The sequence below is a fragment of the Cyprinodon tularosa genome, unplaced genomic scaffold (assembly GCF_016077235.1).
Source record: "Cyprinodon tularosa strain WSP-4 unplaced genomic scaffold, ASM1607723v1 ctg623, whole genome shotgun sequence".
NCBI lineage: Eukaryota > Metazoa > Chordata > Actinopteri > Cyprinodontiformes > Cyprinodontidae > Cyprinodon > Cyprinodon tularosa.
In genome coordinates, this window is record NW_024039367.1 from 1,041,008 (window position 1) to 1,150,675 (window position 109,668).

Genomic DNA, 109,668 nt, shown 5'->3' on the forward strand with positions numbered 1-109,668 from the left:
GGACCAATTCAGTTTCTCTTTTACTAAAAACCTCAAAGCCTTTTCCGTTTCTTTGTTCTGATCAATTCAAAAGCCTCCGGGGCGAATTTTCCCTCCAGGTAAGAGGAAGTGTTTTTCTTCGATAGGTTCTGCTGCTCAGGAGGATGTCAGCAGTTCACTTACAGCTCAGGTAGATGGATATGCAGCCTAAAACTCAAAATGGAAACAACATATTTCAGAACAAGAGTTTTTGAAGTTATTGAAACTTCATAAACATCTTCAAGCAAAAGGGTTAAGGTCAAGGAAACAAAGCTGCTGACTTCAAACAGGGAAAGGCGGATAGTACAGTCCATGCTTCAAAACCAAGATATCTTATTTGCCTTTATGCATGTCAGAGTGGTTGTCACCCTACTGCTCCGCTCCCCCCGTGACATTTCAATTTGAGCCACAATAATTCTTTGGATTGCAACTCACATTTCACACATGATTTCACATTTCCCTCCATATTTCTCTGAGAACATTTGCGTTTGCTTGAACAATTCCTGTTAATAGCTCTGCAGATTGTTTTTGCTATGGATTGGACAGCCATAATGTGTAGGAGGCCGCTTCATAAACCAGCTTTACTCTGTTTCACAGGTCATATAGCTCTAGAGATGTGAGACTTTACATAGCCTAAAGCAAATGCGAAAATGGATTCAATGAAACTCTTAGCATTGTACCAGAAGGAGCAACTGTACACACACCTAATAGAATTTAATGACAGATAAACGAATAACTACTGAACAAGTAACACAAGTTCATGTTTTTAAGTGTTCTCAGATGTTTTTACACACCTTTTGATGAGGCTATTCATCATAGAAATATCAAACAAATTCAATCAAGACCCTATGAAGAGTACTTCAGAGAAAAACTAGTTTGTTTCTGACTTCTGAGACGCCACACAGAAAGAAACAAACCTTTACTTAAAAAAAAACAACATAAAAAGACATCTTGTTTTGCAAACACTCAAAAAGAATTAAAAACTTAGACATTGTACACATGTAGCAGGGTATTTAAAAAAAATCAAATACTCCCCTACACCCTTTGTAAAAATAATACCACACATAGGGGAGATTTTTTTTAAAAGGTTTTCATCCACACCAACCCACTGGAATTCGCAACTGAGCATTTTTTTGTTACGCCACATGAATAGGGGCAGAATACCCAATCAGAATCAATCATGCCGCCGAACAGCATTGCGCCTTCGTGGTCTGAGGAGAGCCGGTGCAATGTAGCTGAGCTACTTCTCCTCTGCCCTTCACGGTAATTGCAGCAGTTGGCTTGCAAAGAAATGAAAACAAAAACTGTCTGAAGCAATGTAACAATAGACACCTGTCTGACCAAATTTATTTTTAAATCCACTGTATGGCCGAGTATAGAAACAATGTGTGACGCAGGGCAGAAATATTCGTTGCAGTCTTGATGAACTGGACATTAAAATACGTCGTTTTTTTACGTACACATGCAGGTTCTTAACCAGAGCGTTTGTACAATCTTCACTTTGTCGAGAGTTTTTTAGGATCATTCATTTAGGCTGGTGTTAGGATAATTAATGATGTGAGTTTATTACAACCAAATATTACCCACCTGTTCAGGTTGTAGCTAATGTCTTCCCCAGTAGTTTATCTAATTAGGACAGTTCCTCTGACATAATATACAGTTATTATCTTCATTCTGCATGTGGCAAAGATTTGGGAATGGAATGAGACCAGTGTCCTTGATCTAAAAACAAAGTGAAATATTTTGACAAGCTGCAGCCATGGATGTCTCCTCATCTGTAAACTTGTATGATGTAGTGGTGTGAAGATGTGGCACACTCGAGATATATAAAATAATTCTCTAACTGTTTATCAGGGCCGCTTCAAGTGAGCCCGATATGTAAGCAGCTGCCTTCTGTAACTCAAAGCAATCTGCTGTCATGTCTCATGGTTATTTAATACATATACATTATGAAGTGTTATTTAAAGAGTTTGTGCCGAGTGATCTTTTTTTAGGAAAATGAACCACAGAGAGAAAGCTTCAAGGTTTAAACACAAAGCTTTCCTATAACACTGGGCATATAATTTTTTTGCCCTTTTCGGGCCGATTCTCCACCCATCCTAGAATTTTTGCAATCGCGCAGAGTTTCAGCCTCATTGTGCAACCTGCATCTTGTAGTATACAGGTTAACGAAGGGGCAATTAGCCTGTCACGACAACCTCCCGTTCAGGTATCATAAGAACGGGATAAACTAAAACATGTTTGAAATTCAGTCGGCCCTTGTAAGATGTTTGTGAGCAATCCTGCTATTGAAGCAGAACTATGAGCATCTACGAGCAAATTTACCAGAACCTCACGAAATGCACATGTGCAAACAGTGGAGTTCTTCCGTAAAAGTTTAAAAACAATCCACTGGACTTGGTTTCCAAGGTTTGAAGATGTTTCACTTCATTTGAATTGAGAAAGCTTCCTGGAGGGGAAGCGAAACTTCTTCAAACCTTGGAAACCAAGTCAAGTGGATTGTTTTTAAACTTTTACGGAATGACTATGACCTGGATGACTGAGAATCTTCTCAGCATAAGGGAGTTCTTCTTCTTCTTCCTGATTGACGAGTCCGACCAGTGCCATATCTCTGCGCTGAGTCTGACATGTAGTTTTTGGACGTGCAGCGTGAGCAGGAAGATTGCATCAGAGTTTTGGGCCATACAGTGCAAAAACATGCATCGTGAACTGTGAAGTTTTAAACCCTGCGATTTTATTTTACAGTTTGAGCGGTAGCTGAGTACAATAATTGATTATATCACAGAGTGTATGCCTGGCCTTCCATATATCAAGTATAGGAATGGCAGCGTGACTGGGGCAAACTTATGAACTTTGCAAAATACATTTAAAGAACATCTAAAGAACACAGACAGGGCAACTTGATTACAGACGGTTCTTTGTAGTGTTGTTAAAGGGAAAATACACCAGATACTTTAGAGTATGTAAGAGCATGGAAGTGGCATGCGCTAGCGCTATGCATAGGTTACACATGTGACAGCATTTCTATTTAAACATTATTTATATTAGATGCATGTTATGTCCGGTCAACACCCAGATGATCAAAACTTGGACTTTAGGTGATCAAAGGATATATTACTGGTAATTTAATTAATATCCCATATATCACTGATTAAATTACTAAACCATTTAGCAAAAGTTTTTTTTCTGCTCAAAAATGTGTTTCTGGAGAGCATGCTTTGCAGCGTGTCATCTAAATTTTCAGCTTTATAAATAAGAGCGTAAATGTTGCTGCTTACATCAAACACATTTGGTGTATATACATATTTAGAAATTAATTACAAAGTGGCTTAAAGGGGCATTACTGGCATATGATTAGTTATTTTTGTGTTTTATGCTGCGTTTTTGCCCAGTTTGTTAGTAAAGAATGCTCTTTCTTTATATTTTCAAGAACAACACTGCTTTACTGAAGGTACAATACCGCACATGTGTGCACAAATTGAAAAAGAAAATAATAAGCTGAGCCAGTTAGCCCCTACCAGCAGAGTTTTTCTAGGATCTACGATTCATTGCAACTATTGAACGACTGAAACTGTTGGGAGGGTCGCTTGCTGTACAGTATATAACATTGTTTTATTGTGATTGAATTGTTTTTGGTGTTTTTTGTATAGGCATATAAAGTGACAATGTGCCTTTAAGTAAACCCATCTCCAGCAACTCTACGTACTAGTGAACCCTTCCCATAATCTCCCATCAAAACATTAAGGGAAAAGAAAATTTACATTTCTCCCAAATGGAAACATGCAAACAGCATCAAGGTAAGAATAAATATTTAAATTCATTAAATAAATAAAAAATAAGTCATAGGCTTAAACGTCTTTATTGGAATGAATGCAAATTAAATGCATTCCCTGCCATGTTATTGCCAATCAATCTGTCTGGCTGACTGTAATATTGTAAGGTTCCGGGTTTGATTCCTGGCCCGGGGTCTTTCTGCATGGAGTTTGCATGTTTTCTCTGAGCGTGCGTGGGTTCTCTCTGGGTACTCCGGCTTCCTCCCACAATCCAAAACATGACTGGCGACCTGTCCAGGGTGTACCCCGCCTATTGACAGCTTGAGGTAGGCACCAGCACCCCTTGTGACCCCACTTGGGATCTATCAACTCTTTAGTAACATCTGAGTTCCTATGCAGGTTTAGCTTCTGCTGTATTCTGAGCACTTTTTCATTCTTATCTATATTTTGTTGTTTTTCACAGATCTTGCACTCTAAGCATAGATTGGTTAAAAAAACCAACCAATCTAGTAGGTTAAACCAATTTTGGTTAGATTGGTTTGATAAGAATATTTGTCAGAAACTGACCAAGCCATAAGTTTCAAATCAACCAATTTATTTAGTTTACCAAACAAACAATAAAAAAGGTAAATGGTGGTTTATTAATCTGATTGTGTGGCTGTAGGTGACATTCAAGATATTTTTTGGTTGTATTGGATGATTAAATGTTTTTAGGGTGTACACAACCTCATTCAAAGATGCTAACTGGTTTAGCCCATTTCTTTCATTTTTACCCCCTATAGACAGATAGAATGGTACCTCCAGGCAAGGAATGCGGTTATTGTAAATAAACACAAAGGGCTGTATTTATAACAAATTGAGCAAAAACGAAGCGAAAACACTAAAAAAATAAATAATATGACAGCAAGAAGTGGTCATCTATTTAGAAATTTCTTTGTATTAAATCAAAGTGAGCTAATAGTGTCTAAATTTGAAAAAATATTTTAATGGTAATTTTATTACACCCCTTAAATTACTATTGTTTGGTATTTTTTACTATAGAGCATCAGAGTGGTAGTATGGTAGGGCTCGGTTGGGCTCTATTAAGTACCTGCCTTAACTGTCTCCATCTATCTTGTGGATTCAGTTGAGCAGGACTGCATGCAGATGGTGTACGCGTCTACCTCTGCGCATTGAGCCCAGTGCTGGAATTCTATTTAGGATTTTAAAAAAGGACTTTCAAAACACTGTTGGGACCAACGCTTGGTGAATATAGCGGGGGGTTTTTACCATTATCATAGTTTTTTCTATAGGTAAATACATAACTGTGCACCTTTATAACTTCGTTTCACTAAAATAAAACAATTTTAGATTTAGGTAGGCTTTAACCAACCCTGGATGTTTTTTTTGGAATAAAAAGAAATGTCTTAAAATTCTTACTCCTTCTAAGAAGAATAAAGGAGGTTTTAGAAATAATGTGAAACACAACCAGTGCTAATCAGAAAGCTCTTTTAGTTTTGTCAGCCTCCTGGCATCTTTTATGACCACGTTCTGTTTATCCTTCTTTTTATTTTGTATGTGCTCTGGTTCTTCTGTTAATTTAGATGTTTCATTTGTGAAACAAAACTTAGAGAATCTGGTCATGTTGACCGACGAACAAGAAACTTGCAAGCTTAAAAACTTCATTCTGGCTTTGAAGAATGGTGGTGGTGTCATATTATGTGGGTGTATCAGAAAGGGCTTGTGTTTCTTGGAGCCTTCTTCATCAGTTCCAGTTTTTTTTTTTTTGTGGGTGTGTGTTACTTTTCCCACTGTAGTGTTTTTGTATTGATATAAATTGCTTAAAACATAGAAATTGTTATACTTTTTTGGTATCTTTCCTCTGTGTGATGCAATTTTGCCATAATCCACTTTTAATTATATGCAACCTTTGCAAAATATGGCTTTAGAATATGGATTTAGATTAGCAAATATTAAGAGACTCCCTTGATAACCTCATAATGGTCATAATGCCAATGTTTGATTGTATTCTCTTTTTTTTTACATTTTGGAACTGTGACCCAAAAGTTCAATGTTTCTTTTTAGCAACCTTGGTGTGTGTTTAATAATAAAATGCTCTTGTCATGCAGCCCTACTTATAATAGATTTATGGATAATGAGGATTGAGATAATTTGGACACAACTGATCATTTTCAGAGATGCAGCAGGATTTTCCAGTGTTAATGGAAGTGATCTTGATGGCATCTCTGAGCAATTTACGTCTTGTGGTTTAATCAGGATAAGTCCAGATATTTTTATGAATCCCACTATTTTTCTGGGATAAAATCCTCATCTCAAAAGGGCCTTAGAACAGTGGGATCTTTCTGATCATTTCTAGCCTCTTTACATTTGACACACATACAAAGAAAACCCCCACTATGTCTCCTGATTTATATTCCATGTTTTCTTTTCAAATTCATTATGCAGATGACTAGTTTTACCTCAAACACACTAAAAGTTTAAGGGTTTTTCAGGTTTTACATTCCCACTAATCAACTTGTTTGGTTTTTAGTTGCCTTTTCAATTTTATTCAAAGAGTGTCAGATCTTCAAAGCAGCTGCAGAGCCAGGTTAACTTTTAAAATGACTCACATTGGCCTTACACTTCAAAGGTAAATTCTAAAGGTATAGATGGAGGATGACATTTATGGGTAATATCTGCTGTGTATGATTCGAGAGCCATATTTTCTTCTGTATGGTGTTAATGGAGATGTCAGTGATTTCATGCGGCCTGATTTCATGCGAAACTCCACATTCTGTAAAGCAAATTTAGCGGCTTCCTCTTAGGAAAACAGATTTGAGTTAGATTTTTTTGTTCATGTGAAAACTTGATTAATTGGTGGATATTTCTGACACCATGTGAGCCAAATGGAGAAGGTCAATGCATCCTGACCTTGCTGCTGACCAAACAGATATGATGCACAGAACCAAGAAATGAAGGCAGCTCTTTGACACTCCATCATTTCGGATTGGCTGTGAAGGACCTTTCAAAGAGAATATCAAGCTATCAAGGTCCAAGATTCTCTCTGCAACACACTTCCTTAAAAACCATGCTGCTCATTAGAGGAGATTAAGGCCCCGTAATGCAATCCCATTAATGGCTGGTGTTGCACGCGAGCTCTAATAATATGCATGATACAGTAATTACTGACACCATACGAGGGTTTTGCTGTGCATGCATGCGGAAGACTGCGTTGTTTCCTCACCACTACTTTTAGATTCTGTGTTTTAATTAGAATAAATGAATAAATAAATTAATAAATAAACACAGAAGTGAACACAGCTCCGGGAGGGAAATTGCTTGGAAAGGGAAACAAGAATGCATTTCCTCTGTTCCTGTCTGTAAACACACACACACACGCGTAGAAAGCGAGGTTTGACCCAGAGCCGTAAAGCTCCCATTATTTCAGCTGACTCACCCCTTCAAGGAGCCGCTGGCACCAGGATGCATTCACGTATTATAGATCTCAAAGGTTTATTCAAGGTCAGTATATTTATTCCTCTATAAATTACCCTTGACTCCTAATTATTTTGCTTTCACACTTCAGCACAAACCATCGAAGTTGGTATCACTTATTTTGTCACAGCATTTCTGGAATGTATTGAGTTAAGAAATTTAAGTCCAGTCTGCGGGTTTAACATGATAAACATTAAGATTATGACATGATCAAGCAAAATTCTTGGAAAATAGGAAAGAAGGCTGTACCCCTCAGGCCCAATTAAACCAGCCTTTATTACAATAACATAGCTAAGTATGCAGACCTTTCTTTTTACAGAAATAAAAGTGTTCAAATTCATGGGTTATACCTCAAAGATGAAGATACTTTCAAGAAATATGTTACATTTTCTTGGTATAATGATGCTCTGATGTCCAATTTCCCCACCTGTCCTGCAGCACCACACTGTGGATTTAATGCGGCACGGCAGCTGGTTGAAATTGAGGTTAGTGTGGAGGGAAGCAAAGTCCTCCTAAAGTATTGTTGTAAAGCTTTTTTGTAATCATGTAATCATCATGTAAGTCAAGTCGAAAATCCTCTCAGCAGTATATTATCTATAGGGAAATAAGGAACTGTCCAACTTCCTCCACAACACATTTCATTCGACACATAGCAGTCAGGCGATGGATGTTCTCCTGGCAGCTGACAAACCCAGACTTTTCCATTAGATTGACAGACACAGAGGCCAACAGAGAACAGCAGGAGGTGTCGCTGCAAATGTGTTGACGCACGCTGCCTTGTGTCACAAGCATTTCCGGCCGTGGGATACTGCGCCGAGTCATTAAAAAACAAAACATGGAGGAGAAAATATTGCAATGCATCGCAATAATTCAAGTATCGTGATGCATCGTGATAGAATTGCATCGTGGCCTGTGAATCGTGATTCGAATCGAATCGTGACTTCTTTGGCAATACCCACCCCTAGCATGTATGCACTCTGTACTTTAGCATCGGTGGACGCAACTTTGTGATGTGATGTTACCTTCCAAACCTGTGGCTGACTTGCTATTGTTCCCTATGCCTTCCAATTTGTTATAATGTTTTAGCCATTTTGTTTTTATTTCAATAGTTCATTCTTTCATGTACATTTATATATATAAATATAAATATCGATCTATATAAATACCCTTGAAAACACCCTGTGCAGTAACCCTGTATAATGATCCTACTATAATTTTTTAAAAAAGCTTTCATATGTGGACCCATTGTAAATACTGTATATATCCCATGAACCTTTTTCTTCCTTTGGCACATTCTCCTTCTTTGACTGTTTGAGTTGATTTGAGCTATTTAAACGATCGATAAAGCAATGTGAGATCAATAAAGGCAATTAATCAATCAATAATTCCAACAGTTGACTTCAGGATATTTACCTGATACATAAAAGGACTAAATAAGGAAAAAATTAAACATAAAAATCTGAGATGTACACAAAACAATGAATTGATAAAATGAAAACAAATTGACTAAAACATGAAAAAATCCTACCATAAAAGCTGCCTTTGTGAGTGAGATACAGTAGACTAGTATTTCCAGTCCTAAGTTAAGAAGCAACATTTTCAGCACAATTTAGGATTTCAGGCAATTGGTTTCAGAGGTTAGGAGCCTATTAATTGCCTCCCTCCTTTTGTTTACTCCTTACCCTGGAAACACAGAGTAAAGGGGTCTCTGGTGATTTGACGGGTCTGTGTGTTTCACACCTGACTATTGCAGTGATTTAAGGCCTGGTGTGATAAGATTCATTTTACAGTTTGCTAAGCAGCAGCATTTCTGATGACCTGCAGCTGCCTGATTTTTATTTTTTCTTCTTCTTTTTTTTGCCTGTTGAGAACACTTTAAACAATCTACTTAAAATGAAAGCTGGTATTTCAATCTGAAAAACTCACACAGAGAGAAAAGATAATTAGAAGAATTTATTGATAAGAAAGTATAGTCTTTGGCGCTCAGACCTCGGCAGGAACATTCATGCTGAATTATGCTTTAACATGCATGAGTAGATGAATGTGAACAGGGATGTTCCCCCCGGGCCTGAAACTGGTGGTGGTTAAATCCGAGCTTGTTGACAAGGTGATCTGCTGGGCAGAATTGTGGGACTAGAAGACTGAGGGAGCTGACGCCGGGGCTTCACTCAGACTCGGGATATAGAGGTCCTGCTCGGTGATGCAGGTACCGTGAACTGTCCATGATGAGCAAGCATGAAGCGACAGTGGAGAGGAAAAACTCCCCTTTGGGAAGAAACCTCTGGCAGAACCGGGCTCAACATGGTGGTCTTCTGCCGGACCAATGCGATGAGACGAGGGATGGTGACAACTGGGATTAATACTCTCTGATGAGGTTGAGGTGAAGTCGTGTCATGAAGGACGATTCAGCTGCGATGGCGGAGAAGGGGATGGAGGTGGGTGAATTGTCGTCTGAATCGAAATCCGACATTGCGATTGCAGGATAGCGGCTGGGGTGAGATTTGAGGGAGTTTATAAAGTGGAAGCAGGACGCTGATTGGGCTTCGTGGTGGAGTAGTTCGAAGCTGATTGGCTCGCTTCGGAGACGGATCAGCTTCTGATTGATGGAGGTAAGTCAGAGTTTCTTCAATTGAACTTCCGCTAGAGCTTCATTATCTAACTTGGCATTGTTTTTTAAAAGAAGTTAGAAGTCTGATTTATCGATAAACGTTATTTTTTTGATAATTTTTTTTCCCTTGCTCTGTTATCTTTAGCCCGTCAAGTCTACTTTTGATTTCTCAACAACTTCAGAACAAAAACTTCTTCATTTTCTGCATTAATATGGCAGACAAACCACCCGACCCACAGGGTTGGCTGAGCAATTATTTTGTCAATATAGAAGACAGTGCGGTAAAATTATTCACTCAAGACTATTTTATTATGATGGTAAATATTCTGAAATAAACCCAAAATATAATTTTAAAGTTTAATTTGCCTGAAGGGATTTCAATGAATGCCTAAATGTATTAATCAACTTTAGACTTTCAAATTCCAGCTGTCTTGCTACTAATTAAGCTGGAATTGAAGATTTTCCACCTTTATTCTTTCCACACTGCTGATCTTTTTCTCAGATCTGGAGCCAGGGCTGTGACTCCTTTGAACACTTTTAATAAAACTGTTTTCCAATAGCTTAATCTTTGTTATACGTTTCTTTATTAAATCTGTAGAGAGGTTTTAGTTCCTGATATTTCTTTTATTTCTACATATTCCTTTTTTTAAAGGAAGTAACTCAGCAAAGCAAATTTAGCACATCTAACTCAGATTTGCAACCAGCTCTAACTGAAGGAATAAAAAAAGTTACACTTTAGTGAAAAGTAATGAGAAGTATTTTAATGAATAAAGTAATCTGCCTGATAAACTGAACATCGCATATGCTTTTTAATGAATTCCCACAAATCTCAAGCTGTCTGTGGGTCATAATTTGGTAGAAATGCTAAAAGTGCCACAGACCGACTGTATCTCCTCCACCCACATCAGCTCTTTAAATTCTACTCCAGACAGAATGGTGGTGCCAGTCTCACTGAGGGAATCGTAAACTTTCAGCAATCCATCATCCATGCTGTATTAATCACAGACTCTGCGTTGTCCATGTTCTGAATCAGCTTTGTTGAACAGATCCCATCAAGAGATAATGGCTTTTTTATCACCAGTAATAAAATGGGGCGAGGAAAAAAAAATCAAATTCAGATTTGAGTAAAACAAAGCAGATGCATGAGAACTTAGATTATTTGTTCAGCTGTCCCTTGAATATCGTGGTGGTTTTAGTTCGACCTGTTTTTATTGCATCTCTGTTATTGTTTTAATGCCTCTTTATATTGTGAAAGTATTTCCTTTTTTTCACATCAATTCACATGAATAAAAACATATTAAAACCAAAATAAACTGTTTTTTGTAAGAGGCCTAAACTGTTATTCCAAATGTAAAGATTTATGTTTCCTTCAGCCTGATATATAAAATAGAATATCATAAAACACTTCAGGTGTTTATTTCTGTTAAATTTGATTATTATGGTTATAGCGAATAAAAATCTGGACTTCAGTTTTTGGAAAAACTGTTGATTACTCTTTTAGAAAAGAGTAATAAATGATTATTGTTAAGACACTAATATTAGCTTCTGCAACATCATGTGAATGTTTTATTTGTTATTTTTATTTTGTTTTTCATTGTGTGTGATACATTTACACTTGTACCTTAATCCTTATTTTATTGTAAAATGTGTGCAGGTTTGAAATAAACTTTTTGAAAAATGAAATGAAAACTTGATATACTGTATATATATGTTTTAATCTTAATGCACCTTTTTCCTCCTTGTTTGCACCTTCTTTAATTACTATGCCAATATGTGACCAGTGAATTTTTCCGCTGTGAGATCAATAAAGCTCATCTAATCTAATCTAATGAAAGACTACTGAGTTAAACGTTTTCTCAAATAGGGTAAGTTACAATATCACCAAAGAGATTGGCTGCTCTTATTCAGAAATAATAATGGAAAGTTTAGTGGAAGGAAGAAAGTGTGGAAGACAGATGCACAAACATAAGGGGTCACTGTAAGCCTAAGAGGATTGTGAATCACAGGATGTTTAACCAAAAGTATGCCCATATACCTTATGGTTAATACCATAATTGGACAAATTGTGGCTCTGACCTCCGACTTGGGTTCAAGGCAAGAGAAGACATACAAATGGAAGCAGATATGCAAAAGGGAAGCACAAGCAGAATAGCTCAGAGCAAGCTCCCATGTCAGAGGGTGAAGACAGCATAGTAAGAGAAACAGCACTACGCTCAAAAAAGGCCAAGCTCCAATATCTGTAAAAAGAGGTGTTGATGGCAGCAGCCAAACTGACATTTCATTCCTGGATGGAGCCACAGTCAACCAAAAGCAGACGATTTGAAGCAAACATGAAAAGAAAAAACAGAGTACATAAAGTTAGAAGCTGAACTAACAAATACAGCAGAATGGTAGAATAGATATAATGGAGAATGATGAAAAGTGGTCCCTGTGTCCTCCAGCAGCCTAAACATATAGCAGCTTAAATATAAAACATAGCTCAGGATAAACTATTTAGAAGGAAGTATGTAAAAGGTCTAAGAAAGGTCTGCCCGGACTGAATTTGTAATGGAGGATGTTTGTTAAAACTGGTGCTAAAGCGTTCCAAAGAGAATTACAAAAAAACAATAGTCACACAAATTTTGCTAACTGCTGAAGCTCTAATTATAAATCCCAGGACAAAGAGGGTAAATACATTTGTAAGAGTCAGAAACCGGACACATGAAGAAGTGATATTTTTGCTATATAACCTGAGATGGGCTGTGGCCACACACCCTGTCATGTAAAGGATTTTGGGAAACCAAATAGCTCCTATGCAGCAGATACGTCCCAATGCTAAATGCACTGTTACAGGAAGCATTCTGCTTCAATACCTACCGACCGCTGACGAACTTATGAAAACCTTACCAATTATTCCAAATTTGGATCAACTCTACATCTTTTGCACACAATATTATGTCTTATTCTACGTGAATTAGTGTGCTGCCTGTAGCTGATCAAAACTGGCATTGCTAGGCTTTGAGAGTATTATGAAGCTTGTATAAACCCTTGGCTTGGGTCTTATCTTTCACTTGACAATACCCCTCCCAGATTCTCTAATGGGGTTCAGATATAAGTTGTTTCATTCAATGAAGTAGTTATACCATGAGTCAGGGGAGAGGCGGCCTAGTGGTCAGGGCATTGTGCTTGGAATCCAGAGGTTCTGAGTTCAAGCCCCTCCCACAGGCTGCCACCCTGGGTCCCTGAGTAAGACCCTTAACCCCACACTGCTCCCCAGGCACGGTGGCAGCCCACTGTTCTCCAAGGGGATGGGTCAAATGCAGAGGTTTGACGAAAGATGTGTCACTTCCTGCTGGTTCTCAACAACCCTAGGGGAGCATAATGACCTTCCATCCTAGTAGATTCGGTTTTTTTTCTTCCAATTAATTTACTTTAAACATGCTTGAATACTTTTTAACACAGGCTTCTTAAGCAATACCCTCATCAGTTCTCTCTGTTGTCATCTAGGCTTTTTATTTTATAATGCTTTTCATTACTGCTAAATCATGATCGAAATTAGCTTTAAATCTGGAAAAGGTTTTCATTTGAATTACTGAAAAACATTACATTTTTAGCCAACTGTGCTTTTCCTATACTATCTAAACATCTGAACTCAAGTATGTTGCCAGGCCAGAGGTTTTAACAACATGAGCTCATTTTTCACTGCTGTAGTGAGCAAACAGTGTCTGTGTGGAAATATTTGGCCCAACACTGCCACCCATGGTGGGATTTATCCTTCTTTAAAGTAAGCAGGCTGAAATCTAGGGCCTAAAAAAAACATCCAAAGACACATTGTTGGCATTTCTTTAATAAACATCTGCCCAAGGACAAGGGAGGAGGACAAATCATTTTAGTACAAAAAAGAAAAATAAAAAAAACTTCTGGATCAGTTTGTTTCTCTCGCCAATTTGTTTCTTTGACGCTGCCGAGTATTTCCATGGTTTTCCAAATCTTTATGATGCAAGATGGGATGTGCTGTGGTTGTACAAGTGCTACCCAGTCTCAGTCCTACAATAAACTCCCTGCACTGAAGTTCTCAGCCAAAAGTCGACACCACATCAGTCACAATAAGTGTGCATCCGTTTCCTTTCATTGCCAAAATAGTTTCTGCCTACTTTGGTCAGTAGTGCAAAACAATAATACTACTCTTCCTCAGGTTATTACAGAAAGGCTAAAGGTAGAGATTAAATTTTACCCGGCCTGACACTGTACATCCAAAAACAAAAAAAGGTAAGAGTTTAATTTAAAAGACAGCAAAATAATTACAAAAAATAGGAAAACAGTATGAGCGTGAAAAGCTCGTGGTGTTATTCATTTGTCCTTCTGCAACATATTCCAGATCAAGGGAAAATACAACGCTTTACACAGAATTAATTTATTAAAACGGAATTTGCATCAGCAGATCCATCCGACTAAAAACAAAACGGTTCCGCAGTTGAACAGCCGCCTGTCTTTCGTTGCATGAAAAGTTTCCAGGTTTTCAGAAAGGCAGCCCTCTTCCTCTGATTGCTGCTGTGGAATTCACATGTGGAACAAACCCAAGGGGGAGAGGTGGTGCCCCCGATTTGAGATGGAGACCCCCAGGGCTGTCCTGGTGCTGGGACAGGAGGCGGGGGAGGAACCCCATCCTTTCTAGCCATGGCATGGTTGTACATGTGGATGGCGCCGGGGTTGGGCTGTCCCTCCACAGGTAAAGGACTGTGATTGTACTCGAATCTGTGGTCCTTGTCCCCACTGAACAGCAGGCTGCTGGGTCCAGATGTTGCAGCTACTGCTGTTCCAGGTGGGAACTGGTCTGGGTGGGCCGGTGGCAGAACCCCGGCACTGTTTGAGGATCCGCCGGCCTGTCCTGGCCCGCTGAAAACTTCCCTCAGAGTGTGAGGCGGTAGGCCTCCACCCAGCATGTGCCCCATGTAGCTGTCCCTGAAGCTTGCAGGAGTGAACGGCGGAGGAGGATGGCTGTATGCAGAGCCCTCCGCAGAAGGAAGAGGGGGGTAGTCAGGCTCTGGGGGCCGCCCGCCATCACTCCCGCTTGAAGAAGCAATCGGGGGAGCATGGCCCAGCTTGGGCTCTGGCGGTGGTTGCCGGTAATCCAGATCGGCGTGTGGAGGTGGTTCTGGAGGTTCAGGGGGGCGCTGGTCTGGGGGGAGGATGGACATGCCACCAACCTCAGAAACTAAAAACATAAATACACATAGAAACAATTAATGCAAAAATGCTTAAAAAAAAAACTGGATGAAAAAATTATTCAGTTGATCCACTAGTGATAATTGTTTCGGGCAGCTCAGTAAAATAGATCATTATCAGAATGATTAGGTTTAAGGAGGGCGACTTAAACTCAAACAAAGATATACATTCCAAGATCTTTTTAAGTACCAGTATTAGTATTTCTGTTCATTTTCATTATAACTCATAATATTAAAAAAAATGTTTTGCTTTCGTACATTACTGTTAAAGCCTTAATCATGGGGAGGACTACGTACATGACAGTTTTCAAGCAGATTGTTATGCTTTCCCCCACCTGGGTGGAAAGTGGAAGCTCGGTTTTAAGGAAGGTTAGAGGTACAGAAATTAGCAGAGCGCCGTGAAGTTAAAGGGAAGAAACTGAGCTAACGTTTTCCAGGGAACTTCAGAGCATTTAAAGGTTGAAACTGAAGCCACCCTGGCTTCCCTAACACTACAGTAGAGCCACAGAATGATCTGGTTATTGATGCACTCTTTAGAGCCACAGCCTGCACACCCAGAGGCACAAAGGCTCTACATCACTTTTCATAAACATGATAAAGAGCCAGCTAATTTTCTTACACTGATATGCTGACAGGTACAAATTGTACTGTTTCTCTGTTGACTGATCACATTGAAATTCCTAAAAAATTAGCTCCAAATATAACAGAAATATAGTTTTAGTAGCTGCCATCGAAGTCAGAATAAATAACTAATAAATAAATATTTAGGTTAAAAATAACAGAGTTCATAAATACATCAATTTCTATTAACAGCTAAATATTAAAAGCATAATTTCATGCATTTCATGGGTTTGTTTGATATGAGGAAACAGGTCTTAATTAAGGAGGGAACCAAAATGTTGCTGCCGCAGGTTGACGGAGTGTTACCTTTGAGGGTCGGTACATGCTGATCAGTAACGTTCTGGACCAAACTATCAGGCAGACGCCTCACTGATTCCTCTGTCTAAGCCTCCAGCAATGTTAAGAAAATTAGATAAAGTGCATAGTGCATTAAAGGACTGAAGATTCTAATTTTCTCTCAAGGGAAAGCGGCCAGTGAGGTACATTTTTGTTTATTTTACTGTTAACTTTGTTTGACTTAAGATGTAACACGAAGAATTTCTGTTGAGCCTTATATTGTACGGTCGCGTTGATCCTTTCATGTCTTTACGGGGAAATAATTTGTTTTTTTTGCTTTTCTGTCTGTATGTTTTATCAGTTCTCACGAAACACTATCATGCTTCTTGTGTGATTAAAGCCAGCAACTAAAAGAACGACTTGGTTTCAGGATTTCGACTTGAAATGGAGTTACAGTTTTTGATCTTTTATTAATAAGAAGAATGTTTTTTCAAGATTTTTTCACAAATCTAAACCCACTGAAAAGTTTTTACTTAATTTTAACACCTAAAATAAAAAGAGACAATGATTATCTTCTATGATAGTTATTTTTCCTTTTTCAAAAAAAGGTCATCTAATGTTTGCAGCTCTAAACAAACTGCATTAGCTGGACTGAATCAAAAATGTTTCTTTGGATTGTAAAGGTTGTTCTAGAAGAACTGAGGTAAAGCAACTTCTATCTTCCGTCAGTCGTGGGATCTCTGAATGTTTAAAACGGCTTTTTGTCATTTCTGCAAATTCAATCAAGCACACTTTTAAGAGTTACCTAAAATCATCCTTCTGCAAATTAATTTATAATAAAGCCAAAAAAATACAGTCTCTTTAAATGCCCCATTTGTTGCCTTTCAGGTTCCTCTCTGGGTAAATGCTCTAGATTGTTATTGCTACTGGTTTGTAGGTGGCTTTGGTGAAAGGTGGCTCTCTCACCTGGAGAAACTGGACTGGGTTCTGGAGGCTGTTGGACGTCTGTTGGTGGAAGTGTTGGTGGTGGGAGTGCGGCAGCAGCAGGGTTGGTGCTCTCTCCTACCTCCCCGCCATCACTCGCTTCCTGCCTCTGAGCCTGCTGAGCCTGGAGCAGCTGAGCTAGCAGCATGGTCACAGCCGTCTGCGTGGCGGCTGCCGTCTCGCCCTCTGGAATGCTGGGCGGTGCGGACATGGGGGGCGAAGGAGGCTTGGGCATCGGAGGTGTACGCGGGACTCCTGCTGGAGCAGGAGGCTGTGGGGGCTTAGTGGGGGTGGGCTGGGCCGTGGGTTCGGATGGGTCAGAAGGAGCTAAGGCTTTAGTGAGCTGCTGCAGGGCCTCCTGGTTAACCTTTGTACTCATGGACTGAACAAACTGGGCTGTGTTGATTGTACTCTTGGGCTGGCCCAGTAGGTTCAAGAGGACCGCCAACTGCTCCTGGGTGAACTGGGAATTTGGACCCTTTGGTTCTGTAATAAGCATAAAATGTGGTTATAATTCTTAATAAATCAAATTAATAAAAGCAGGATGTCAGAGACGATCAATAGATGCTTTGCTTTGCACAAATATTCATACATTGACTTTTCAATTCCTCAAAGTTCATCTAAAAAGTGAACTGCAATAATGTCTGCCACTGTGTGTTATTTGACTTTCATTTTTCTTATTTTATATAGTTTTGAAAGTTGACATGCATTCTTTTTCGAAGGGTTCTGTAGATTCTGTGGCTGAAGACAATATTTAAGAAGCAGAATCAGCTGCAGATCTCTGGTTTAGGTGGACGGCCATGTCTCAGTAGGCGGTGAAGTGTTTGTAACTTCAGCTCTATAGAGCTGGAAAATATGGCCTTGTAGTACGATAACGATAGCACTGACTATAAAAACACTCTTCAACCATTCTTAGAAGCTGTTCTTTGGTAGCTGTACCAAAACAATCAAGGCCTCACAATTACAAACACTAACCCTTAAAAAAATGTAAAAAAGGCTTCTTCAGGAAACTAGTTACATAAAGACGTTATATTTATAGAATAGAAAATCCATGTCCTACATCGGGAAATTCTGGTGTTTACAGCAAAAAAAAGATTATAGAAAAAATGGTCACATAAATATGGACCTTAGGAAAAATGAATAAGAATAAATAATAGTGAAGAGTTAAAAGATAAACAATAAAATACTGCACTGATATATATTCTATAGGAACGGCATTTAAAAATATTCCTTGAATTTACCAATGCCCCAATGGGAAAAAAAGAATTTAATTAAATTAAAGAAAAACAGCCCAAAAAAATCGATCACAATTCACTTTTTTTATCTTTGAAATTCTATTGTTTAGACGATAAATAAAAATCTTTAAGATTAGAAGTTGATCATGATAACAATAAATATGATTAATGCCCACCCCTAGTGCTTTATGAAATGTTCAGATTAAGGAAGTTCTAGATTTCATTTGAGAGCATTTAGCTTGAAATTAGACCAACATCAATAACAAACCCTGATTCTTGTTTAAAAAAAAAAAAGGCATGCAGCATCTCAGAGTTTTCCAGCCTGAGAATCAAACAGCAGTTAAACTCACCTAGCAGAGCAGAAGCGGCTGCATTTGGTGCCTTGATGCCCCCCGGGGCAGAAAAACCCTGCGGAGTGTTGCTGCGGCTGTCATCGAGGCCAAGCTCTTTCCGGGGAGCAGTGGGGGCCACCAGCTCTTCAGGCATCTGCTTCTGTCTGCGACGTTTCTTACTCCACAGTTCGTGACAATCCTGCCAAAGGGGAAGACTGCAGAGACGTGGACAGAAAATGTCAGTGATCTTTACGACGCCGTCCAACCCAGAAATGAAAACGACATGAAGCCAATCATACTCTGGAGGAGGCATTTTGTCTGGATCTACATCCTTCAGGAACTCGCTGCCCAGTGCTTGCTCAGCAGTGCAGCGCTTGCTTGGGTCCAGGTTCAGCATGTGGTCGAAGAGGTCCAGGGCAGACGGTGGGATGCTGGAGCAGAAACAGAAGCAAGAAATCTACGAAACAGCTCTCGGAAATAGATCTAGATTTATTAGTAACATTTAACAGACTTACAAAGCAAACTCCTCCCGTAGGCGTCTCCGGTACTGCTTCTTTGGTTTCATGGTGTTAAAGAAGGGAAGCTTTATGACATCCGGCCAAACAGCAGGACAAGGGCTGCCACAGATTCGGCTACAAGAAACACATCCATTCATTTATTATAGCAGAATGAAGGAACGGGTGAATGTAATAAACAAACTAAAGCAACACATTTTCTATTTTCTCCATCAAAAGCAAACAAGCAAATTGGCCGCTCCTATCCACTGGAATTATTTCCACCGTTAGGAGGGATTATTTGGAATTAGCCATAGCAGCTGTTTTTCAATAAAACATCAGATTGCAGGTGTGGAAATGAATTTTGTTTAATGGAAACGTTGCAAAAGGACGAGGCTGCAATCACGTGATCTAAAGCTAGATCTTACTGCCTCGAAAAAACGATGAAGAGGAGGACTGGAGGATAATGGTGCCCAAAAGAGTCGCAGCTGGAATACGGATAAATCTCATGTGTTTACAACCGCTGCTGCCATGTTGCTATCAAGAGTTAGTGTTTGAACAAACGTATTCAGAAGCTATTTGAATTAAATTTGTAATTTTATGGAAATGGCGCAATTGCGAAAAAATTGCATTTACCAAATTAGCAAAATATCTAAATAGTTTGGCGAACACTTGTAATGAAAACGCAGCTACTGTTGCCAGGTGACAATTTCTCTCCTAAAACCTTTTCCTTTTCTGACCCTTTTTAAATGGTCATGATGGAACCAAAAAAATATGTTCTGTGGTTTTTCATTTCCATTTTGGCCTTATTTAGTAAAGACATCATGGAATCTGTTGTATTTATATTCTCTAAACAAAAGTTTGATTCAAACACCTTTAAATTTGAGGGGAAATGATGATTAAAAGCTAATGATTAAATATATTGAAACCAGGAATAACACTAAGTTACCTGATGAGCTCCAACTGTGCGAGCTCCTGGTTAGCTTGAAAGATGGGCTTCTTTGTGAAGAGTTCTCCCAGAATGCATCTGTGATCGACAGGAGGACTCATTAATCGTGAGAGGAAAAACATGGAGCCCATTAGAGAAGTATGAATATAGATCACCTACCCACAGCTCCATACATCAATAGCCGGTGTATACCGCTCCTCCCCCAAAAGCAACTCTGGTGGACGGTACCACAGTGTGATCACTTTATTGGTGTATGGACGACTGAGAAAACAAAAACAAAAAACACACAGATGTGTTTATTGTTGACGTACTGGAAAAATCAAAACATGAACAAGTAAAATAGAACTCACCTCTCCTCAGAGTTGTACAGACGAGCAAGTCCGAAGTCTGCCAGCTTTATTTGACCTCTGATTTAAAAGAGGAAAACATTGATTAAAGAATGAAGGAAAAAACATTTAACAAGGGAACCAAACAGGTGTTTTTTGTTGTTGTTTTCTCTCTCAGGAGAAGCCGCCATCTTACTTGTTATTGAGCAGTATGTTGGAGCACTTGATGTCTCTGTGAAGGAAGTTCTTCTTGTGGCAGTAATCCAGGCCCTCTAGTAGCTGCCGCATAAAGGACTTGATGTGGTTCTCGTTAAAGTGAACCAGTCCTGATTCCAGCAGGCCCATCAGGTCATGGTCCATGTACTCAAATACTAGATAAAAAGCGCCTGAAACAAGAAAAACAACAACAACAAAAAACATTTAGTCAGTACAGAGATGCAAAGCCAGGACGGACATGAGCAGGTAGAAAATATTACCTTTATCATTCTTAAAGTCCAGAGCGTCTTCCTTGTCGGTGACGATCTCCTTCATGTTTATGATGCTCTTGTGATTGAGCTGTCGCAGAATTTTAATCTCTCTAATGGCCGTGATTGGAAAACCTTCTTTTTCATTGTCCAGTCGAACCTTTTTCAAAGCCACCATCTCACCTACAGGACAGGGAAGAGTTTGAGAAATCATCGATAGAGAACAGATAGACTTTTATAGGCCTATATTAAAAAATATATTGGGGAATGCGTTTAAAGAAAAGGAAAATGCATCAATAAAGGCTGTGGGCCATGTTATATGCCGACTGAGGCAGAGAGAGGTGTTTCCCAGAGAGTGGGAAGCTTTCTACATTGTTCTTTATCTTTTTTCTCCATAAAGAGGTGAAAGTGTTGAGCTTCGCTTACCTGCACTATATGCCACTCGTTTTTTTATGCTCAAAGAGGATCACTATTTCATTTGTTTTCTGTCCTTCTAAAAGGCTATCATTTTTAGAAGTTTTATTGGTTGTTTGTGTCCCATTCTGCTCCTGCTATGTTTGCGACGTGCAACTCCAAACCTGACTGTTTCCCCGTTCGATTGACTGTTACTTTGTAACAGAGTCTCTCTTCCTGTCAGACCCATGAAACTGCTGATGAATTGCTGCGTAGTCCGACTAAAGCCTCTGTCACACCTTGACCATTTAGACCAGCGTATGCCTGACGTACGAAAAATCTGGCAAAAACGCTGGCATACATCGGATAAGTAATGGGCAAGTTTTGCATAAGACATGGGCAGGCTGAAGCATGTCCACATACGGCAAGTACGTCAGGAAATTTTATTTTGAGCATGCTCAAAATGTCCCGACGTATGCCAGAGTACGCTCATACATGGGGCATAAGATAAAGGGAAGTTATCTGATCGTTGACATACGTCAAGTCACGCATAAGTCGTGGTGTATAGATTATCCAAAACCTGAGTAACTTGTGCATAACTTATGAGTAACTTATCAAGAACTGATCTCCAGCGTATATAAACGTGTTCCAGACAACCACTGAACGTGATTCTAACTTACTTATTGGCAGCGTTTTGGTATGAAAGGAGGTTCACAGGAGTAAACTGTTAGTCCTCCTCCAGACTTCATCCCAATCATTGGGTGAACGAGAAGGTGAGTGTGATGGATCCTCCCTGCGTTCACGCCCAGGACCAACACATTTCCTAGCAGACATGATGCTGAATCAGCTGCAACTGCAAACCTTTTTTCTCTTTCTTGTTTTTATTTATTCTTTTTTTTTTTTTTTTTGGTGGGCGATGAATCTAGGTTAATATGCAATATATATCAAAGACATCTTTTTATGCAAGCCGTGTACTGGCTTGTGCATCATTTCATAGGCATTACACTGTCATGCATTATGCACAAGTTAGGCTGTCAAACTTAAGCTCAGGATTTGTATTAAATTTGCTATGTACACGCCCAAAATTAAGTAAAAAGTACATAGAAAGTCCAGCGTTTGAGAAGATTCTGGGACATCGGACATACGCTGGCTAAGTCTCTTTTTAATTTAAACAGATTAGTTTACCATTTATCTATCGCAGATATATCTTTAGTGATCAGCATTTAAATAAGAAAACTGGGAAAAACGGATAGATGAACAGATGGACAAACTGATCAAAAGTTGAAGATATTTCCCCATTTCTTTTTATTTTAACTCTTTCCAGATCAGGAGAAGACTTTGAAAACGTTTCCATATTCCACATGAAACCTGGTTGTTGTGGATGTAAACTCTCACCAGTGTCTTTGTCCTTAGCTTTGTAAACTTGACCGTAGGTCCCTTCCCCTGTTATTCCAATGATCTCAAACTTGTCCACGCATCGCTTTCCCCAATAAATCTCTGTTTCTTTAATTTCACCAAATCTTGGACCACAGATTCTGGGAACAACAGGAAAACGTCATGAATGATTAAAGAGAAAAAAACAGACAGCCATAAACTGCGTGTTTTAGAACAAACCTTGGTCTTCGACGAAGCGTTTGGGACTTTTTGTCCTCAGGCGAGTTTTGCGGGGACGAGGTGCTGCCAGGCAGCTCAGGCGGCAGAGGCAGGTCGGACAGGAGGTGCCGGGGCTTCTTCTCCGTCTTCTTCTTTATTGAGATCTCCTTAAAACTGAAAACAAAAATCAGAAACTGTGTGTTAGCAGATCTGAAAAGCCTAACACCATCAACAGCTTTGGGGAAACTCATACCTTTCTCCTTTATCCAAGTTTTCAACTGTTGGGGGCATTGGTAGTGGTGGCAGTGTAGAAATAACTGGAGCCGCAGCTCGTTCCTTGTCTTTGATCGGTCCTGATGCTCCCACTTTCCTCTTGTCTCTGTGTATAGAATCATCTCTCACCTTCCCATCCCTGTCCTTGCTGGTCTGACGTTCTATAGTCTTCTTGGGCAACTTATCTGAAGGGGACTGCGGCTGGCTGGATGATGGCGTTCTGGGTCCCTTCTCTGGTGGAGGTGGAGAGGGCGGACGCCCCTTCCTGGATATGTGGTTCAACTTGGGACTTGGTTGAGGGGCAGATGAAGAACCTTTGGTCGGTGTAGACGTGCTGCTCGAGTTCTTGGCCTTGGCAGCGGCCTCTGCTGCTTTGAATTTCTTCTGCTTACTGAGCTCGGCGGCAAGGCTGGTTTTGAAGGTGAGAGTGCTCGGCGAGAGGCTGGAGGGGCGACTGCGGGATCGAGAGTGCCGGTGGCGGCTGTGGGAACGCGAATGCCTTGATATTGAATATGGACTTCTGCTTCGGGACCTAGCAGATCGCCTGGAGAAAAAAAAACACATTTTTAGACCACATAATGACAACACCTTTTACAACAAAATTAAGACAAACTAACAAAAATTAAATATAGTGTGTGGTAAAATGTGACCTAATCAAGATAAAGAATTTATTTCCTTCATACCATAGAACATTTTGATCCTGTTTTGACTGCCAACCTGGACTCATATTTCTGATGATTCAAGTTGATTGGACCATAGAGGGATTAAATACAATTCATCAAAGTACTCACTAAAAGTCAATGATGACTAAATAATATTAGATCACATAACAAAATGCTTAAATTTTTTGAAAACAAAGTTATATTATGGTTAAATGATATGGTTTAAAAAAAAATCCGATTAGTCACTTCTTTTTCTCTGTTAAGATTCAAAATAAAAATGCGAACATTTTCAAAAACTAGCTTTTATTTTAATTATTCCCTCTGAGTGGTGACCTCAAGTTGAAGGACAACGAAATTCAAGCTGTGAAAATGCTTTTAAAACAGCATTTCACAACAAATAAAAATAGAAATCAGGTAATTCATCAGATGGATGTACACATCCATCGCTTCTGGGCTTCAAGAGTTCGCTCTGAACTCTTTAAGCCCCAAAAAAATCTTGACAGCATTCTGATATTTGGGTAGGTCTTTTTTTCTTTTTTTTTCTCTACATAAACGCCAACAGAACCTCCTCAGAAATGGCCGATACAATCCGCAGCTGTTGTCTTTTTAATTGTGCATCAAGCTTTCTTCAAAACAACATCAACAAAGTAATCCAGTTTATCTTTCAAACCCTAAAGGCGGGTTAAATAAATGACAAAAATTCTGTAACGCTTTACAGGATGGAAAAGGATTTTTTATATATATTTTTTCACTAATATATAGAGATCTAAGGTGGTGATTATAGGTTTTGTTATCATCTTTGGGCTCAAACACATTAAAGGGATATTTATAACATGATTGTTTCTAAACCTCGCAATACTTTTGGGATTATTTACCAAACTCTGCAATAATCAAAAGGATTAATCAAACATTTAACGTTAAGTTTCTTAATTTCAGTATTGTTTAATTGCTTATAGCATTCTCTTCTTGCAGTTCTGCTCTTAGTAGGTGGCATCAATTTAGGAGGCGCTGCCAGACACCTCTCCAAAACAATAAATCTTTCTTGTTAGCCTGGGGAAAGGGAGCTTTGTCTTTTTTTTCAGCCCTCTGAACTGTGGTTTGCAGCAACAAGTGGGGGGTGGACAGCAAGATATGTTAGCCAATGCATCTATTAGTCTCAGTTAAGCTACACTTTTAAGCACTTACCTGACATCTGGACTTGGACTGACGGACTTCCTGTAAGGGCTTCGGGATCTTCTCCGATTCCCATAAGGACTTGGAGCGAACTCCCCCTGCTCGTATGGACTATGTTTGCTAAAACTGGGGGACCTTCGCCAGTTAACTGGACTGGATGGAGACCGCTTCCTCTTGTTGCTGGAATAAGAACTGGGTGACTTTGTAACACCATACGCTCCATATATATCCGAGTCCCGGCTATAATAAGTGGAACTGGGGGAAAGTCTTTTACTTCCGAAGGTTGGACTCCTTCTAGATATCACCTGGTTGAACCCACCAGGGGACTGGTAGCTGTATGTATAGGCTGTCCCATAGGGACTGTCTGCTTTAAACCCAGGGCTTCTCCTGTACCCCCTGAGCTCCTCCCTATCATCTCTGTAAGCTTGTGGAGCTTCTCTGTAGGCAGATGGAGGCTCTTTCTCGGACCTTGTTTTACTTTTGTGCCTTTTTGGATCCTTTTTGTCTGCAGATTGGGAGGTCTGAGATGAGGAAGTCCTTCTGTCATTCCTGTCCCCAGTCTTTGTGGTGTCTCTGTGATTTCTTGAGCTACCCAGACTACTCCCAACCCTGACTTTTGAGGAGTCTCTCTCATGGCTGTGGCGATCCTTCTTTTTTGTACTCTCTTTTCCCTGCTTGTTCTTCGTCGATTGTCCTCTTGTTATGCCCTCTTTAGTCAGGCATACTGCCTCCTGAACCCCCAGTTGGGATCTTACTGGGGATGCTGGTCCGTTAAACTCCCCCAAATCAACGTCGCTAAGTCGATCCACTGACAAACTGTCGGTATGAGGGTAAAGTTTAGGAGACGGGCTTCCAGAGAACCGCTCCGACTGAGAGCTAACATCGTCATACTCCACTAGAGTCTGAAGTTCGAGCTCTTTATCGAAAGCGCCTTTTCGGTTGTTTTGAGCTTGTTCTGTCGCACCGATGGGCCATAGGGATCTGTTCCTCTGCCTGCGTTTCTTTTTCCGGCCGACCGCTGATCGCCTCTTCTCCCTGTGCCTGTCTCGCTGTGTGCTCCCCGGCTTACTCCTCCTGTCCTGCTTGTTAGCATGTCGCTGTTCAGAGGGGCTCCGTCCGCGACCCTCGCGGAGCACCTCCGAATTGGGCATTTAGCTTCCAGATAAAAAATATAAAAAAAACAAAGCTACTACCGAGATCGGAATACGAAGACGTGTTGTGTTAAAAATATATACCCCGACGTGTTGCTAAACAAAACATTTGGCCATCGGTGTAACAGGCTACTTAGCTGACGTCAGGCTAGCAGGATCAAAAGCTTAGGGTTTCCATTCCACAGCTAGCACAACAAAGAGTCCGGAGTAATTTCCAACGAATGACGATAATTGGTGACAAAAGAAAAAAACAAACCACATCCCCCACCCTCATATAATCTATTGAGGAGTCAAAAAAGCAGTCGGCACTCGAGCATTGTGCTCCGGGTTGGCTGTCTCCAAGAATTTGTTAACAAATGCTAATCTCTTTAACCAGCTAGCTTTCTCTAGCTAACCGCTCTGGTTCACAGTCGCATTCCATTGAATCGCCCACAGAGGCCCATAAAAGCTCAAGTTATTAAAAAAGAGAGTTATTCTTTAACAATAAAATCCACTCGACTCTTTAAGATTATTCAGCAGACAGTGTTACATTGCAGAAAATGAAAAACGTTCCTTTTGAAACTTCTTCTCGTCTCCAATCACACTCCGGTGTGCAACAAGGAAGTGATTAGCCTGCTAGCAGCTTAGCCTCGCTAGCTCCCCTTTCTCCTTGCGTGGAGTTCCAGGCGATTCGGGCAGGAAAACTAAAGCCATTCAAAACATGCTGCTCTCTAAACTGATCCAGCCGGGCTGGTGATCCATCTCCTTTACACCGGCGTCCAAATACAGCGATCACGCTGACCTAGAATGCGGATCAAAAACACTTTGGATTCCTGTCGAAAATAGAACAAGTTTGTGCGTAACGTGGCTAACGGTTCAGAGCACAGAGGGCCGAGCGGCGTTCGAACTACAGGCCGCGTGCAGCGACGGGAACCAATCAAAGCTGCGATCGTGATCCGGATAAGAGCTGACGTAATTGAACGGAAACCCTCGCCTTCAAAGTAGAACACCGAAAACAAAAACATTTTAGTAATAATTTCAAAATATTAAACCTGACTATTGCTAACACAACTTCAACTTGACTTAATTGATGTCTAAAACTCGATTACTTTGATTATATATTAAGCAAAATTAAGAGTTTGTTTCAGTTATTTTAATTACATGTCTCCTGTTTCCATTACAGTAATTGATTTTCCAAATAACTGAATTTTAATACCCTACAGTTAATACCCTACAAGCTGTTCTACGAAAGTTAATGTATAAGTTTATTTGTAGGTTAAATGCATCTGAAAACGATATTATTTTGTCACTCACTGATACCACATGTAGTGCAATCCGATATCAGTCTAAGCTGTGGAGACACTGGTATTCCTGTCTTCTTAAAGATCCTATTTAATCGATAATGGTACTTGTATTGTGTTTTTATCATTAACTATTTTTTATTTTATTTTTATGTATGTATTTATTGGACCATGAGTCCGGAATAAAGTTTATCTATCTATCTATCTATCTATCTATCTTTGCCCTTTTATAGTTAAAACGTGTTTTTTTTCCAAACACGCTTTAACAAAAAATCAAATCATGATTCATTTTCTACCCTATGAGCTAAACTGGTTAGTGATGATCAGTGACAAATATTTAATTTGAACTGAATACTCTTGTAAAAACATTAATATTGCTAGGTATACATATATTGTCTTATATAACACTTTAACTTCCTCAGAGGGCTCTCTCTTCTACTAATGAAACCATTTTTTTTAGATATATCATGCATGCCCAAAACCACATTGTCTTGTTTCTTCTGCTGATCTAACCGCACTTCCTATTACCATTGTTTCTAGTTATGATTTAGATTTGGGCCATTTAACCAAAAGGGATTATCAATTAAATTAAAACATGAGAACCTCTTAATGGTTGAATTATATCAGAGGCATACATTTATCTACCAGCTCAATAATGAATGGGTTGCAGAAATTGCCTTAAATCATCAATAGCAACTTGATTTTTATCAAACCTGTTTGTTCTGGTGAGTTTTTGTTGTGAATAACTACACATATAAATGAAAGCAAAATCCACCTTCATGTAATCAGCTTGGATCAAAAATGTATGCAGATGATATCCTGTGACGTGTTTACAAGCATGAATGACGTACATGAACAAAAACAAAAAAATTCATAGAAAAAAAAAAAAAGAATATGGTATCATTTGAAAAAATCGGTCAATAAGTTTAAAGGTTTCAGCACACTCTCAAAAAGAGAGAAAAAGCAAACAGCAGGATGGTGAAGTGTTCAAATGACATCCTCCTTTTAAAGGTCAGTCTATCTGTTCAGTGGAAAAGAAAACAAGCTATGAGAGAGAGAGACCAGCTGTTTCACAAGATTGAACAAACACACTTTCAAATGTTATTAGTAATATCCACTTTATTTGCCATTTCCAAATTACTCACAAAAATGAACTGAAATGTAAGCTTCACCTCTTGCATTCACAAACAGGCTACATTAGTGGTTATGCTCAAAGTAAGTAAACATGGAAACATTTAAACAGATGGCATACATCGAACCATCCCAGACGTAGATTGCTGTGGTTATTCCCAGGGCATTTATATAAAAGGTAAAGCAAGTTATTTAAAACACCCAACAGGACATTTTGCTTGCAGCTTTTCACATGAGTTCCTGCTTTCTAAAGGCCAGAACACAGCGAGTCCAATTTTGTGTTCAATCCGACAGAAAATGGTGTCGGGGCGAGGTCGTGGCGTTTAGCGCTCATTGAAAGTCAGCGGGGATGATTACACCCACCACAATTTTACACAAGGGGGCTGCGTAGGTCTGTTGGAGATAGACCCCAGGTCTACTCTAGTCGGACTATGCAGCAATTTAGCGGCAATTTCATGGATCTGACAGGAAGAGAGACGAAGTTACCAAATAAAAACACATCCGCTTTGGGAGAAAATGCTAAATTAAAATCTGTTAATCGCACGAGGAAACAGTTTTTATTCAAGTAAGCGGGACGCAAAAACAATAAAAGAATCATTAAAAAAAGAATTCTTTACCCACAATAGGAGTTCAGGAGGACATAAAACAGAGTGTAATGATCCTCTTTGAACTTTGCAAAAACAACAATGGACAGAAAGGGAAAAACAGTATCTCAATCAACTCAATAAAAAAAAGAAAGATTTTGATAAACTTCCCGGGTCTGTCTGAGAATCACATCTCCCTGCCTCAGTCAGCATGTAAAACGCCCTACGGTGTTTGTTGCTGTGTTTTCTTTTCTTTAGACGTGGATTTCATTATGTTTTTAATATAGGACTATAAACATTATCTGTTCTGGTTTGAAATGCTCCACAGACTCATTAAGTGAGGCTTTGCTTTAAAAAACTGTGCCGGTGTTTATCATTTATTTTTTAAATAACTTTCCATAATCTGTGCAAGTCAAAAGAGGGACATTGGTTTAATTTGTGTATAGCAAAGAGACAGAAGTGATAAAAAAAAAATAAATCTGAGCAGATCTGCTCATCGCACCTAGACGGAGCCTACCTATATGCAGTCAGTGTGAGATCAAAAAGTCATATGCATCCGCAAGCTGTGTTCTGGCCTTTATCCTGCAGAAAAGTGTTAGCGTTTACATTTTATTACATCAAGAAAATGAGGCAAAGGAGTGGAGTAATTACAAAAGATCCTCTAAAAATCATAAGTGATATTGTTAAATAATAGTTTCTAACTAATGCAGGGAAAGTCCTGCTCCAACAAACTGGGCTCTAATTTAGATTCTTTGACTTTCAGGGAAGTGATGATGTGCCGAGGTTAGCCCTTAGAACATCTAAAAACGGCTTATTCTGATGAAATGGCTTTCCAAGATTTTGGGTCTACCCCCCTTTCTGTTCAACTCTGTCCTCTGTGTGCTTAACGCTCAACATGCTTCATTTTTCAGTTCTCTAGCGAGGAAACACGACAGAAAGCTTTCTGCTTTAGCTTGGAGAATCGATTCAACAGTCATTTGAAATCTAATAAAAAAGCAGAACTTTTGGATGATATTGTGTTTTCCAAGTTGTAATCTGATCTCTAACGAGCTTTGGAGCTGAAGTGCTTCTACTGCGCTTCGCCTTTTAAAAAGGTCATTTAAAGACACAGAGAGTGTTTTGAAATGTTTCACATTCCCTTTTTTTTGCATAGACACCACATACAGTTCCAGACAGAAGTGTGAATGCATTTATCATGGGCACTAATACACTTTTATTTGAGAAATTAATAACCAGTTTGAATTGGGGTTTTCCTCTGTTGTTGATGGTTAATCCAACATGTTAACTTAATACCTATATACTACCTAATAGTGCAGATGCTTGAATTTCTACAGACTCATCCCTTCCTCATTATCAATGCAGGTTGGTCCAAAATAGGTTGAAGCTAAGCATTTATTGGGGTGATTTGCCATTAAAAAGGTTTTCACCTAAAATCATCAAATCACCTATGTCTTCTATAAGGTAGATTTTAATGTTTGCTTTGTCCATTCCAGTCCAATTCATTCATCTAGCTGCTAATTTAAGATCACCTTGGAGGATTCTGAAAGCAATCCTCCATCTTTGTTATTTCACCCACTTTTTAGAATGCAATAGTACCACACTGACAGAAAAACAAGTTCCCCCAGAATGATGCTGCCACTACCATGTTTGACAGAAGCTATGATGGGCTCACATTTGAGAGCTCAAACTTTCCTCCTTCAAACAAGCCTGTTTTTTGTTGTTTTTTTGCCAAAAAGCTTAAACATGTCCCTATATTTGCCCTGTGTCACTTAGAGAACAACCCCAATTTCCCAAGTTGTATGTTTAATAATCGATCCACTCAGTAGATAGGATGACAATGGCTTATATTCAACAATACACCCCTTTAAAACCTCATAATATCATGGCCCATGAGGAGCATATGTAAGCCTCTGACCAGAACTGCATTTACCTCACATCAATTGTTTATAATATAATCAGACTGGAAGGTATCAACAACCTCAATTAGAGGCTATTGGTTAAAAAAAAACGTAATCAAAATAAACAAGTGGCTCAGTCTTAAGAATCAAGATAACACGTGTGTAGGCCAGTGCTTTCTCCTGATTATATCAAGCTTCTGCTGAAGTGCAGTCAGGTTCTGTCTTTTCTAAATCAACTTTCCCCTCAAGTCATTTAGTCGCAATAAGCTTAAAAAGGAACGCACAAAGTTTTTGTAACGTTACAGAGAAGCCTCGAACAGGATGCAGCTGACGGGAAAAAAAAAAAAAAAAAGTAGAACATCTATGACTTCTATGCTCTGCAAAGCACTGGCAGTTTAGGATTACAGGAGGGGATTATGCACATTCACGACGGACAGAGAGGCAACAGTGACGCACTACACAAGAATTACAAAAGCCCTCCTAACCTTCCATTTCTTTCACCAATCCATTTTACCTCCCCATCTTCAAACATCTCCAAAGATCTTTGTTTTTTTACATTGTAGTGCTGAAGATTTATGCTCACCATGGCAGCTTTTCATTCACCGGATTTAACAAGTGGGCATTTATTTCAGGGTTCCTACACAAGACATTTTCCAGAATCAAATTTCCAAATCCCTCAACTGCAATTTAGGCCATTTCTGGCATGTAGGTAAGAAGCTAAGCATAAAGCTCCATAGACCGATTTTAAAAATGCAATATAATCATTTTGCATGAAAAAAAAAAAAAAAATCCAAAACTATCATCCACAAGAAGCAGTGCTGAGAAAGGGCTAAACAATGTTTAACTGTGGGGTTAAGGTAGTACATGTTCCAGAAACTGATTTATTAGGGCCTCATGAACAAAGACTGGAGTTGCACACACCACTACTGCCAACTAACGCAGTAGTGCAAAGCAACGGTGAAGCTGAAGCATTTCAAACCTTACATATTTGCTAACTCACATAGCTACTTTAAACAAGGGTTCAATCGGGGGGGCTTGGTGGAAATCTTAAAGTGAAGATCAGCCAGCAACAAAACAGGAAGTCTCCTATCTGACCTATTAACTAGTAGCTATTAGAGTAATACTACCAGTGTCTCCCTGCTGCAAATCAGCTTGTGCTCCTCAACGCTAAGTTGGGTCATCTTGCTAAAATGCTGGTGAGCCATGTTTGTGCGCTAAATATAATTTTTAATCTTAGTTAAATGGTTTCTTGTTACCATAATCCTGTGGTGGTGCTACAATAGAGATGTGTGTTCAGGCTGAATTTGATACATCTGACTTAAAATGGGTTCTTTTATTTCACGTCTGCCGCAAACTTCAATCTGAATCCCCACTGTTGCTAAGCACCCCCATACGGTCAGAGGATGCACAGCTCCTAATGACGACGAGAAATCTAACAGGACTTTCTTTAAAGCTTGAAGCATTTACTTCATCGTCTTCAACTAGATATCCTTTTGGTGTCTAAATGCTCTCCTTGAACAATGCCATTCCTGATTTCCTCCAAGAGCATTTATGATCACAAATAACAGGTTGGGTCATTATTTTGTCGGAGGTAATTTTCTGTTATGCAAGTAAGTCATTTCACAGCATGTCACCATCAAACTGGTAACCATGGAAACATGTAATGCAGGCATGAAGGAACGGTGCTGATGTCCACAATCTAAATCCCTTCATGTAAAAGGGAAGGAGCCATGTTTTTTTTTTTTGCTGCATGGGTCCTCTATCTCTGTGTCCATGTTTGTGGAAGTTTTCTACTTAAGAAGTTATTTATCTTCAGACGACCTTTAATTATGCAGAGCTTGTGGTGTCTGAAGATCAATCTGTTAGCTTATTATTTTTAAGAAATAAAGACGTTAAGCTCTGATTTTATTGCACAGTTAGAACAAATAAACAGTCATTTGTTTTTTGTTTTTTATAAAAAGAAAGCCCCATCTAGACTGTTTAAGCTTAATTGTTTCATTTTATTGAGTCAAATAGCTTGTTCTCTTTTATACTGTTATTTTCTGAAAAAAATATATTTTAAGCATTTTTTGGTGTTAACAGGAGTTCGATAATTACCTTAATCACTTGAAAACTTAGTTGGATCCATGTGTTGCTCCAACACATGGATCCAACTAAGTTAACAGATCTTTTTTTAATCAGTACTTATTAAACAACGAAAGAAAATGGCCAGCTTTTTAAGACTGTGTAGGAACCCTGTTATTTGTATTAACTAGCAGTTTTCTTTGGTTGCAAATGGCAACATTTTTAGAAATAAGACATTTTCCTAATTTTTCCTTATTTTTGTGAATTTTTCAGCCCTGCAAACTCCGTGTTAAATTATGTTGAAATAAGAAAGACATTAAATAAAAACTAGAGTAATAGAAAGTAGCTAACCAAACGTCTGAGCCATGTAAAAGTTTAATTGTATGGAAGCAGTTTGCTTTAGTAATCAGAGCTGCATGTAGTGTTATGGAATCACCTTTTTAAATCGGAGCACCAGGGATTCCTCAGTCACAATAAAGGCAATGAAATTCCCTAGCCAAGCGAGGTTAAACTTAAAGTTAGACTTGAAAACGGTTCAAGTGTTTCCAAAATCCCTCTGAGGATATAGGGTAGTGATTAATGTCATTTGTGCATTTTAGAAGAAAGAACACAAAAGGGGTAAAAAAAAACAAAGGGAAATGGATTAACCTAGTGCGCTTATTTTACAGTGTTTGATTGGGAGGAGAACAAAAACAAAATACAGATGAAAAGGACAAATAAACAAGTAGGAATGGCAACAAATTTGGGCTCCTGCTTAGAAAAGGGAAACGGTCACTTCATGAAATGTCTTCCCAGAATAATCGGTGTAAATTATATTTACTTGGTGGCACTTGAACCTGGAACTCACGCTACAACGTCGAGGCTCTCTGAGCGAAAGTGGCGGATTTATTTCATAGCTGGAGGTTTTCAAACTGTGCCTTCCCCATTTAAAGGCACACTATGCAACATTTTTCAGTTATTTAATGTGTTCCATATCGTTTTGGATGATTAAATGAGTCATTTCAGGTTGAACAAAGATATTCTCTGCCGCCCTGGTGGTCTGTGGGGGAAATACCGCACTTGCAATTGCAGGAGCACCGACCCGCACCCACAGGCTCAGAAGTCTCGTGAGAGTCAGTCTTGCTTTACGGCGAGAACTGCTACACCCCCCAGTTAAAAGCATTCTCGTTGCTAGCACAGTGGCGATCCTTGTGCAGTTATGTTACGTTCACGCAGCAAAATCGTGTCTGCTGCTTCATTTTTGCTGCTTGTACCAGTTAGTTCTGACGCGCTGCTGAAGCAGCTTTGCTGCTCTGGCTGCGCGGTGCAAAAGTGTGTCTGACGCGCGTTGGGCGGAGCTTCACTATCCTTTCTCTGCCTTGCAGCTATATTTGCTGTGATCATTTGGAATAAAGTAGTTTTAATATGTGTTTAAATGAGAAAATACACCTGAAAACGTAATCAGTGCCGTCAGTTCATTCAGATTATTATCCTGCCTTCAATATTTTTTCTGTCGGAGCCGCTCAGACCCCCACATACCAGCGGTGCGCCGACAGAAGGAATCCCTTCATCAGCAGCCTCTGGCCAGGTCACCTCCTCGCGGTTCACCGCAGCAGCTGGTAGGTGTTTTTGATCTAAATAATCCAAACTGCATGTTCTGCCGGCAGATTTCTGCATTTTAAGTTAATTTAGGCGTCAATAAACTGTTTAAGAGGAGAGATCATAGCCTCTGATCATCAGCGCTGTGTCTCTCTCCCTGCTTCAGCTGCTCAGACGCGCTGGGCCTGCTGCTCAAAACGCGCCGCGGGACCTTTTGCTGCGCCTTGACGCGTCAACCATTGACTTTGCATGTAAACTCGCTGCTTCTGTCGCGCCAGCTGCGGTGTGAACGCAGCATTATTCATTCGTTGCGTTTGCCTGTCTGCTAAGCTCAAAACAACCGCGCCTGGCTTGACGGAGAAACCAGGAGAACAGCTGTGCATATTTACGACAGTGCACTTTTACTTTCGCCCTCTGGGGGGAGCCTCGCTGGAAAATCAACACCGGTTGCATAGTGTACCTTTAAACCTCGTCTCTGAAACGTGTCGATCCTTCTCTCTAAAACGTACACCTGTACAGCTGTCGGAAGATTATATAAACACACTATACATTTTTAATGGTTTTTTTTTTTTTTTGGATGTTTCAGTGTCTTATTTTTTATTTTTTTGGCAAGCTTTCGCCTAAAATGAAAACACCACTCATCTATTAAAACTCTGATGTGGCCAAGAGTAAGAAAGAGAGGTTAGAGAAATCATAAATTATTTGGAGTGTCAGCACATAAAAAGTTAAGAGCTAAAAATGGTGGATGAAGTGCCACCTCACTACTTCCTGACTCAAGGTCAGAGGTCCTGTTTTAGCCAGGAACAGAAAGTCATGGTCAGGTCTGGGCACAAAATAAATGCAAAAAAGTCTGAGAAATGTACAAGTACAGTAGCAGCTAGCCTGCTCGCCTTTGCCACTATAAAATGCAGCACCTCTCTCTAATTCTTTTAGCCAAACTTTTGCTTTTCTTTTTCCCGTTCTTCTCTTTGCTGTCCTCCATTTTTCTTGCTCGGATCTCTCTCATCAGGTCAAAAAACACCTGGAAACAAACCCAAACACAAAGTTACAAATTTATCTCTTTCAACTATGAGCTTGTTTGGCCAGCAGGGGGTGACAAACCTTATCCACATTGGCACGGGTTTTGGCAGAGGTCTCCACGTAGCACACTCCCCATTGCTCAGCGCGTGCCTTCGCTTCGTCCGCGCTAACCTGCCGCCGGTCGTCCAAGTCTGATTTGTTACCAACCAAGAGGAAGGGAACGTTTTCATCCTCCTTCACTCGAAGAATCTGCTCTCTGCAAAACAGCCGTGGAACAGGTATAGCTCCAATATACTTCTAATAAGACCGGTTTGTTAAATTAATCAGTTAATTAAGGGCTTAAACAATCAATCGGATTAATCGTAATTCGTCAATTACAGGTGCTGGTCATAAAATTAGAATATCATGAAAAAGTAGATTGATTTCAGTAATTCCATTTAAAAAGTGAAACTTGTATATTATATTCATACATTACATACAAACTCATATATTTCAGATGTTTATTTTGTTTAATTTTGATGATTACAAATGAAAATCTCAAATTCATCATATCAGAAAATTAGAATATTGTGAAAAGGTTCAAAATTGATGGCCCCTGGTGCCACACTCTAATCAGCTAATTAACTCAAACCACCTGCAAAAGCCTTTAAATGGTCTTTCAGTCTAGTTCTATAGGCTACACAATCATGGGGAAGACTGCTGACTTGACAGTTGTCCAAAAGACGACCATCGACACCTTGCACAAGGAGGGCAAGACACAAAAGGTCATCGCTAAAGAGGCTGGCTGTTCACAGAGCTCAGTGTCCAAGCACATTAATAGAGAGGCGAAGGGAAGGAAAAGATGTGGTCGAAAAAAGTGTACAAGCAAGAGAGATAACCGCACCCTGGAGAGGATTGTGAAACAAAACCCATTCAAAAATGTGGGGGAGATTCACAAAGAGTGGACTGCAGCTGGAGTGAGTGCTTCAAGAACCACCACACACAGACGTATGAAAGACATGGGTTTCTGCTGTCGCATTCCTTGTGTCAAGCCACTCTTGAACCACAGACAGCGTCAGAAGCGTCTTGCCTGGGCTAAAGAGAAACAGGACTGGACTGCTGGTGAGTGGTCCAAAGTCATGTTCTCTGATGAAAGTAAATTTTGCATTTCCTTTGGAAATCAAGGTCCCAGAGTCTGGAGGAAAAGAAGAGAGGCACTTCATCCACGTTGCTTGAAGTCCAGTGTAAAGTTTCCACAGTCAGTGATGGTTTGGGGTGCCATGTCATCTGCTGGTGTTGGTCCATTGTGTTTTCTGAGGTCCAGGGTCAACGCAGCCACATACCAGGAAGTTTTAGAGCACTTCATGCTTCCTGCAGCTGACCAACTTTTTGGAGATGCAGATTTCATTTTCCAACAGGACTTGGCACCTGCACACAGTGCCAAAGCTACCAGTACCTGGTTGAAGGACCATGGTATCCCTGTTCTTAATTGGCCAGCAAACTCTCCTGACCTTAACCCCATAGAAAATATATGGGGTATTGTGAAGAAGAAGATGCAATACACCAGACCCAACAATTCAGAAGAGCTAAAAGCCACTATTAGAGCAACCTGGGCTATCATAACACCTGAGCAGTGCCACAGACTGATCGACTCCATGCCACGCCGCATTGCTGCAGTAATACAGGCCAAAGGAGGCCCAACTAAATACTGAGTGCTGTACATGCTCATACTTTTCATGTTCATACTTTTCAGTTGGCCAACATTTCTATAAATCCTTTGTTTTTATTGGTCTTCAGTAATATTCTAATTTTCTGATATGATGAATTTGAGATTTTCATTTGTTGTCATTTGTAATCATCAAAATTAAACAAAATAAACATCTGAAATATATGAGTTTGTATGTAATGTATGAATATAATATACAAGTTTCACTTTTTAAATGGAATTACTGAAATCAATCTACTTTTTCATGATATTCTAATTTTATGACCAGCACCTGTATTTAAATAATTGTCACCTAATTTAGTAATCGGTTAAATATTAACTGGTACTATAGGGACTGTAAAACATGCAGCAGTTATACCAAAATTTGTAAAAAAAAAAAAAAAAAAAAATTTATTTATATTTATATTTTACCTGGTTTAACGAACCTTTGGCTATCCGATTATAATTTGAAAAAAATAATCAACAGATTAATTGATTTGCAAAATAATCTTTAGATGCAGCCCTAAATTAATTATTACCACCTTAAGACAAGTAGTTTATATTCTTTCCATTAAGCCTGCACTACTGGATGATTTCTTAAGCCCTATTTAATATTTTTTTTTACTTTACTGAAAATAAAGAATCCTCAAAATCAAAAAGGCATAAAGACACCAGTCTATTAGTAAACATGTTTAAAATGTGTTTGAATAAAAGAACGAAGTTATGAAATAATAGAACATTTCATTTATATTGTGATTAATACAGGTTTTCTAAAAATCTGTATAAACTCATAAAAACTAAACATTCACTATTTGGTGCCAAAATATCAGTATTTGTGATTTTAGTTTGACTGAAAAGGCAGAAATATTCCTCCGACCCATTTTTCTCATATCTTGGATAAATAACTTGTTATAAACCTTTTAATTTGCCATCATTTATTTCTAAGATGGCTCTTATTAATTTCCTTATGGTGGGATGGATGCTTGTTAGTAAAATCAGGGCTGTTTTGGGGGGTTTCTATGAACTTCAATGATGAGCTCATCTATTTTCTTTGCCTTTGATGTTCTGTATTACTCTGGTTGTTGCTGGAATCTGGTTTGACATTTATCTAAATATTCCCTTTCAGACTGACATTTTTCAAAACAAATAAAAAAATAATACCCTTAATTCAAACCAATCTCCCCCTGTGTGTATGATTAAATTAAAAATAATGACTTATTTGTCCAACTAAACTACCAGTAAATTATTAACTTTTACTGACATGACAGCTGATTCAGCAGCTCAAAGGGTGTTTCCTGTTGTCTGATGGACTTTTATATGCATTGCTCCTCTGTGTTCTTTGATTATATACAGATGTATCTCTTCTATTATTATTATTAATATATAGAGAAGATGCCTTGTAACCTGGTCCTTTTTTGGCACCATTTGTAACAGTTAAAAGTTGTAGTTTGATTTCAATACATTCTTGCGTACCTAAAGTCAACTGTTGCTGCAAAAGACTCCAGCTCTGTGATGGAAAACACGCAGAGGAAACCCTCGCCACTGCGGAAGTAGTTATCCCGAATGGCTGCGTAGTCCTCTTGGCCGGCTGTGTCAAGGATGTCTATCTGCACCTCCTCTCCATCCAGCACCACTTTCTTCCTGTAACTGTCGGCTTTAGTCGGCTCGTAGTCTTCAACAAACTGGAAGAAAAAGTCATTTCCCCACTGATTACGGCTGCAGGAATTGTGGGAATTTTGCATGACCGCTACTAAGCGAGACCCTCACCTCGTCATACATGAACTGCAGAGTGAGGGCTGATTTCCCCACGCCTCCACTGCCCACCATGATCACTTTGTGTAGGGCCAGAGAGTTCTGTCCTTTGGGTTTCGCAGCGGCCATGGCTCCGTGTAGACGCACGCGCCAGGAGGTTAAAGGTCAAGGCAGACGGTGGGTGGGACTCTGGAACAAAGATCGTAAAAGAATTCCAGGAGCCGCTAAGTGCAGAGTGATAACCCTGTAAAAGTAAAGAGATAGAAGGGAAAGATAAGGACGTAGTTGTATCATAGTTTCCACAGCCTCTTTGTTCCACATCTGCAGGTAGATCGCTTAGCCAGGAGAGAGTGATGCTACACTATAAATGAGCTGCAGAGGGAAAAATGGTTAGATGGACCCAGACAGATACATTACAAACGTTTTTCATCTTGTTCACATTTTATTCCCCTTCTGCAGCTATTCTGCTTTCCTTTTGTGTCTTTTAAATTATTTGATTTAATTCTAAAGGTCTATCTTTTATCACCATTTATCATTCAATTAAATATTTAAATTAAAAGAAATAGCTGTTTATTCTGTTTTTCTGCAAATGTATTTCCTTTCAACTTTTTTCACTCAGCAACCATGAACTTTACTGTATTTTATTGGGATCTGACGCAAATGTAGTGCAAGACCATCACAAAGTAGTGCAAGATCACAGAGTGAAAGGAAAAAGGAAACAAGCTTTTCTATTTCTTCTTAAATAAAACCCAGAAATGGTTTCCCGCGTTTGTGCTCAGCTGTGACAACATATTCATTACTTTGCAGAAGCACCTTTCCCTGCAATTTTAGCGTAACATACTTTAGGCTAGGTCCCTACCATCACTGCACACTACAGTAGAGACTGAAACGTTTCCCCGATTTCTCTCTTCAGAAAAATGGGTCAAGCTCATTCAGACTGCATGGAAAGCTACTGTGACATTCAATTCTATGTCTCGTCACAGATACTTAAATGGATTTATGTCTGCACTTTAACAACCCGTTCTAACACTGAGCCAAGATTAAACCATTAAAGAGCTACATTCAGCTGGAGCTTGGGTTGTATGAAGGTGAACCTCAGCCTCACATATAAATGTTGTGTGACCTTAAACAAAAATTTCTTCCAGCATTCCTCAGTGCTCAGCTACATCCGTCACAGCTTCCTCTATCCCTGCTGAAGAAAAGCCATCCTGTGCCATGATACTGCCAACACCATGTTCCACAGTGGAGATGTGTATGCACTGTGCAGTGTTTGTTTTCCAACCACGCAGGGCATTTTGAATATAGGCAAAAATGTAAAAGTAGGGGCCTTCTAGGACAAGTTCTACATATGGCTTCCTTCCTATGATGGCATTGTTCCAACCAATCTTCCATAAAAGGGTAAATCGGTGGAGAGTTGTCTTATCTAAAGATTCTTCCCACCTTTGCTGTGAATCTCTCTTCCCTCTCTTGACTGCTTGTTCTTGTTTAAGCTCTACTTGCTATGCCTGTTAGTACAAATACACGGCTATGTGTAGGTGTGTTTACAGTTGTGTCATACACTTTTGCTTTTCGGATGATGAACTGAGCAGCACCCTGTGGATTATACAGTCTTTTGGATTTTGTTTTGTAACCTCACCCTGCTTTAAACTTCTCAACTTTTCTGCTTTGTTCCGCTGCTCTTTTTGATCACCTACATTCTCTAACAAACCTTCAAAGGACAGCTGGCTGTCAAGTGAGATTAAATTTCACACAGGTAAACTCTACTTACAAGTTAGGTGACTTTACGTTAGGGTTGGATTTTGTTTATGCACAGCTTCGTGTTGCTCTATTACATGAAATCTATACAACAACCATTAAAGTACTTGGTTGTAACATAATTAAACACCAACAAGTCCAAGAAGTATGGCTACCTATAGCTTATAATGAGCAGAAAAAGTCAGAGTTTCAAAGCACGCAGCAGTCACAGTGCAGAGTTAAGATTCAATGCAAAAGAGTCTCTTTATGCAAACGAGAGCAAGGCTGAAAAGCAATGGCTATGATTTACAAGGGTTCAATAGATTTGTTGAAAATATAGAGAATTTATAATTCTTAAATTAAAACTAAAGCCGAATCGAGGTGAAATGATAATCCAAGATCGTCTTCTTTAAGAATAAGAGAAAAAATAACATCACTGCCTTAACTTACATTAATTATAACAATAAGTGGATCAATATTCAATTTTCTGACTGCAGCTAAATGTCCAAAACTGTTTGTTTTTTGTATCCTTCAACTTTGCTAGTGTTCTCCTTTGAGACAATATAAGATCTTTGTATTATAGTTGTTACAAAAGGTTTTGTTTTATTCCTCATAAACACATGGTGGTATGATAGAGTCATAAGTGACACATTGCTGCATCTATTCAGCGGTCAGAATGAATCTAGGAGGATTTTAGAGGAAGCACGATGTATAGAAAGAGTGGGTGGAGGCCATTTCCCACCACAGGCCAAGGCAGACCACTTGGAAAGTAGGATTATATATGGGATTTCTGCCAATACTTCATTAGACAAATTAAGTCATTTGCCAAGTCAGCTGTCAGTCAATGTAACGAATTAGCACTTAAATGTAGTGCTTACCTGCTATTTCATATGGAAACTGTAAACACCTCATAGTTTAACTATTCACATTCCGCAAGAGTTTATGTATTTCAACATTTAATGCATCTTTACTTTTTCAACCACCATATATTATCGAAATTATTACAATATTCTGCTAATGAACGAGTAGGAGTAATAAGTTAGCATTAAAACAGCAGTGCCTGCTAACTTAGCAGGCTAAATGTTCTGTAAACTAATAAATCACTGTATTAGCATAGGTATAAATAACTCAAATAAGCCCATTAACAGATCTATGTATCTATTTTACATTGTAAATGTTTTAAATCCAAGCCTTCAGGCTGTTCCAGTGAGCGATGTGGCTAATAAGCGAGTGGCTACTCAAAGCAGGTAAACACGTCACCTGACGTTTTAATTACCAGCTGGAGGAGCTCAGGCTAAAAGCGGCTTTGAAACGCCCTTAAAAATTAAACCTTTAACATCCTGATACCCAGCAACAGATGCCTTCAACACCGAGATGCTACGATAATAGCAGAGGAAGCTAGCAGCAAACGGTCGGTTACCCAGCAGCTAATCACAACTAACAGGAGAAAAAAAGGAGTTGACGGTTAAACAAGGTGGGGTGGTTTTTCTTTTGATGGATAACATACCTGTGAGTTAAATGGTTCCCCTTGGGCAGAATGATAGAGTAAAGCTGAGAGAGGGAAGGCTAAATAAAAACACTCGGCTTGGTGTGCCTGTTAGCTCATGGCTAGCTCGGTGGCTAACTCCAGGGACTGTGGCGGTAGCTGTTAGCAGCGGACTGGATGGACGTCCTGTGGGCTTGGCTCTGGCTGACAACGCCCGCCCGCCAGGGACACCCTAGCTGCGCTGTTTTTATTAAAAAAAAAAAGATAATAATGTATGGATTAGTACGGAAGAGAATTGAGGCCACTGAAAATAAAAATAAAAAAAGTTAACTGATTTTTTTTATTTTATTTTTTTTTATGATTTTGTTATTATATGTGAGGAAAAAAGTCAGATCTCTGAGATTAAAGTCAGAACTCTGAGATTAAAGTACAGAAGAGAATTAGGGCTGATTTTTTTAAATATAATTTTTTGTTTCATATATATAGGGAAAAAGTCAGAACTCTGAGCTTAAAGTCTGAACTAAAGTACAGAAGAGAATTAGCGCCACTGAAAAAATAAAAAAAATGAGCAGATTTGTTTTTTATTTATTTATTTATTTATTTTTTGTTTCATATATATAATATGTATATTATAGGGAACAAAGTCAGAACTCTGAGATCAAAGTCAGAACTCTGAGATTAAAGTTAGAACTCTGAGATTAAATTCTGAACTAAAGTACAGAAGGGAATTGGGGCCACTGGAAAAAAAATAATTTTTTTATTTTACTTCAGTATAATATGCAGAAAAAAAGTCAGAACTCTGAGTTTAAAGTCAGAATTCTGACCATGAAGGAAGACATGTGTACAGAAGAGGATTGGGATCGGGGCCACTGAACAAATGAAAGAAAATTAACTGATTTTTAAATTTTATTTCAGTACAATATGGGAAAAGTCAGAATTCTGACCTTTTCCCATATTATACTGAAGTAAAATTTAAAAATTAGTTTTATTTTCTCAGTGGCCCTAGTCCTCTTCTGTACTAAAGAATTGGAAGATGCATCCGGCAAATCTGCATAAATTGGGAAACGTTTAAAGGGAAAAGGGAAATTAACAAGCCCCATGCTTTAAGGCAGAAACACATAGAAAACAGTTTTTAGTGTTTTAATATGTCAAACATTTTTTTAAAACTCATGTCCTCATTCATATGTTAACATAAAAAAAAAACATAAAAAGACTAACCTAACCAACAAGTCTGAACTATTTTTGCAGTGAAACGGGTCTAAAGTTCTTGAGATCAGACATCTGAATCCAACAAACAGGTACAGTATCTTTGTCTGCCTTTAGTAGTATTAAACTCTGGTCTTTTGAATAACAGTTAACTTTAATGTTCAGTTAATGAAACCCAAGAATTAAAAATTGAATAATGTTAGTAATTTTGCTTTGTCTCAAAAAGAGAAGTGCAATGAAGCAGATTTCAAGAACTGCTGGAAACTGAGAGAATGTGACAAAGGATCAGCTGATGGCTGCATTCCTCTTCCAAAGCACAAAACCACCTGTGTGCAGGATCTTCCCATTGGTAAATCTAAATTATGAGGGGGAAAAGTGAACCTGCTGACAGGAAAATGCCTTAAAATCTACTAAACTAAAAAGAAGTATGACAAAAAAGCTCCTCCAAATAAGTGCATTGAGAACTATTTTAACATGACCAAGATTTTCAGATGTTTTGCGCTTTGACTGTTCCTGTGTTTAAGTGTTTTCTTTAGTGACCAGAATTAAATGGAAAATGGACTTTGATTCCAGTATGGCACATTTTTACGTCAGGAGATGTCTTGGCCAAGGACACAATGAATGAGAGTAGGGGTTCAAACCAGCAACCCTAATTGCATGGATGAACAAACTGCATCATCGATCTTATCAATAGCAATAAAGGCTAGTAATCTATTTCGCTTTATGCCTTGTTTTTAAGGTGCTCTGTAACTTGAGTAGGGCTGCAACTAACAATCATTTTGCAAATCGATTAATCTGTCAATTATTATTATTATTTTTAATCAATAATTGAATAGCCAAAAATTACTTAAAGAAGACCTTTTACGAAGTTAAACCAGGTGAAACTCAAACTTTTCTAATGGTGGAGTTCTGGATAGAGCATATTGACAGACACATATATATATATTTTTTTTATCTTAAATATAATCTTGGTATAATTACTGCTCTAAGTGGGTCGTGCTGTCAGCTCAAGGCATGTTTTAGAGTCTTTACACTCCAGTTAACGATTAATCGATTGCTAAATTAGTGGACTATTATTTCAATAATCGATTATTCACAATTCATACGATTGTTTCAGCCCTAATATGGAACAAATCAGATCTACAGCTCATCAGAAGTTCTCATAACGTTTCTTGTTATTACAAAGTCAGGGTTCCATATAATTTTATTTTTGTGTCGGTTCTTTATTTGGTTAAATGTCCCATTGGAGTATTGACTGCAAGTCACCTTTGGATAATTCTTTGTTTTATAACATACCAAAATAAAAAATCCATAATGGTCGTGCTTGTATTTACGGAAATGACTGTAATAAAAATGTGTCTGGAAACTCCACAAGATTAGCTGAATAGTGTTATGGCGAAAAGGGGTGCCTGGGTTACCCTTGCGGATCTCTTCCCACTGAGACAATTTTGGGTAATCGGATGAGATAAGGAGGGAAATATTTAACTATGAGTGATATGTTAAAATATTGAAATATTTCTATCACCAGACCAAACCCCCCTTCATTTGTTGCATTGTTGCTTGGACAGAGGAAGTCTAGGCTTGAAGTAAAACGTGTAACCCTGAAGCTCCATAAGTGGCAATTTACTGCAAAGATGAAAATGTGGAAAATTTGCCATTTGAAAACTGATGTTTCCTTTTTTTGTTTTTCTTTTTAGTAATGAAAGAAAATACCAGAATTTCTAACTTGCATTGCAAGTTTGCAGAGAAGAGTTGGAATGACACATTTCAGCTTGTCCGACGCTGCATGGTAAGATGTTTAGAACAAACCTTTTGGTCTTTAATTACACATCCATCCCAAAGGAGAGAAGATCCAGCCTTATGGTTTTGTTGAGTCATTTTGGGATGGGTTCTTTAAGAATCCAATGTGATGACTCAGGAACTGGTGTGTGGCGATGCACTGCTATTAGATCATCCCTAGTGGGATACTTGAGTCTTTGTTCGATTCCCACTATAGGAACTGATGTGCTTCTAATCTTATCCTCACTTACAAGCTACATTAGAACAGGAAGTTGTCTATAAAGCTTAAAATAAATCCATCTTTTTATAGCTGAAGGATATGAGGTTTGACATTTTATTTTAGTATATTTATTCAATTAAAAAATAAAAACTCAATGAGATATCAAAATGCATTCACAAAACTGACCAAGCTGAACTTATTGTCGCTCTTACTTTTAATCATTTTAATTTTTTAGATGTATGTGACACGTTCAGTTTGTCAAAGGGTCAAGAAAGCTTCGTAATCTGAGGTTTTCTGTTTTAATGATGTATAAATTGAAATGACACAAGCTTATTTTTAAAATGGAAAATATGAGAGAGCATGTTATTGAGGTATGATGGCTGTGTGTTAATGTTCCACAATAAAAGCAGTTTCTGCCGATGCTTGTGCAGAACGATCGTGAGAAAATAGGTTGGAAAATTACTTTAACTTTCCAATTAACCTTTCTGAGGAAGGGGTTTGATACAAAGGTAGAAATGTCTAAAGCTCTGTATTGCATTAGAGCCCTAAAAAAGCCCTCAACTAAGGTGGAGGTTCAATGATACTGTGGGACTGTTTCTCTCCTAAAGCTGTTTGGAACCCACATAACATTAGGAAATCATTAGATCAAACAAGGAGATACTTCAAACTGTGCGGTTAGTTCACTCAGTTTGTTCATCTCAGTCCACAGACTTAAAAAATAAAAATAAAAAATTGGGGGAGGAGCTCAAAAGGGCAAGATTGAGGAGCAGGACTGATGACTTGTCAAAACAACCATCTATTTTTCTATGTAACATCAATTCCATATAAATGTTTTTTTTTTGCAAAGTAAGCAATTAAATGGTGTGAAGGTTTTTATTTAGAGGTTTCAGCCTGCTTTGGTTTAAATTTAACACAAAGCTAACTTGCGTGCAGAGACTCTGGGAGATGGAAGAGTTTCAGTTTTCTTTAGATTTTTCACGGGGGGAAGATCCAAAGAAGATAATGCTTGTGGATTTATTTAAAGTGGAGCTTGGATGGGGTCAGTCTGGTAAGGCAATCTTGATTACTTGGTGGTCTAAAGTAATGTGTGGTCCAAAGTGGTAATGCAGATGGCGTTAATTAAAAAGCTTCCTGTCGCAATGATCATGACGGAATTAGATTCTCAAAGCAAAGGATGAACACTCAATATATATTTGCCCACCGGTTAAAACGGTGTGTAACAGATCCTTAGTGTCAATATTGCCCTAGCTGTGGTGTCACGCAGCTCGTGTTCGTTGATGGGATGGGCAGGCGGCACTAAAGTGTTGACACAAGCCTCCCACTGCTGCACAACAGGTCCTTTGTTGGGGTTTTTTCACTCTCCTATGTCCCACAATAGGAGATTTCCAGGGATGAATCCAAACCTTGTGAGCCACTTGTGAGATCTTTGGAGCGACTCCAAGAAGAGTTTCAGGGTAAACAAATATTCCAATCATTTATTTTTCTGCATCCTAGTGCAATAATGTTCTAAATGATTCTTAATGTTTCAGCACCCTCTATGAACAACATAAAATCCCGATTGGAGATTATCGCCAGACAACAAGGGTAAACAGTTGTCTTTTATATGTCCTGTGCATGACTTTACTTTTTCTACCGCTTGGTAGAAGATTTTATCTGCAGAAAGTGGAGAGCCAAATGATATAAAGCTTCGACTCATTTTCTTTTTTGTTCAGCTTTTTAAGTGACTTACTTTGAAAAAGTTAAGAACTGTCTTAATCTTTTACCCAAATACAATAAAAATGTTCTTTGTAGGGATAAAAGTAAAAGCAGAAAGTATTTTATTAAGATTGTCAAAGACCAACAGCTTTAAACCTATGTGAGTCTGTGGTTGTAAAATGACAGAATTTTGAAAAACGGAGGAATTATTTTGGGAGGCATAAGGTTTAAAGAAGTCCAGACAGAGCCACCTATGGAGCAACTTTACTGTTAACTTCTCTGACATGGAAAGGATTTATAGATCTTCTATGTTCCTTTTTTTTTCTGCTTCACTCTCATTGAACTCCTATTCAGCTTCATCAGACTGAGCCTGGTTCTGCCGTTGGCTTCTTCCTGTTTAAAGGGAGGTTTTCCTCTCCACTGTCCCTTCATGCATGAAAGCAAGCGAATGTTTGCCATCTTTACATGCTTCTCCAGGAAGATAGAATCCTGCAAAGTCAATGACTAGATTAAATTAGTTGGTTTTCCTAAGAAAACTTTAAACCAATCTGTATGATCTGTGTTTTTTGGGGCTATGTAATTAAACGGGTTGAAGTGATATTTATGTTTAACAAATTGTAGAAATATCACCTCAGTGATTTGATTTTTTGCTGACATTTATGTAATGGATAGAGCTGCAACTAATTATTATTTTGCTAATTGATTCATCTGTCGGTTATTTTTTCGTATTATGAAATTAAGCAGAGTTCTGGATGAAACATTGAAAGACACATTATTTATTTTTTTTTTTATGAAAATGTTTGTATATTTTTATTTTATCATTTTGGTTTATATGCTGCTCTAAAGATTCCAGCTCTCTGTTGTGGATGCCCACACTCATTATCATCCGTATCTTTATTTGTCCTTTAGGATGGGTTTTCACTTCGCTGACGCCACCTGCTACCTGACAGCCGACTTATTTTACCTGGAGGTGTTGCTGCTGCCATCTGGTGAGGTGCAGGAGGTAAAGGTGGCCACACATGGAGAACATCCTGTTGTAAGCAGACCATGGTCATCTGGCAATTTGAAGCAATCCCTCCTGTTTGATTTCTTTTCCCTAATGAGCTGAAACCATCTTGCAGCCCAGTGTCTCACTTTTGCATCTCCTCGGGTAAAAGAGGAAAACAATTCAGTCCATTTCTTACAAATGTAATGTACACAGAAATGTTAATTCTCTTTTTTGTATGTGTGTGTCAACATTGTAAAGGTCCAATAACTTTGATGATTTCTCCATACGATTGGGAGAATTGTTTGCCCAATACAATATTCCAGGAGACAAGTAGGTACCTCTTAATCTTTCTTGATTCATTTTTAAAATCTGAGTCTTTTTATTTGGACTATCTTGTCTCCTTTTTATAGTGAAACCAAATCCAAACTGTTAACATCCCTAAAATATCTTTGGAAAGACCTTCAGCAAATCTCAGAAATGCCAAAGTAAGTTAAAAAAAAAAAAACAGACTGCACAGAACTGAACCTTTTCCTAATATCTTTAATGGTAGTAATCAATTGATGGGCGGTGACCTTCAGTTATCTACATTCCTGGTTAAGCAATGGAAACAATCAAATAAAAAAAATCCACACTTAATTTAAATGTGCCATTAATGCTGGTGAATGTTTCCAGGGACTAGGAGGTTCAAAAGCCCACAGCATTACAGATCCTCCACTTTGTATAGTGGTACGCATCTTTTCCACATATTTATTTTTGTTACATATCAGACTCTTCTAGAGCTGGCTGTTTTAAAACCTAACCTTGGTCTCATCTGACTGAAGCTCAAGGTTAGAGTTGAAGTTCCACAGAAACGGACTAAATTCAAAAGGCTAATATGTAGATGCTATTAGCTAGTTTGACCATCCTCCTTACAATATGCAGTGTCTTTATTAACTTAGGTCCTCTTTAGCTTGTTTGTCAGGACTCCAGCTGTTGAACTCTCCATTTATGGCTTGTTAAGGGTTGTATTTTTCTTTTAGTGATTCAGAGGGCTGTGAAACCCAAATGGACGTAATAAACAGTGGGAGGGTTGGCTTGTTAATGGCAGGAAAGCAAGGTATAAGTTTGAATCTTAACAGGATCAAAGGCTTGCTTTTTTTGTTTCAGTCCCTGACCTTATTACATTCTTAATTTCAGATTATCCTCAGTCTCTGTACTTCTATACCCATCCAAATGATGGCCCAAAGAACTCTGATTTGTGTAAGGGGCTGATTTTTTGACTCATGATTTAAAGTTTGATCATGCAACAGATTCAAAGTGTCAACTTTGTTGTATTTTCTAGCGTTTGAGGAGTTGTTGGAGTTCAAACCAGCTGTCCAGGCAGCCCAAGTTACAATGGGTGTCAGTGATTTGAGCCACAAGCTTCAGATGACATCTTTAATCTCACAACCGCCTCAGCTGGATGATCAGCGGTCCGTACCGTATTGTTTTACCCCGATTTCAGCATGGTGTGAAAATGCCAGCTGCTGGTACTAACAGTAAAACTGTGTCTTTGAGCCAGTTGTCCCGTCTTCTTTCCAATCGGTGATGTGATCAATGAGATGCTGCCTGCATGTTTCCTGCTCCGACTGAAGCCACCAATACCTGTGCTCTCTTCTTTTATTGAGAAAGTTGGACAAATAACAGGCTGGGCATTTTATACTAAATACAATCAAAGTTTGCGTTTTTATTTTTCCACTAAGGAATAAACTAATTCCACTGTTTCTCTAGATGTGCCTGTACCAGACTTGGACCTCCAGTGGGCGCCATTACCCAAGCTTCTGTTGAAAGGTTCTGCAAGTGCAAACGGCCAGTCTGGTTCATTAGAAGAACAGGAGATCTTTAGAGTGGTATCAGCACGCTTTTAGCTTCAATATCATCACTGAAAACATAATATAATTGACTCTTTGCTGAGAGAAAACTGGTACTTGTCTCTCGAGGTTTTGCCTGAAGGTGAAATACACACCTATATTCTACCTGAAGCTGCATGGGATGTTCCCACACAAAGAGCAGCTTTGCTGGACGGTGTTCCTTTCACCCACCCGGCTCATGTCTGCACCATCTTGGAGCTGCTGCGTCACCAGTGTGCTTATAACACCCTGCTGAACAGCTGTTTCACTCCTCTGAGTACCTGTCCAGGTGGGCAAAGGTCAAGTGGTGGGATTATATCCAAAATGGAGGAAGTGATGATGAAAACGTATGATCTTATTACCAATGCAGTGTTTTGCTTTATTTCGATGAATCCCACCTCCAGGTTCTGTTTGTGATCTGTACTTTGAAGTCCGTCCTGAGTCCACAACCAGCATTTCTGTGACCTTCCACCACACTGACTCTCTGGCTGTTTGTAAGACTTTAATGAATTATCTGGAATATCAATAGTTTAATTAGATTCAGTTGTTTTCAGAATCAGAGTTTTTAAGCAGCTGGGAATAAAGAGAATTTTTAAGTGTCTTTTATGGCTGGATAAGAATAGTGAGGAAATTGAGTATGGAAAATATTTGAACTTCCTGCCTCTATTCCATATCGGTGGTTTCTGCACCTTCTGAAACTATATTGTGTGAGAATTGTCATAAATTCATACTGAGCTTTGTATTTATAGTATAAACACAAGATGACAGGGATTAGTCACTTTAAGTAAAACATAATTAAGCAAATTTTTCTAAAGGCAGTCGCGTAATTACATCAAATCTAGTGTAATACCAATTGACTGAATGTAAGTTAGAATGTCATTTTTACAAAAATATTGTGCAAGAACCCCATCTGTAGGTAAAACTTTATTTAAGGTCATAAGTTTAAAAAAAGGATTAAAATTAGGCCATGTATCTGTTTTATGACTAACATAAAATAGATTCATTTGTGCGAAACTTTATCTGCAAAGCCAGTTGCATTCTGTGCTGCTTTAGTTTTTATGTAAACTGTTAGAAACGCGGCCCTAGTTTTTAAAGTAAAAAATAACAAAACAAAGATTCAACTGAGAGTCAGGGTAACAGTCATGAAAAAGCTAGATTAAAAGCTTTCTGCATCTCTAAATGATCCTATCTCACAGATTAAGATGTAATCCTGACAGCTGAATATTTCTGCCACATCAAAATAATTTTACCTAATTTGAATGAATCAAATACTGGACTAATTTTGGCTTTTAATCTTTGGTTCTTTTTCCTAATGCCTGTTAATTACTTAGCATAAAAATGCCTGTATTCACGTTTTAATATCCTAATCCTCATGGCAGTTAAATGGACTTCCACTGTCTTTCCTGTCACCAGTGCTGGTCAACATATCGAATCCCCGTCAGATCACCTGCAAATTGTTTGGAGCAGGATTATCTGATCCTGCCCTCGATGAATACATCTCTACAGTTCTAATGAGGTGTGTTTCACTCATCCTTTGTAGGATTTGAAACTCATTTTGCTTTGCTTTCAGTTTGATTCCTTTCCTATCTCAGCTGCATGTCCATTCCTGCGACCATGAGGACATTATACAGCAGGCTCGAGGAAATCACCACTGCTCCACTTTCCACCAGCCACTCAGCCGCCACAGAAGCTGAAAATGACCACTTGAGTCCTGTGATGGACACCGATGGCCAGTTGCCTGCAGTCTCCCAAAGCGAAGCCATGCCAGAGGATAACAGCGTTCCCGGTTCAGCTTGCAGTACTGTATCTGTGGCTACATCTGAGCTGGAAATAAATGGCAGTATGCTTGTCAACCCTTACCCATTTGTTCCTGTGCATGTAATGGCAAACTGTCAGAGCTGATCTGAATGTTAAAGGAGTTTAGTGGCTGTTTAGGTCAAGCATTACTGGACTTTATTAAGAAACTGGATGGTGTGTAACAGTTTCAGGTGCTGATGGTTAAATCTGTCTCTCATTGCATTCCAGTGTGGGAGAAATGACTAGCTGTAAAGGTTTTTGAGGTCTGGCATTTGACCTCAGAAGGACATTTGGCAAGTTTCTTGTTACAAGTGAGCCAGTAAGACATGGTTTAAATGCAACTATAAGGGTTTATAAGAGAAAATGGATCTGCCATTTTTGTTTTAGATTTAAGAAAATAAAAATTTAAAGAATAAAGGAACTTTGTTTGAAATACTTTTTGGTGAAAATAAAACTGGAAGAGTTTAATTACAGCTTACTTTTTTTTTCTGGACTCCTGCCAGGTCCTGTACAGATGGAGGACAAATGTCGATAGCCTGTGCATTAGAAGACGAAATATTTATACTACTGCATGCAGAGAAGTCATTTTACAACTGCACCACATGTATATCTGGACACAAGCTGATAAACTGATTATTTTTAAACCATGTCTTCAGAATATTTGATCCAACTGTCAACAGGAGACAACCGGCTTTGACTGTCTATACTTCTACATGTCCCCTGGCCTATGTGACTGCTATTCATGGGAGTGATCCAACAAGTGGAGTTAGAATCGCTCTCTTCTTTCAGAGTAACTGTGTCCCTGAAATATTTGAGAGCTTATGTGTGCTTTGTTTGGACTGGCAGAGGAAAAAAAAAATTCAGAAAACAGGCACAAAGTGGCGACAATGGTTTTAAATAACTTTGTTCTAGTTCTGGTCCGACACTTAGAATTATCATTGGCATGCATCTGCTATTTCAAGCTTGCATTGGTTTAATTTAAACAGTTCTACTGTGGTGATGTATCATAGAACTTCAGATATTTTATCTGTTTTGTTTTTAACTAGGAATTGGTGCAAAGATTGAGTCCATGGTGATCTCTAATTCAAAAAGGAGAAAAACTAAAGACTTGTATCTAAAAGGTAAAATTTGTATCTGAATCAATTGGCATGATTTAGTTGAATATCTGACCATCTAGCAGAAGAGTTAAGGTAAATAAAGCCTTTGGAGGTAGTCCTTCTTTATGCCTAGTGCATACTGTAATATACCAGTAACAAAGCAGCATATGGATTGTCCACGAGGACAGCTGCAAGATTCAGTCAAGCATTATTGACTTTTGGAGCAGGTGGTTCTTTCGTGGTTTGCAGCCTCTCGGCCCATGCTAATTTAAAACTTTACAATGAAGAGTCTCACTGGTGTTCAGGGAACTTCCAATAAGAGGCAGGTTTGAAGGTTCTGGTTATTGACGGCCTCAACTGTTGACTGTTCAGATCAGACGGTTGAAACCTGGCACATTTTCTTTTATTTTCTACAATCCTGTTTCTTTACGCTGTATTGAATTTAATGGTAAATAAAATGTATGTAGTGTCTAGAGCACGTTTTCAAGTCAGGGGACTCTAAAGCGCTTTACATCTCTGTCACCTATTGACATGCATTCACACATTGATGGCGCCTCTTTTAACTGAAGTGCACCAAATGCAGTGGGAACATCATGATCTGTTAACATTTGGGGTTCTAGAACCCTCTTCTTAAGTGTGGACCAGATTAGGGTGACAAACATACATGACTGCAATGCCAGAAAGGTCTGTGGTAAGCTGAGATATTTTTAGCTCTTTACCAAGAATTAGTATAGAATATAGGTAGATGAATAGTTTTAAGACCTAAAGAAACTGAATCTGTCAAGGTTTCTGTTGGTGGCATCATGCTAGGGTGTTTTGCTGCTGTACCTCTCCCGTATTTAAGAAGATGAGTAAAATATAATTTTTTTTTATGTACCTTTCATTTAATGTATCTATATTTAATGTATCTTATGTAACTTTGCTGCCTCTTGGCCTGGACTCCCTTGAAAAAGAGGTTTTTAATCTCAATAGGATTTTTTCCCCCCTGGATAAATAAAGGTTAAAAAAATGTCTGAAAGTAGGCTATGTATATATAAATAAATAGATTAAACATAACTCCCAAACCTTTTTGTCCCCTAGTAAAATTTACACATTAAGGTTTTTTTTTTTTAAACAATTCAGGGAACATTGCTAATATTTCTATATTTAAAGTATTTATGGTTAAGTAGGCCTAATTCCAAGCAGAGACTCTATGTTGAATTGGAGGTTTTAATCATTCACTAAACTTTGCATCAACATCCACCTGTAATGCAATGTGTTTTATCTTTTTTTTCATGCTTTTCATGCTTCTCTCAGTAGAGGGGAACAAATTCTCCTTTAGCTTCAAAACTTTTGAATATTTGTTTTTTTCTCTTGTGCTTAAGACACCCCTATGCCTTGTCGCCCTTGGCAGTAAGCCACATCACTCCCTCCACAGACATCTGTAAACTATTGGCCAGAGCTGCATGATATATTGAACTGTGATCATTTTATTTTAGTATCTGAGTCCCATTCTTGGCCTATTTTAAGAAAATCCTAAGGAGAAAAAAAAAAAAGGCCTCCTCTCCTTTCTTGGTCTGCGGTCTCTTTAAATCCAAAACTAGCGGACGGGATCTGCGCGTCCTCACAAAGCCTGTCTGGACTCTCCACTCATCCTGATAAACAGCTGCTTACCATTTAAGGGGAAACTTCTCAGAAAAGAAAAAAAGAAAAAAGCTTAGCCTTGGACCTCCTCTTGGATCGGGACTTTTGTCTGTAGATGTTCGGATTCAGACTCTGCAAAACGCACCAAATCTGGACTTTACTTTTTTTGCGTAATGCCCAGCCGCCCTCTCTCCAACATCTGGATTAACTATTTGAAGTCGGAGCTAAGGATACTATTCTATACTGTGCACCAAACCTCAGCTTTAATGTAGCCTTCCTTCTGTGTGTTTAGCCTGATAACCCGAGCGCCTGCCCGTAGATTATGTATTCTTTAAAATGGGTGCGAACAATGGAAAACAGTATGGGAGCGAGGGTAAGTAAAGCAATCACTTCCAAACACGCTTTATTTTATTAGACTCAGAATCTCTGCTTATTAGAGTGAAAATGTTATGCGCGCTTTAGTCTGATGGTAAACTATAATAGAACAATGACGCAGGGATGGCTGAGCTGGAGCTTTTTCTCACATTTCCAAGCTCTTTCTGAACCTTTAACGTCTATTTTAGACTTTCAACATTTTATTAAATCTCCCAGGAACACAGAGTGACATCTGCTGGTCATATCTACCCATTTTTAAATATAAAATGCCTTGAAATTTAAGCTTCCTGTCAATAATCTTCCTGTCCTTATTTTGGCCCCTGTTAAAACTGCTTTAAACTTCTTTTTTTCTCTCTCTTTTTTCTGAGATCTGAGGACACAATCATTTTTTAGGTATTTTATCTTAACAAATGTCAGTTTCTGGGCTTGTCTTCTTAATCTCAGGATTTGGAGGCCATTTTGTGCATAATACTCAGGTCATAAAGTCTATTTACCGTATGTAAATGCAAATTATTGTTTAGGTAATGTTTTAGGGAGTTAAATTGTTCCATTTATTTTTTTTTGGTTGCTCAGTGGACAGTGGGTAGCACTGTTGCCTTGCAGCAAGTAGGTTCCGGGTTCGATTCCTGGTCCGGGGGCTTTCTGAATGGAGTTTGCATGTTCTCCCTGAGCACTTGTGGGTTCTCTCCGGGTACTCCGGCTTCCTCTCACAGTCCAAAAATATGACTGTTGGGTTAATTGGCTTCTTTAATTTCTCTGTAGGTGTGCCTGTGTGAGTGAATGGTTGTTTATCCTGTTGTCTCTGTGTTGCCCTGCGATGAACTCTCTCTTGCCCAATGACTGCTGGAGATAGGCACCAGCACCCCTCAAGACCCCGCTTGGGATAAACGTGACAGAAAATGGATGGATTGGTGGTTCTATTTTTTTTTTATTTCCAACATAAAACTAACTTGAAGAGGAAGAAGTCAAAACTTTTATTGTATTAACCTCTTTCTTTTTTTCTATTTTATCAATTTCTCATTTTATTTATGAATTTTTACCCACTTTTTATATTACTTTATTGGTTTTTTTATTGAAGAAACAAGCCATAGTAGTTGGATAACTGTTTCAAAAAATGGCACCACCCCTCAAACAGTGTGATTGACATTTGGTATGAAGTCACTGTTTAGGTGTAATATGTTAGGATTTTCCTCTAATATAGTTTTTTTTTCCTTTAATGCAAAGCACCCCTACTTTGGCATGAAGATTATACTTCTATTTTTAAATCTATTTTAAATCTAATTCTGCTTGTAAGAAATGTTTACATGAATTGTGCAAACAGAACTTTTTTCCATTTCAGTCTGATTGAAGGTCATGTAGCTGCGAAATAAGCCCAAATCATCACTCCCTCTCCACTGTGTTTGACAGTTGCTATGACATGTGCTGATAATCTGCTGTCTTTGGTTTCTATGCAAGCCAGCTTGTGCATTGTGGCCAGACATACAGTATCTGCTTTAGTCTCATCTTTTCACAACAAATTGTTCCAGAATTGTTGTGTTGCCATATTTATGTAACACGCCTTATTTCACATTAGCATGCGAACTAGGACTAAAATTTCAGTCAAGTTGACTGTTTGTTTCTAAAATAAGACCAGATCATTACTTTTTTACCCCTATGCTTGATAGTTGATGCTTTATAGTTAGTGATGCGCTGATATATTGTGAATCATTTTCTCCATCCATGACATTTTGCCCTGTGGTCAAACATCACTCAGTCATTGCTGAGGTCTTTGCCCCTCAACATAGTATAAAGATTCACACTTTTGCTTCTGTCACATTTGCCCTCGATCAACTTATCATTGGGCTTCTTCTCCGTTGTATTGCAAGAGTTGATGGAAGTAATTAATCTCCTATGAAATATGAAATGCCAGAGAACTTTCTTATAGTTTAGCACTGACAGAGATGCCTGTCACATATTATTTTTAAACGAATGTGATGCATCAGATACTTGATCTCTCTTAGAAAATAAAAGCAAGAAGGGTATTCTCATTAAGGGTCTTGCAGTTTGTGTGGCATTCATGCTTTCTGTGAGGGATTGTTGTCGAGTCAATGAGTCGATGCAATCAGCTGGTTTTCCTTAGGTAGAAAACTTTGAATCTGTCTGACTATATGATCGGTGTATGAGCCTTAAGATGATGTGTGTTGTGAATTGGCTCTATATAAATAAACTACATTCAACTGAATTTATTTTAAATCAGCTTTCGAGATGTAAAATAATAATGCTTGAATTGTTACATTAAAGATCTTAAAATTGTTCTCAGTCTATAGGAATGAAACACAAACATATTTAAAAATGCACTAAACGTCTTTTTTATGACATCTGATTGCATCTCTACCATGTGGCTTTGATAATGTTGGAATATCAGCTCAGATGGACGGTCTGTGTCATCTTTATTACTGCAAACAATGTTTGGACAAAATTTGGGGCGGAACATATTAAAGTTGCTGTCCAGCGCAGCCAAACGCATTATATCTGGCCCTAGAGCAGAGATGTTTGTATAAATAACATTCCAATGAGCTCTTTTCCAAAGTCAATAAGTGGAGAGAAAAGGCTGAACCTTGTTTAAAAAAAAATAAAACATGTGGTCCTGCTCCACCTTGGAATTTATCCTGTTAAGCTACACAAGCAGCTCCTCTAATTGAGTTGAAGTTGCTCTTTTAGCTCTGTAAAAGTGACTCCGCTTGGAAATAAGATTAAGTCGAACCTTTACATCAAGAAAAAAATTCAGAAATTTTTGTTTAGCTTAGAAAACTTAGAAAACAGTTGGAAAATGTATTTATTTGTGAAATCTATTATTTATAGAATTATTTAGGCACTATTTAATATCAGCGACAGTTTGAGCTTTTTGAGTTAGTAGATGTGATTGTTACTATTTGTTTATAGTTACTATTTGTTGCAAATCAAGCTTTTTGTCTAAAAATTTTTTAAACCTGTTAATTAATTAGGACTAAAACTCAACTTTTTCCAGATGCTTGTTTTAGAGAGGTTTTAGCCTTCAACTGAAGAACATTTGGATCCTGCAAGATTCTCACTGTTTTTGCATCAAAGCATATCTTTCTAATCAGATTTCCATTATACGTAAAAGGGCTTCAAAGTACATGCTGATCCATTAATGAGTTAGTGGATCAAAAATGCTGGGAAAGCTTAGTTTAATGCATTTAATGAAGCACTACCGATAACCAATGAGAGCCTATGGAGGAATAAAAATGACCAATTGATTGTTGGTGCATTCTTAGTTACAGTGGATATAAACAAACCTTTAAATGGTGGGTGAGTTTTATTTTGGGGTGAAAATTGTGACCCTTGAATGCTTTGGAGTTCAATATCAGAAGTTTTCCTGCTAAGTTTAGTTGATGATCCAGAAGTGCTATGATGGTAATGCTATTTCACCAAAAAAGATGGAACATATTTAAAACATATGAAAAATTCAGCCATTATTAAACTCGGCTGATGCTGATTCACACATCACCTCTAAAGTATGATAAATGTAATGATAAATTTAGCTCAAGAAATGAGGCATTACTATAATAAAATTTAATACATCTATTATAATTTGCAACATTTTAGTCCTGGTTAGTCCTCTTTACTTAAACATTTTTGCCCATTTCCTTGGGATCATGAGCACTCTTGGGAATGTTCCATGTTTTCATCATTTATCAACTATGTATTTCACAGTGGTTCACTAGTGATCCCAAAGCCTTAGAAATTGTTTTCTAACCCTTACTAAAAAGACACATTTTAGACTACTATATGTTGTCAATCAGGTTTTATTTATTACCCCTTTGACACTAATATCAACTTAAAGTGATTCGCTTCAAATGAGCACTCTATTATTTTTTTTTCCATTAGCAAATGTTATACCGAACCATTACTATTTTAACTGCCTGCCTACTTTCTGTTCCACCTGTTCCAAGTCACACTAAAAATATGACGTCAGAAGACTCTGTCCAAAAGGCTTCACTAGTCACAGCATAATAGCTAAACATACATACTTCTGGGTTTTTGGAGCCGGGCGCTGAACATCAATCATAACAATCATTATCTGTCGATCACGGATCGCAGCATCAAATCTATAAATTCCTCAACTCTTTCATGTACATTGACATTGCATTATTAGGTATCAAAATTATAGGAGACAATAAAATATCATCAATAACCTAGTATCAGGTGGGTTTAAGAAGTATGTTACACCATTACATCTGCAAAGAGACGTCTTAGTTCCCAATTGCATAGGGGGCCAACCAGGTGTCAGTGACAGGCCCCTAAGAGGTCAGGGGCCGCTAAGCAACTGTGGTCTCCGCTTACTGATAGTTATTGCTGGGGGTTATTTTATATGAGCAGTGTTGTAGCACGATAACATTAGATAGTGTTTGCATTAGCTTATCTTAACATGTTCTCTACCTTGTATACTCTCAGCTGATATGGCTTCTCTCTGACTTCTGAACATATTCAAGGTGTTTCATCTACCCACCCACAGCCTTCCATGAATCTCCTCTTTTACCTTGAGTCTCACAGCAGCCATAAAAAAGCAGCAGTCTAGGCTGATTTGCTTAAATCTCTAGAAACTCTTCAGACTTCAGGACTGCCTTGCTATCAAAGATCCTTCCTTTATTGAGGTGCTACTGAATTTAATGGAAAATTCATAAAAATGTGTTGAAATAATCCAACCTGTTCTAATCGTCACTAATGGAAAAGGAGCACAGGTGGCTTCTTGAGTCTACAGTGATCGAAACAGTAATTGTTAGAGCAAGTTAATTTCTACATTAGGCCCAATTGTTTTTGATAGCCTTTTCCGGATTAATGAAATTATAATTTAAAAAATCAGATTTTATTTTGTTTTATTTAAAAATCTGGCTCTTTCCATATTCTACCCAGCGATACATGCATGGTAATAATGTTCCACTGATTAAAGCATTCACAATTACAAATGCTACAAGTAAATGTCTTCTTTAATGTTTTATTTATCGTTTTAACTAAGTGCTGTTTTCCTATAAAGCATTTCTTGGCTAACAATACAAATATGACCAGACAGGTAGCAACAACATGTTTTTTTTTTTTTTTTTTTAAATGCAATGTTGGTTAAAAAAAAATTGATTTGCTGCTTTGATCTATTATTTTGTGTTATTTTCCATATTATTATTCTGTTATTTTTAATATAGTCATCCAGCTTGTTTGAAATGTAATTTTAAGTGACATTAAAGTAGGTTTTTATTTTGCTTTTTGTTCATAGTGTCCAATTAATATTTACACCCTACCTAATTTAAGGTAAATGTCCCTCAGTAAGTTCCAGAGAAACCAAACGCTTTAGTTGACATCAACCATCTTTTGCATCAACCATCTTTGGCTGGATATTCAACCACCCTTCTTGGCAGCATTAGTTGTTTTCAGTTGGTTAGTTTCTGGCATGGTCTTAGCTTTTAAGAACAGTAAAGCCCCTTACAATGATACTAACACCAACATGCTTGGCCATTGCTACAGTGTTTAAAAGCCTCCATACATTGTGTCATTATGGCCAAATCAGCTCAGTCTGTCTTGTATGACTATAAAACATCTTCACATTAGAATTTTCAGCTTAAATCAATGTGCATTAATTTACCAAAGAATACTTGTAGCTTTAAGATCCATACAAAAGTCTGTTATGTATTTATAAATACAGAATTCTGCAGGGTATGGAACCACCTTTCTTTTTAAGTCTTTCTCCACAATTAATTACTCACTGGTTACAAATATACAGCAAACTATCCACCGGGATACAAGCAGAAGCTCTTCCAGGAACCTGTTTTTTTTTTTTTTTCTTGAAAAGAAACAAAAATACCCAAACAAAACACAAAACTAAATGTTCCTCCTGAAACTATGCCTCATTTTTGTTCCATATATAGGCATCTTCTCAGAAAGTCTTTCATGCTCAATGTTCTCCAGTGTATTATTCTGAAGGTGGATTTAACTTCCTTCTGCAGCGTTATATATTTATCCCTTCTTTCATAGCGTTTATTCTATAAAGGCAATTTTTTGGGGGGGTTCTCTTACATGCATTTTGGTATCATTTCCTGCAAGCACCTCTCCAGCCTGTTGTGCTTACTGGAGGGCCACAAAGCTGCTTTTATATTCTGACAAAGGGATGAAATGCCATAAACAATGTTTTCAGGCAGGCAAAAGGCAGTCCGCAGTCACCATGTCTGACTCCAACAGCAGAGGCACACTTTCAAAGTAATATCTCTGTGAAATTTACTACTCCTAGAGTCATTATAAAGAAATTTAAACTCTACATCTAATAAAGCAAACATAGCTCATAAAGAAAGACTTAGGAATTCATGTAAACTTGATGAAACTGCTTTGATGTGGCAGTTTTGAGAAGAGACCATGACCTAAGAAATATGCTGCGGAAGAGCTGCAGTCATTTATTAAATGCTTTCGTCTGACTCTGAAGCGTTTTCTCAATCATCCTGTGTGGAAAGGAAGGCTGGGGAGGGATTACAGCGGACTTAATTCCTCTTTCGAATATCAAAAACGGATACTTAGTCAGACAGAGCAGCTCAGATTTTGTAAAAGTGCCAAGACGAGTTATTTATCCACAGCTAAAGAACATAAACGTCATAAAACCAGAGACTGATGGCCTTTTTGTTTCTTTGTGTTCATTACTTCCTCTCCATCTTAAGTTTGTCAGAGTGGAGTTATCTCTGATGGACTTAAGAGGTTTGTTTTCCGACAGAAAAAAAATCACTTTAAGCAACTGTATTGTACATATTTTTTCAGATTAGTAATGCATAAATCTGAAAAACTCCATTTGTCATCTAAGTTGTCAAGCTAAAGTGCTTTTGTTTTTCATTTCCACAGGTAAAGGAGGCTCAAGCATCTCCTCTGACATAAGCTCAAGCACAGATCACACACCAACCAAAGCTCTGAAGAATGTGGCTTCCACTGAAGGTAAGGCATCTGGTGCTCATTAACCAAACTGCCCTGCCTTTTTTTTTTTTTTTCCTCTTCTTCTCTCCTCCTCCCGGGCTGCCTTTTTTGGGACAGAAACCTGTGTATTCCTTGGTTCCAGCTCCCATCAGAACCAAGAAAATGTTTTAGAAGATGGAGGAAAACATACACACACTTCTGGCTTCTCATGGTGAAAGAATGCTTATCTAAACTGAGCTTGTATCAGGCTCAAAGTGCTACCCGGTATTGAGGGAGGTGCACGGTTTCAGGAAAGGGGTTTTCTTGGAGATGGAGACTGTCAAGAATCCAAATGGAGGAAGGGGAGCCTCTACTTCTTTCGTTCACCTCTCTGGCACTCTGGTGCATGTTTGTTATCTTCTGTTTTCTGACTCTACAATCTGCCAAAGTGAAGCTTCTGCAGGGACTTTTTTTTATCAAGTATTTATCAGTCTATCTAATCTCTATACCTGCTCATCCTAGGTCCATCTAAAGAAGTAAAAAGCATGGCTCTTAGCAAGAATATATAAAGAAATCAGTATGCTCACTCAAAAAGCATTGGTACATCTTAAACCTTAGTAAAAATTGACAGGCTATAATCACACATTTTCTTATTTTTACCTTATGGTGCATAATTGTAAATTTGTAGAAAAATTATCCGTAGTTAATGAACTGTTTTAAATAATAAAAAAAAAACTTTCTAACAGCATGATACTGAACTTTGTTTCAGACCAAGTGAGGTGTGTCACTCTCCTGCCAGACTATTATTGGGGAATTTAACCTTTTAAATCCATGGGCACATGTTTTAAATCTTAGTGCAATGCTTCTTATTTCCACTCTTTAAGTGTAAAATGTTTTGCTCCCTAAAACTACCCTTGAACTGAAAAAAGTTTAACTTGATTACAAATATGCCTGCACTCCTCCCTAAACTGGTGTTCTGCTGTCAGGTTTAGTGCCTCTTTCACAAATATCTTCTGACACTGATGGAATCCTGCTCCTTGGCGTCATATTTCCTCTGTTTGTGTGTAAAACCTGCACCTTCAGCTTTATGAGCACAGCCATGACCCCCCCAAAAAATGCATGTCAAAGTCACTCTGCTAATGAGCAAAGTTAGCAGTGGAAATAAATTCTGCAAGCAGAGATTTTCCAAATAAGAGTGCCGATTTCATCTCTACAGAAGTGTAATTGTTATGCCTGGATTTTGACAAAATGAAAAATATATATTTGTGGGTACAAATACAGGATTTTGAAGGGCAGCAGAGCATATTTGTTAGCAACTTTCTGCATTTTAAGAGCTTTTTGAGAGTGTACAGAACCCGACCCCAAAGATGATGAACACTTCTTTTTAATATGACATATATTCTCTTCTTTAATATAAAAAACAAATAATAACCCAGCCTGATTATAAAGGTGGAAAAATGTTTTAGAATTTTTTGGAACTATTAAGCCTGTTTCTTTTCTCCTTACTAATGTGCTCTATTGTATTTTGGCCTATTATATATAAGTTTGAAAGTTTTAAGAAAAAAAAAAAACTAAATGTTATCTTCATTTCTTATTGCATTTATATACTGTTAAAGCTATGTGAAATCCTTGAGTGAGTCCTGTCAAATGATCCGTTTTTTCAGTTTTTGCTTAATTGCATTATTTGAATTTCTTAGTGATCAATAGTGTTCAAAAGTGATCATTTAGCTTGAAATCATTAAGGGTGTATTCACAGCTGCCACATTTGGTTTGCTTTAAACCAATCAGCGTTGGTTCTTCTCCTTGGTCTGGACATTTTATGCAGGTATGACTGAAGACCTGTGTACTCTGGTTGGTACCTAATTACCGGACCTAGACCACCTCATATAGCGGGTCTCGGTCCACTTCCAGTCTCCTGCTTCTGGTAGGAATACAAACTGGCCTAAGACTGACTCAAATGCAAAAAGCCTTCATCTCTTTGGACTTAGCAAGGCACTGCAGTACTGTAGTAAAAGTAGTATCAAATTCGTACCCGTTTCACTGTCCTTTGCTTAGCAAAGGGTGGATTGTCCTCAGCTTGTTGACAATATAAAAAAAATAAAAAGTTTTCAAATCTACATTGAATGAACTGCTCCAGACACTCTAAATGGTTTTGCAGCTGCAGTTACAGCATAGAGACCAAAATGAAGAAGCTGCATGACATACTCCCAAAGTAGTTTTCATTTATTTACAGGTCTTTGCTCTGTCCTGCCATAATATGACCAACGGGACCAAAGATTGTCCCACCTGTGGATTTGTTGTGAATAATAGTCCACTTGCAAAAAGTCTGCTTTTAGTCCAGACCAAACAATCGGACGCACTTTTCTGGTGTGACTACACCCTTATTTATTGTGTGTACTGCTCAACAAATATAAGGGGAACATATTAAAAAAAAACACAATATAATTTCAATTAGATCAAAGTTCTGTGAAATCAATTTCTCCACTTATAAAGGCAACACTAATTGACCATCAATTCCACATGCTGTAGTGCAAGTGTTATAGACAACAGGTGGAAATTATTTGCAAATATCAAGACATCTCAATAAAGGAGTTGTTCTGCAGGTAGTGATGTTTTGGTCACTTTTGAATGTTGGTGGTGCTTTCACACTCATGGTAGCATGAGGCGGACACTACAGACCAAACAAATGGCTTAGGTAGCGCAGGTCATCCAGGATGGCATATCAGTGTGGGCTATGGCAAGAGGGTTTGCTGTGTCTGTCATCGTAGTGTCCACGCTGGAGGCACTACCAGGAGACAGACCAGTACATCAGGAGACATAGAGAAGTCCTTAGGAAAACAACAACCCAGCAGTAGGACCCCTTCTTCCGCCTGCAAGGAGGAAGAGCAGGAGCACTTCCAGAGCCCTGCAAAATGACCTCCAGCAGGCCACAAATGTACACGTGTCTGCTGCACAAACGGTTAGAAAAAGACTCCATGAGGATGGTATGATGGCCTGACTTCCACAGATGATGGTTTTTCTCACAGCCCAACACTATACAGGATGCTTGGCATTTGCCAGAGAACACCAGGATTAGCAAATTTGTCACCGGCACCCTATGCTCTTCACAGATGAAAGCAGGTTCACACTGAGAACATTTAGACAGAGTCTAGACACACTGTGGAGAGGGATTTGCTTCCTGCCCCATCCTTCAGCATGACCGGTTTGGCAGTGGGTCAGTAATGGTGTGGAGTGGCAGTTCTTTGGAGGGCTGCAGAGCTCTCCATGTGCTCGCCAGAGGAAGCATGGCTGCCATAAGGTACCGAGATGAGATCCTCAGACCACTTGTGAGATCATATGCTGGTGCAGTTGGCCCTGGGTTCCTACTAATGCAGGATAATGCTAGACCTCATGTGGCTGGAGTGTGTCAGCAGCTACTGCAAGATAAAGGCATTGAAGCTATGGACTGGCGCATCTGCGACAGCAGGTTTTGATCCATCCACTAACGTCATGTTGCACCACAGACTGTCCAGGAATTTGCAGATGCTTTAGTCCATGTCCTGGAGGAGATCCCTCTGGAGACCGTCCACCACCTCATCAGGAGCATGCCCAGGCATTGTAGGGAGGTCATACAGGCACATGGAGGCCACACACAATACTGAGCCTGATTTGGACCTGTTTTAAGGACATTATATCAAATTAGGTTGGATCAGCCTGTAGTGTGTTTTTGCACTTAGATTTTGTGTGTGACAACAAATCCATGCCTACATGAGTTAAAAAAAAGGATTTCCATTTGATTATTTTTGTGTGATTTTGTTGTCAGCACATTCAACTTTGTACATAACAAAGTATTCATTGAGAATGTTTCATTATTTCAAATCTAGGATGTGTTATTTGGGTGTTCCCTTCATTTTTTGAGCAGTGTAAAAGAGGTGAAGGTTTATGGTGTATTCCATCCTTAGATCCAATATATCAATATTTTGGCAAAAAGGCACAGCACAGAGATCATTTGCTAGAAAAATTCAAATAGCTGAAGTGTTCAGGTATTTACTTTCAGGAAATTGTCAAATGTCTAATGTTGCTGTGACCGCTTAAAAAGCAATTTAGGTGCCTGCTCTCTATTAATTTTTGCCCCTCATACCTATAGCTGCATGGCCAATAATAATGTAATGTGTTCGTTCTTATTTAGTTGGAGTCTGTCAGAATCCAGCTAACAAAATGGGTATTTAAGTAATGCTCAGTGTTGATTTTGCACCAAACGGACAGCGACTTTTCATTATTAATTCCCTTTTAGATTTCTTTACACTCTGTCACATTCAAGCTATGAACTTTAATACATTTTATAGGGATTTATAAGAGATTAGCACACAACTGTGATATTAAAGAAAAATATTTTATGTTCTGCAAAATCTTTTTAATACCCTCTAGAACCACCTTTGCAGCAATTACAGCTGCAGTTCTTTAAGGTGTTCTTTACCAGCTTTACTCACCTGGATATTTAAAAATAAACCTATTCCTCTATGCAAAACAGAGCTGTGAACATCATTTGAAATGTTTTCTATCAGATTATTTCGATTTTGGTCTAAACTTTAGACTGGGCTAATCTGGCATATTTATATAATTTCTGTTTTAAATTAAACTTTTCCATTGTAAAGGACTGAACACACCCAACACATCTTAGTGTCCAATCACATTGAATCTTTGATCGTATGAGGTCATGGCTCTCACATATCATTGAAAATGCAAAGGGCTGGTTAGACCACACACGAGCCTGAGTAGCTCTGACCAAAGTAGACCCCTGGTCTATTTTGGTCGGACCCATGTTGCAATTTGGAAGCAATGATGTGAGTCAGACAGGAAGAGAGGGACAGTGGCAAAATAAAACACATCCACTTTGGGGGAAAATACAAAGTAAAATCTCTCAATTGCAAGGTAAACAAGCAACTACACAGTGAGTATATAGCAAGCAGGACAGACTAAGCCTTATGCAATCAATAAAACATTTCAGTAAACTGTATTTTTCCCAGGATAGTCACTCAGGAGGACAGAAAAAGGAAAGTAAAATAGGGATCCTAATTCGGCTTGTGACATTATGACAATAAAAGCTAACTTTCTCTGAGAATCACCTTTCACTTATAAATCGTTCCCCAGTCTTTGTTGTGGCTGTGGTTTATTTTCTTAATGTTGTTCCTAATATATTTACTATTGGCGGAAATCTTTCACCTGTTCCGTTTTATTTTAAAAGCACCATGTACAGGTTGGTTATGAAGTAGGGCTCTGCTTTTGTGTTTTTTTTTTTAAAGCTGACGTGACAATCACTGGAGCTCTGCTGTCTTTCAAATTAAAGTAAATCTTCTACTTTTTAGATTTTGACTCAGTCAAATAGGAAACATTGTTTCAACTGTGGGACTGAAGTGCAAAATTAAACATGGTCTTGCACAAATTGAGATATTTGGTTTCCCTTTGCTTAGTGGGAGCCTCCATGCAGCCAGTGTGGCATGACATTAAAGCTTACAAAGCCATACATGAGCGGTTTGACCCAGGGGTAACTCTTCTTTAACTCTATCCATATTCCCATCAACTATTACCAGTTTCCCCTGTCCCTTCTGAAAGAACCAGACAGCATGGTGCCACCCTTCTCAAGTGGGATGCACAGTTAGTTTTCTGACACATACAGCACTCTCTCTATATATAAGCTGAAAAGTATTTTTGTTTTTTTAGAGAATTTTGAACATAATCCATCCTTTTCCCCATTTGATCATAATTAATCTTTAAATACTAAAGTTTGTGGTTTTAACTTCACCAAGTGGAAAAAATGATTTTCATTACAATGAAAGTTTTATATGGGAACTGTGCATTTCAAAACTCAAAGTCGCTGATTAGTTTTGATTGAAAACCTCATCAAACTGTCACACAGATTTGTTGTTTTTCAGATGCAGTGTCTTGCAGCTAAGCTGTGACTCATTGCCTGTTTTGCTCACTCATGCACATAAAGAGCATAGTCGCCCTGCTGCTGTCATGCATTGTCATCACTGATCTTAAATTTGCTCTGGCATGGTGAACGTAATATTCCTGTGGTTTAGTGCTCCCCACACAAAAACAAATAGCAGCTAGAGCCTGTGTTTATAACTGTTGCTCTGGCTGAAGGATTCAAGGTGTTTCTCAGGGAGCAAATTATGGAGGATTGCAGTGAAAGAAAATGTCTGACAAACTCTGCTTTATTTTTTTTTAGTTTCACACCAGATGTGAGGCCAAATCATCCAGTTAGCTATTAAAATTTCGAGTGAGACGAAAGACGATTATTGCTGCGCAATTTAGCTTCATTGGAAGCGCTGACTCATTTGGATCTGTCCACCTAAAGGAGCTTCTGGAAATAAACCCGAGGAGTTGTATAATTGTTCCAAATATGTCTCCTCTGAGCACAACCTGTGCAGATACGAAGTGAGTAACAAACCGTAGACAACTGCGTCCAAACCATAATTCCCAACTGTGTTTTGACTGAAAATGATATTTTTTTTCTCCACGCTAAGTGGGAGTAATTATATGGTCTGCAACCACCACCACCACCACAGTCAAATCCCCCCTCCTTAGAAAGACACGCACACCCATAAACGTGCACATGCACCAGCGCACACAGGCCATGCTGAACCTTGTTCAGATACTCGCCTGCAGTGGCAGATCATGCAGCTCTGGCCCACACAGTCCTGTGGTCCACTAAACTAATCAGGAAGCAGTCTGGGCTGTTTCCCCACCACACACTGGGAGTATTCATGCTCTCCCAGAGCTGCTCTTCGGCCACTGCCACACTGATTCAGTTAGCTTTTTATCTCGGAATCAATCATCGCAATACAGCAAGACATCTTCTGCTGCCACTGCCTTTGATTGAACTGGAACCCCACACATTACTCGTTAGTAAACAACAAAACCCTTGAATGTTAAATCAAACATGTCATTAATCCAAAAAGAGCTATGAGGAAATCATTCTAGTTTCCTCATCTTTAACTAATGCTGCTTTGAAACCACATTTTTTATTAATTTATTTGCCATTGGGTGGTTTCTATTTCATGGCTAATAATGTAGTTTCCAAAATATGAAAATTCTTTAAGTCTGTTTAAGTTTAAAACCTCTCAACGATATAAACGAGAAAGGTTTTCTCTGGTAGTTAAACTCATAGAACATCATTCCCTTCTGCCATCTCCTGCTTCAAGCTGTCAATCAACTGAATATGTTTGGTTCCACCCGATTTTAAAGACAGTTTTCAAGTTCAAATACTGAAACAGCTGTATCTGGGGAAAACAAATCATGCTGCCCAAACTGTGCAACAACATTAAATATGGTAGTTATTGAAGCATCAACAAGTCATATCAAAACAAATTAAACTAGATAACTTTAGCCCAGGACTTTAATCAGCGTGGTGAAATCGCATTCGTCTTTTGAACAAAAAGCTATTGCTTTTGGGGTTTATTTTGTTTTGAAAAGTGTAATTTCCTAGAGAAACTCCAGTTTAGACAAAATATCTGCTTTTAACAGGAAAAAGGAAAGATGCTAATACAGTGTGCCTGGAAAGAGGGATGTAATCTGAATGGTAATCTACTATATGTAATACTAATGGAATGAAATGTGGTATTTCACTCTGCTTTATAACCAATTAGATTTCTATACTGATAAGTGTTGATGGAAAAAAGTAATATAAAATGCTTACATTCTTCGCTATGATATATCCAAACCAAAGGTATTAGTTTAGAGCCTTTATGGAATGTAGTTTAGGTTGTACCTTTCCTACATTTTAATCAAAAATGTTGTTTTATTTCTCCAAAACCATGCCATTTTTGAGCTCCAGGTTATCACTAAGAAAATCTTATATTGGTGTATATTGGGCTATTAACTGTCATTTTGCAATCACAAGTTATTCCTTGGAGCTCCACTGCAGCTCTTGTAGAGACATATTCGTTCTCTACCAGGTATTTCTTTCCCATTTTGAGTATTTAATATTCATTTGTGGTGAAGGGAAGCTGAGACGTGGACTTGTGGTGTCTGTTTTATGAAGTTTATGTAATTACCAAGTGAAATACCAGTCTGGTATTAACTATGTACAGCCACGAGTAATAGTAGAAGATCAGATACAGTTTTACCTCATTTAATATATCAATAATTTTCTCTGCCTGGAATGAATAGTTTCTAGCCACTGTGTCAAGGATTCAACCCAAAGTTGCTGTTAAAGAGTGCTACTTTTCATTTTTTGCTGTTGAATATAAGGTCTTTCATGACCATTATTTGAAAGATTTGAAGAAAAGTTTCCTCAAGACTACCATAAACCACAATGCTGAATTAACTGCCCACACCAATGTTGGTCAGCTAATAAAAACCAGTACACTGGCTATTGTCTTTCACCAATTCTGCCTGTATTCCCAGAAAATGAAAATGAGAAAGTTGCACTCACTCTGCTGTTGGAAACAAACAGAGTTGGGCAGTGAGCTGTGCATTTCTGCTTTCAGTTATTATTTAGGCACGTTTTTGTCGGCTTGACCCAGTTTTGTTTCTCATTAGCTGCAAACCTTTAACAAGCTCTGCTCTGGACAGAAAATCTTTTCTTTTGGATGAATTTGATTTCTCAGCAGGGGTGACATCTAGACCCTTTTTGGGCCTCTGGGATTTGTCCATCTCAGAGTACCTGAGGAATGTGGCCAAGACAAAGCTGGAGCCCCACAGGATGTGGTGTGCTGTGACATTTGTAGGCGGTTTTGTATCAGCTGGAGCTTTTGTTTAAATTTTTAACCCTGATGTAACACAGACCTGGTTGGGGTGTTGGGCGTGTTGGAGCGCCAGGGCTTTGAGGTCAATTTCTTCACCCGTTTAGAGTGACACCAGGAAGGTGGGACGCAGAGGGAACAATGAACATGCTGGTTTCCTCTCTGACAGTCAAGGACCAAAGAAACAGAGATAACAGTGGCAAGGAAAAGCTTCCATACACCCCCAACTGAGTCATACAGTGAACATGCACAGATTCATGTGGTGTGGTGATGTGGTGTAGTGGTCAGACGTTTATACACCCTCATCCGTTGATTTCCTTTTGGTTTAGGCCTACTTTAATCATCTTTTTATTCTAAGATTGCTCAATGATGCGAAAAAAAATAAATGTTTCAAGAATACAAAAAACTGCAAGTTTGAATTGAATTAAATTGAAGTTGATTTTTATGTCAGTTTGGTAGAGTTATACAGTTCATATAGGGTACATCCACACTGCAGGCCTTAATGCTTAATTCCATTTTTTGTGTGAAATTTGAATCTTTTGCGTGGCCGTACACATTTCCAAATGTATATGACCTGTATGAGATCTCCTGTGTGAACTGCATTCATAAAACTTAGGTTTCACACATGTACAGTAGAGCAGAGGCGTAGCCAAAATATTTTTATAAGGGTGGCCAGGCAATAACCAAAGTACACTGAGGGGTGGCCGAAAATGGATACGCACCAGAAGCTCAGGGTCAATCTACACTGTTCCAAAAGGAAATGAATCATCAAAACATCCATATTTTCTAAATAAAGACAAACTATACTTTCCTACAGCATTTGTCAACAAATAGATGCATATATTTAAACATCCGTGCTTTCTAGATAAAAGGTATAGTGAATGAAATTCTTTCAGGTTTGAGTTTTGGGGTGAACATCTTTTCCTTTGTCATTACTTTTACCTACTTTTATCAATAATCATCCTGCATAAAATTGATATTCACAAGTACTAATATCTATATAAATTAATTTTTAAAATACATTTTTATTAAAATAGTTATTGATAGTTATAGCTAAGATTTCGCTAAAGACTCCTAGATGAATGCAGAGACACAACTTTCTCTTTCCCCCGTAAAACACAAAATCTAGATCTGAAAAGAGCAGGAATTCTGTACTTATCATCTTTAATCTTATTATATTGATGTGCATAATTAACCACAGTGTTTTTGCTATAAAGTAATTATGAATATATGGAAAAAAAAAATAGTAAGTAATATATGAAAAATTTAAATGTTTTTAATATTTCACTTGATTATTTGGGGAAAAAATTGTAGGGTGGCCAATGATTGGCTAAGGGTGGCCATGGCCCCCCATCTAGCTCCGCCCCTGCAGTAGAGGACGCAATGACATCACATAGAGCAAACATGCTCTGTGTTTAATGAAGTAAACATCGATGGTAGAGCTGGAGCTCATCTAAAGATCTTTCATTTCTTTTCCAACCAGAGCCAGTGCGTTAACAAAGCAATATTATTAAGGTTAACAAAAAGAAAGACTGATCTCTGCATTATCATCCACCATGGTTGTGCTTCTCCATGGTTCTGTGATGCAAGATGCAGAATTGGGATCTTTGTGTAGTATTCATTTGATGTACAGGTCGGATGAATATGTATCGGATTCAGGACACCATATCTAAGTGGCCTGGATTTCTTTGGAAAAAATTGGATGTGTTGGGTCAAGAAAAAATCCGATACAGGTCACATATTGGCAAAAAATCTGATGTGGGTCTTTTCAGGCTGCTGTGTGAACGTAGCCTTGACCTGGCTGGTTTTTCTGGAACCGGCCTGACTTTTTTTATTATTTCCGCAGAAACTATAGTGTACTCAAGCTTAGGTTTTCCAAAAGTTCACTTTTAACTTGCTTCATACATTTCAAAACCAGTTTCGATGTTGTATTAGAACCCTACTTTGTACTCAAGTTACAAGTATCAGCCTGTTGATTGAAATTAAGGTGAATAATTAGGAGATAGTCCATTCCTCTTTCTTTACCCTTCCATCTTCTTTATACGCAAATATCATTTACAGTATACTTCAACAGTCAAGGGCACCATGATGTCTCCATTTTGCTTGACACAAGTTTAAATCTTTTTACCCACATAAATTTTGAATTTCTTGTAGATTTTCTGAAAAAGCTCATATGGTGAAAAGATTTGAATCTATTTACACCCATCTAGTATTTAGTCAAATGTCTTCTAGGAAGTTAACCTCACATTTGTCCAGCTTTTTATTATAGTTTACAGGTTTTTGAGATGGCTTTAGAAAACCATTCTTTGACTATTTACTCTGTTTCAAAACCGGTTTGGTTTGATTCAGAATAGCTGGGTTTGGAGGCTTTAATTTATCCAACCCAAATGGCTCCTTTGAGATGACATGTATATTTTTGAATGGTAAAAGACAGTCTAATGCCTAGGAACACTTAAGGATGGCAGAAATTTGAAAACGATGAAACAACACTGACCATAGCGAAGCAAGTTTCAAATTGCCTTGTTTTGAAAAAGTTTCTCAGAGAGAAAATCCCTCTTCCAAACTCCACACGTTTGGGCTCAAGTGAAGTGTGTGGTTGCCAACGTGGGCGAGCCAAATGCCCTCTAGGTTGCATTTTAGAAGGTATTTGTTCAGATAAGATCAAAATCGAGCTATTTGGCTTCAGTGAAGCTAGGCCTGTATTTGGCGGAGTCAACGTGGTGGTGGCTTCATCCCAGCGTGGAATTATTTTGCCTTTAAATATACTTGATTCATATCTTAAGCAGACTGAAAATTAGAGGGACTACCTTTTAAATCACTTTAACTTTTATCGACAGCTAGATGTTTGAAGGTTAAACATACTTGAATGCAATAATGGGATAAGAATTCCAAACACACGTTGAAATAACTAAATGCTGCCCAATAGTGAGCCTTTAGAAAGCCCTGCTTCCTATTTATTAAATTTTAGTAAGGGCATGACTCCAACTGATGCAAATGAGCTCTACCAAGAATGACCAAGAATAGTATTTACATATTAAACCTGAATTAATCCAGTTGTTTTGGTTTTGTTTATTTATATATTCTAAGTGCTTGAACTTGGTACAACTTGTTAGATTGTATGTGTTAATTTGAACCTATTCATGTCAATTTATTAGAATAATAGGAGTGAAAGAAAATGTTTGTTTATGTCATTTAAGTGTGTCTACTAATTAAAAACATTAAAGAAATTATCGAATAGAATATAGAATAGAATCTTATGCTCTTTATTGACTATTTTAAAATTGAAAATTAAGACCTAAGACTTTAGCAACCTACATCAGTAAATTATGAGAGGTTAGTGCATTAAGTTAACCTGACAACAGCCAGATGCATGTCTCGCTCCGCCTAGCTCCACTCACATACATCTGGGACACCGCTCATTGAAAGTGATTTTCCCAACCGAATTTATGGTCTGGCCAATCAGGACGCAGGGCGGGTGTGTCCTGCATGTGACGTAGTGGAGAAGCGAGTTCTGTAAGTCGTTCGTCTATACTTTTTTGGTTGGCTTCTTTTTTTAAAATAAGTGTGCTGTGCACAATGTTGCCTTTTATCCGCACATTTTCATGGCACAAACGACATTGATCATTTACCGACATTGCGCTTATTCCACTGTTGCTATATCCAAGATGTCGGCTGTTCTGTTTTGTTTTTTTTCCTGCGTCGCTCTCACAGCGTCACGGGTTAGCTTCGGTGTGAGTGGTTGAAATAGCACGTCGATAAAGATGACAGACAAGTGGCTTATCCAATCATATGCAAGGAGTTTTGATAAGGCCCAGCCTTCAGTAAAGGCAATTCCTATGGCGGGTTCCCAGATGTATGTGAGTGGAGCTAGGCGGAGCGAGACATGCATCTGGCTGTTGTCAGGTTAGCATTAAGTAACTTCTTATCCTGAAAATGAAAACATTGCATCAAAGCAATGCTACATAACTTTTAACCACTAAGGGCACTAGACCTCTATTTTCCAATTTTGGCGCCCATGATAGCTACACTGCACTGCCGCAACATTGCACAGTCTCTTTCTTTTTTAAGAATCTGATAGCTGAACACTTTTGACCATCAGAATTAGAAATCCTGGAGTTCCTTGGAAAGACAAAGTCAGATTAATTCTTTGCAATTCAATCCCACATTATAGAACAAAATTATGTCAGATTAGGTACAGTAAGCGTCATATCTGGTTTTAAGCCTAACATCAAGGTTAATTCAGGAGTCATTCAGTGATCTGACCCTCTAAAAATACATAGAGAAGTAATAACACTTTAGATGGACCCCTTGGATTAAAAACTCCCCGTAAAACAATTTGTTAATAATGGGTGAAGCTAAATGTGACATATGTTTTGTTGAACTAATCTGAAACATATTTGTCACTTCACTGCTCGGAAATGTTATGAGGCTGGGAATACAGGAAGCAACTTACCTCAATCACCTCAGTGCAATAAACACCAACCATACGTTTAGTTTTCTATACCTGTTTTGTTCTCTTTTTGCCCCTTAGGAGCCCTATCGTAGCAATTAAGTAGTCGCCAGACTGTCACAAGCTGTTCAATAAAGTCTTTATTGTGAAAACTTTGCAAAAACACTCACCATTCATTAGAATAAGACATAAATTCCTATACCTTAAACTGCCTGGATGTAACACTAAAATGTAGCCTTTATTATTTGGTTATTCGAAGTTACGCCAAATATTAAGTAGAATAGTGTTAAATTAAATAAGTAAAAACAGAACCCTTTTTTTTATCTTTAGAAAAGCAGAAGGTTTTTAGACTTTTTGAGTTTATGGTTGATTTGGCCACAAGGTCTGAAACTTTCTAAAACAATGTGAAATAGTGTAGCATAAACAATCATTACTGCTCTTATTGCGAAACAGTTTGTGCCGAACATTTGCAGAGGCTAAATGATATCGACTTTCAAATTTTTTAAGGTTTTGTATAGAATCACCCCTCCCCCTACAGATCAATGCCGAAAACTGCCGATCGTTACACAAATGTTAATAAAATGTCCTTTTTAAACACTTTTATTACAGTTTAATACGATCAGTGGGTCGTCTGTTAAGAAAACAGGATCATATAAACATATTAACGTAATATTAGGGTCAGAAAGTCAGTCTGAGCATCTCCGGTATTAAAACTCATATCTTACAACATGTTACATTTCTGTGACCATCCAAGATGAAGAAATCCATCACACTTTATCCATAAACTACCCCCGCGAACTGAGGAACTGTTTACTCATGTTTACTCAGCCAGATGTATAGTGTTTCACTGTTGACTTTTGCTGTGCCAACACTAAAATTCTCCTAGAGAGATGTGCGTGTGTGTGTGTTGTTGCCACCAAGACATTTCTTTCCGCAGAGAGAAGATTTGAGCTGTTTTCTTTCCCTCGAGTTAGTCTGCTGTTACATTGAGGTTCTGTTATGTTTGCATCTGAACGGAGAGATTTGTTTAAATGTGGATAAAAAGTGTTTTTTTGGATGTTTGAACTTCTCACCTTATTGAACAAATACAGGGGTTGCTTTGCCATTTTGTAATGCTTGGAAATAGTATTTTTTTTTTTGCTTATTGAGAACGTTCTGACTTAAAAAACAGCTGAACTTGCCCTGAAAATGTACAGAAAGTTTCACTTGAAATGTAAAGGTTTGACTTCTGGGACAATTCAATGTAAAGAACACAGAGAAGGAAAACACATTCAGAGTTGCTTTCCACTCTTTTTCACCATCAGCTGTGCTCACTCCTCCTTTTTAATTTGCCTGCAAAATCCGGCAAACGAAGCAACATAAACTCAGAACAGGAGGGAAAAAAAGAAAAGAAAAACAATTGCAAGCAGATTTCAAGAAAAAGGAGGAGGAGAGGGACACCGGCTCAAAGGGCAGATTTTTCTGTCTCATAACTCTTTCCTGATTACCCCTTCAGTCTTCTCATCCTACATTTTTGAAAGTAAGAGAATGTTGGCCCTTTATTTTGAATGTGCCTCTGTGTGTGTGTGTGTTTTAAATCCATTTCTCTGGCTTCTACGAGAGCAGGTTTGACAGGATCTGGCACTGACACCACCTGGCTTTGCTTCCTGTAGGATTCTGGCTCAGGTTGCTAGGGTTTTGATGTAATCCACCTGGGTCTGTGGGACCATTGAGTGGCAGCATGACCACAGTTATGGACCATATGAGCCAACACATCAGACTCTCTTCATTTCATTTTTGTGGTTTGTGTCATTACGTAAGCTTGGAAGTGTCAGCTGTGGTTGAATAGGCAGTGGTACAAAAATGAAAAACTGTTTTTTACAATTCTTCAGGGAGTCTTAAATGCCTTTATGTTTGTTATAGCGACAACATAAAGGAATAAACATGGAGAAATGAATATTATTACAATAGAGAATTGGTCTTTCATAGCAAGGAAAAATTTTAGATGCAAATTAAATATACAATGAGGATCACTATAAGAGGTCTGGGTTATCATACTTGGTGAAAACCATAACAGTAGTGATGTCACTTAGTGACCGTAAAGTTCAGGATCGACAGGGGTGTAGGATTTAAGCCCACAATCCAATTAGAAGGACATCAATCTTCTACAAACCAGGTCTCAGCTAGTTGACCTTTGCCAAATGTTGGGATTTAATGGGATAAATCGAACCGTGACTCCAGTATTGTAATATGTATAGTGGAAAGGCATTGGGTATTGTGGGAAGACATTTGTTATCATAGGGAGAGATTTGGTATTGTAGCTCCAGTATAAATTTATTGCTGTCACGATTAGTTTTATCAAGATATATAGCAATAGTCTAACAAAGACGATATATTGTCTAAAAACCTAATGAGATCTTATTGCTCTGCTGTAGGCGGTCCAGAGCAGCTGTTAAATAGCTGCTGGGGCTTTAATTCTTATATAAATGTAAGACAATAAAATGGATAGTCGTCAATAAGTATTTTTTTACATTTGGATTATTTACATATATTAATTCAATGTCAGGTAATGATATATTGGGATTAGGGCTGCAACTAACGATCATTTTACAAATCAATCAATCTGTTGATTATTTTTTCGATTAATCAATTAGTAATCAGATAGCTAAAGGTTCTTTAAAGAAGATTTTTTACAAAATGAAACCAGGTCAAACTAAAATATTTCCATTTGAGGAGTCCAGGATGGAGCAGATTGACAGACGAAAAGTTTTTTTTTATCTTAAATGCAAAGTTTATATGAATTTTTTTTACAATGTTGATATAATTACTGCTCTAAGTGGGTTGCTCTGTCAGCTAAAGGCATTTTTTAGAGTCTCTTAACTCCAGTTAATGATTAATATCAATAATCGATTAATCACGATTTATCCGATTAATTGTTTCAGCCCTAATTGCGATAATAATATTTTGAATCCATACCATTTTCGTCTATAGAAATATACCAATATTTGGCAGAATTTCTTTTTTTCTTACTTCTCACCTCTCCCACCCTAATTTTCTTTTTTGCCTACTTTTAAAATAATAAAAATAAAGGCAGCCAATGCCTTTATTTAATGATAACCACCAATCTAATCCTGAATAAGTCACAGACATGCTTTCTTTTTGACATTTCTAAAGTCCAACTATCTAAAGAACTCCATGCTAAACTAGTGCAAAAATAATTGGAAATACTTGAGCACATAGACCCAGTTGTTACATTTATTATGCCAAAGAAGTCAGGCATACATTTTAATAAGGAATGTACTGTTTTGCTAAAAAAATCTTTTAAGATGTTTTTTTAAGGTATTTTATGATTTTGTGTTAATCCCAGAACTCAAAATCATTTACCTTCCCTGCTTGCTAATGTTCTTTGAAGTCTAATATCCAGCATTATCTGGCTTAAACATAAATTGTATTCGATATTTAAAAGCAGTTTTTTGAGGTGCTTTCCTTTTTGACATCAATCTGTTTTAAAGGTATAGAGGACGATCTTTTATTTCCAGATGGATCATCCATCCATCCATTTTCAGACACGCTTAATCCCAAGTGGGGTCACGAGGGGTGCTGGTGCCCATCTCCAGCTGTCCACGGGTGAGAGGCGGGATCCAGGTCGATCATCTAATTGTCAATCATTCTGGTGATGTGTTTACTTAAGGCTGTCCTACATGCTCGTCCACTTAGCTGTTTTTTTTCTGTGCATTCGCACTTTCAGGCATATATGTGTGGTGAGCAACGGTTTCAGCCAATCATTGAAGCTCACCTTTCTCACCGTAGTTCTTTAAAAATGGCAGTAGGGTTGTAAGAGAAAAAATGCCTACGAAGTGTATGAGAAGAAAAGAAAGGCCTCAGAAGTGGCAGATATATCCCAGAATGCTTTGCGTGGAGAGCTTTCCTCACAAAGCATTATGGGATTTGCTGTCACCATAGGCTGCTGCTACCCGACAGTGGCTACTAATAACAAAGATGGTGCAGGCATCATCTGGTGATGATTGTGAAGTGATCATCTGTCCGAATGGTCAGTTAACTGAGTTCACTATAAAGTCTATTATATAATCCCTGCTCTATACAGTGATTGAGGGATTTATGGGTTAGGGCGGACCTTTGGACACAGTAAGCTTGTATGAGCTATGAGAACAGCAACTTTTAAACAGAGAAGCTCGAGGAGAAATGGGCTTGTGCATGCTCTCGCACATGCATTCTTTTTAAAGTGGAGAGGGCGGGTCTCCTAAAAAATTTGAGAAAAAACTCCAAAATACCTTTAAGTGTGGCAGCACAGCAAGACCCAAAGTTACATGAGTTTTATCACCTTTTTTTCATAAATGTATAGTTATTCTCAGGATTTTTATTTTTTGCTGTGGTTTTTGTAGGGCTGGGCGATATAGAAAAAAAGCTTATCGATAAAAAAAAATACATATTGATCGATATCGATAATTATTGAAAAGATTTGAAACCATATTTTATGTGCAGCTCTGCCTGGAATTTTTATAATATTGCAAAATTATTTAATTTTAATAAAAAACACAAACACAGACTTCGAATTAAATCTTTATTTAACCAACTTTTTTAACCATAACAGAATTGTTTTAAAGAAAAATATCTTAAGAGACCTGAGTTATGTTATTAAATACTGACAAAGAATAAACTAAAGTGACCAGAAAAGTGACCAAAATAAATATAACAAATAAATAAATGCCCCCCTCCCACCGCCGCCCCCGTTTCCTGCTTTAACCTGAGTTATTACTTTGAAGTTTCTGGCCCCTTAGCATTTTTATCTCAATTGTTAGAACTACGTGGGAAACTGCCCAGAACTGAAAATATATATATATTTTCCCGAAGATTCCTCGGAGGAGAGCCGCGTCGGGGCCTACACAGCTCGTACTCCTGCGGGTGTGAGCGGCTGAGATGATAAAAAAAAAAAAAAAAAGTTGGTTGTGTTATCACACTTCGTTTTCACTGGTTCCCTACACATTTTACAGATGACTGTGGTTTGTTTTTGGTCCGACTTGCCATGACCGAAATACTGCCAGACTGCCGAACTACAAAAACCGTTCTTTGAAACAATTTCCTCTGCCTCTCCTTGCTGCATCTTCATGTGCTCTGTGTTGTGGTTTGAGAGGGCGGCGCTTTGTGACGGCATGCCTGGGTCCGCGATTGTGATTGGTTGGGAGGAAGCAGTGACTAGCATAAACCTACATGCTAGGCTACAATGAGAAGGAAGGAAAACTGCGTTTCTTTTTTATCGAACTTTTATCGACCCATTTTTTTTCTATTGCGCCACACGTCTATCGATCGATATATATCGTTATTGAATTATCGCCCAGCCCTAGGTTTTTTAATTTAGATTAATAATCTCACTGTAATAACTGGATACTCAATCATAGGTCATCATCTTTCATCGGGGCTGTGTGTCTTAAGACACACGGGCAAAAAAGCTCACAAGCATGATGTAAGGTGCATAAAGGGCCAGTATAAGATTTAAAAAGCTTAGAGTAACACAAAGATGTTCTACAGAAGTTCCAGGATAAGACATTAAACTAAACTCATTTGAAGTGAATCTTTTTGTGTCAGTAGTTTTTTAATCAGCCCTTCCTCCATTTTCTGTTGGTTTAACCACATAAGATCACAGCATTCGCTGCTGCTCATCAAACAATTGGGCCCACTTTCCTTTTTCCATTCCTGCTTGGTGAGAAGTTCCTCTGGGTGCCATGTGTGGCCACATTTCCATCCCTCATCATTTAACATGACTTTCGCTCTTTGCTCTAAACCTCGTCACGCAACACGACCAACATGAATGAACTGTACTGCGGGGCTCAACTTTGTCAGCCCCCCGTCTTTGGCACCGCTTTTAACAAACTTTCATGAATGACATAATTTCCCAAAAAGCCAGCTTTTTTTTCTTTTCTTTTTTTTCTGGATGATGCCAAACTACTTGCTTCTTCCATATGTGTCCTGGAAACGTGTGGTGGACAGACAACACAAAAACGACTTTATGAAAAAGGGTGGAAAGTAGGGTATGGAGAATATATAAAAAAAAAAAACAAGTAGTTGGAAACAAGTTGTTCTGTGAAAAAAAAAAAAACAACTTTGCAGTTTCTGCAAATCTACTTCAGCTTCTGCTTCAGACTGTGAGAATAGTTTCTACCATAAAGTAAAAGAAAGGGGTTTTCAGTGAGAAAGAGTCTATTTCCTGTCTAAGTGTGTACATTGTAGAGGACCTAGAAGGCCCTATTGTTTTCCAGGTCATGCAGTGACGTCTGCTCTTCCTGTAGTCCTGATAGCTAAGCCGCCACACTGTACGCTAATATCAACTTCCACCTATTCATTAAAACCTGAGACAAACCCAGACGTTTTTCATGCCTGCTGTTTTCTCTCAGATGTTTTGTTTTAAATGAACTTAAACATGTAACCATCCAGTCCTGACAAATCATTTGTGCGTTTGCTTTTGTCACAGTTTAAAGTCTGTTGTTTTCTGACCTCGAGCATCCTGATTCTTTCACTTTGACATCGAAGAATCTCATGGAACCTTGCAGAGCTGGAACATTTCATACAGTTAAAGGCACTGAGGTAATAGATAGGTCCATTCTGCCAGATGCAACAGTAATAATCCTTGGAGCTCCAGACGGGGTCTTAGCAGAGCTTCGAAGTGCTGAAAAACCCTGAGTAGAATCCCCCCCGGCTTTGGTTTATGACCAAAGTCTGGACTGACCCTGCCTGTGCACTTGTCTCTGTTAAAATCTCCAAACTCTTTGTGCCAATTTGTCTTCTCTCTTGCCCACTTTCACCTCAAAAAGACCTTAGCCTCACATCCTAAAGCTGTTTTTTTATGCTCCTTTTTTATATTTAAGTTTTAAACATTATAACCACATTGTTCAGAACATCTGAGGCTCATGGCTCTTTAGTGATTCCACTGATTGATTTACATTAAACCTCTAGTATGAAAGCACGGTCCAGATGTGCCTGAGAAGCAAGGCTTAGTTGATGTTAATGAGAACCTGCTGAAGCACTGCCGTGCATCGGCACAGATCGAGCATTAGCGGCGAATGATTTCAGCCAACTATGCCTTGCTGTGGCTATATGTGCATTCAGTACGCATGAGATTTTCTTTCACTTCACCAGAGCTCAGTTGTTCTTCATCCAGGGTGAAGACCAGATGTTCCAGTGTTCTCCTCTGATTTCCGAAAACCGAGCTGAGTCGTCCACCAGCTGCACTTGCCGCACCTTCAAAAAAAAAAAAAAAAAGAGCTCAGCAGCTGCATGGTATTTGTTCGGATAATGATACACAGATATAAAACATGACACTGGTGGTTAGCCTTTTCAAAGATTTTTTTTTTTCCTTTTTGCAGCAACTGGAAGCTTGAAGAAAGTTTATCCTTTGATGCTGAGAAAGAATTTGGAGCAAATGTTTCATTTTCTGTATTTACCTCTTTTCTGTTTGATCGGTATTCCCTTTTATTTCCCAAGATGAGAAATAAAAAAAAAGGTTTTTTTTCTTACCAACACCTGTTTTTTTTTGTATAGATTTTGGTTTTGAAATTTTACGGGGATTTGTAGATAAATTAATTCTAACTAACACATATCTATAGACTGGAATAAAATGAATCTGTACTTTTCTTAAGGTTTGTAGCACTGGCCTTACGTTTATAGCTGGAATGTGAATCTCTACCAAACCTTTAAAGTTTTATTTAGTTTATTTCAGGTTTTCCTCTGGGATTCACATATATTTAGCTTCATTCATAGACTAGATTCCCTGTCCCTTTTGAAGAAAACTCTCCCCATAGCATGATGCAGCCACCACCACATCCTACAGAGAGGGGACTTTGGACCAGTCGGCCATCTGGCCTTTACACTCAGGCGTTGGTGTTTCTGGGGGTTGTTGACGATGGGGTTAGGTAGATTGGCCATTCAGTGTGGTGTGGGATTAGAGGGTGCTGACGGTGAACTGATGAGCTCTTTAACCTGCTGCCCTTGGTTGGTTTATGTGGACCTGAGGAGCCGGATACCTGCTCTGGTGACTAGGCCTGGTTGGAGTGTGTGGCGCTCTTCCTGATTAAATAGGGGATGGGTTTACTCCTACCTGGAAAGGGCAGCAGGGATCTGGAGCCAGTTGGACCTGCAGGGTCCACTGGTTTCTTGTGTGTTGGTGTTAGTTTTATACCACATGTAGCCTTTTTACATTTAAGCCAAAGCGTTTAATCTTTGATCCAAATGGAACAATATCTTGTAAGTTCACAGATATTTTGAAGGAATATAGAACGCCTGCATACCCAATTGTAAGTAATTTACTTTATATGCAGAAGCACTCTGTGATTTGAAACTAAATATCATGAATAAAGAAAATAGTTGATATTTAAAACATTTACTTTATAAAATATATATATATGTAAGAGAAATAATAATCTGGTTGAATAAGTGTTTCTACCATTATACCAATAATTTAACCACATTTTGGATTTGATTTAAGAATTTAATCCCATTCTTGGACAGTTTTTATTAGGTCAGTTGTAGAAAAATCAACCACTAAAAAGTAACCAAAAAGTTAACGATTGCAACCGAGTTTATTTAAGTACATTTATTGGATTTTTATGTGGAGAGTAATAAGGTAACGTCTACTTAACATTTCAATGCAGTAACCTTCAAAGAAATTTTCCTTCACGAAGGCTGAAGGCTGGGATCGAACCCCTAACCTTTTTATTGCACCCTTTATGTCAATCAGAATCAAAGAAGCAGTGGGAGGATACGATTTCCAAATTGCTGACTTTATTCTAACAGAAAAAATAAAAAAAAATACACAAGTATGATGGCTTATATATACTTAAATTGATGGATCAAAAACTAGTGTTAATCATGGCACCATTTTCTTGTTACAAGTTCTTCTTGTTCCGAATGGTGCAGCAGAGCAGTTATTTGCTGGCATATGTGCTCATTGTGATGTACAGCCCATAATCTGTAGGTCTGCTTTATCAGATGTTATTTTACATTTGATATTGTTAACAAAAAGGTACGAAATTATTTCTTAGTCTACTTTTTGTTGTTATTGCAGTAATATATCCAGAGAATTGGTGATAGAGGTCTATATGAGATCTGTAAACTAAAAGCAGACTTTTTCCTATTATAACTAAAACAGAACTGAAAAAAATCACTGTTTCTATAAATGAAAAGTCATATGAAGTGAAGTAACACTAACAATCCCAGAGTCAGAGAATCTAACCAAAACTGAAGCCAGATTTACTCATCCTGTGTCTCTCAGAGTGGGCCTGATGTGTGGAGGCTTTCAATACTGTCCCTATAAACATAAAATACTGAAACCCGCTTTTGATCATTCACACATGTAATCACATCAATTGGAAGTTACACTTTAGTCGGCTGCAGATGTTTTGCATACAGGACTCACTGCATGACTTCAACTTGGAACTAAACATAAAGCCATGCCTCATCCATCAACATCAAATGACCCAAAGATTTTGATTTGATGTTTTCCTTTAATGTGTTTTTAATAATGGTAATTGAAATTAGACCTGTTTTTTTAACCTTAAGTATGACTTCACAAACATACTGTTATAAAAACTAAACTGTTGTATTTTAAATTCTATATATAAAAACAGCTGTGTCACATTGGAACAGCTGTGTGAACTTCCCCACGGAGAAATAATTTTTATGATCTCTGACTATAAGACTCTCATGCATGAAGCTTGAAAATAGATATTATAGTTGTTAATATGTATTTTCCAAAATGAGCTGAATGACCTGTTGAAGATTAAATGCAATCATTAACAAACTTTCAGGAATGTGATGCATTAAATCAAAACTGATTAAAACTCAGGAAATTTACAGCAAATACATTCAATCTTTTTTTTTTTCTGATTTTGGATGCATGTCAGATTATAGCAGCTCAGGAAGCATATTTTCTGGTAGAAAGGTCGTGAATCAGACGACATGCTCCCAAGTCTGTGGATGTCATCAGAGAAGAGAGCCAGGAGGCCAACTGAGACAAGGTCTGGAATAGAGATCTGCAGGAAGTCTGAGAGGGCAGCGCCACCGCCCTGCTTTCAGACCCGGCTCACAGATCTTCATTTTAGACAGGACGGTGCACATTTGTTCTAGAAGTCAACATTCGGTGTGTAAACAGATGTTGGTCATAAGACATACATTTATCAGCGTTGTTCAAGCTATAATGCAGATGCAAGAGGAGTGCAAATGTCTTGATCTTTTTTCTTGTTATTTTTGTCATAGTTCAATGTTTAAGATCATCAAACAGATATTTTTTGGCAGGTCATGAGAACACAAGTAAATACAAAAAGCTGTTTATTTTTAATTTCACTAAGGTCATCCAGACTTAATTACTTTCTGACCTGCAGAATCAAGAAATCCTTTAAATAATAGGTGAATAGGTTTTAAAAAGCACCACACCGTGGTTTAAGCTAGAGAAATTTAAGAAAATTCTGCATAAATGTAGTAGAGAGCGTGTTTACATACCGGATCTATTAGTGTTGCTCTATAGTTGCAATATGACAGACAGGAGGATAATGAGGAGGCTCTGATTTCGATTGTCCCTAACCTTTACCCATCAGGTCTTTTGGAGGCCATTGCACAAACATGGCTCCAAACATGATCAGATACTCCTTTCTTCTCAGTTTTATTATTTTCACATAGAAGAATAAATCTCTGACAGTTTGGGGTCCAGCTTTAGTTGTAATGTCCATTACAACTAAAGCTGGAATGGTACATTCAAAGTGAATGTGAAAACCTGGGAAAAAAATGGCCTTTTTGTGTGCTTTTGCTTGCCTAATGTTTTGCCAGAAAATGGCTGGTGAGGCCGCCGGGCGAATTTTTCACGATTGGTGAAAGGCTCCACTACATCACTGAATCTTATCCAGCATGTTTCACCATGGTGGGCCTTTCCTTCAGCAGATCCTGTGGAGATGTTCCCGCTTGGGGGAGTTAAGGAGCTATGGTTTGATCACGACCCCTATCCACAGACCCGTAGTTAAGGTGAGATGGTTTTCTGAAGCTCTGACAGAAGCACAGCAAAATCAGAGCAAGAACCCCAGCAGGAAGAGCACCAGAACCCACACTAGGGGGCCAGTTGTGCCCCCCTCTGGACCTAAGGGACCACAGTAGAAGATCTGAGGAGGACAGCGGTGGATCAGAGATGTCTACTGGGCATAGAGAGCACAACAGGTGGAGATCAGAGAAAGAGAGCACAGATGCTATCCAGTTTCAGGTATCCAGTTTTTCTTCAAGGCCATTAGCTCTCTGTTTTGTTGGGAAGCTGCAAATGGTTTTTACTTTCTGGATCCAGATTATCCACCTATAGAGGACAGGGGTACATCCAAAGTCTGCTGGGTAGAGAAAAAAGAGCTGGAAGAGGTGGTGGCAGCTGGCAGGTGTCTGCGCTGAAGCTAAGGGAGGACGACCGTCCTTCAAGGGCTAAATTTAATTAAATTTTTTAAAAGACACCTACAAACCTCTTAAGAGCGTTCCCTTCTTTATCCTTTATCAACATTATTTTCATTCTGCCATTTTGACTGCGTAAATTTCGCATCTGCTGTGCTGTCTTCAATTTACATGATAGCCACATGTGGTCCCTGATGGATTTTTATGACACAAACACACACAAATGTTCAGATATTTTAACTATTGGAAATTTTCTTTTTAGTACTTAGCACATTTTTGCCTCACTTTCTCTGCCAATTCTTTAAGCAAACCTCTACATAGGGATAACGTAAATCGTTCACACCGGCTGTGAAATTAGTGTTTGGTGTGAAGGCATCACAAGCCTTTTTATGCCTTTGACAAGTTGACGATGTGTTTGCAGTTAATTCCATCTGACCTCAGATTAGCCTGACTGTTTCCCCTGAAGAAAATTGTCTTCAAAACATTTTCTACATTGATTCACACTAATGATGGTGTTTGCAGCCTTCTGCAATGTTAGTTTTCCTCTTTGTGTTGGTCTATCCCAGAAAGTCCCAATTATATGCATTGAAATTTGGGATTCTGATGTTGCAAAATATAAAGATAAATTTAAATTTATTCATACTTAATGCAAGGCTGTGTGCTTCTAGTAGTAGCAGCATCATACTACAGTAATAAAGTGTGATCCTTGTTGCAGTCTAAGAATTTTGCATAGTGGTTGTGGTGTTGCATTGTTATAGGTGTCTTTGGTAATATCATTTACTTTCAGATTAAAAAAGTTGCTGTTTTTAACTTCATAAGATCACTAATCGGTTGGTTCTTTTACTGCATTTATAGCTATTTTGTCATTACCTAATGGGTTGTGTATGGAGATGAAGAATGAATGAGCACTATCTTAGAGCTACATGAGTCAATGAATGCATCATTAGATTGGCAATAAATAATTGCTGTTTTAAAATACTAAGAAACAAAAATAGAATTAGTTTTCTTTTTGGATGAGAAATCCTTCCTTTCTTTGGAAGTTGTTCATTTTCCTCTTGCATCTGCAGCAATTATAATCATATTAAGTAGTGAAGTATATTCTCATTTTTTAAGAGTTGTTATTAAAAAAAAGCCTATAACAGCTGTTACACTGTAGGTCCTCTCTATGGATGAGTTTCTGGAAAGAAAATATTCCATCCTGCTCTCATCATCTTATACAACCAGTGGATAAATCACCTCATACTGTTGCCAAAGTACCTGGAAACTGAAGGTTGGACATCTGTAAGTCACATCAGAATAATCACTTGTTGAAACAATGACTATCAGTGATGAATATCAGGAGGCATAAAAAGAGTTTTCTCAGTGTCTCTGCTTGATAGAGATGATTAAGGGGGATCCGATTGAAGGCTTTGCTATATAAAGGGTTCTGTTGTCTGGTGGAACAGAGTTGGAATCCAGATATTACCCCTTTCTGTTGCAGCAACAGACAATCAGAAGACCTCATCCTTTATACAGGGCTAAACACACATCAGGAGCTCCTGATGCTTTTGATCTTATTTAAAGATGGTTACACACTTTACCTTCAAATAACTGAAGAACATTTTCCAGATTAAGGACCATTTTCTCAGCAGGAACTTAAGTCTAACTGGTTTGCATAAAAGGTCGAAAAGCTGCTTTTGAGCCAGAATTCTGCTGTCTGTGTCCATACCAAAACCAAAACAAGTTTTTTTTTTATGTTCTATTCACGTACAGCATTTTGAGTTGTCTTGTTACGAAAATGTTCTTTACAAGTAGACTTGCTCTACATGTCTTTGAAGTCACTTGGTTTATCTGATGTAGTGGGCCTGGTTCCCCTCCAGCAAACGCTGTGCAGATAAATGTGACAGGGTTTTTCCCTTTAAACTTTCCAAAGCGAGATCATGAGATACACAGAAACGGTACTTTGTTAAAAATAACTGCTACTGGGCGTGCAGGTGGGGCAGCGGTTACCTCGCACAGCCCATGTACAGGGGCCTTAGTCCTCGACACAGCCGATCCGGGTTCGAATCCGACCTGTGGTCATTTGCTGCATGTCTCTCCCCCTCTCATACCCCCTTTTCTGTCAGCCTGCTTTTGAAAAAACGAGCCACTAGTGCCATAAAAACTGCCATAAAAAAAAAAAAAAAAACTGCTACTGATGTGTTGCAACAAGGAACGTGAAGGTATTTCATTTCTTTAAAGTGAAGAAATTATTTCATTTCTTAAAATAATCTTATTGCCAGTCCCTAAAAGGTGACACCCCCTATTTACAATACATTTGAAATGTAAGGTCATTTGTCATGCTTTTTAACAGCACATTAAATGCAGACAGTGGTTCACTGTTTGTTATTTGGCTGGGGCTATGTAATGAATCATTGAATGACTCCACTGTTAATCTACATTAAAATGGTACAATAGAGTTAGCTGTACTGTGCCTATAAGGTGCAATTATAATTTTTTTTTTCAATTTAAAATTAGTACTAGCCATACACCAATTGTTTAGTTCTCAATTAAAAAGTGATCAGAATAGGAACACATAAAAACTAGAGTTCATATTTTTCTATGAAAAATACAATGTATACTAAATATACAAAATATCAACTCAATAGAATCAAATAGAAGTAGTAAGGCAAGTGAAAATAACTGACACTGAGTTAAAAAGAAAAAAGCTTTATTTTATTCACATCATGTTTCTGGGGACATAATAATGTCAATTAAAGAAACATGGTACATTAAGAAATAAGATTTTTTTTCAATTCATTCAATCGGTCCTGTATGAAAATGAAGGAAATGTAATATTTCAGTGAATTGATCAAAAAAGGCCAGAAGAGGGTAGGTAGCAGTTCAAACAGATGGTGAGCAGCCTGCTTCAAGATGTTGTTGGCCTAGGCCAGGAAAACAACTATTACATACTTCTGTAATGGAGGGAAGATGATATCCAGTGGTATTTTCAACAGTATCTGTGATTCTCTGAAGAGCTTTTTTTGTTAGCAGCAGAACGTCTAATGTACCAAATGATTTATTTGATGTGGGTAAAAATACAGTCAATAGTGGCTGTGAAAAAAGGACTCAAACGAAGGGTCAAATAGAAAAGCTATTTGAAATTATTACACAAAAAACGTGGAAAGCATGCATCACCTTGTGCTCTGCTTGAACAGAATTTCAGTTGTTGTCATGTTTTTTTGTGTGAAGGTTATGCCTCCAACATATTGACTCATTAGGTTCTTAATGTGGCCCATGGCACATTTTAAAGGGTCCTTAACTAACCCCCAAGTTGCCAATATGTTGTATCACATGAACTCTGTGAATATGATTTGTCAAGTAAACATTTTAAGTTGTCAATATCTTCTCCTGTTTCCTTTCTTTTCAGGTTTAGAGATCAGCACCAGAACACTAAGCACCCCAAGCCCAGGTCTAATCTTGCCATCCAAGTCCTCCTCCCTCTCCTCACCCGCCCTTTCAAGTAATGGCCATGAAACTAACTCTTCATCCTCCTCTTCTGCCCATACTGAGACGGTCGCTGTGATCCACCCTCAGCCTGGGGTCCACACCCGTTCCAGACAGTCCAAATCCCACCACCATGCCCCTATCAACCTGCTTCCTGACCACACTCTCCTGCAGATCTTCTCCCACCTCCCAACCAACCAGCTTTGCCGATGTGCACGTGTGTGCCGCCGCTGGTACAACCTGGCATGGGACCCTAGGCTGTGGAGCACCATCCGTCTCACTGGAGAGCTGTTGCATGCAGACCGTGCCATCCGGGTCCTGACCCACAGGCTGTGCCAGGACACCCCCAATGTTTGCCTGACATTGGAGACAGTGGTGGTCAATGGTTGCAAGAGGCTCACAGACCGCGGGCTGCACATTCTGGCCCAGTGCTGTCCGGAGCTGCGACGTCTGGAGGTCTCGGGTTGTTATAACATCTCAAATGATGCTGTGTTTGAGGTTGTCTCCCGCTGCCCCAGCCTGGAACACCTGGATCTCACAGGTAAAAGTAAAAAAAAAAAATATGAAAACTAAATTTCTTTGGGTTTGTGTCATTTTGGCCATTTATTGCTGGATACATTTTTATTTTATAAAGTTTCATACTAAATGTTTTGGGGTGCTAACCATATATTAAATTACATCAGTCTTGGAGACAGCTATGCCCCTCTTTGACAAGCAAGTTTTTCAGAATTTTGGATTTCAAAAATAAACCAAACATTAATTTAAACCTTCAGAAAGTCTTAGGGGGAACTTTTCACACATTAACGGACAAAACAATATGGCTATTCAGGTTTATGAAAGTTCTCATGGTTTTAAAATACCTTGCATACTAACAATGGTAATGAAAAATTACCATTTTTAATTCAATTGAATTTATTTTATATAGCACCAATTCACAACACGTCATTTGAAGGCACTTTACAATTCACCAGATCATACAATCAAATTGATTGTAAGTTTTCTAAGGAAAATCAGTTGATCGCATCAACTTGTTGACTTTAAGGCAATCCCTCACACATTTTGAAAAGTTAAATCTGATGTGGGTATTTGCTCATTTCAAAGCTGTCGCCTAGCCAAAGCAAAATGACCATATAGTTCAGTCACAAGTCTGTAAAACAATTTACACATTAATTTGTTTCTGTTTGAAATGTATCCCGTTTGAAAATAATACAAGATATTTAATGAACATAATTAACTACACACAGAAATTAACTAGTCCAAGTATCTTGTATATTCATTACACAAAAGAGAATTAAGAAGGTCCAAAATGGTAGCATGTAGATAAAAAACAAAACCCAGGGCACAATTTGGTAAAAAAGCCAAAAGACATAGAGCCCTAACCAACCATGTCACTCAGGTTAGATTAGAGGCGAATGCTCCCTCATGTTGTTCACATTTGTGTAGATTTATCTCCAGTCACTGCTTCTCAGTTATTTCTTGTATAGCTTGTAAGATCATTAGAGGTAGAGGAGCAGCTCTGCCAACCTTCAGTCCTCCTGTGGGAGAAGAAAGGCTTTCTTTAACTGAAAGCAGAGGCCACTTTAACATGAGTAAGAGGAGCAATGAGTCTGCTGCTTTCATTAAGGAAGTGACAGAAATAAAGTTGACTTGCTTTGGACTCATAGAGCAGAGAAGTGTTTGTACAATTAAATTTGCACTGTGCAAGCAAATACTTTGACACTATGTGGGTTTGATTATAAGAAATATAGCTATTTAAATGACAAAGGCTTAAACTAAGATTGACTACACAGATGTTTTAAAATATCAAACTCTGCTGTTGGAATATGACAAAATACAACAAAACTCTCTGGCGCCCTCATGTGGCAAATCTGTCAAAAAAAGCCATACTACAAAGATAGATGTTTAACTGTGATGATTTCATTAATCCTTAGCAGCCTGTATTAGATTCCCTACTGACTCAGCTTATTGTAAGTTATCCAGGACAAAACCCGCAGACCCCATTCTGTTTAAAAATAACTTCCAGACATCGGTTTAATTTATTCTGTGGTGGATGAAATTGCTCTGTTTAAAGATCAAGGTCTTTTTAAAGTTCTCCTCTCATATTTTCTGAATGAATAGGGCTATAGAATACACTTTTAAAAAATCTGCATCTCAGATTGAGTTTCCTCAAATGTATCATCACCAAGTCTGCTGCTTGATGAAAGCTGTAATATAAATTCAGTGGGAGTTAAACCCAGTTCAGACTAACAGAAAGGGAAAAGCAAAGCACAGAAACTGAAAATCCATTAATTTGAAAAATAATTAATAGTCCAACTTTAAAACTTGGGTTTTATATTCTTGGAAGCTGACACTGCAATATGCCGCTGGTCAATGTTGGCTAATTAGTTTCGGCAAAGCTGGCTTCCTTCACTTTTCTATCTGTCCTTCCTGTCAAAGATCTGAACATCATGGTCATCGAAGGCATATCCTTTGTGTTTGAGGTAGAGGTGTACCACATGCTCTTGCCCTGTTGTTGTTTGGTTTCTCTGCAGTCTAAGCAGTTCGCTGCAACACCAGACCACATATACAACACCACTCACCTTTTGTTTGGATGCTCTGTCTTTGGGATAAACCAGTTTCTTTGTTTGAGAATGTTGTTAGGGTTGACATCCACCGTTATGTGGTGGTTTAAGAAGATCCTCTGGAGTTTCTTAGAAGTTCCTCTTGAAACTCATTCGAAATAAATAACATAAGCTTTAAATAACAAATAAAAGACAATTTTCCACAGAAAAAAATATCATACCATGGTATTTCCTTCCTGTGGGTATTTTATTTGTTTGCAGCAATTATTTTTGGAGTAATTTGCACAGAAATTAGGGGTGCTCAGTGGGGAAGTGGGTAGCACTGCTGCCTAACAGAAAGAAGTTTCTGGGTTTGATTCCCAGCCTGTAGTCTTTCTGCATGGAGTTTGCATGTTCTCCCTGAGCATGCGTGGGTTCTCTCCAGGTACTCTGGCTTCCTCCCACAGTCCAAAGACATGACTGTTAGGTTAATTGGCTTCTCTAAATTCTCCTTAGGTAGGCACCAGCAACCCTTCGATCCACTGGGGATTAAGTATGTAAGAAAATGGATGGATGGATTTACACAGAAATTATTAAGATTTCTGTCCCCTCCTTATGTAATGAATTATGTAATTTTTGGTGAGATATCATTTTCAAATTTTATATCTGAAGTGATTCAAATCTCTCATTACTGATAAATTATTTTTTAAACTTTTTTGCTTTTAGATATTTTCTGGCAAAAAAAAACTCTTCACACAAAACAAAAAACTGACTAAAATGTGTTTTTATTTTCTTCAAGGGAAGCAGTTAAATGTTTTAATTATTTTTTTAATCTAATTTGTTTTTGAAATACTTCAGTATCTCTTTTTTATATGATCTGGTGTAAAATTTAATTGATTTCCTAAGCTATTAAAGTATTCTAAAAGCAAAATATTTTTGATGGGATTTCCTTCCTGAACATCAGACCAAATTTCATTTTTGCAGTGGTTAAAAAAAGCTACCTGTTATTTAAGGAGAGTGCAACTGGAAAAATGGTATCATCAGCATATAGTTGCATTTTGAAGAGAAAAACAAAGGGAACAAAAAATATGTCTTTTTTTATTTTGGATTAGATTATTATTGCTTTTGTTTACAAACATTTATACTTTAATTTCTAGTCTATTCTTTCTGAAATTGACCCTGCTACATATAAATTATAAAATTACCAAACAAACTGGTGGTTAAATTAGATCCATGTGGAACTCGCTTAGACATTTAAAGTGATAATTCTAGGCAATGTCTGATTCCATTCAAGCTTTTTTCTTATCCTTCCAGGTTGCTCCAAGGTGACCTGTATCAGCCTTACCCAGGAGGCCTCCCTCCAGTTGTCTCCTCTCCACGGTCAGCAGATCTCCATCCACTTCCTGGACATGACTGATTGCTTTTCGCTTGAGGATGAGGGTTTGCGAACTATCGCCTCCCACTGCCCTCGCCTCACTCACCTGTATCTGCGACGCTGTAGCAGGCTAACAGACGAGGCCCTTCGCCACCTGGCCCTTCACTGCCCATCAATAAGGGAGCTGAGTCTCAGTGACTGCCGGCTGGTGGGGGATTTCGGGCTGCGTGAGGTGGCCCGTCTGGAGGGCTGCCTGCGCTACCTGAGCGTGGCCCACTGCACCCGAATAACGGATGTTGGCATCCGCTACGTTGCCCGCTACTGCCCAAGACTGCGCTATCTGAACGCCAGGGGGTGTGAGGGGCTGACTGATCACGGTCTGGGACACCTGACTAGGAGCTGCCCCAAGTTAAAATCTCTGGATGTGGGTAAATGCCCACTGGTGTCGGACAGCGGGTTAGAGCAGCTGGCTATGTACTGCCAAGGCCTGAGACGGGTGAGCCTCCGAGCATGCGAGAGCGTCACGGGTAGAGGACTCAAAGCTCTGGCCGCAAACTGCTGTGAGCTGCAGCTACTCAACGTGCAGGACTGCGAGGTGTCGCCAGAAGCGCTGCGCTTCGTCCGGCGCCATTGTCGCCGCTGCATCATCGAGCACACAAACCCAGGTTTCTACTGATTGATGTGGAGGGTTTTTCTTTCGGCTAGCATTTGTCTTTTAAATCCGCCCAGGTGCGGTTTATCTTCAAAGCAGTCTTCAGCAGAATGTATTTAACAGATTTATCTGTAAAATAAAGTGTTTCACTTTTATGACATCGTCCCCTAGCATCATCATTAGCATTGTAACACTGAGCACTGAGTACAGTTGTGTGAACTTTTAAAGCCAATTAATATATATATATATTGTACTTTAAATTCAACACCAATTTAGGTTCTCATCATAATCTATTTATAGACACATTTCATCAAACTGAGAGTATAAAAAAGGAAAAGAACAAAAAAAAAAACAAAGTATTGATTTCTATCTGTTCTGCGCTGACAATCATTTCAGTTCCAGGTGTCGAAATTTACACTTTCTTTGATCTTATTAAGGTATCTCTCGCAGTAGAATAATTAACTGCTTTGTATTAAGACCAATGTCAGAAATAAATGGGGACACATTGCTGCTAGATCTGTGCCAATAAATTTTTTTTTCCAAAATCCATGTTTATGAGTCATAATTAACAATATTTATGAGCAGCATTTGAAGGGTTCTGATTTGATATCAAGTAACATTAAGACTTTATAAAGAAAAAAAAAAGATATGATTCCATTTTGAACTTCCTTTTTAATTATTTTGAACAGACAATACTTTTATATTTATATTCTTTGTCTCCATCCATCTTTTCCATTTATTCCATCAGGGTCGCAGTGCCTATCTCCAGCTGTCAAGGGGATAGAGGCAGGGCACACCCTGGACAGGTCACCAGTCTGTTGCAGGGCAACACATAGAAACACATAGGCATTTAACCACACACACACTCACACCCAAGGACAATTTAGAGAAGCCAATTAATCTAACAGTCATGTTTTTGGACTGTGGGAGGAAGTACCCGGAAAGAACCCATGCAAACTCCATGTCCATATGTTCCTCACAGGCCTGCAAAAAGGGCAAGCCTTCAAGAGTATTGCTGTATTAATAAGGCAATAGCTGGGCCCCACCTGTTGTGAAACATTAAAGCTTTAGAGGGTCTCTGATCTCATCCATCCCTTAACTATCCAAAACCATTTCAATCCTTATGTTGTATTTCGGAGGACCTGGTTTAATGGCGTGCTGCTGTGAGCTGTATATTTAGGTGATATCTATCATCCTTCCTATCCATTCCTTTAGGCATTTCTCCCAGCACTGCAATCAGGTGGGTTGTTGGATCCTCTCTTCTGGAAATCTCTTCCCAGAATGCACTTAATTTCGGAAAAGATTAGAAGATATGAGTATGGTTTGCAGTTTGTGTCCTACAGTTTCTTCAGCATGACGATTACATTTTTTAGTAAAAACAGCAACTATCCATCTATCTAATGTCACTTGTTTGTCAGGATGATGGGGAAAGCAGAGACTAAAGCAGGAAAACAATCCTGCAGATTAAAGTAAGTATTCACATCCTTAGAACTTAGTATAAAAAAATGTGTATAATTGTAGAGAGCAAGGAAAGTAATAAAACATTTTGGGAACGTTTTTACCAATAAAACTAAGGACAAATCTCCCCAAAGCAAAATGCTGCTCCAACAATATTGTTTCATGTTGGTTTAAGGTAGTGTTTATTTTCCGGCAGATTGTTTTTTGGAGTCTGAGGATAAATGCCTTTCAGATGAAATTACAATTTTCATATTTAATATAAACTTACACAAGTTGACTCTAACACAAAAAATGTCTTCCCTATCTGTGATGAAGCGATTTTAGCCTGGTTTTTACTGGGTTTTAGACTGTATTCATAATGAACACAATAGATTTAGGATTATTTATTTATAGTTGAAAGCATTAAACTTTAAACCAATAAACTTTATATTAAATCAGTATTTAATCTTTAACTGGTTATTAAAACTACTTCAGCCACCCACCCACCCACACACACACACACACACACATATATATATATATATATATATATATATATATATATATATATATATATATATATATATATATATATATATATAAATAATAAAAAAAAAAGAAAGAACCAAGTCCTAAAGTCCTATTTTCACTTGATAGTTGTTCTTTACAATGTGTGTGTTTGATTTTTATGGTTCTAAAGTAAAGAAGGTCAATGGGGTTTAAAACACATTTCTAAGACTTTATAAGCTTGCTCTTACATGGGCTGATTTTTATTTCAAGTCAAGAGAACATTTGTTGAACTGTTAGACCAAACAGTGATAAGTTGAAAAGAATAATGACATTTTTTTTGTCTAATTTCAGAAAGTATGAAGCAAAATTCTTCACACACCAAGAAAAACCAATGGTTTTTGTATCACATCATGTAGTGAATCATACCTCTTTTCTCCTTTTTTATTTGTAAACTTTTAGACTTTTAAGAGTTCTAAAAGGTGCAAGTATAAAGTCCAAAACCAGACTAATCAAATGTGTGTGTTGGACGGAAAAACAATTAGATTTCTTTTTTAGTTCTATCACTTTCTGATTGTGACCACTAGAGGTCACTGGAGGTTTGCCTTTTTTCTTAGCTTTTACTTGGCACTGAGGTAAAATCATCTGTACCCCAAAGTGTCTTAATCTTATACAAGAATCCATAAGCATTCAGACACTGCCATACTGATGTAAGCTCTGCAGTGGTGGTAATGTGTAATTGTAGCAGAGGGAGAAGATTCCGAATTTTGGGAGACACTTTTAAACATCCTGACACTTTTTTCAATCCAACTGAACCTCTCTCCTGAACACTAGGATTAGCTGTTTATAAACTGTACTTTCAACCACACTATCTGAGACAGCAGTTTATTTCCTAGTTAATACTGACCTCTGCAACTGAAGCTGCAAAATTTATAAACCAAAATATAGATATGAAAGGCAGCGATTCCGGTAATGACTGTGAAATGTCACTTTCTTTAGATATATTCTTAACTCCCATTTCATCTCCCTTCCAACAGGAATTGATAGGAACATACTTATTATATTTGTATAAATATAGTGCCCCAAAATATATCTGCGGTGCAAGACAGTTTTTCAAATTTGTCTCATCAATGCCACACATTTTAAACATTTATTTGGATTTGAAGTTAGAAACCAACTAAAAAAATAAGTTTGTAGGCAGTTTTTTCCAGCTATGTGAGGAAGGAAAATAACACATGGTTTCAATATGGAGAACCATGGTGTGCCTTTGCTTTCAGTCTTCTTAGGCAATACTTTGTTTAACAATTACAACCACAAGGATTTTGGTGAATGCTTTCTGTTCATCCCCAGAATAGCAGAAGCTGCCAGATTGGGTGGTTGCTTCAGTAAAAGGAATTGAAAAGTTGTTTGAATAGATTTAAGCAAAGGTGATTCTAGATGGGGCCCAACAGGGGAACTGGTCCTGGCCCCTGTAATGGCACCTATACTGAAAGAATAGACTACAGAAAATATAATGTAAGTCAACTTTCTTGGAAAGGTTGTATCTTCCCTTGATAAAAAAAAAAAGTTACTAATGGAATAAGAGGATTTACAACTAAAATGAGAAAAGAAACTGCTCCATTATCCTATTTCAAGTTGATATGTAATTATGTTATTATAAGGGCAAAATACTCATACCTTTGGCAGCTCATCTTATATATTTACTCAGTTTAATGGTAAAATTGCTTATTTTAAGAGCTTTTTACTTTTATGGCTTAGTGTTTGCTGTTTCATAGCAAAATAATTTCCCATGATTATATGCAATGACAGAAGGAACTGCACTGCAAAAAGTGTCTATGTAACCAAGTCTCACAACGTTAGATCAACCCAAAAAAAATTTTTGGGATATTTTTCTAGACTGATTTACTTCTTGTTTTGAGAATTTTATATCATAATTTCAAGGGAGCTTGCGAAGTGTATCACTGTATTGGCAAATTATTGCATTTATTTTTAGAATTTACTCAAAAGAAGATTAATAATCTAACAGAATCTGCTCTTAAGTGAATCAACCTAAAGACAAGGTAAAATAGATTATTTGGTTAAACCCTGGTCAGATTCAGTTTGTCAGTGAGTAACTGATTCGTCCCTCGGACAAATCATCATAGCTGTACCGTTGACTTTAAATATTATTTGCAAATTACAGTCATTTTTGCGCTTTAGCTATATTAAGACCCAACCACAGTTTTTATCTGTTAGATCATTAGTCTGCAACTATGCTTTTGGGAGTCACTTAATATACTATTAAACTTTTTTATTGTATTTATTATTTTTGTTAGGCGTCCCCATGAGAAACACAGGCCCCACCCTGGCCCCTGTGATAAATTCAGTCTAGAACCACCATTAGATTTAGATGTAAGCCATTCTGATATATGAAAATGCAATGAACAGAATCACAATCCAAATTCCGTTATCTGTCATTGAGTACAACCAAATTCATTCCACCCAATCATTGAAGGACAGGTGCCTGAGGCTGCAGCCAATGGGAGGTGCTGCCTTTGCCTTAGAAAGATGATAATAAATCATTTAATTCCAGCTCCGGATGTATATTTAGAGTTTTTGTCTTAGAAGTTGAATCCTCAGACCAGTTTTGAGTCTGTTGAAGTCTGTAACAGGTTTTCTTTTATAACCTTAACCATCTTCTATGACATGAATTCAGGTTACTGATTGTAGTGGGAAAAACTGCAGAAGGTAGGATTAAAACATTTCTGACGAAACTCAGCTTCTCGTGAGGAGGTCAGCGGACTTTTGGGACATAAAGAATCAAAAAGCAAGAAAATAAACAACCATTGGGAATACATTCGTCATTTAATCTGTTAAACCTAAATAAATAGATATACTGTATAAAATAAAACATATTTCTTTGCACATTTTCTCAACATGCTCCTCTATTTTTTTCAAATCTTTAAATGCAGAATTAAAGGTCATAGAAATCGCTTAAAAATAAATAGTGTATAAAAAGTCAGAAGTTATAAGGTTGTAGTTGCAGCAAAGCTTAAGTTTCCTTCCCTTGCTAGAATTAAATGAAGCCGTTCATTATGGCTGTGTTTAACTCTTCCTTTTTGCAGACAGTTTCACAAATTACGACCTTTAAACATGTGTTTCAGGTCTTCATCAGTCATAGTGTTTTGGCAGTGCAAACACTGTATGTCTTCAGTAAATTGAAGCAGTTGCAGATTGCCCTTCTCCAGGGTATTGTGCCAAGGTTGCCTTCTCTTCATAATTTCAGTCTTTGCTGCTGTAGGTGTAGCGTCTTTGCTGCTGGATGTGCTGCTCTTCCCAGTCTGGATGTTTGGCTCGATTCATGCAGCAGCAGCGGTGCATCGGCTGCGCCAGCGTCACCTGTGAGGGAGAATGCAAAACATTAGTGTCTGCTGTGTTGGGCTTTGAAGATTAAAAGTTGATGGAAGGAATGGCTTTCAGTACCTGAGATTTGAACGCACGTAGCTCTTCATGAATCTTTTTATAGCGTTTCTCTAGTTCCAGATTTTTCCCCTTCAGCTTCTCCCTGTCTCTTCGCTCTCTCAGAAAGTCCTCCTTGTAGACTTCCGCCTAGATAACAGAAACAAAGCATGTGAGGACATAGGAAATCAGAGTGCAGTGGATAGAGTTTGTTCATCCTCATTCTTATTAAAGGAATTCAGTCAATTTAGCTCATACTGTAGACAGGGGGCACAAAGCTGGTGTCACATGAAAGCAGCAAATAACCAGTTTGGTTCTCACAGCCATCCCTTCAAATAGATCTTTCCTATTCAGTTACTTTTTTTTCCAACTTTTATTGTCATTACAGTGTAACAAGTACAGCGCAACAAAATTAACTTTCTGCATTTAACCCATCCCATTGGGGAGCAGAGGGCTGCCATTGTGCGGCGCCCGGGGAGCAGTGTGGGGTAAAGGGTCATTCTTAGGGACCCAGAGTGGCAGTCTGTGGGAATGGGGCTGAAACCCAAAAATCCTGATCAAAATCTCAGGATTGCAAGCGCAATGCCCTAACCACTAGGACACGACTCCCCTGGAAAATTTAAATCCCTTTATTGTCCCACAATAGAGACATTCGTTCTCTGCATTTAACCCATCCCCTTTGGGATCAGTGGGCTGCCACCCCCCACTGCTCCCATGCCCAGTGAGCAGTGGGGGTTAAGGGTTTTTGCTCAGGAACCCAGAGTGGAGGTTGTGGGGATCGAACCTTCACAGAGCACATGCGCACCGCTCTAACCACCAGGCCAACACTCCCCATATGTAGTTACAGTTTTTCCGCACCTTTTTCCTGCAAATAAAAACCCTAATATGAGCATCCTTATTTATTAACACAGCTGATAATGTTTATGGATGTTTTGATTGGATTTTACAAACAGTGTTTCAAACAGGGGTGCACACTGTTTTAAACAACTTTTACAAAGATCAGCTGGTGTTTTTTATATAAACAGCATTTATAAATCCCAATGTAAACAGGGATTGTGTCCTTATAGCTCTGTGCTAGGTCCAATACATTGTTTAGATATTTGTGAATATTTTTACACGCGTGTGGAACATACCTGTAAAAACAACACAAATCAAAGGATCTAGTAAAAAATAATTTCACGGATGCAACTTTGCATAAACACAGCTAAAGGTATGCCAAAATTGATTAAAAAAATATCTCAACAGTTGCAGGACAGCTTGTAGAAATGTGTGCTCCATACATTACTCCACTGGAACAGACATGATATCCTTTTAGAAGCAGACTTTGATCATATCTCACCTGATGTTTCCAGATGTCTTGTAGTGTTTCGCTGCTCATCTCCTGAGGCTGAGAGCTCTTCAGCGTCTCCTCTAAGACCTAAACGACACACATTGAATCATATGTTAGAACCATTCTAACATGCCTGACGCATGGTGCATGTTTATAAAGCGGCGGTCAGACCTTGTTGAGCCGCCTGATCTCCTCCTGCTGATGCTGCCACCTTTGGCTCAGAGCGTGGTTCTGCGCTCGCAGCTCTTCCTCTGTAGTTTGTAACTTGATTCTAACGCCATCTGTTCTAGGCTGGATGAATAAATTGAGACAGCTCAGAAATGAAAACTTAAAGCCAATATATTGAACGCTTGTCTGGTGTATTTACCTGGGGGTCTTGATGGGCATGTTCCTTTTTAGAAAATGTGACATGCTTCTCCTCTTCATGACTTTTTTCTTCATCAGTGAGACTATCTTGTGTTAAAGCCTTTAAAAACTGGACCTGTGGATTAAGAAAAGTCAATGAAGCTAAAATAACAGGAAAAACAGAATATAATAAATAAAGTAAAAGTATCCACACCCCTTGAACCTACTCAAATGCTGTCATGTTATAGCCACAAACTGACAGGACATAAAAAGTTAAGGGACTTTATTTTTTTCTTTAACTTTTTTCTAATTGATATTTGAAGGTCACTGGAGCAGTTGGATTTGGGGGACAGGGATGAGGTTGTGAAGAAGTTTAAATCAGAGTTAGGTTATAATTCAGCCAAATGCCCTGCACAGATCTACAGCTCATGTGGTCTAATCTGTCAGCTGGAAAACTTTTACTGATGTACTTTATAGATTTTTTATTTTAAAGAAAGTAACAGAGAATACCATTTGCAGTTTACCACAAGCCATGTAGGAGACAAAGGAGTTGTGGCAAACAAGGTTCTCCGGTCAGATAAGACCAAAAATTGGCCCATACAAAATGTTAGATGTGACAAAAAACATACTGATCTCAAAGCACCTTTTACAAGTTGTAACATTGCAATGGCACCATTAAACTGTTGGACTAATTTTCATCAACATGAAAAAAAGAAAAGCGGATGAATTCACAAAAAAAAAACAACCCTGAAGTTGAAGCTAGTCATCTAGCACAGGTGTGTCTAAAAGTTGATCCTCAAGGGCCACCGCCCTGCAGGTTTTAGAGGTTTCCCTGCTTAAGCAAAGCTGATTTCTTTTGACAGCGAATTGACAGGCTTCGCTAAACAGTAGTCGTGACAATCAGATCCGCTGAAGCCAAAAAAACATTGAAAAGCTGTTGGACTGACTTTGGACATGCTTGATCTAGCAGAAAAAAAAATACATAATGGAACGGAATAGATCAAAGCATTAGAATGGCCCAGGCAAAATCAAGACCTACGTCCAAATAAAAATCTTTAGCTAAACTTAAGAATTGATGTTTCCAGAAACTCGTCATCTGGCATCAGGTATGCTGCCTGCTAAGGTGTTTCAGAAACACATTAAAAGATTTCCAGCTGCCAGTCCAGCAAAGATCATACTAAAGACTAGTGCTGAAACAATTGATCATATTTATTGTGATTAATCAATTATTAAAATAATCATCAACTAATTTAGTAATCGATTAATTGTTAGCTGGAGTATAGAGATTCTAAAACATGGCTTTAGCTGACTTAGAGCAATAATTATATCAAAATTGTAAAAAATTATATAAACATTTTGCATTTAAGATAAAAAAAAAAATTTTTTTGTCTCTCTATCCAGATCTCAAGTAGACATTTTTCATTTCAGTTAGTTTAATTTCATAAAAAAAAATCTTCTTTAAGGAACCTTTGGCTATCCGATTATTAGTTGATTAATCGAAAAAATAATCAACAGATTAATCAATTTGTAAAATAATCTAGTCAGATTTTTTAATGTGTTAACTTATTAAAAACAACATTTTGTGATTGTTATAAGACAAAACCTGGAAATGTCCAAAGGGTGTTAATACGTCTACCAGGCACCGTATGAGCTCTTTAAATAATCAGGATGTTCTTACCTTTTTCTTGTAAAACTGCATCATGGTTCTATATTCTTTTGCCCACTTAGTATTAATAGCAAGAAGCTGTGTAAAAAAAAAGAACTCTGTAAAAACGAAACTTTTAAGCATAAGTAGAGCAATCTGAATTCTGAAATATGCAAACCTCTTTATTCTGCTGCTCTAAGATGAGAATCTGCTCTTTCATGGTGTCATGACTGCTGACTGGCTTTTCAAACTGCAAAACATGGAAGGGAGAAATTGAGGAAGTATTCATCTGCAGCATCCTAGAGTGACTCTGCAAGTATTTATGCAATATAAAGTACACCCCAGCTAACTTCCTTTTGCACAGTTTTGGAAGTTTTGCTGTACTGTTGCAGCAACACACAAGGGGATCATCATGAGACTGAAAAACATTCACCAACCTGTGTGTCTTTCTTTAAACTTTGACCCTCAGCAGCCGTCCATCGCGTTTCCCCAGTGGAGCCAAGAGGGAGGCAAACATCATACCTAAAAAAGACAAATGATATATGTAAAATGATCAAGTTTTTTTTATATATACCGGTATATATATATATATATATATATATATATATATATATATATATATATATATATATTAAACCATCAGTAGAAACATATTATGTATAAGAGTCTTACCTGTTTATAGTTGGTAATGTTGGATACAGTCTCTGGTTTTGTTTGTGTTCTGTAGCCTGCAGCGTCTTCGTAAGCAGAGTGTCTCCAGTGTTTCTGTCAACAGACTGTAAGAATAAAAAATAAGACAAACCCAAACTAATATGGTAACAAATAAAAAAAAACTTTAATTGTTATTTTGGTCATTTGGAGTGTCTTTTCTTTTATGGTCTTTATTTTTCCCTTGAGATAAAGAAAACTGATGAGAAAACACAAAAATCTGTACTGGTTTTTAATGATCCTTTAATTAGTACTCTAAAAAGTGATTGGTTTTAAGTCCAAAACATTCATGGAGAGTTGGTGCTGAGGCAAGAAGAAAAATTTTGAACATGAGTCAGAATAAGGTTTGGCTCAGACTTGCAGTAAGTTATCTTACTTCATCCCGGTCATTTAGATATTTCCATTTAGACATTACAAAACTGTTTGAGTCACCACTTCTATAATGTTGTCAATCAGCAATTCTTAAGGGTTTATTAAGCCGTTTCCAACATAATGTTTTAAATTCTAAATAAAATAAAAATATTATTAAACTGATTTTGTAAATTCTTTTACTTTGCATCAATTTTCTGTCAGTCTTTACAGAACTATATATGAGAATATTTTATCTATCTATCTATCTATCTATCTATCTATCTATCTATCTATCTATCTATCTATCTATCTATCTATCTATCTATCTATCTATCTATCTATCTATCTATCTATCTATCTATCTATCTATCTATCTATCTATCTATCTATCTATCTATCTATCTATCTATCTATCTATCTATAAAGTAAAGACTATTCCACTTACCATGCTGTGATAAAGATTAGTCTTCAAACCGTGAATGTGTCTCTCTCACCGCCTGTTCTTCCACTAACAGCCGCTCCACTGAGCATATATAACCTTGCAGGTCTGTGACGTACTAAAACTGGCCTCGTCCAATCAGCGGCCGGGATTCCCTCACGACGGAGTTTGAGAAGGAAAGTACAAGTTGCGCGTGCGGTAATTTGCCGAGTGTTTACAGTATGAATCGATGACTAAGAGAAAATCTGCAGTCACACTGCAAAAGGTTACGTAGATAAATCAGAGGTTCTTATGGTAATATGAATGCAGCTGTTCGGAAAAGCCTTCTGTTGTCATTTGCGGTTGATTTAGTGCCTTCATGTGTTTCACATGATGAAGTTTCCTTTCAAAAGTGAAAGGAAGTTAAAAAAACAAAACAAAAAAACATACATTTGCATATTGAAGACGTCTGATATAGGAAACTGCTCAAATGTACCAAACTGCTCAGATTGTCTGAGCTTTTGTTGCCTTTGTGCATCACATTGTGCATGACTGAAACATGGTGCTGGCAGCATCATGCAGTTGTTGAGATGCTTTTTGAAAGAAGTGTCAATGAAGGTGATCAAAACTGATAGGAATAAAAGCTGGAACTAATGTAAAAAATGAAACTGAGTCAGAAGTTTCCCTAACCTCTCTGCATAATGATCCTCCAATGGGATATTTTAGATAGAAGCCCATTCATGTGTTTGAATGTCCTAGTCAAAGTCCAGACCTCCAGTTTCGCTGAGCCTGAACTATTTTTTCAAATAAAAAGCAGAACCCCTCTTCAATCATCAGCTATTGACTAACAGCAGAGGCAGTGTAAAATATTTTACCTTTTAGAGGAGCAAAAATGAGACACACAAGGTTTAAAAGCTTTAGAGGGGTTAATTTGTCATTTAAATGGAGGAAGAAATGGAGAAAACATATATGTGTTCTTCTAACTTGTAAACACCTTCATTTTTTTACAGCTGGCCTCATCTACTTGCAGCTTGTGTGTCAAGTGTATCAGCGCCACATCTTTTGGACTTCCTGGGTGGTTTGACTGCAGCTGCTCACTCGCCACAAAAAAAACGTTTCAGAGCCAGTAATACTGAAATGAAACTGTCCAAACAAAACGTAACGCTAGCGAGGGGCGGGTTATGGGAAAATCACACGTCGCTCGGGCTTATCTTATTGCATAATCTTAACTCAGAGTCTGTTTTCAAAGTTGCTGAGTCAGAGCAGCCTTGTTTCAGGGAAGAAGAAGAGGGGAAAATACGCTGCCGCTTCTCCTCCAGTAAACTTGGCAGCTGGGGACTGGACCCAAATGTGCTTTCTTGTGGAAACATATATACCGGAGGGTCCGGGGCCTTTCATGGACCCATACAGAAAGGACATCCCTTTCATCTTCTGCAAAAAGATGGAGTAAAGCATCAGAGGTGTCTATCAATCTCTTCATTAAAAGATGCTCTCCCACTGAATCAACCTTAGACATGTATTAAAATTCACAAAGAAATGTATTTTATAATGTGTGGGAGTTTGTGTGAACTGTTTGGTTGAAGTGGGAGCTTTCATTTCTGTATATTTCTGCTGGTAGACATTACTAGGGTTTTAAAGTGATGTAGCTGGATATCCCTCTTAACTCTGAGACATTCCAAAGTTTTGGTAGAAACAATAGATTTTGGAAAATGTTCTGTGTACTGTAAAAATTTTACTCTTTATATTTCAGAAAAAGAAATGTAATAAATAAAGTAAAAAAAAGTAAAATATAACATGTGAAAAATATAAAAACTCTTCAAAAGAGAATTAGAAGAACCACATCAGTAGAGAGATGTTAGAATTACCTGCTTCCTTGGATATTAACTTGTTTGTTTTGTTTTTTTGTCCCAGTAGCATGTTTTAGGTCAGAAAACAAATGGACTATGCTAACCTTTATAAAAACAATTAATTTTCAAATCATTATAAAAAAAGAATTCTAGCAAAGGACAGTACTGGTCCTATAAATAGACTAGTATCGTTAGCCAGGCAAAGGCCTGATCATACAGGCATACAAGCAGATAAGTGACACCCAGATAATCTTTGAATGCACAAACTTTCTACTGCACCACAAGTTTTTTGAAATCTGTGTGTGGTTTAAAGGCAAGCTTTAACTTCATCTATAAAAAATGACTTATTAGCCACCGTGCAATTTCCTTGTTCTTGTTTTTCGATAAGCTAAGAACAAGAAATTGTACCCCAATCCTGATATTTACTAAATTAGTTGAGTAAATATACTGTATTTTTAAGTGTATCTACTTTCAATAGCTGCATAATAAAAAAAGATAAAACAGATTAAGTGTACTCTACCTGAGATAATTTTCACACAGAAATCCCCAAGGCTGAGTTACAACGTATAATCTGCATGCAGCAGTGCTATAAACGACACCACTCTCCTGGTTGTTCTAATGATTTTTCTACAGTTTGTTACACTGCATGTTTAACAGGGCAGAACTGTGGCTTTTTCCAACAAAAAAAAAATTGAGAACATAATTATAATGATGTAGTTAGATTTAAGGAACTAATTTTGAACATTGCAGTGTTGTCTTGCTGCAAGGTTCTCTTGTTCTGAATGGTTAAGCAGGGCAGTTACTTCCTGGCACATGTGCACATTGTGATGGCCAAAATCTCTTTTTTGTACATGAACATTTTTCTTAGAGTGTATGTACACTTGTGGATCATGATGCGAGGACTACAGCCTCCACTTCTTGTAAAGCTCCTCCAAATTCTTAAAGGCTTATAGATAGTGTAGCTTAGGTTATCTGTAGCTTTCTCTTTTAGCTGCTGTTTAGTTTGGTGGTGGACAAAGGGACCACTTTTAATCCTTCTTCTTCATTCTGTATCCATTCTCCCACTATACGTATTTGTTAGTTCAACCTCTAACTTTATGCTCTCTTTGCTTTTTCTCATCAAAGTTGCTTCATCTGGTCTGTTCCTGTTTGGTTGTGACACCATCCTGGAGGGGAACATCAACTGTGCTGCTGCCATCAACACCTTTGTTTATAGATGTTGGAGCTTGGCCTGTTTTTCAGTGTAGTCCTGTTTCTCCAACTCTGACTGTGCTCTCTTTCATCCACTGACATGGGAGCTTGATCGGAGATCGTCTGCCTGGCTATGTGTTTCCTGGACGCGGCCGCCTGTGGAGCCTGTTGATAGTTGTCTTTTGAATCTCTTCTTCTTTCTTTATGTCTGCTTCTGTCTCCTTGAGTCCCAGTTGGCCTCAGCAGACGGCCACTCACATTGAGTCTAGTTCTGCTGGAGGTTTCTTCTTGTTAAAAGGGACTTTTCCTCTCTACAGCTGCTACAAGCATGCTTGGTGTGAGGGATTGCTGTCCTATCAATGAGTCAATTCAATCAGTTGGTTTTCTTTAGATGGAAAATTTGATCCGATCTGAATGAATCATCTGCTTGAATTGTCTCTGTAAAGTGCCTTGTAATGACTAGTTGTTAATTGGTGCAATATAAAGAAACTGAATTGAAATGGGTTCTATTTGGAAATCCTTTCACAGATGTGATTATCCTTGTTGCAGGTGGAACCTTCTTGTACACTTTTTTCCCTCCTCTCAATTTTCAATGAATATGTTTGAATGCAGCCCTCTGTGAATAACAAGCACCTTTAGCATTGACCATTTATGGCTTATCCTTCTTCTGTAAAATAATTGACGTCTGGACCTCTTTCAAGTAAGCAGTCTTCTCCATGGATATGTAGCCCAGTGACCCAGATAGAGAGACCATTAAGAGGCACAGGAATCCTTTGTAGGTATTTAAGTTAATTAATTTGACATTATGAGCATCTAACATTTATTTTTTAATACTATCAAAATTTTCTGCAACAATGAATGTAATTCTTTGTCAGCATTAATCATTTAACATTCAACACATAAAGAATTTAAATATTTGCCTCTATGTGAAATGAATTATCATTTCTGAGTTTCGCCTTCTGAACTGTCAAAAAATATTAGTCTTTTTAACAAAGCTCTACATTATTTTAGATGTACTTGCATTTTCAGATGTAGCAAATAACACGATCACTTACTATGATAAGGGTACCTGTCTAACAACTTGAAGTAATCTAGAAAGATATCAAAATCTTAATGATGTGTCACATCATGTTTACAGTAGTTTGCATACTGTGTGAATGTGTGCTGTTTCCAAGGAAAACCATATTTCAGTAGCAGAACAAAAATAAAACAAGACTATTTGAATACCTCAAACGGGTAAGGACACTTAAGCCACAGCAGAAGGACATTTATGGTCACCATTCTAAAAGCTATCCAAATGGTGCTGACAGTTAGCAAGGAGCCAGGACGAGGAAGTCGAAGGTTTCCCAGTGCTAATGTAGTTAGCATAGGGACTGCCTGAAACCCCTAGCCACTTCTCTGGGCTAGACGGTGGCACACAATTTTTTGCATGAAAGGACATAGAGGCACAGCCCACTTTACAGAGTATAAATATAATATTTCCTAATGTGCTGTGAGTTACACATGCAAACATTCTCACAGTATGTTTTTGGTTTTTGGTTATTAATTATCACTCATTTTATCCCCCTGCTCCTGCTGCCTAATATACACTCACCGGCCACTTTATTAGGTACCCCATGCTAGTAACGGGTTGGACCCCCTTTTGCCTTCAGAACTGCCTCAATTGGCATAGATTCAACAAGGTGCTGGAAGCATTTCTCAGGGAGTTTGGTCCATATTGACATGATGGCATCACACAGTTGCCGCAGATTTGTCGGCTGCACATCCGTGATGCGAATCTCCCGTTCCATCACATCCCAAAGATGCTCTATTGGATTGAGATCTGGTGACTGTGGAGGCCATTTGAGTACAGTGAACTCATTGTCATGTTCAAGAAACCAGTCTGAGGGGATTCCAGCTTTATGACATGGCGCATTATCCTGCTGAAAGTAGCCATCGGAAGTTGGGTACATTGCGGTCATAAAGGGATGGACATGGTCAGCAACAATACTCAGGTAGGCTGTGGCGTTGCAACGATGCTCAATTGGTACCAAGGGGCCCAAAGAGTG

The 109,668-nt window shown here is 38.2% G+C and overlaps 5 protein-coding genes across 6 annotated transcripts; 2 read left to right on the forward strand and 3 right to left on the reverse strand.

The window, feature by feature from the left end:
* Nucleotides 1-13,681: 13,681 nt before the first annotated feature.
* Nucleotides 13,682-26,901, reverse strand: cdk13 (cyclin-dependent kinase 13). Its single transcript, XM_038307895.1, is given in 15 exon segments — nt 13,682-14,452; nt 14,454-15,067; nt 16,941-17,444; nt 18,544-18,740; nt 18,825-18,956; nt 19,041-19,157; nt 19,969-20,046; nt 20,128-20,229; nt 20,319-20,375; nt 20,491-20,680; nt 20,771-20,941; nt 22,547-22,686; nt 22,766-22,918; nt 22,998-23,561; nt 24,865-26,901. Coding segments are annotated over 15 exon segments (4,239 nt in total). The 5' UTR covers nt 26,004-26,901; the 3' UTR covers nt 13,682-14,371.
* An 8,151-nt stretch (nt 26,902-35,052) lies between these two features.
* Nucleotides 35,053-42,413, reverse strand: ralaa (v-ral simian leukemia viral oncogene homolog Aa (ras related)). Of its 2 annotated transcripts, none has more exons than XM_038307927.1 (5): nt 42,236-42,413; nt 39,010-39,183; nt 38,716-38,924; nt 35,640-35,814; nt 35,053-35,559 (listed from the first exon to the last, which is right to left on the reverse strand). In XM_038307927.1, the coding sequence occupies exons 2-5, from the start codon at nt 39,121-39,123 to the stop codon at nt 35,437-35,439; spliced, it is 621 nt and encodes a 206-aa protein (XP_038163855.1). In that variant the 5' UTR covers nt 39,124-39,183; nt 42,236-42,413; the 3' UTR covers nt 35,053-35,436. The 2 variants fall into 2 exon arrangements, with proteins under 2 accessions (XP_038163855.1, XP_038163853.1); XM_038307925.1 differs by having other exon boundaries at nt 39,010-39,238; nt 42,236-42,412.
* zgc:111976 (uncharacterized protein LOC553663 homolog) lies at nt 41,990-52,248 on the forward strand. Its single transcript, XM_038307924.1, has 19 exons — nt 41,990-42,202; nt 43,463-43,512; nt 43,647-43,769; nt 45,118-45,209; nt 46,798-46,873; nt 46,949-47,003; nt 48,024-48,150; nt 48,236-48,264; nt 48,361-48,432; nt 48,513-48,587; nt 49,122-49,198; nt 49,279-49,341; nt 49,424-49,553; nt 49,643-49,767; nt 49,852-49,970; nt 50,061-50,259; nt 50,375-50,464; nt 51,384-51,486; nt 51,563-52,248. The coding sequence occupies exons 4-19, from the start codon at nt 45,120-45,122 to the stop codon at nt 51,870-51,872; spliced, it is 1,740 nt and encodes a 579-aa protein (XP_038163852.1). The 5' UTR covers nt 41,990-42,202; nt 43,463-43,512; nt 43,647-43,769; nt 45,118-45,119; the 3' UTR covers nt 51,873-52,248.
* A 2,189-nt stretch (nt 52,249-54,437) lies between these two features.
* si:dkey-192l18.9 (F-box/LRR-repeat protein 7) lies at nt 54,438-94,948 on the forward strand. The gene is made up of 4 exons (XM_038307937.1): nt 54,438-54,860; nt 61,736-61,825; nt 89,760-90,377; nt 93,691-94,948. Exons 1-4 carry the CDS (start codon nt 54,824-54,826, stop codon nt 94,425-94,427), a joined length of 1,482 nt encoding a protein of 493 aa, XP_038163865.1. The 5' UTR covers nt 54,438-54,823; the 3' UTR covers nt 94,428-94,948.
* A 4,245-nt stretch (nt 94,949-99,193) lies between these two features.
* Nucleotides 99,194-104,677, reverse strand: LOC119798445 (TNFAIP3-interacting protein 3-like). The gene is made up of 10 exons (XM_038307929.1): nt 104,610-104,677; nt 103,778-103,881; nt 103,543-103,627; nt 103,284-103,355; nt 103,139-103,204; nt 101,483-101,596; nt 101,287-101,406; nt 101,125-101,202; nt 99,810-99,935; nt 99,194-99,725 (listed from the first exon to the last, which is right to left on the reverse strand). The coding sequence occupies exons 1-10, from the start codon at nt 104,610-104,612 to the stop codon at nt 99,609-99,611; spliced, it is 885 nt and encodes a 294-aa protein (XP_038163857.1). The 5' UTR covers nt 104,613-104,677; the 3' UTR covers nt 99,194-99,608.
* Nucleotides 104,678-109,668: the final 4,991 nt, after the last annotated feature.

Excerpts from the sequence above, each read along its gene's own strand:
- ralaa (XM_038307927.1), bottom strand. The coding sequence starts at position 39,123 with ATGGCCGCTGCGAAACCCAAAGGACAGAACTCTCTGGCCCTACACAAA. Across the intron at positions 38,925-39,009 it reads TGCAGTTCATGTATGACGAG|TTTGTTGAAGACTACGAGCC; the intron begins GTGAGGGTCTCG and ends TTTTTCTTCCAG. Across the intron at positions 35,560-35,639 it reads CCCGTGCCAATGTGGATAAG|GTGTTTTTTGACCTGATGAG; the intron begins GTTTGTCACCCC and ends GTTTGTTTCCAG.
- zgc:111976 (XM_038307924.1), top strand. The coding sequence starts at position 45,120 with ATGAAAGAAAATACCAGAATTTCTAACTTGCATTGCAAGTTTGCAGAG. Across the intron at positions 48,265-48,360 it reads TCACTTTTGCATCTCCTCGG|GTCCAATAACTTTGATGATT; the intron begins GTAAAAGAGGAA and ends AACATTGTAAAG. Across the intron at positions 48,588-49,121 it reads CAAATCTCAGAAATGCCAAA|TGATTCAGAGGGCTGTGAAA; the intron begins GTAAGTTAAAAA and ends TTTTTCTTTTAG.
- si:dkey-192l18.9 (XM_038307937.1), top strand. The coding sequence starts at position 54,824 with ATGGGTGCGAACAATGGAAAACAGTATGGGAGCGAGG. Across the intron at positions 54,861-61,735 it reads AAAACAGTATGGGAGCGAGG|GTAAAGGAGGCTCAAGCATC; the intron begins GTAAGTAAAGCA and ends TCATTTCCACAG. Across the intron at positions 90,378-93,690 it reads GGAACACCTGGATCTCACAG|GTTGCTCCAAGGTGACCTGT; the intron begins GTAAAAGTAAAA and ends TTATCCTTCCAG.
- LOC119798445 (XM_038307929.1), bottom strand. Across the intron at positions 103,628-103,777 it reads ACATTACCAACTATAAACAG|GTATGATGTTTGCCTCCCTC; the intron begins GTAAGACTCTTA and ends TGTCTTTTTTAG. Across the intron at positions 99,936-101,124 it reads AAGACATCTGGAAACATCAG|GCGGAAGTCTACAAGGAGGA; the intron begins GTGAGATATGAT and ends TCTGTTATCTAG.